This window comes from Rhinopithecus roxellana, chromosome 17, assembly GCF_007565055.1.
Source record: "Rhinopithecus roxellana isolate Shanxi Qingling chromosome 17, ASM756505v1, whole genome shotgun sequence".
In the NCBI taxonomy this organism is placed as follows: domain Eukaryota; kingdom Metazoa; phylum Chordata; class Mammalia; order Primates; family Cercopithecidae; genus Rhinopithecus; species Rhinopithecus roxellana.
Window position 1 is genome coordinate 53,910,472 of NC_044565.1, and position 144,179 is coordinate 54,054,650.

Consider the following 144,179-nt stretch of genomic DNA (forward strand, 5'->3'; position numbering starts at 1 on the left):
GGCTCAGCTCTGATGACACGGCTCCTCTCTCATTACACTTTGTTTCATAGCTCGTTTGCTTGTATCCTGCCCTATCTTCTGTACTCTGAGAGACAGAAACTATGTCTGTATTTAAATTCTGACTTCCAGCAGCTACTCCCAGTTCCAGACACTTGGGGAAGTGGGAAATAGGAAGCATTTATTGAATGAAGGAAGGAAGTAATTAGTTCAGGGCAGGGCGCTTGGGAAAGAGCACCAGAAAAAAAAAAAAAAATAGATGAGGGGGTGTTGAAGCTGGCCCTTGAAGGCAGTGAAACTGTGGACGAGTATGTGGCCTGCCCACGTCAGTTAACTGGCAGTGAATGGAGTGCCATCTGTCTTCATGAGATGGAAAGAAGACTGGTCGGTCAACCACAGACTGGACCTGGGCATAAAACAATGAGGACAAGAAGCTGCCCCCATGCAGGAAACCGTAGCAGCCTCAGCCTCCTTGAGAAAGCTCAGTGCCATATCCTAACCACTAGAGCGCCAGGGGTGCTAGGAAGCTCTTGTTTGAGATGTGCACTGGTGACTGGCGTGCATTGCAGAGAAAGTGCAGAGGATAGAATAAACATTTCCTCAATTAATAGCGTGAAAGTTGAGAGAATGAAAATTAACCTAAAGGGTAATATATGTTTATTTCCTAGTTGGTGGGAATCTTGCCCACCATCAATAATTGCATGTTGGAGTTTCGTGGTGTTGCATGAGGAGTGAATTTGGAAGCTAGAAACTGCTCCTAGGCCCTGCAATGAGCCCAGAAATCCTTCCCATCATTTTGTCTGCGATGCTTCTCTTTCATGACACTGTGCCTCTCATGCAGCTGGAATCAGTGCTTGGCATTTTATTTACTCCTGATGCCTGCCTTTTATTTTGCCTTAAAAATTCTCCAATTACTCTTCAAAACCCAACTCTTAGGGACCGTGCTCCCACTCCCATGCCTCCAGGCCTTGATTTCCCCTTGGCTTCTTGTCCTTACGCCAGTGCAGTGCTCAGCCACATTGCAGGCTCCTGCTGAGCTGTGGGGTTCGCCAGCGCCCACACCTGTGTCCGTGCCTGTGCAGGGCTGCTTTTTCAGATGGCCCCCTGCACCCCACCTGCACTTTTGTTGCCTGGTGTCTCCACAACCCCTCCCTGACCGCTGCCAGCTCCTGCCTCCCTTTTCCCGGGCCGGGGGCAGTCCTCCTCCCACTGGGTCCCCACAGCACTCAGAACGTCTGCTTTATAGCATGGCGGGCAGGTGGCTGTTTCTTCTCAGCTATGTCATCATGGCCAATGACCAAGCTCTATGTCGATATCCTAATTGAGGGAAAAATTCAATGATCAAATACACGCATTGGCTTTCTGTTTATCACTCTCTTTATAAATTTAACCATGTATTTTTAAGTCCTGTGCCTCATTTATAATTTCCATCATCTTAACTACTTTCTAGTACAAAAGAGTAGAACACACGGCATTCCAGTGCATTACAAAGGGTTTGTAGACTTTAATTTGCTGAGGGCAATAGCAAAGAAAAATCACTTGATTTTATAAATACATAATTAAAATATAATTTTATGTTTCTTAAGAATATCAACTTAAATTTGGCTATAATAAGATTACTAAGCCTGAATCTTTTTGTGGATATGTGAAATATAATGACAGGTAAAAATGTTAGTTAGGATATTGTATTTCAGAATTTGCTTATTTGCGAATGTTTCTTCTGTCTCGGTCAACACTAGAGAAAGATATTTGTTGGGTGACAGCAGACATGTAGAGGTGCAGGCGAATACAAAAAACAGGAGGATGTCATGGGGCTGAGGCCTGAGCCGTGTGGCTGGCAGTCCTGCTGCGAGTGGACTCCACCTGTCAGGGCTTTAGGGGAGCCACACAACTGGCTGCACCTTGGCTCCCTGTCTGCACAATGGAGGCAGGAATGACAGCAGCCACGGAGCTTTCTTCCCACGCTGTACAACGTGAGGCTTCTAGACACTAGGGCAGCATCAGGGAGTGGTCCTTACTGGTGAGAGGAGTATGGACACTAACTCCAATAGCATGAAGGGCTGTGGCCACCGCCTGGGGGACAAGCACTATGCAGACCTCCATGTGGGGCACCTCGCATCCGACATTATCTAACCACAGCACAGTGCCATGTTCTGGTCCGTAATAACAGAAATGCAATGTAGTTTTAGAAGTTTTCCTATTCTAGAGTCACCCAATCATGGGATGGTGACTTTTTTTTTTTTTCAAGACAGAGTCTTGCTCTGTCACCCAGGCTGGAGTGCAGTGGTGCAATCTTGGTTCACTGCAACCCCCACCTCCCTTTCATTTTCATTAAAATGAAATGCATTTTAATCATATTTACCTCATTTTAATCCTATTTACGACATTGAAATTTTTTGTAAGTGCAGCAGAACGGTGCATGCCCTATGATGCCGGCAAGACGAGGCCTGACCCTCTGACTCTAGGAATGCAGAACAGCTTGCCTTGTGGACCCAGAAAACTCATCACTGGGGCCAATTTGAAAGAAAAGAGCAGAAGAGTTGATGTCTGAACTGTCCAGAGGAACAGACAAAAATGGAGACCTCTGTGAAGAATTGGAATTTTTAACCTGAAGAAAAATAATTTTCCACTCCCAGGCTGCCTGCCTCATATTAGACGTGCTCCTCTGAAACGTGTCTGCTGGTCATTGTGTGACCCGTTTACACAAGCTGATCGTGAGAACAGATGTGAATTAAACTTCTTCCTAGACAGTCAATGCATCCGGCACTCTTGCACCGCACTGCGTCTCCCCAGGTGAAGGGTAAGGATGAATTTGCTCTGTGCAGTTTTCTTAATTGCACATTGAGGGCTCCTAGCACCAGCAGGGTGAGGAATATGCACCTTCCTCCTGGGGAGGCCAGTAGCCCCATAGAGGAGCAGCTGCAGCTGAGGGGCAAAAGGCCTCCAGGCCATCCCCAGGAAGGGCAGCTTTTGAACTCTCTGCCTTGGGAATCCCTTGAGTTTCATGACCTTCAAGCTGAGCACGAGGCTAGGGACATCTGGGGATTTGCGCTTTAACTGCAAATGCCACAGTTTAATTTTTCAGGATCACTCCTAAAAGGGCAGTTTGAGGATTTAATGAGGATGTTTGGTTGGAGACAGGCCCTGGAAACACCAGGCTTTTCCTTCGTGGTGTTTTGTTTGTTTTGTTTTGTTTTGTTTTGTTTTAGGCAGAGTCTCGCTGTATCGCCCAGGCTGGAGTGCAGTGGTGTGATCTCGGCTCACTGCAAGCTCCGCCTCCCGGGTTCACGCCATTCTCCTGCCTCAGCCTCCCGAGTAGCTGGGACGACAGGCACTTGCCACCACGTGCAGCTAATTTTTGTATTTTTAGTAGAGATGGGGTTTCACCATGTTGGCCAGGATGCTCTCAATCTCTTGACCTCGGGATCCGCCCACCTCGGTCTCCCAAAGTTCTGGGATTACTTGGTGTTTTATTTAAAAGTGCTACTTGGTACAGATAGGGGTACTGAGATCTTTGTCTTGGTACTGAACTGAGCGCGGTTCCTCTTAGGATATTCAGGGTAAGGATTTTTAGACGCAGCCCTGCTACACGGCCTGGGTGGTCTGGACGAAGGCCTACCATTCTGCTTCATAGAAACAGATGATTTGCTCTTGATAATGTTAAGTACAGAGGCCTTAATGCGTTTGGCTGTTGTCTGAGGTTTATACTAATTGCATCATCGGCACTGCCACTGCAGGTCCACATCTCGAATCAAATGCTGGAGGCAGCGTGGCTTAGCAAAGCGATCCTGGACTTTGACTTCACCCAGACGAGGTGGTGAGAGTCTCAGCTCAGTCACTTTATAGGTGTGCAGCCTTACATGACTTATTTAATGCTTGGAGACTTGTTTTTCTCATCTGTAAAACTGGAATAATATTTATCCTGTTAGATTATGAATGACTGACAAGCTGCTATGGTTTGGATATGATTTGTCCCTACCAAACTGTATGTTGAGGCTTGGTGCGAAATGGGGTGGCTTTGGGAGCTGATGCCTTCAGGAGGTGACTGGATGGTTGAGATGGATGCATCTCTTTCTCCCAAGTCTGCGTTAGCTCCTGCGGGAGGGGATTAGTTCCCACGAGATCAGGTAGTTATAAAGCAAGACTGGCTGTCCTGGTTAGTTCCTCTTTGCACACATCTTTTTCCCCTTCCTCTACTGTAAAATGGAAGCAGAGCTAAGCAGGTACTTCTTGGACTTCCTGGCCTCCAAAACTGTGAGCCAAAAAAACTTCTTTTCTTTATAAATTGCCCGGTCTCAGGTGTTCTGTTAGAGCAACACCAAGCGGACTGAGACGCATGGCTGCACATAGGAAGGTGTCAATGAATGGCAGCTGTTAGCACCGTCTGATTAGAACCTGCAACGTTTCCATCTGCTCATGACCATTTATTCAGCCCTTAGATGGTTGCAGGCACAGACTAGGTGCTGAGGGCAAAAAGCAGCTGAGACAGCATTTTTAAACTCCAAGTGCTTTCTCATGTCAACTTGAAACCTTTGTAGATACGAAGATGCAGGGCCATGAATGTTCAGCTTTTGCACCCTTTTAAACTCATACAAGATGGTGGTGTCTTTTATGCATAGTGAGTTCTTTTTCTTCCATTTAGTCCCTCAGGAGGCGGTGATAAAACCTCAGCAGACAGGTGTTTTTCATGATATTCCGATTCCTGCACAGGGATCGCGTGGCTTCTTGCCCTGGTCTGTGCTGCCCTAGAATCCTTGTCTGAACTGTGGTGCTCTGTGATTGTTTTTCTGCCTCCCCCAGAGTTGAGGCTCTGGCCAAGGTAACGCAGAGGTGAGACCAGTATGTTGGCTGCCAATCTGCCCAGGACATGTCCGCATGGATCCTCTGTCCACCCCAAGGCTGCCGTCCTGGTTCTGAGACTCAGCGTGTCACCCCGTAGATCCTGTAAGAGTCCTGATGGCAGCCTCCACCAAGCCATCCAGATTGCACTATGGGGATGAATCTTAACACAGGCTCAGTCATGGGTCACTCCTGCCCAAACTTTCAGCGGACGGTGGTGGTGCTGCCCCCACCGGACTGGCCTCATTCCTCTCTCGGGGGCGCCATGCTCTCTGCTCCCTCTGACCACACGCAGATGGGCCTCGTGTACACCTTGTCTGTGTCTCCTCAGCCTTGGCTCAGTGTGGCCTCACTTCTTCCAGCACCCTTGGAGCTCTGCCCCAAATGATGGCTTCAAAATCGGCCTTCCTTCAAGACCACGTCCTAGGGGCTGTCCTCCATAAGGAGCCGTTGAACCCATCCTCTGCACTCTGCACACCCCACACCATGGCCAGCCCCACAGAGGCACCTCCTTCCTAGGGCCTGAGCGTCTCAAGAGGGGAACCTCCTCACCATCCCACCTCCCCCTCCTCCTGCCCCTGTCTGGAAGTCTTTGGAGCGCTGTGCTTCTCCCAAACAGAAGTGTTCAAGGAAAGTGTGTTGAATTGTGTAGAAACAGACAGAGGGGTGCAAGTCACACTTCGTGTCTGCGGTCAGCTACAGTAGACTGTTTCCGCCAGTGCCTGCTCTGTCCCCACCCTGCTGTGATTGCCTGCACTGGGCTTTGGAAGGAGCTCCACCTGGAGCCCCATGAGCCCTTTCATGAAGTGCAGGAGGATGCCACAGGCTGTGGTTTCCTTATGATGTTCTGCTGCCCAGGGGCCGCCACACCTGTCATTCTCCGCTGTATCTGAGGGGCTGTAATTAGAGTCACAGCCAACAGCACTCGCCCTGCACAGCTCCTGGGAGAGGAGGACGGAGTTTCTGTTTGCAGAACTTTGACCCTTTTTGGGCATATGGCAAACAATCTTTGCAATGGGTTTATGTGCGTAAAAGAGAGGTCCTTTGGAAGTTTCTGGCGCATGCGTATGTTCATTTCGCTCGCCGCAACCTCAGCGATGCCGGGTGGGGGTGACTTAGATGGAAAGAAGGACACAGATGATCCCTTAGCCTCACAAGTGTTTACTTCACTTTTATTACTATTATTATTATTATTATTATTATTATTATTGTTTGAGATGGAGTCTCGCTCTGTTGCCCAGGCTGGAGTGCAATGGCACGATCTTGGCTCACTGCAACCTCTGCCTCCTGGATTCAAGCGATTCTCCTGACTCAGCGTCTCGAGTAGCTGGGATTACAGCCACTCACCACCATGCCTGGCTAATTTTTGTATTTTTAGCAGAGATGAGGTTTTACTATGTTGCCCAGGCTAGTCTCAAACTGCTGACCTCAGGTGATGCACTCATCTTGCTCTCCCAAAGTGCTGGGATTACAGGGCATAAGCCACTGTGCCCTGCCTGCTTCACTTTAAATTCTCAGTCTGTCCCAGCCTCAAATCTGTGGAGCGAATTATGCAGGAACCAAGCTTAAATTAAGCCTTGGTTATAATGGGCTTGACTCAAGTTTTGGGAAGAAATGAAAGAGAAAAGAAAAAGATGCCCTGGACACAGATGGGAAGAATAAGTTGCAGGAAGAATAAGGCAATGGGTGGAACCTTGAGGAACACGGGCCAGTGATGGCCGCCTGGAAGTCAGCTCCTATCTTCTGCCACATTGCAGGTGTTTTGCAGATAGCCCTTAAGGTTGGGGGTCTGGAATTCTCCACGCCTCCTTCATAGCAGTGGTCAACCAGGGTGATTTGAAACAGATGTTGAAACCTGTTCTCTCCAAGAGCGCCCCCGCCACTACCCCAAACCAACCTCCATATGAGGAAGGCAGAATGCTGGGTGGAGGGAGCCAGGGGCACAGACAGGCTGGTCCTGACAGCCTGGCGTGTGTGAGCACAGGGAGGCCTGGTTTCACAGGAGAAGGAGCTCTGCAGTTCCCACGTTGGGGCCTAGGATGTACTCCCAGTTCCTACAACCACCAAGGAAGAGCAGGTTAGCCACCTCGTTTCGCTGACCTTGGAGTGGACCCCTAGGGAGGTGGAGTAGCTTTCCAGAGGCCACAGCTGGTCATGGGTGATGGTGGGATTCTTCCCGCTCTGCGGAGCCCTCCTGTGATGAAAGTCAGTTGGATATAAATTTGGCTTTGGGGAAGGGGTTTCGCTTCTCTGGCCGTATTTCCTGATCTGTAATATGAGTGTGGCAGGAGCACATGAGACATGGGGTCCCTCCCAGCTTGCTCAGGGCATCTCAGGTGTGTAACTCAATGTTTGCTCCAATCTCAAAGCTGGCTTCTGTGCTATATCAGGAATCATCACCAAGACTGGCTGACGGGGCCTGGCAGGTGCATCTCTGAAAGGTTCTACAAATGCATAGAGGGCTCAGCAAAAAGACCTGAGATTCAGGCCAGATTTGATAAATAGCAGGGTGGTCTCCAAGTAGTTCTGCCTGTGATTTTGTGGTTTGATGCCCCCAGAAGCTAGTGGGTGGGTGGGGTCGTTCAGAGGGGCAAGAGGCTGGCTGCTTTGATAGCCTCCGGAAGGCTGTGTTTTCTTAGTTCTATGCGGAGAGTTCCCAGGGCATTGGCCTACATAGTTGGTCTGCATTTCACATGAGTATGCGTTTTGGTTTTTAACTACATAATTTCTTTATGGAAACCAGTAATTAAAAATTATTGTGCGACAAGTGACTCTGCATTGAACAAACCTACATACTCAGTAAAACTCACACAATAGGCACTTTAGGAGCTCACTCATGGGGAAAATCACTTCCAGCTAGGGCAGTGGTGGCTGAAAGAGGGGATGGAGGAAGGTGTAGGGGTGGGAGGCTGTGGGCTGGGAAGAGGGGATGGAGGAAGGTGTAGGGGTGGGAGACGGTGGGCTGGGAAGAGGGGATGGAGGAAGGCATAGGGGTGGGCGGCTGTGGGCTGGGAAGAGGGGATGGAGGAAGGCGTAGGGGTGGGCGGCTGTGGGCTGGGAAGAGGGGATGGAGGAAGGCGTAGGGGTGGGCGGCTGTGGGCTGGGAAGAGGGGATGGAGGAAGGTGTAGGGGTGCGTGACTGTGGGCTGGGAAGAGGGGATGGAGGAAGGCGTAGGGGTGGGAGGCTGTGGGCTGGGAAGAGGGGATGGAGGAAGGTGTAGGGGTGCGTGACTGTGGGCTGGGAAGAGGGGATGGAGGAAGGCGTAGGGGTGGGAGGCTGTGGGCTGGGAAGAGGGGATGGAGGAAGGTGTAGGGGTGCGTGACTGTGGGCTGGGAAGAGGGGATGGAGGAAGGTGTAGGGGTGGGAGACGGTGGGCTGGGAAGAGGGGATGGAGGAAGGCGTAGGGGTGGGAGACGGTGGGCTGGGAAGAGGGGATGGAGGAAGGTGTAGGGGTGCGTGACTGTGGGCTAGGAAGAGGGGATGGAGGAAGGTGTAGGGGTGGGAGGCTGTGGGCTGGGAAGAGGGGATGGAGGAAGGTGTAGGGGTGCGTGACTGTGGGCTGGGAAGAGGGGATGGAGGAAGGCGTAGGGGTGGGAGGCTGTGGGCTGGGAAGAGGGGATGGAGGAAGGTGTAGGGGTGCGTGACTGTGGGCTGGGAAGAGGGGATGGAGGAAGGTGTAGGGGTGGGAGGCTGTGGGCTGGGAAGAGGGGATGGAGGAAGGCGTAGGGGTGGGAGACGGTGGGCTGGGAAGAGGGGATGGAGGAAGGCGTAGGGGTGGGAGACGGTGGGCTGGGAAGAGGGGATGGAGGAAGGCGTAGGGGTGGGAGACGGTGGGCTGGGAAGAGGGGATGGAGGAAGGCGTAGGGGTGGGAGACGGTGGGCTGGGAAGAGGGGATGGAGGAAGGCGTAGGGGTGGGAGACGGTGGGCTGGGAAGAGGGGATGGAGGAAGGTGTAGGGGTGGGCGGCTGTGGGCTGGGAAGAGGGGATGGAGGAAGGCGTAGGGGTGGGAGACGGTGGGCTGGGAAGAGGGGATGGAGGAAGGTGTAGGGGTGGGAGACGGTGGGCTGGGAAGAGGGGATGGAGGAAGGCATGGGGTGGGAGACGGTGGGCTGGGAAGAGGGGATGGAGGAAGGTGTAGGGGTGGGCGGCTGTGGGCTGGGAAGAGGGGATGGAGGAAGGCGTAGGGGTGGGAGACGGTGGGCTGGGAAGAGGGGATGGAGGAAGGTGTAGTGGTGGGAGACGGTGGGCTGGGAAGAGGGGATGGAGGAAGGTGTAGGGGTGCGTGACTGTGGGCTGGGAAGAGGGGATGGAGGAAGGTGTAGGGGTGGGAGGCTGTGGGCTGGGAAGAGGGGATGGAGGAAGGCGTAGGGGTGGGCGGCTGTGGGCTGGGAAGAGGGGATGGAGGAAGGCGTAGGGGTGGGAGACGGTGGGCTGGGAAGAGGGGATGGAGGAAGGTGTAGGGGTGGGCGGCTGTGGGCTGGGAAGAGGGGATGGAGGAAGGCGTAGGGGTGGGCGGCTGTGGGCTGGGAAGAGGGGATGGAGGAAGGCGTAGGGGTGGGAGACGGTGGGCTGGGAAGAGGGGATGGAGGAAGGTGTAGGGGTGGGCGGCTGTGGGCTGGGAAGAGGGGATGGAGGAAGGCGTAGGGGTGGGAGACGGTGGGCTGGGAAGAGGGGATGGAGGAAGGTGTAGGGGTGGGCGGCTGTGGGCTGGGAAGAGGGGATGGAGGAAGGCGTAGGGGTGGGAGTCAGTGGGCTGGGAAGAGGGGATGGAGGAAGGCGTAGGGGTGGGCGGCTGTGGGCTGGGAAGAGGGGATGGAGGAAGGTGTAGGGGTGGGAGACGGTGGGCTGGGAAGAGGGGATGGAGGAAGGTGTAGGGGTGCGTGACTGTGGGCTGGGAAGAGGGGATGGAGGAAGGTGTAGGGGTGGGAGGCTGTGGGCTGGGAAGAGGGGATGGAGGAAGGCGTAGGGGTGGGCGGCTGTGGGCTGGGAAGAGGGGATGGAGGAAGGCGTAGGGGTGGGAGACGGTGGGCTGGGAAGAGGGGATGGAGGAAGGTGTAGGGGTGGGCGGCTGTGGGCTGGGAAGAGGGGATGGAGGAAGGCGTAGGGGTGGACGGCTGTGGGCTGGGAAGAGGGGATGGAGGAAGGCGTAGGGGTGGGAGACGGTGGGCTGGGAAGAGGGGATGGAGGAAGGTGTAGGGGTGCGTGACTGTGGGCTGGGAGGAAGGTGTAGGGGTGGGTGGCTGTGGGCTGGGAAGAGGGGATGGAGGAAGGCGTAGGGGTGGGAGACGGTGGGCTGGGAAGAGGGGATGGAGGAAGGTGTAGGGGTGGGAGACGGTGGGCTGGGAAGAGGGGATGGAGGAAGGTGTAGGGGTGGGAGGCTGTGGGCTGGGAAGAGGGGATGGAGGAAGGCGTAGGGGTGGGCGGCTGTGGGCTGGGAAGAGGGGATGGAGGAAGGCGTAGGGGTGGGAGACGGTGGGCTGGGAAGAGGGGATGGAGGAAGGCATAGGGGTGGGAGACGGTGGGCTGGGAAGAGGGGATGGAGGAAGGCATAGGGGTGGGCGGCTGTGGGCTGGGAAGAGGGGATGGAGGAAGGCGTAGGGGTGGGAGACGGTGGGCTGGGAAGAGGGGATGGAGGAAGGTGTAGGGGTGGGAGACGGTGGGCTGGGAAGAGGGGATGGAGGAAGGCGTAGGGGTGCGTGACTGTGGGCTGGGAGGAAGGTGTAGGGGTGGGAGACGTTGGGCTGGGAAGAGGGGATGGAGGAAGGCGTAGGGGTGGGCAGCTGTGGGCTGAGTCTCAGGGACAGGTCAGATGAGGACAAGTGGGTGTGGGAATGGGCACATATTCTGGCCAAAGGGGACAGCGGTACACTGTCAGGGGGAGCAGGAACGGGGTGTCCCAGCAGCAGTTGATGTAATACTCACCTCCCATTGGACTTTCAGAAGAGAATTCAGAGTCACACAAAATACATCTCATCCAGTTTTCCTGGAACAAACCTGTTGCAGAGAGTTAGTTCAGTTGTGTTATCCTGCATCTTGTTTTGTGCTTTTCTCACTCAGAACGAGGCTTTGCACTTGCCTGGGAAGGGGGGTGCCTGAAATCGGGGTGGTCTGCTTGTGTTTCACTATGCAATGATGATGTGGCAGATCTAAAATGATACGATTCATAATTCTGCGCTCAGATACTGCCTTCTACCACCTTTTAGCATGGAAACTGGTAGAGGGCTCTAAAATTTAAGACAATTCACAGGATAGAAAACAAAAATTAAGCACATTCCATTTATTATATGATGTAGTATCAACTAGATAAAAGGCAACATTATAAGATTTAAGATGAGGCCTCAATTCAGAAGTAAGGTTATATTAAGTCCACTTTATTAATCATCTGCTACCTTCCAGGAACTGTGCTAGGTATTTTCCTTTTTTTTTTTTTTTTTTGAGACAGAGTTTCGCTCTTGTTACCTCCTGAGTTCAAACCATTCTCCTGCCTCAGCCTATCGAGTAGCTGGGATTACAGGTGCCCACCACCACACCCGGATAATTTTGTATTTTTACTAGAGATGGGGTTGTTGGCCAGGCTGTTCTCAAACTCCTGACCTCAGGTGATCTGCCCACCTCAGCCTCCCAAAGTGCTGGGGTTACAGGCATGAGCCACCGCGCCTGGCTGGTATTTCACTTCTTTTACAATGAATCCTTTTTATAGTCCTGAGAAGTAATTTTATCCTTACTTTCTATATGAGGAATCCAAGGCTCAGCAAAGTTAAATCACTGGTCCTAAAGAAAGAAGTGATACCAAGGCTGGACCCGTGGGTCTTTCTGACTAACTATGGACCTGCAGCCCTGGGTCTTTCTGACTACGGACCTGCTGCCCTTTCCACTCTGCATTAGTCCATTCTAAGCTCAGAGCACACGTGTTCCACTGGGGACAGAGCTTGAGAACCATGGCTGATTTCCCATGGGATGGCTGCATGCCTTTCCGTCTGTAGGCAGAGGCAGCCAGCTCCCTGCACTCTGCCATGCTCTTCATGCAAGCTGATGAGGTCTGGGTGCTCGGATTGGTACCTTCTTGTCAAAGCTTAATGAACTTGCTTTTCCATTCTGGTTAATTATTCTGACAACAAATGGCACGTGGTTGCGTGAGGACTGCACCGGGGAGTGGAGCTCCAATAGAGAGAGCTGCAGCCCTGCAGAGCTCCAGCCGCATCGTGGCAAAAACACCAATAAACGGAAGCAAAGTCAGGCCTGGACTCTGCACCCCCTCTTGCCTACTCTGGAGGTCCCAGACTCTCTCTATGTGCATTTATTCTGGCCCAAGGATAATTTGGGGTATCTAGAGTTGAAATGGTTGGGTTTTTTAAGATGGTGAGGGGAAGTGGAACAGGCGTTTCTTTTGAAGACAGGGTACATAAATGTGAATAGCTGAGGTTAGCTCTCAGTTTGTCAGTCTAAATCTTGTGACTCTTCCCAAGTGATTTCATGTCTGATCTTTTGCCCCTGGACATACCCCTTCACTCCTACCCATAGGAGCATCCTCTGTCACGCTGGCAGAGATTCGTTTTTGGTCTCCGAATGGGATGTGGGTCCTTTTCTGCTGGGATCCTTCAGTAGCTTCTTGCTGCCCTGGGATCGAGTGTGAGCCCTCTGGTGCTGCATAAGCCTTGGCTTGCTTCTTCCCTGGTCTCTCTCCCAACACCCATGCAGCCTCTTAGCCACATTGACCAGCCGTCCCTTTGTTCCACCGGGCCTTGCCTATGCTGCACTCTCTGGACCAGCCACCTCTCCCTCAATGCTGAGAAAACTCAAATTCATCCTCTAAGAGATACCTCAAGGGCCACCTCCACTTGGAAGACCTCCCTGATCCCAGGACTTATTGAGATGTTTTGGAGTTGTTATATTCTAGGACTATTTTCTGCTTATTTGTCCATCTCCTGGATAGAGTGTGTAATCTTTGAAAGCAGGGAATATATCTGGCTTTTCATTTTACCTCCAGGGCTAGCAGAGCACTTGACAAATAGCAGGTACTCATGTATATGGGGCGAGGGAGCAAAGTAAGTGATTTCCTTGCGACCTTAGATAAGGCAAAAAAGCTTTTGTTAAAAGATGTATTCACTGTAAAGGAATTTGTTGCAAGCGCAAGTTCATTTCCCAGCAAATGTTTAATAAACGCATCTTATGTGTTTACCAAAAAGTAGCTGGGGCATTAAGCAGGAAATTTGTGTTATGTAAAAGCTTAGAGAAAAGGCATGTTTTCGGGGATTTTAAAAAACAATTCGATTTTCAGTTCCTAGAACAGTGCCTGGCATGTGGTAGGCACCTGCTAAGCATTTGTTGAATGATCGAATGATGTGCTCTAGAGCTTAAAATGACTTTTCATATATGTGGTCTTACATTGAAATTCAAACAAAACCCCCCACAAATGTGGATAGATTGTGATCCCAATTTTAGAAAATGGAGACACAGAAATGTGAAGTGGTTTGTCCCGTGTTATTGGACTTGGTCGCACAGCACAGAGCCAGCAGCAGCCGGGCAGAACCTGAAGCAAGGTTCGTTCTGACCGCTAGTTGGGAGAGTCTGAGAGCTCACATGCACACTCTGTTGTTCATACAACAGACAATCTTTGAGCATCTACAAGGTACAGGCGCTTATCTTACGGTTAAATCACTCAGCAGTCAGCTGGCAAGGGACAACTGTGGCCTGCCCCGAAATGAAACGGGTCTTGCTCATGGAGTGTCTGCAGCATGCTGACTGCACAGGGGAATGCCAAGGGCACGAGGCCTTCCTCAGAGAGTCTGACTATGTGCATGAGATGCCCCTGGGCAGGGACAACAGAAGCCAGATCCACAGTGATTAGCTTGGGACATAGCCCCACGATGGCTGCAGCGGGATGGAGACCACAGATGGTGAGCTGGCGCTGCATGCCAGGCCTGTGCCACACAAGCCTTGAGAACACAGAGAGAAACAGCACAGTCACTGTCCTCAAAGCAGTCCCAGCCAGCGGGGAAGACAGACATGTACGCAGAGGGAAGTGGTGCATGCTGGACATGGCCTGTGCGGGGTTCCACTCCATGTCAGGAAGAGGCAGCTAATCGGACCGGGCACTGAGCAGAGAGCAGGGCATGGCTCATGTGCACCTCGAGGTGGAGTAGGGAGGACAATTAGGGCCTGTATTTAAGGCAAAGCGAGCAGCATATTCAAAGCTGAAGTGTTTTTGCAGAACTGGTAAGTTGGAATAAACGAAGCATACGGCACAAAAGGACAGGTGGGAGGACAAGGTGAGTGGGAGACAGGAAACCGGGAAGGAACTCCTGTGAACCAGGGAGGCCATTAATAGAGCTGAAGCTAAGAGCTCTCATACAGAGAGGGGTCAGTGCAAGACCAGGCAATGTGCCTGTTAGGAGCTTGAAGAAAAAGAAGGACAGTTGCATCCAGCCGGGGTGGATGACTTCCAGCAGACCAGAAGTACCTTCTGCTGTGCTCCTTGGGTGAAGGCCATCATGTCTTCTCCTCTCACGCTTCTCTGCCTCCTCCGTGCATACCCTCTGTGCAGACATGCATTTGGATGTTTTCTGGGTGGGTCTGTGTCTTTTCTGGAGTGGGAGTGAGGCTTTGATTCCCCTGAAATCACCCTTGGCACTGCTTCTCCTAGGCTAGGGCTGCAGTTCTGTCCACCTTACTCTTGAAAGAGCAGTTGGGGAGGAGTAAACCATCAGGAGGTGCCTCTGGCCCAGCCTTCCTCTCATCACTTCCAGGCTTGCACCACAGCGGCGGGGAGAGCCTGGGATTCCAGCCTGGGCAGCAGAACCTCCCAGGTCCTCCTTCCCTCCCTTGGCAGTTAGCGCTGAGTTCTGGTACCTGCTTCTCACTTCCCCTTTGATTTTGGCGACCTGTTTGGATGACTCCCTGGCTTGCTGAACTCAGCTCTCAGCTTGACTCTTGATTCTGTATATTTGCTGAATAAATATTGAATGAATGGAGGCCTTTGATCTCCCCACCACTGACAGCTCTTGGTGAGATACTTCCGTGGTCTTGATCTTCTGAGAATCTCGCTGGCCACCTGAGGATGGCTTGTGATGTCTTACCTGAAGAACTGGTATGTCTGGGTTAAGTCACATTCTTTTCTGTGAGGCATGAGCAGACCCTGGCTGAGACATTAGAGTGAATGAGAACACCCACAAAAAGTTTTGTAAAGTCTTTGTCCTTCCTGTTAATATTTGGCAACTTGTGTCTCCTCCAACCTAGAGGGTGGTGACTGCCTCTTCCATGTCCAGGAGCGGACCTTGGTCACCATGGAGATGCATCCTGCTGAGAGCTGCCCACAAAGACTGTATCATGAAATTTGCTTTCTTTTTCGCTTTCAAGGCTTCTCTTTTCATAATGACTTTCAAAACCCAGCAAATGGAAAATGTGCAGGAAGCAGCAAAGGCAGTCCTGCTGTAGCTGGGGGTGCATCGCGGCTTCTGGGAGGTCTGAGACACTGCCTTCATGTGACAAGTATTTTAAACACTGCATCCCATCCTGGAAGGTAAATTGCCCTCCTCAACCAAGTCAGACTTCAAAGCAAAACTGAACCCATTGCTTTGGCAGCCTCCTCCTCTGAGTTGCGGCTCCACATTTTGACAACACTCAAAGCATTCGTGCTTATCAGAAACAATGAAAGATGCTGCCTCGAGGTTCTACTGTATCTCTGTGTTTAGAAGTCATATCAATGTTAAAGATAATTGAAGAACAGTCCTCCCATTATTTTATGTATCCCTGATGGGCGAGTGGACCATCAGTGGCATCAGAAAGGTTATCAGTTTGGTAAGACTAGTGTTTCCAAGTTCTTCTCTCCTACTTTGTAATTATGAAGAAGAAAACACCTGTCCTCTGTGGGCGGGCCTTCTCCAAGCATTGAGTTAAATCAGGAAATGGAGACTCTGCCTGAGTTCTGTTCTAACACTGAGTGAGCCTGGTCAAATCACTTGCCTTCTCTGAGATTCACTTATTCACAAAAGGAACCATTTCACCATGCGCATTCTATGCCTCTTGTGTTTTCTCTCACTGGCATTTCCTAAGGGGCTCATGTAAAGTGAGGCAGAAAAGAATGAACCATAAATCCTGACTCGATTCGTTACTACTTATCAAGTTTGCCTGGGTTGTCCTATTTGCGTTTAATAATATTTATCAGTAGGATTGCAAGTTACTAATATGCACTGTAGAAAATGAGACGAAAACTCGGGGGGCGGAGCAAGATGGCCAAATAGGAACAGCTCCAGTCTCCAACTCCTGGCGCGAGCGACACAGAAGACCGGTGATTTCTGCATTTTCAATTGAGGTACTGGGGTCATCTCACTGGGCAGTGCTGGACAATCGGTGCTGGTCAGCTGCTGCAGCCTGACCAGCGAGAGCTGAAGCAGGGCGAGGCATTGCCTCACCTGGGAAGTGCAAGGGGGAAGGGAATCCCTTTTCCTAGCCAGGCGAACTGAGACACACAACACCTGGAAAATTGGGTAATTCCCACCCCAATACTGCGCTTTAAGCAAACGGGCACACCAGGAGATTATACCCACACCTGCCCGGGAGGGTCCCACGGCCACGGAGCCTCCCTCATTGCTAGCACAGCAGTCTGCAATCTAACCGCAAGGCAGCAGCAAGAGTGGGGGAGGGGAGCCCGCCATTGCTGAGGCTTAAGTAGGTAAACAAAGCTGCTGGGAAGCTCGAACTGGGTGGAGCTCACAGCAGCTCAAGGAAACCTGCCTGTCTCTGTAGACTCCAACTCTGGGGACAGGGCGCAGCTAAAAAAACAACAGGGAAAGCAGCAGAGGCCTGTGCAGACCCGAACGACTCTGTCTGACAGCTTTGAAGAGAGCAGTGGATCTCCCAACACGGAGGTTGAGATCTGAGAACGGACAGACTGCCTGCTGAAGTGGGTCCCTGACCCCTGAGTAGCCTAACTAGGAGACATCCCCCACTAGGGGCAGTCTGACACCCCACACCTCACGGGGTGGAGTACACCCCTGAGAGGAAGCTCCCAAAGTAAGAATCAGACAGGTACACTCGCTGTTCAGCAATATTCTATCTTCTGCAACCTCTGCTGCTGATACCCAGGCAAACAGGGTCTGGAGTGGACCTCAAGCAATCTCCAACAGACCTACAGCTGAGGGTCCTGACTATTAGAAGGAAAACTATCAAACAGGAAGAACACCTATACCAAAACCCCATCAGTACGTCACCATCATCAAAGACCAGAGGCAGATAAAACCACAAAGATGGGGAAGAAGCAGGGCAGAAAAGCTGGAAATTCAAAAAATAAGAGCGCATCTCCCCCTGCAAAGGAGCGCAGCTCATCGCCAGCAACGGATCAAAGCTGGTCAGAGAATGACTTTGATGAGATGAGAGAAGAAGGCTTCAGTCCATCAAACTTCTCAGAGCTAAAGGAGGAATTACGTACCCAGTGAAAAGAAACTAAAAATCTTGAAAAAAGAGTGGAAGAATTGATAGCTAGAATAATTAATGCAGAGAAGGTCATAAATGAAATGACAGAGATGAAAACCATGACACGAGAAATACGTGACAAATCCACAAGCTTCAGTAACCGACTTGATCAACTGGAAGAAAGAGTATCAGCGATTGAGGATCAAATGAATGAAATGAAGCGAGAAGAGAAACCAAAAGAAAAAAGAAGAAAAAGAAATGAACAAAGCCTACAAGAAGTATGGGATTATGTAAAAAGACCAAATCTACGTCTGATTGGGGTGCCTGAAAGTGAGGGAGAAAATGGAACCAAGTTGGAAAACACTCTTCAGGATATCATCCAGGAGAACTTCCCCAATCTATTAGGGCAGGCCAACATTCAAATTCAGGAAATACAGAGAACACCACAAAGATACTCCTTGAGAAGAGCAACTCCAAGACACATAATTGCCAGATTCACCAAAGTTGAAATGAAGGAAAAAATCTTAAGGGCAGCCAGAGAGAAAGGTCGGGTTACCCACAAAGGAAGCCCATCAGACTAACAGCAGACCTCTCGGCAGAAACTCTACAAGCCAGAAGAGAGTGGAGGCCAATATTTAACATTCTTAAAGAAAAGAATTTTAAACCCAGAATTTCATATGCAGCCAAACTAAGTTTCATCAGTGAAGGAGAAATAAAATCCTTTACAGATAAACAAATGCTTAGAGATTTTGTCACCACCAGGCCTGCCTTACAAGAGACCCTGAAGGAAGCCCTAAACATGGAAAGGAACAACCGGTACCAGCCATTGCAAAAACATGCCAAAATGTAAAGACCATCGAGGCTAGGAAGAAACTGCATCAACTAATGAGCAAAATAACCAGTTAATATCATAATGGCAGGATCAAGTTCACACATAACAATATTAACCTTAAATGTAAATGGACTAAATGCTCCAATTAAAAGACACAGACTGGCAAACTGGATAAAGAGTCAAGACCCATCAGTCTGCTGTATTCAGGAGACCCATCTCACATGCAGAGACATACATAGGCTCAAAATAAAGGGATGGAGGAAGATCTACCAAGCAAATGGAGAGCAAAAAAAAAAAAAAAAAGCAGGGGTTGCAATCCTAGTCTCTGATAAAATAGACTTTAAACCATCAAAGATCAAAAGAGACAAAGAAGGCCATTACATAATGGTAAAGGGATCAATTCAACAGGAAGAGCTAACTATCCTAAATATATATGCACCCAATACAGGAGCACCCAAATTCATAAAGCAAGTCCTTAGAGACTTACAAAGAGACTTAGACTCCCATACAATAATAATGGGAGACTTCAACACTCCACTGTCAACATTAGACAGATCAATGAGACAGAAAGTTAACAAGGATATCCAGGAATTGAACTCATCTCTGCACCAAACGGACCTAATAGACATCTGTAGAACTCTCCACCCCAAATCAACAGAATATACATTCTTCTCAGCACCACATCGCACTTTTTCCAAAATTGACCACATAATTGGAAGTAAAGCACTCCTTAGCAAATGTAAAAGAACAGAAATTATAACAAACTGTCTCTTAGACCACAGTGCAATCAAACTAGAACTCAGGTCTAAGAAACTCAATCAAAACCGCTCAACTACATGGAAACTGAACAACCTGCTCCTGAATGACTACTGGCTACATAACAAAATGAAGGCAGAAATAAAGATGTTCTTTGAAACCAATGAGAACAAAGATACAACATACCAGAATCTCTGGGACACATTTAAAGCAGTGTGTAGAGGGAAATTTATAGCACTAAATGCCCACAAGAGAAAGCAGGAAAGATCTAAAATTGACACTCTAACATCACAATTAAAAGAACTGGAGAAGCAAGAGCAAACACATTCAAAAGCTAGCAGAAGGCAAGAAATAACTAAGATCAGAGCAGAACTGAAGGAGATAGAGACACAAAAAACCCTCCAAAAAATCAATGAATTCAGGAGTTGGTTTTTTGAAAAAATCAACAAAATTGACAGACTGCTAGCAAGACTAATAAAAAAGAAAAGAGAGAAGAATCAAATAGACGCAATAAAAAATGATAAAGGGGATATCACCACGGACCCCACAGAAATACAAACTACCATCAGAGAATACTATAAACACCTCTATGGAAATCAAGTAGAAAATCTAGAAGAAATGGATAATTTCCTGGACACTTACACTCTTCCAAGACTAAACCAGGAAGAAGTTGAATCCCTGAATAGACCAATAGTAGGCTCTGAAATTGAGGCAATAATTAATAGCCTACCAACCAAAAAAAGTCCAGGACCAGATGGATTCACAGCTGAATTCTACCAGAGGTACAAAGAGGAGCTGGTACCATTCCTTCTGAAACCATTCCAATCAATAGAAAAAGAGGGAATCCTCCCTAACTCATTTTATGAGGCCAACATCATCCTGATACCAAAGCCTGGCAGAGACACAACAAAAAAAGAAAATTTTAGACCAATATCCCTGATGAACATCGATGCAAAAATTCTCAATAAAATACTGGCAATCCAGATTCAGCAGCACATCAAAAAGCTTATCCACCATGATCAAGTGGGCTTCATCCCTGGGATGCAAGGCTGGTTCAACATTCGCAAATCAATGAACGTAATCCAGCATATAAACAGAACCAAAGACAAGAACCACATGATTATCTCAATAGATGCAGAAAAGGCTTTTGACAAAATTCAACAGCCCTTCATGCTAAAAACGCTCAATAAATTCAGTATTGATGGAATGTACCTCAAAATAATAAGAGCTATTTATGACAAACCCACAGCCAATATCATACTGAATGGGCAAAAACTGGAAAAATTCCCTTTGGAAACTGGCACAAGACAGGGATGCCCTCTCTCACCACTCCTATTCAACATAGTCTTGGAAGTTCTGGCTAGGGCAATCAGGCAAGAGAAAGAAATAAAGGGTTTCCAGTTAGGAAAAGAAGAAGTCAAATTGTCCCTGTTTACAGATGACATGATTGTATATTTAGAAAACCCCATTGTCTCAGCCCAAAATTTCCTTAAGCTGATAAGCAACTTCAGCAAAGTCTCAGGATACAAAATCAATGTGCAAAAATCACAAGCATTCTTATACACCAGTAACAAACAAACAGAGAGCCAAATCATGAATGAACTTCCATTCACAATTGCTTCAAAGAGAATAAAATACCTAGGAATCCAACTTACAAGGGATGTAAAGGACCTCTTCAAGGAGAACTACAAACCACTGCTCAGTGAAATAAAAGAGGACACTAACAAATGGAAGAACATACCATGCTCATGGATAGGAAGAATCAATATTGTGAAAATGGCCATACTGCCCAAGGTTATTTATAGATTCAATGCCATCCCCATCAAGCTACCAATGAGTTTCTTCACAGTACTGGAAAAAACGGCTTTAAAGTTCATATGGAACCAAAAAAGAGCCTGCATTGCCAAGACAATTCTAAGTCAAAAGAACAAAGCTGGAGGCATCACGCTACCTGACTTCAAACTATACTACAAGGCCACAGTAACCAAAACAGCATGGTACTGGTACCAAAACAGAGATATAGACCAATGGAACAGAACAGAGTACTCAGAAATAATACCACACATCTACAGCCATCTGATCTTTGACAAACCTGAGAGAAACAAGAAATAGGGAAAGGACTCCCTATTTAATAAATGGTGCTGGGAAAATTGGCTAGCCATAAGTAGAAAGCTGAAACTGGATCCTTTCCTTACTCCTTATATGAAAATTAATTCAAGATGGATTAGAGACTTAAATGTTAGACCTAATACCATAAAAACCCTAGAAGAATACCTAGGTAGTACCATTCAGGACATAGGCATGGGCAAGGACTTCATGTCTAAAACACCAAAAGCAACAGCAGCAAAAGCCAAAATTGACAAATGGGATATGATTAAACTAAAGAGCTTCTGCAGAGCAAAAGAAACTACCATCAGAGTGAACAGGCAACCTACAGAATGGGAGAAAATTTTTGCAATCTACTCATCTGACAAAGGGCTAATATCCAGAATCTACAAAGAACTCAAACAAATTTACAAGAAAAAAACAAACAACCCCATCAAAAAGTGGGGAAAGGATATGAACAGACATTTCTCAAAAGAAGACATTCATACAGCCAACAGACACATGAAAAAATGCTCATCATCACTGGCCATCAGAGAAATGCAAATCAAAACGACAATGAGATACCATCTCACACCAGTTAGAATGGCAATCATTAAAAAGTCAGAAAACAACAGGTGCTGGAGAGGATGTGGAGAAATAGGAACACTTTTACACTGTTGGTGGGATTGTAAACTAGTTCAACCATTATGGAAAACAGTATGGTGATTCCTCAAGGATCTAGAACTAGATGTACCATATGACCCAGCCATCCCACTACTGGGTATATACCCAAAGGATTATAAATTATTCTACTACAAAGACACATGCACATGTATGTTTATTGTGGCACTATTCACAATAGCAAAGACTTGGAATCAATCCAAATGTCCATCTGTGACAGACTGGATTAAGAAAATGTGGCACATATACACCATAGAATATTATGCAGCCATAAAAAAGGATGAGTTTGCGTCCTTTGTAGGGACATGGATGCAGCTGGAAACCATCATTCTTAGCAAACTATCACAAGAACAGAAAAGCAAACACCGCATGTTCTCACTCATAGGTGGGAACTGAACAATGAGATCACTTGGACTGAGGAAGGGGAACATCACACACCGGGGCCTATCATGGGGGAGGGGGGAGGGATTGCATTGGGAGTTATACCTGATATAAATGATGAATTGAGGGGTGCTGACGAGTTGATGGGTGCAGCACACCAACATGGCACAAGTATACATATGTAACAAACCTGCACGTTATGCACATGTACCCTAGAACTTAAAGTATAATAAAAAAAGAAAAAAAAAAAGAAAATGAGACGAAACAAGGAACCCCACAATAAAACTAAAACACTCTGTCTATAGAGATAGGTGTTTGAGGAAATAAATTCCTGGTGATTATTCTATGGGCATATTTGTTTTTATGCATTTGTTTATGACTGAAGTGGTTCATCCCATACCTACTGTTTGTAACCTGCCTTTCTTACTTGTCTACATATAAGCAGTTTTATACATTCAACATAAAGACTAGTCTCTATTTTTCTACTGTATTTTTTTCTGTGATGAAATAGTGTACCTTCACATTGAGGTACAGATTACCTTGTCTCTGAAGAACAACGAGGTTCATAAATTTGGAAAGGAGAGCTTCATTTCTCCTAAAGGGCTGCAGCCTGCAGACCAGCCATTCTGACTGGCTGGGAAGTGTAGCCTCCAGTCAGAAGCTGGAAACAGACACTAGGAGGCAGGGGCAAAGGGAAGAGGAATTTTTGCTGAGCGGGGTTGCTGAATATAAATATTCAATAAGCTATAGGAGGAGTCATGAATATTTATGAAATGAAAAATGGAGGCATGAGAAATTGAGCTTCATGCCTCCTCAGAGGGTCCATATTAAAAAAAATGGTGCTGTTAACACGATTCAAGGGTGGAGTTTTCTGCTTTCAAAAGGTGCAGCAGAGGACATGAAGACCCTTACTCTGCATCCTTCTAGGCTGGCCAGAACCACTCCCTGGCCCCCTGACCAGTGATCTCTTATCAGGAAGGAAAGCTGCTCAATTGTTATACTGAAATTGCAAAACCAAGAGGCAGCATCTGATCGTTGGTTGATGTCAGTGGTGGATTCTTTTGAAAGGGCTGGTTTCTGTTTATCCTTAGGGAGTAAGCCTAATCATGATTAGCAAGTGAGGGAGTAGAACCATGCCTGCCCACCCTTCCATCCCCTCGTGGCCAGAAACTCAATTTCCAAGGTTACTCTGGAGTCCTCTTGGAAAAGAAGGGATCTGTTCAGTGAGTTGGGGGCCTTGGGATTTTATTTTCGTATTTTTCAATACCTATCCTCCTACGGTTTTTATTTAGTCTATTTCTAATATTTGTCTACTGTAAACAATGTTGTGATTTAAAAAAAGTTGGAGATAAATCTTTTTATACTTTCATGATAAGTTTTTAGGGTAAATTCTTAAATGTGGAATTGCTGGTTCAAAAAGAAACTTACAACTTAAAGACTTTGGGTACTTATTGACATATTTCTCTTTTGGAAGGCCTTACTCAACAGGTTTTTTACTGTCTTCTGAAAAGTAATTGGGAACTTGTTGGTTCTAATCTTAGTAGTTCATCATTAAGATTTTTCTTTCACTTAATCTAAGAGTTGTATGCCACAAAGAGTATTTAAGCAAACATTAGAAACTTATTGGAAGAAGTTTCCTTCTGCCATACACACCTATAGACTCATGGAGAAATTCAGCTTTCAGTACAGCTCGTCTTTAACAGGTTTTGTGGTAGCTGTTTCCACTAGTCTGATAAACTGTTTTTCTTACACTCGTCCCAACTTAATTATTATCAAAATAATTTTGGCTCATGTTAGGATGAAAATATTACATTATTGTTGTTTTGAATTGCATTTAAAATTTTGAATTCTAAGTATTTGTGCTATACATTTCTTATGACTGCAGATTTTGTTGCATTCCATAAATTCTATGTGTAGTTTCCTCATTGTTAATTTCTAAGTAGTGTGTAGTGGTAGTTTTGCCAGTAAAGCCACTGAAAAAGATTTTGAGAAAATCGAAAGAGGCTTTATTCCAGTTCACAGTTTGCAAACTGGGGAGACACAGCCTTTGGCACAAAACACAGATGTGTCACAGAGAACAAGGAGGGTTTGTCTTTTATACAGAAAGTTTCTGCCCGGGTCCCCGCCTCCTTATGCAAATGAAGGGTGCAAACTTGCTGAGTTCTGATTGGTCAATAAAGTCACAGTACACTGGCTGGTTCAGTCCTCCTGAACAGGAAGAGACAGGTATGGAACCTCCTAAGTAGGGGCAGGTGCACAGAGGACCTGTGTGACCTCCTGTGTGACCTTGTAGCAGATGGCCCTGGACTGTCCTTTGAGTTTAGGCCCAGTGAGCCACTCAGGAGCCATCTTGAAGGACTGGCTCTTTGGGGCTTCATGATTTGCTTTATTTCTTTAACTTAAGAGTTATATAGATTTTTCTCTTTTTTTTTTTTTTTGCTTATTTTCTTTTTTTTCTTTTTGCTTATCCAAAAGTTCTTTTCAGTTTTGTAGCATTGAGGTAGGCACTGTAACTTATATGATAACATATATCTTCCTTGTGAATTGTACCTTCTATCATATTGTAAGAAACTTTATTCTATTTATTATTTTAGAGAGATTATCTTTCATTTTCTAAGTGTGCATCTACATTAAGAATGTCTTTCTGCCCATTCCTCAAGTAAAATGAGACATTTACCACACTTTTCTTTCTAGTAAATGCTCAGTCAGAAATGCAATTATTTCACGTGCTGAGTATTAATATTGTTATTGATCACTATATTATTAATTAATGATTGTATTAGTTTTATTAGCCTTTAAAAATTAGGCCAAATTTTTGTGATTTGTTTTATTGTTTACTCTCATTTATTTTATATCTTCTTCATCCCATTCTTGCAGTGTTAAATTCTATTCTGTGTTGATTGTTTGCAAATATTTTTTCAAGAAAGGTATCCAACTCCTTCAATTTTTTTTTTTTTCTTTTCTAGTAGGGTCTTTTTGTCAGCCTTGAGTTTGACTATAACCCTTTTTAGGTAACATTCTTTGAAAGTTAAAAAATTTTTTTCAAGTACTACACTGTCTTTAATACCAATCTGTTTTTTTTTCTTTTTCATTTGTAGGTAGTATGTTATTTTCTTGTTAATGGTGGTATAATTTTTTAAAATCCTGAATGACATATATTTGTGTGTATGTATCGTATATATGATTTGTAATAGTTTTTCACAAAATTTAACTACTTTTCTTGATCTTAAACTTTGGATTTCTCTTTAGTTCCAGGACATTTAACCTTTGATTTTTTTTTTTTTTTTTTTTTTTGAGTCAGAGTCTCATTGTGTCGCCCAGGCTGGAGTATAGTGGTGCAATCTTGGCTCACTGTAACCTCTGCCTCCCAGGTTCAAGTGATTCTCATGCTTCAGCCTCCTGAGTAGCTGGGACTATGGGTGTACACCATCACACTCAGCTAAGTTTTGTATTTTTTGTGGAGGCAGGGTTTCACTATGTTGGTCAGTCTGGTCTTGAACTCCTGGCCTCGGGTGATCTGACCACCTCGACCCCCCAAAATGCTGGGATTACAGGCGTGAGCTGCCATGCCTGGCCAAGCCTTTGAATTTTGTGTGTTCCTTTTCCTTCTGGAATTTCTAAATGGAAACTCTGAGATTTGCTTTCTGTTGGATTTCACCTTATAATTCAGATCTTAGTTTTTTTCTTCTTTGTTCTAATTCATTGATTTAGTTTTCTGAAGATTTCAGTCTTCCTCTTTCTGCAGTTTTTAATTAGAGACTATTGTTTTATATGTTTGATGCATTCTGTCTTGATTCTGGATCACGGTTCCAAGGTCTGTGGGTGCCACGTTTTTCGAGTTTACTGAGACCACAGATTGGAGACTTTGAAGTGTCCCCCAGGTCCATGCAACAGGCGCATTCACTGCAGGGACAGGGTGTGTTCAGAGCCCTCTGCTTGTTTTGTTTGTTTGTTTGTTTTTAATTTCTCTGCCTTGCCTAGTATCTTTCCGCCTTGTTCCATATCCTAGAGAGGGAAGTCTGCTTTTCCGAGAAGGGAAGCTGGGGTGGATTTCAATGGTGATTACATGGCCGCCTATATGAATGTTTCAGAGCCATATAAAAGGCCTGGAAATGCTTAGAGTTTCTGTTATTTTGCTTTTATTTATTTTCAGGGATGATTAGCCTCTGAGGGGGATGTGGACGCAGAGCAGAGGTGGTGACAGCAGGGAGAGTGACTTCCACGCGATGCTTTCATTCTTTAATTGTTTTCCCTGGAATCTTTTCACAGCTCCACCTGCTCTGTTAATTGATCTTCTGTACTATGTCAGTGTGGAGCACGTTCTGGACCTTGTCCGCAGGTCTGCATAGCCCTGAGAGATACTGGAGGGATTTTTCCTGTTGAAGTCTCAGGCCATCAATCTTTCTGTCCCTCCCCTCCAGGTCTATGTGAGAGTGTCATTTTAGTCAGAATGGCAGAGCCATGGAGAACACTCAGTCCCATTATGGAGCTGGACCTGGAACCCGGAAACTCAGAGAAATTGAATGATTTGTAAATAACATCCATGTGGAGCCGCTGGAACTGAACTCAAGTACAGGTTTAACTGTGGCCTTAGCTAAGTGACTGCCATGGTTTGGGTAAGATGTGCTTGTCCCACCAAATCTCATGCTGACATGGGACCCCAGCGTGTCGGTGTTGGGAGATGGCCCTGGTGGGAGGTGTTTGGGTCATGGGGCGGATCCCTAGTGAGGAGCTTCATGCCATTGTTCTATTAGCAGAGAGTGAGTTCTTGCTTTCTCAAGACTGGACTGGTTCTTGGGGGGATGGATTAGTTCCCAAGAGTGGGTTGTGATAAACCCCAGACACCCCTCAGATTAAGTCCTTCTTGACACCTTCCCACTGCCCATTTGACCTTCTCCACCGTGTTTTCACACAGCACGAAAGCCCTCACTGGAAGCCGAGCAGATGCCAGCGTCAGGCTTCTTGTATAGCCTGCAGATTCATGGACTAAATAAACCTCCTTTCTTTATAAATTACCCAGGCTCAGGTATTCCTTCATAGCAACACAGAGGGACTAAGCAGTGGCGTAGAGCAAGCCATAAAGATTCATTTAGCTTCAGCCTCTGCAGCTGTAATGTGGGGCTCGTAAGTGTGCATAAGTCAAGGGATTGTGCAAGATTCAGAGATAACACATATATGCCACCCAACCTACAGTGGCACGGGGTGGACTCTCAATAGATGGGAACCGGCACGGAAACACTGTATACTACTACTGTTCTCGTTGCCTAAGCTGTTTTAGTTACCTATACTCATTAGTTTTGCAATGAACAATATATCAATTTGTTCAGATCAGAATCATCCTTGGGTGAAAGACGGTTGGGCAACAGGATATTGATGTGATCTTAGTGTATTCCCCTCAGGTCACTTGTTATTTACAAGGAGAAAATAATACCTTTAACGTAGAGATATCTGGTGGTTGTCACCTTGACTAGGTGATGAAACTTGCACCACCAGTAATGGGACAGGCTTCTGTGTGCTTCCTAAAGGGGATGTGTGGAAAAAGACATGCTATTGCTTGTATAGTGTTCTTGCCAACAATAGTTAGCCTGAATTGAATTGTGAGAAAGCAATCAAAGTCAGAAACAGTGGGGGATCCTGCAAAACAACTGGCCCAGGCTTCCGAAGTGTTAGAATAAAGGAAGGCAAAGAAAGGTAGTGAAATTATCTTAGATTAAAGGAGGCTAAAGAGGTATGATAATAAATGCAGTACAGGGGCCATTGGAAAATTGGGACGTGGACTGAATATTAATGTCTCCATGTCAGTGTTACGTTTGCTGAGTATAATAAGGGCATTTGGTTATATAGGAGCATGTCCTTGTTCTGAGTAGATACATGCTGAAGAATTTAGGAGTAAGAGTCATGATACATAAAACTCCTTTTCAAATGGTTCAGCCAAAAAGAGTATGTGGGTGTATACAACATGTAGTGAGAGTTGTTTAAAGCAAATGGGGTAAGAAAGATAAGCTTATGTACGATTCTGAAAGGATACCAGTTATATTTGTAATATAACTAAAAAAAATTCCTGCTAAGGAGAAGAAAGAAGCAAAGAAAATCATGGTGAATAAAAGTAAAAGAAGGTAAAATGTAGACAATGTGTAGCCTTTGCACTGTAGGAACATAGGATTAAATACGACAGTGTGTTCAAATGTGGGCTGCTATGGTTTCAGTGCTCAAGTCTCCTTTAAAATTCTTTGTGATACTTAATCCCCGATGCAGCAGTAGTAAGAGATGTGGCTGGCCGGGCGCAGTGGCTCACGCCTGTGATCCCAGCACGTTCGGAGGCTGAGGTGGGCGGATCGCGAGGTCAGGAGTTCCAGACTAGCCTGGCCAATGTGATGAAACCCTGTCTCTACTAAAAACACAAAATTAGTCAAGTGTGGTGACACATGCCTGTAATCCCAGCTACTTGGGAGGCTGAGGCAGGAGAATCACTTAAAACTGGAAGGCAGGGGTTGCAGTGAGCTGAGATCATGCCACTGCACTCCAGCCTGGCGACAGAGTGAGACTCCAACTCAGAAAAAAAAAAAAAAAAAAAAGGTGTGGCCTTTTGGAGGGATCAGTGTTCTTATGAAAGGGCTGGAGAAAACCAGTTTGGCTTCTTTTTTTTTTTTTTTTTTTTGAGACAGAATTTCACGCTCTTCTTACCCAGGCTGGAGCACAATGGCACGATCTCGGCTCACTGCAACCTCCGCCTCCCAGGTTCAAGTGATTCTCCTGCCTCAGCCTCCCAAGTAGCTGGGATTACAGGCATGCGCTACCATACCCAGTTAATTTTGTATTTTCAGTAGAGACAGGGTTTTTCCACGTCGGTCAGGCTGGTCTCGAACTCCCGACCTCAGGCACACCTTGGCCTGGCTTCTTTTTGCTCTTCTGTCCCACCTGTCATGTGAGGACACGGTGTTTCTGCCCTCTGGAGTACGCAGCAACAAGGTGTGGTCTTGGAGGCAGAGACTCGGCCCTCACTGGACACAGAACCTACCGGTGTCTTCATCTTGGACTTCCAGCCTGCAGAACTGTGAGAAATACATTTCTGTTCTTCATAAGTTACCCAGTCTTAGATATTTTGTTATACTGGCAGGAATGGACTGAGATAAGTACTAAACACATGATAAAAGCTGAACAAAATTCATCGTAATTTTGCAAACAGATATTTGAATTTAATTAAGCTGTGTTTAAAGTGTGCTGAAAATTCATTTGATTAAAAGTAGCCCAGTTGGTTAGACAGGATCTTATCCACAGTAAGAGTATGTTCTTATAGGGACATGTGGCAAGGTAAGGGTCCCTGCCCACCAATGGTGTGGATGTGACCTGTCTCCTGTGCTGGCACCTAACATGCCAGGCGTAACTGGCATGGGGGCAGCTCTCATTTTTCTTGTGTACGTGAAGCTTAGCTTGACAGGTGGCACACAAGACAAGCTTTTTGAAGGCCAGAATGAATAGGTGACCGAATGAACGAGTTAATAAATTATTCTTTGAAATGTTTAAAATCATTACAACTGTAAGCACTTTTGCATTTTGGAAAAGAGGTTCAGGTGTCTGTAGATATTTTTCTACTGAAACCTGCATGTATAACCAAAAGATACATGTTAACTTAATCAATGATAATAATGCAGACTCCTTCATTGACAACCCACCTCCCCAGGTGTAGCTGAATTATGTTGAAGGTGCTAAGAGGTAAAGGCTGTGCTGAAGCCCATCACCCATGTTTCTTAGTTGTTTCAAGTTTAGGTTTTATGTCAACCTATTGTCTTACTGTCAAATTTCAGAATAAGTGTCCTAGCTTAGGGCTCAGGAAACAAGGACGTTTCACTGAATGGTGTCCCAGGGTTCGACTTCATTTCATCCATGGATCTTTAAGCAAATGTTACTTGAATGGCAGTCAAGTGTGTTCGCCTGGAGCCTGGGACGAGTGGTGCTTCCAAGATGAGTCAGACAAAGACACAGATAATTACCATGCATGGTACGTGTGACCGAGGCCTGCAAAGTGGCACCACAGTGCTGGTGAGGGAGCACCTAACTCCGCGGGGGCTAAGTCCTAAAAGGCTTCATGGGAGCCGTATCTTACGAGATGGGTCTTGAAGGAGGAGGAAGGGCTCAACCAAGAACAGGGGAAGCAAATGTCAAACGCAGCTGAATTATGTTGAAGGGCACAGAGGCACGAATGAGCTGATCAGCTGCATTTAGGAAGCGTCATACAGTTTGTTGAAGCCACGCTGTAGAGTTTGCAAGAGGAAATGAGGTCAAGGGAAGCAAAAGAAAAGCAGAAGCCAGACAGCAAGGGACTCGTATTCCACCTAAGGATTTGGACTTTATTTCGCTAGCAGTGAGAACTGACTGGAGTGCTAACGAGTCGGGAAGAGGCATGACCGCATTTGCATTTTGGAAAGTCACATTGGGCGGGATCATACGGTCTTGATTAAAGTGGGAAAGAGAGCGAACCTGGGCAGACTGCCCTTTAGAATAGTGCAGCGGTCCAGGTGAGAAGAGCAGACCTGATGGAGGCAGGGCCAGGGATCCGTAGTGCAGTGGGGAGTGGTGCATGGATGTTTAAGGTGAGCTCTGAATTGCCCTCCCATGGCTACCGAAGGACTCTACATTTTGCTTTTGTGGAAATTTCATCTCTATCTTGGCTGCTGGCCTTTAACCCTTATCATGTTTATACGTATTAGAAGTAGAATTTATGACAATTAGTAGAAATTGGTAATTTTTATTTCTTAATTATATTGGGAGGAGACTGTATGATTGACAAACTTTTTTTTTTCCCAGATGTGGTAGGGTTTGGATGTTTGTCGCCTCTGAATCTCATGTTGAAATGTGACCTCCAGGGTTGAAAGTGGGGCCTGGTGGGAGGCAGTTGGCTCATGGAAGCGGATTTCTTGTGAATGGTTTAGGGCCATCTCCTTGGTGATGAGTGAGTTCTCGCTCAGTTAGTTTACAAGAGATCTGGTTGTTTAAAAGCGTCAGGCAGCTCCCTCTTCTCTCTTGCTCCCACTCTTGCCAGGTGACACACCTGGTCCGCCTTTGTCTTCCACCATGACTGGAAGTTGTCTGAGGCCTCACCAGGAGTAAATGCTGGCACCATTATTTCCTGTACAGCCTGTAGAATTATGAGCCAATTAAACTTTTCTTATAAATTACCCAACCCTAGGCATTTCTTGTTTTTTTTTTTTTTTGAGATGGAGTCTCACTCTGTCACCCAGGCTGGAGTGCAGTGGCCCGATCTCAGCTCACTGCAAGCTCCACCTCCCGGGTTTACGCCATTCTCCTGCCTCAGCCTCCTGAGTAGCTGGGACTACAGGTGCCCACCACCTCGCCCAGCTAGTTTTTTGTATTTTTTTTTTTTTTTAGTAGAGACAGGGTTTCACCGTATTAGCCAGGATGGTCTCGATCTCTTGACCTCGTGATCCGCCTGTCTCAGCCTCCCAAAGTGCTGGGATTACGGGCTTGAGCCACCGTGCCCGGCCAGGCATTTCTTTATAGCAACAGAATAACAGACTAACACAACATGCAAATTTTGTTTTCATATTGCATGGTGAATTCCACTTGAAAAATTCACCACATGAATGTTAAATAACTGTGGGTTATTTTTCAGCCAAAAGGCACTTTTCTGTGTTTGTAATGGACCAGCAATGAAGACTTTTCAAAGGGTGTCACTGTTTTGTACATTGAATTGGCAGAGTGACTTCGTTTGGTAGAAGCGCTATAACCACACATGGACTTGCTGCGGGGGAGATGAAGGCTGTGTGGGGCCTGTAGAGTAAGGGGCACTCCATGGCCTTCCCTGTTCTCATCAATGGCAGCCCCATCCGAGTCTCTGCTGTTGCTTGGGTCAGTAATCCTAGAGCCCTTCTTGACTTACCTCCTCACACCACACGTCCAGCCCCAGATGTCCTACAGCACCTACCTCCAGACGTACTCACATTTGGATGGCTTCTACCACCCTGTGCAGCCACTGCCACCTCTCATCTGGACCACAGCCAGAGTCTCCCAAAATTCCTTCTGCAGCCCTTGCAGACTCCACGCCTTTTCCCCACCCAACACCAGACAGGTTCTACTGTAGGGTAGTCAGGGCTGCCCCTCCCTCTGCCCAAAGTCCCCTCGTGGTCTCCAGTGACCGTGGTTTCCAGTGCCCGTGGTCTGGCCCTGGGATACCCCTGCCCCTGAGCTTCCTTGCTGGCTGCACCTGCCCTCGTGTGGAACCCTCTCCGGGTTCTTCTCTCCTGCCCAGGTCCCCTCCAGGTGTCTCCACAGGTCCCTGCTCACCTGCCTGGCCTGTCTGGGGGTCGTTCACACCCCGTCTCTCTCTTCACACTCCCCAGTTCATTCATGCCACTTTTCTTCTGCCTCACACACCTTAGGTATTTGTTTATTTTTTATGCTTCTTTCTGTTTTCTCGAATGTAAGTTGTATAAAGGCAGAGATTTTGTTCCTCCTTTTAAAAATCTGCTGTTATCTACAGCACTTGTCATGATGCCCAGAACATATGGGGGCTTGGTGAATACTTTACAAAACACAGAGGGCACTCCAGTTTCTCAGGAAAGGGCTTTTAAGGCGAGGGACCTGCTCCCAGTGTTCACCTCATCTCGAAGCCACTCTGTGACCCCAGCAGTGGGGCTGGGCGCTGTGAGAGGCTGGCATATGGATTGCAGGTGGGTTTCTGGGCTGGTCTGAGGTTCTAAGCTGTGCAACTTCTCAAGTCACCTCTCCTCTCCGAGTCTCATTCTATGTATGTGGGAAGTGGGGAGACATTGAGTGTGTGTAAGAACCTGGCTAACACGTGATTTTAAGTAAATGAGGATGGATAGAGGACACATGTTTGTGAGCAATGGTGGAAGGTGGATGGGATGTGTTAGGCAAGCAGGGGCTTAAGAAGAGGGTGCCCTGTTAGAAACTACAGGTCGACATAACGAGTCTCCATACAGGAAGGGTCTAGTCCAGTGTCTTTAGAAACCGGCGATTTGATGAGCCTGTTCTGACAGGCTGGGTGTTTGCCATGTTGTTGTTAATTTCTTCCTAGACCCGTCTGCAGCTCTTTCTGCTGTGGGTGAGAGCCAGGACCGGCCCCTGGACTGGCAGTGTCGTTTCTGCTGGACTGTGCAGGAGGCCACGGGCCAGGGGTGCTGCGCCTGCTTAGGCTGCTCAGCTCTGAGCTGCTCAAATGCTCTGATTGAGTCACATTCTTCTTATCCGCAATCAGGAAACAGGACGTGATTTGACACAGCACACTGCATCCATTATGATCAGATCGGGGAACATTCTTTCTGATAAGCATTATCCACCAACCTTGATGGCAATCGGCGTCAGAGGGAGAACTGTTCCAGTGGCCGGCTCCGCAGGGTCCTGGCAGCTCCACGGGGGCTCCTGCCTGCTCCGAGCCACATTTTCTGGGGTTTTGTCCAAAGCACCTCCTTTCTGAGCTCCAGTCCCTCGCTTCTCTGCACAATGCATACATCATGGCTTCAGGGGAAAGCAGAAGAGGTTGAGTATTTGGCAGTGCAGGCAATACGTATTCAATTTTTAAAATGGAATTCTGTCGTTTGGATTGCATTCTGTTTTGCTTTGTCAAAGAATGGGTTGGCCGGGCGCGGTGGCTCAAGCCTGTAATCCCAGCACTTTGAGAGGCCGAGGCGGGTGGATCACGAGGTCAGGAGATCGAGACCATCCTGGCGAACACGGTGAAACCCCATCTCTACTAAAAATACAAAAACTAGCCGGGCGAGGTGGCGGCGCCTGTAGTCCCAGCTACTCGGGAGGCTGAGGCAGGAGAATGGTGTGAACCCAGGAGGTGGAGCTTGCAGTGAGCTGAGATCCGGCCACTGCACTCCAGCCCCGGCGACAGAGCGAGACTCCGTCTCAAAAAAAACAAAAACGAAAACAAAAAAAGAATGGGTTTGCTGTGAGTGAGGACAAAGCGTCTCTGAGATGGGCGCTGACGGGTGGTAAAATGAAGAAGACATCGGGCACTACATTGAGGAGGAAGGAAACACTGGAAGACTCGGGTTTGAATCCTGACTTCACCGTCGTCCTGTTCTCAAGGTGGTCGTGAGGACGGAATGAAACCGGGATGCCTCATCAGTTCTACGCACTGTAAATCACTGTCTAAAGATTCAGTAATATACTCAGAGAGTTGCTATGTTTTTAATCCCCTCTCTCCAGTATTCTTTGTAATGAAACCTAAAAATGGAAACACTTGGCTTTCTCGTTTCCTGTGGGGACCGTTTGGTAAGGCACCTTTGCCATGCAAACCTTCAGCTTTCTCTCAGATCTGTGCTGTGGAAAAAAGAAAAAAAGCCATGGTTGAGGTGCCCGTTGTCAATAATAGAGTAGGTTATTGAAATGCAATGAAAGAAAGGCACTTTTACACCTTGCACACTTGATTCCAAAGACTGAAAAATGCAATTACCAGTTTCCCTCTTTGGCACGATGATCACATTTTAAGTACATAAATCAAAACCTGTTCCACAATTACAGGAGACACATTACACCACCCACAGGCTTTGGACTCACTCATTTTGCTATGCTGAGAATGTACTTTATGTAATTTGTACTTTATTTGAATTTTAATTTGTGAAAATTATTTCTATAATTACTGTCCTAAATAACCTATAAAATTAGCATAAGTATTTCTAAAAGCACCTTTCAAAATTTTTTTTTTCACTTCTCTTACATGCCCCTTTCCATAAAGACCTGTTACATCCCTGTGCTCATCAGGAGAGTAGCACAAAAGAGGGTGCCTTTCTTGACTCTGGGGTTGAGGTGCATCGAGTAGGGTTAGAGTCTCTATCAAATTTTTAAACAAAAACAGAAGGTAAAATTAGTAGATATTCTCTGCCTGCTGTGATTCAAGCTATGTATCACCTCTAATGCCATTCATAAACTCACCCAATACTTTGAGTTTTTGTGTAAAGCGAGAAGGAAATTGACAGGCCTCAGTGTCACCTGGCCCCTGTGCAGTCCTAAAATATATTCCCTCCATCTCAAAGTTAATTGGTCTTTAGGGGCGGAGCTGATGACATTTGTCTCGTATTTCCTGTGCTCACTCACGTGCTGCTTTGAAATTCCAACACCTCTCTGATGCAGGCTTGGGATGCTGAGAGGCCGTGGTTGGAAGAAATAGTGGCAGAAAAGCTCTCTAAGGGCCTAGCAGGGACAGAAGAGGATTTCTGATGTAGAAAAAAAATGATGACAATAGCAAATTAGGTTAGGTTACTTCACTGCGACAAGATCCAAAAGGTCATAATGACTTGTGGCAAGAGAGCAGGTTTGTGGCTGGCATTGTGGTTTGACTAAGGCAGGTGTGAGGACTCCTGTCTACTCCCTGGGTCCAGACACAGGTGTGGGGCTTTAAGGCCCTGGGAGGGGCAGCCTTGAAGCAAAGGGCCGGGGGGGCACGGAGACAGTAGGGGCGCAGGAGCCTTGGTGTCCGTATTCTGACGCAGCCAGGTGGGAAGGATGCAGCCCACAGCAGCAGGCAGACCTGTGTCTGAAATGTAGTTCCTCAACTTCATGAGCCCTGTCACTTTCAGCAGGTCACCAGCCTATGTGGGCCTCAGGTTCTGCCAATAACAGAGAGATGTCAGCAGCCACATCACAGGATGATCATGAGGATGAAAACAAAATAATACGTGCAAAGCATCTCACACAATGGCTGGAGAAAAACAAGCATTAGGTAATGAGAAGGGATTTTATGCAGTTTTCTGTTAATAAAGTTTTAATGTAATCTCGTGTTTACACAAAAGTTGCCTGTTTTAGATATCCAAAGAATAGCTGGGAACCTGAGAACTATCCCCAGAAAGAGTGTCCTTTAGGAAACAACCTGAACGAATTGACGACAATTTGTACCAAGGGAAGGACTTGGAGATGGTATTCATGGATAGTGCTTCCTGAGTGCTGTGGGATGAGTCGTGTCTCCCAAAAAGTTACGTTGAAGTTCTAACCCCTGGTAACTCAAAATATGAGCTTGTTTGAGAACAGGGTTCTTGTAGATATAAGGAATTCTGTTGCGGTCACACTGGAGTAGGGTGGGTCTCTAATCCAAGTAACTGGTGTCCTCATACAAGGGAAAATTTGGCTAGAGATGCACAGAGAAGGATGAGGTAAAGACACATGGTGAGAACACCACGGGAAGATGGAGGCAGAGACGAGCGATTCAGCCACATGCTAAGGAACAGGGAGAATTATGGTCTCTCTCAAAGCCAGAAGGTCACCGTGAAGCAGTTTCTCCTGCACAGCCCTCAGAAGGAGCCAGCACTGCGGATGCCTTGATCTCAGACTCGCAGCCTCCAGGCTCGTGGGCAGTAAATTGCTGTCATTTGAAACCATCTAGTTTGTGGACTTGTGTTATGGCAGCCCTCAGGAAGGAACACACCAAGGATGTTTCTCCCCCTAGTGTTTCTTCCTTCATATCCCTTTTTCTTCCTTTGAATCATGTTTTTTTCTCAACATGTCTAATCTCCAGTAGGCATATAAAATCAGTCCTGGGAACTTTTAGCCGCAGTGTCATAATTCTTCAAAGTATTCTTTCTTGTTCAGAAGAAAATCTGTTTTCCTGGGTGATTCATTTTCTTAGTGATTCTGTTCAGAGAATCAAGTCGAGTGGGCCTTGGTCCGCTGATGATCCAAAATTCTGTTGAAATATTCCCTGTAATATTTCTTGCAGGAGGTTAGGACAGATACAAAGGATATTTATGAATTTGGAACCACTTAACATAGTGTAGGGCATGTGGTAGGCCCTCTGCTATGTTTTCTTTGAATTATTATTTACTGAGTTAATGGACAAGTGTACACAAAAGCATAATGAAGAAAATGGTCATGGAGAAAAAGAAAAATGGGAAGTAGAGGCATCGATGGTTATCATAATAGTGCCTTAGATGCTTGCAGCATGTTACAGATTACAAAGTAATTTCCCCATTCTCTCATTCCATCTTCGCAAAAATGCCTTGAAGTAAACAAGCAAAGGGTATTCAATTTTTTTAATGAAAAAAACTTGAAGTCCAAAGTGATTGAATAATTTCTCTGTGGACTCATATCTAGTGATAGCAAAGTTGACACTTGCTGGTAACTGACCACACGCCGGGCACTATTAAATGCTTGATATGTACAATTTTCTTTAATCATCGAATTAGCCCTGTGGGACGTATTCTACCATCAAGTGCCACATAATGACATTTCAGTCCATGATGGACTGCACATACAATGTTTGTTCCGTAAGATTAAAATATTATATGTGTACCGTACATTTTTCTATGCTTAGATATTGTTAAATACACAAATTCTTACCGTTGTGCTACAGTTGCCAGTAATATTCAGTAAAGCAACATGTTGTACAGGTTTGCATCCTGAGAGCCATAGACTAGACCACATGGCCTGGATGTGAGGTAGACTACAACCTGTAGGTTTGTGAAGTGCATTCTGTGATGTTTGTACAGCAACAAAAGCACCTAATGATGCATTTCTCAGGATGCAGTCTTACTGTCAAGTGATGCGAGATTTTACTAGTGTTCCCAGTTTACAGAGTGGAAACTGAAGCTCAGAAACAGAAACAGCTTTCCCAAGGAGACACAACTATAGGTAGGGTAGCTCAGATAGTCCAAGTATAAGCTCTGGGTTCTTAACTGTGATGTGATACTGTCTGCTGTATAGTTCTTCTTCTTCTTATTATTGTTATTGTTATTTGGAGACAAAGTCTTGCTTTGTTGCCCAGGCTGGAGTGCAGTGGCACAGTCTTGACTCACTGCAGCCTCTGCAGGTTCAAGTGATTCTCATGTCTCAACCCCTCAAGTAGCTGGGATTACAGGCACATACCACTGCAGCCAGCTAAGTTTTGTAGTTTTAGTAAAGATGGGGTTTTACTATGTTGGCCAGGCTGGTCTGGAAATCCTGGCTTCAAGTGATTCACCTGCCTTGGCCAAAAATATATGCTGCGGTTACAGACATGAGCCACCATGCCTGACATGCTGTGTAGTTATCAAATGGTAGAATGTAGTCATCACAATTTTCTCATTGTTTACTACAACAATAGCTACAAATGATAAAACAATTAGCTTAACATTAAATATGTAAGAGTTTTATGAAAATACTTTAAAAAATCTATTAAATGATATGAAATTATATGTTTAAAAAGCTTAGATATATACCAAATTCATGGATAAGGCAACTTGGCATTGTGAAGAAATTTATTTCCCCTCAATAAATCTACCAATGTAATGCCCTTCTAATAAAAATTCAAGTGCAATTATTTTTAAAATCAAACTACTACTTTTTAAAAAGAATTGTAGAATGGCTCAATTGAGCTAATTAACATATGCATTCCCTCACATAATTATCTGTTTTTGTGATGAGAACATTTAAAATCTACTCTCTTAGCAATTTTCAAAGTACAATGCCTTCTTACTAACTATAGTCACCATGTTGTACAAAGATCTCTTGAACTTATTCTTCCTATCTAATCGAAATTTTGTATCCTTGGACCAACATCTCACCAACTCCTACACAATCCCCCAGCCCCTGGTAACCAACATTCTACTCTCTACTTCTATGAGGTTGACTTTCTTAGATTCCACACGCAAGTGAGATTATGTGGTATTTGTCTGTCTGTGCCTAGCTTATTTCACTTAGTATAATGTTTCCCAGATTCATTCATTTGTCACGAATGACAGAACTTTTTAAAAAATATCCCATTTTATATATATATATATATATATATATATATTTATTTATATACACATATATATGGATATATATGCCACATTTTCTTTAGCCATTTATTAGTTGATGGACATTTAGATTGTTTCCATATTTTGCTTAGTAAATAATGCTGCAATAAACATGCAAGTGTAGATACATCTTTGATATACTGATTTTATCTCCTTTGAACATACATGGTATAGTGAAATTATAACCACAATGAAATATCACCTCACACCTGTTAGACTGGCTGCTAAAAAAGACAAACAACAGCAAGTGCTGGTAAGGATGTGCAGAAAATAGCTTTTGTATACTGTTGATGAGAATGTAATTAGAACAGTCACTATGAAAAACAGTAAGTTTCTCAATTAGAAATAAAACTACCATATTATCCAGCAATTTCACTACTGGTTAAAATCAAACCATTGACTGGGTGTGGTGGCTCACAACTATAATCACCATAGGAGGCCAAGGCAGGCAGATTGCATGAACTCAGAAGTTCCAGACCAGCCTGGGCAACATGGCAAAACCTCTTCTCTACAAAAAGTACAATAAATTAGCCAGGTGTGGTGACTCTCTCCTGTAGTCCCAACTACCCAGGAAGCTGAGGTGGGAGGATCACTTGAGCCCAGGAGTTTGAGGCTACAGTGAGCTGAGATCATGCCACTGTGCTCCAGCCTAAGTGTCAGAGTAAGACCTTGTGTCAAAACAACAACAAGAATTTCTAAATTTATGAAATGACAAGTGTCCAGAATAAGAAGAGACAATTTTGAAAATGAGAAAAGGGGAGGAATTAGTCTGTCAGATATTAAGATAGGCTAAAAAGGGATAGTAAGGAAGATTGTGTGTTTGGTCAAAGAACTGACCTGTAGACAGAAAGAGATAACAGATTTCAAGGATAGGTTTATATCTTTGGGAGTCCAGTACATGATAGTGGGGGGCACTGCACATCGGTGAGGAGAGATGAATGGGTTTGTAACCAGCATTGAGGTAACACGCTCAGTCTATGGAGAAAGTGTGGCTGTATTGCTGCCTCGCACCAAGCAAGGGCAACCTCTGGAAGGCATGAAGATCTCACTGTGAAAGACAAAGCCGTAAAGATAATTGAAGAGAATGGAGGATGTCTTCATAATTTGGGGGTGAGGAAGGAATTCTTAAGCAGTACCTCAGAAGTACAACCCATAGTGGAAAGAAATAGATTTGATGACTCAAAATGTTGTTTTTCTGTTCAGCAGAGGATACTGTGCAGTGAAGAGATGAATGATTGCCTAAGAGAAGACCTGAAACTGACAAGAGATTGTTACGCAGAATATACAGGATAATATATCTTCAAATTAAGAATGAAAAAAAAAAAAAAAAGAAACCCAAAAATGTGTAAATAAAATGAACAGGCAGTTCAGAAAAGGACACGTCTGGGTGCTTAAAATAATATGAAGAGATACTCAATGCATGTGTAATCAGAGAAATGCCAGATTAACTACATTGTTCTTTCATTTCATACCCCTGGGATTCTCTAGGTTCAAAAAGCCTAATAAATCCAAGTGTTGGCTAAGGATGAGTGGAAACAGAAATCAAACGCACAGAGGTGGGGTAGGCATAAACTGGGGCCTCTGCTTTGACGGCGGTCTGGCCGTACCTAGTGAAAATGACTGACTGATGTACCCTAGGACGTGGATTAATACAAAGACGCAGTGACGTAGAAGACAATGTTCAACACTGCATCGGGCAGAGTTTGTGTAGCTCAGAGACACAGGCCCAAGGGGTGTGTGGCTGAGAAGAATGGTGTCTGAACCAGGTGGAGGCTCACTGTAGGGCAAGGCATCATCAGCAAATGAGACCAGCCCCTGTCCTGTGGTAGAAACACAGGCACTGATGAGAAGCCAGTGAGGGCCTAGCCCAACACTTTTAGTCATTTAAAAACGTAAGTAGGCTGGGGCAGTGGCTCAGTCCTGTAATCGCAGCACTTTGGGAGGCTGAGGTGGGTGGATCCCCTGAGGTTGGGAGTTCGAGACCAGCCTGACTAACATGGATAAACCCTATCTCTACTAAAAACACAAAATTAGCCGGGCATGGTGGTGGGTGCCTGTAATCCCAGCTACTCGGGAGGCTGAGGCAGAAGAATCACTGGAACCCAGGAGGTGGAGGTTGCAGTGAGCCGAGATCACGCCATTACACTCCAGCCTGGGCAACGAGTGAAACTCCATCTCAAAGAAAAAAAAGTAAGTAGGCAAACCATTCTGTACATTCTTCATGCGTACAAGCATATTTAAAGACAGATGCCATGCACAGGAAGTGGCTCTCTGGAGTGGGGAAATGACTTAAAAGCAGACATAGATGATGAACTGAAAACATATAAAAATAAAGTAAAACAAAACAAGGTGTTTGGACATTTCTGTTTTAAAAATATGGACTTTGGGAGGCCGAGGCGAGCAGATCACAAGGTCAGGAGATCAAGACCATCCTGGCTAACACGGTGAAACCCCGTCTCTACCAAAAAATACAAAAAAATTAGCTGGGCGTGGTGGTGGGCACCTGTAGTCCCAGCTACTCGGGAGGCTGAGGCAGGAGAATGGCGTGAACCCAGAAGGTGGAGCTTGCAGTGAGCCGAGATCGTGCCACTGCACTCCAGCCTGGGCGACAGAACGAAACTTGGTCTCAAAAGAAAAAAAAAATACGGAAAGCTTCCTGAATTTGCATGTCATCTTTGCACTGGTCGCAGAGCTCCGTGATGGTTGCTGTGTGCACGGGATAAAATAATTCCTGTAAATCATTGGAACAGTGAGAAGCACAGCTGAATGCTGGGTATGGATCTGTGATGAGAGAGTCATGGCGCCTGTTTCCCTGTGGCTGACAAACCCACTGTGCTACATGCAAGAGGGACTGGATTTGAATTCAGGGTTGATGGGTTCCCAAATTCATTGTTTTTCCATGAAACCAGATGTTAGATTACACTGTAAAGAAAGCAGAAAAACAAAACCAAAACCTGAGTGATCAAGAGAAGTTCAAGTCGTGGGAGGGAACACAGAAGCAGAGGCCACTCATCTCTATGCTGTGTAGGATGTTAATGTGGGCTTTGGGTGGGTTACAATACGATTTTGAAAGGCATTTCCTATGGAGAGAAGGGTGTGGGCAAGGCTGTGCCAGCACAGGAAGAGACAGTGAGTTGGCAAACAGAAGCACAGAACTTCAGTGGCAGTGAGCCTGTAAAGACAGTTTGAGGAGACCTTGGATGGCAGGCAAAGGTGCCCTAACTGTGCTTTTCAGGCAGAGGGTGGGGCGGGAGGCATCTGGTGGCTGAGCAGTGCAATAGGATGATTTGCCTGCTTTTTAGGAAAATGGCCTTGGTGGGGTCATAAAGACTGGTCCAGAAGCAAGAGGGCAGGGCAGCAAGGGCACAGATGGAAGGGACGGGAAAACAAAGAGGATGGTGTGGGTAACTTACATGGGAAGGCAAGTCTAGATGGTGCAGAGGTGGCTGGAATGAAGCGTTTGGGGCTGTCTGCAAGAGACATTCTGCAGCCAGCCTTTGCATATTCAATGATTAAACATGGGGGTTGAGGGAAAGGAAAGAGCTGTCTTTTGTTTAAATCTCTTTCATCATTGGGAGTTCCTTGCTTGTAATCAAATACTGAATGGTGGGGGTGAGAATTTAATGGTGCTCTACCTGAAAGAAAGGTGGTGTGAATATATCCTATCTTGTCAGAGCTGAGAAGAACCTTATGTAGTGAGAGGTTCTTCTGAAATAATTTAAAATCAGTCTTTTCAAATGAAATCCTGCATGGAAATTGCACACCACCAGAGTTAGCGGGGAAGCCAGAGTTAGCAGGGGCAGCTGCCCTGGTAAGTAGGGTGAGGATGAGGGTAGGTCCCTGTGAGCCTGGGCACCTTGGACACAGGGTTCTGCCCAGGGATGAGGCCTGGCAAGTAGGAAGGTCATGAGGTCACATGGAGAGATTGTCACAGCATTCAGCCTGGGCTGGGCCAGCTCATCTGACCCCGTGCTCTTTCCCCCACGTCAGATGGTGATTTTTTCTCACCTCTGAACGGCACCTGCAGAGAAGGGAGTGGTAAACAGCCCATGTTTGGTAAAGACCTCATCAAAAGAATTCACTCAAGTGGAATTGGAACTCAGTTTATATGGAGGAAAAAAACTTCCATCCCAATAGTAAAAATTGGTTATTATCATTTTATTTGCAACCAGTGCTACTTCTCTATACAATGCCCTGGTATTTGCCACTCTTGCAAAAAGTGCTTTGATTCTATACTCCAGTCACGACTGTGGAGCAGCTAAGATTGGCTGGATGGTTGCATTCCCACGTGGTACATACAAGCACTTAATTGCACAAGAAACTATGGGTTCGCTTTCAAGAGGCTTGTGTTCTTGGTTGGGGTGGGGGCAGGAATTAAAGAGCCCTGCAGATTTGCAAAGCTGCACATCCCGCAGCAGGGGACTCCCCACAGCCTCACCTGACTCCTGTCGAGGACGAGAGAGCACAGGCAGGAAGTGTGCATCTCTGGGACAGTGACTCTGTGCAGACTGAGGGACAAGACACTCCCCACAGCCTCTGACCTCATCTCCCCCACACTCAGATCTTTTGTTTGAAAAAGAGAATAAATGATTTTAAACCGAACCATGTTGTCACTTTGTGTTCAAAAAGGTGACATGAAATGTTCGTTGACAGGTGAGCTGAGAATGAAAGGAAAAAGTTTTCATGTTCTTCTTTGAAACCAGCCTTGCCTGGGTGATAGAGCAGCAATGAGAAAATTTTGCCAAAGGAAATACTCGTGGCTGCAGTTGCTGAAAAATATCTGCCCATCAGGGCAGAAAGCCTAGTGAGGATGAATTCCAGCCGATCCCAGAAAGGCTGCACACCCACAGCCTGCACCTCTCATCACCTAGTTCATCGTGGCACCAGGGTCTGATGGTGCCTTGCATGCCACAGGAATCCATAAACCTTTGCTGGGCTGGGCGGGAGCTGGGCAGATGCTGGGATAAGACAGTGAGACTGCCCCTTCCAGAGAAGTTGGCATATCCACAAAGACCTGGGGAGACTGATGGTTCTAGAAAGGAACAGGAGACTGGTCTGAGATTGGTCCATGCAGGCCCCAGGCTGGGGAAGTCAGAGGCCTGTGAGCATCATTCTAACTCTGGGCAGACACAGGTTGTTGGCTTGCTGTCCTTTTATATCCGTTCTGGGGTGGGGGTCCCTGGTGCCTCTGAGCTTGGCAGGTGGAGGTGCCTGCTGTGCCCTGGGATTAGAGCTGGTTCCACGTGGAGGTGGAGGTGGGGGACTGGGTCTCCGAGAGGCCAGGTGTTCTGAGGAGGTGACACTCTTTGGGGCCAATTCTCAGTCATGCTCGCAGGGAGGGAATTATTCTCACTGGATGCTGAGTCCAAACCACGCAACTCCCACTCTGGAGATGATGAGCTTCTAGCCAAAAAGCTGCCTGGAGTGCACAATGGGGCAGGGGATGGGGTCCTAATGAGAGAGGCAAGAGGCAGAGAAATTCCAGGAAGACAGGAGTGGGTCCCTGGCAAAACCCCACCTTCAAGCTGAAAAGTCAGAAACCCGCTGCCCAAAGTGAGAACTTCTATCCCCGTTCACCTGCTATCTCCCGATTGGTTCTTTCTGAAAAATGACTTTTTACCAATTGAATATTGCCTTTTCCAAAACTGCCTATGGCCCACCCTACCCCCTCATCCTGTGCCTGTAAAGACCCCAGACTCAGTCGGTAGAGGTGAGAGAAGTGGCTTGACTGGAGAGAGGCAACTTGACTTCAGAGGGATGGCTGGACTTTGGAGGAGAGATGGCTTAACTTCAGAGAAGAGCCAGCCAGAGATGACTAGGCTTCAGGGAAGACGACCTCTGCGTCTCATCCCCTCTCCAGCTTCCCTCTCTGGTGAGAGCCATTTCCATTGCTTAATACAACTCTCTGCCTTCACCATCCTTCAAGTGTCTGCGTGACCTCATTCTTCTTGGATGCGAGAAGAGCTTGGAGCCTACCGAGTGCGGGTACCCCAAAAAGGCTGAAACGCTGGACTTTTGCCCTCCCTGGCAGAGGGCAGCTGACCCACATGACCAGGCAAGGGGCCTGTGGAGCTGGTAGCACACCACTGTCCACAGACAGCTGAGCTAAGAGCATTGTAACACATCCCCTGGGGCTGCAGGGGTCACAGGCCCCCCCATCTGGGTGCCACTGGGGAGCCTGCCTGGAGCATGATCCTGCCAGCACCCAAAGCAGCCAGCCAGATCCCACACTTGCTGGCTCATGTGCTTCCTCCTGCAAGGAGCTGAGCAAGGTGGGCCAAGCAAACAGGGCATCCCTGTTGCAAGTCCGAGGAAGTGGTTGAGAAAAATCCTGCATGACTAACATCCGGGGCTCTGGGATTTCGGGTGGGAGGGAGAAAGTCAACGTCTGTGCTGCCCTGTGACAGCTGAGCAACCTGGAGCAAGCCACACACGTCTTGGAAGAGTTTCTTTATCTATTAATTAAAGGTTTTCATCAAGAGCAGATGGGAAAACGTTGCATATGAAAGATGCACTTTGTAAAATGTTAAGTAGGAAGGTGTGTTTTAGGACCCTTTGGCCTGGGCCCTCCTGCCAAGACCTCGTCTCTGCATCACCGCCTCTCACAGCACATTTCAAATGCGGTCTGCTCGGTGGGAGCCTGGACCGAGCCAGAGCTGCCTGACCTTGAGAAGCCACCCGCCTCCAGGCTGGTGCAGCTGCACCTAAATCATTCCAGAGAGGGCTTCTCTGAGCTGGCTTTCAAGTCTTTGCTGCATAATGAGCTCCAGCATCCCTGCCAATCTTGCAGAGTGCACGTTAACCCTTGCGGGGAGAGGGGTTCCCGCAGCCTTGCTGTCAGCGCTGAGTGGGAGCCCCTGTCGGGCGGCGTGGCTCCTATGCTACTCTTCTCCCGGCTCCCCGCAGCTGAGGAGCTGGCGCCCTCTCCTTCTGCTTGCTTTAACTTTTCCTGACACCTTCATTTCTCCACAAAGGGACAATTCTGTTTTTCTAAACTGAGGGCTAGTGGAATGACTTTGTGTTTGAGAATTCGTGGGCTGATTTTCTGATGCCTGAGGACACCCTGGCACGGTGACTGGGTGTCCTTGTTGGGCTGTCTTGTGGCTGGACCAGGCGCTTGTGCCTTGGGCGGTTTCAGGCAAACTGTAGATGCGTCCCTCCACCCTCTCCTTGAAGGCAGCTGGATTGTTTCATTAATTCTGAAAACATGGGTGAGAGCCCTTTAATGTGCCACTTGTGCAAATATATTCAAATGATCATTCAAATGATTTAACAGGAGAAGGGTCAGACTTCCCAGCGTAAATCGTGTTTTTAATGTGCCCGTCTGAGTGATTTCATTAGGTTGCAATGTTAAAGAGAAGTGTATACCGATGCATAACTTATACAAATGCATGCAAATGATGTCCTGTTGCTCTCTGGAACGGCCTCAGAATGGAATTCCTTGGCGATCCCCCCTGAATTCCATCACTGCATGTGGATTGGCCGCTATTATCACAAAGAGGAGCTGCACACAGCAGGGCCATGGTTATTACAGAAGTGGGGTGGAGCTGGGGGAGGGGAGAGCAGCAGCAACACCCAGGAAGCTCTTCCGGCCAGGGAAGCAGGCTCTCATTCAGGGCTGGAGGGCACAGCTGAGGCTGGAGGCGCAGGCTGTCACTCGGGGCTGGAGGGCAATCGGGGCTGGAGGGCACAGCTGATGCTCCCATTGCCGTCCCCCAGTGAGCTGGGCTTGCAGCAATTCGCCTGGTGCTTGGAATACAAATCAACTCTTAACTTTTGAACTCCTTTTGGTAGAAAAAGGAGAAAAATCAGAGAAAGAAGCCAATTCCATAGCCAGTCAAGGGGTGACTTTAAGTCCTGTTCAGGGAGAGCGGCTGGGAGAAGGGCCAGGCAAGGATACCAGGGCTTCTGCTCAGACCCACGACGGGGCTGTCCGGGCAGGTCCGCCCATGGAGAAGTCACACCGCTCCTGTCTGGCTTCTGACAAAGGTGAGGCCAGCGGCCTCTGGCAGGCTCCCCTCTAGGGAAAGCTACATTTTATTGGAATTTTTAGGGTCTTTCATCGCCATGTTGCGAAGAGCTCAGGCCAGTATATTTATTCAGGACTCAAGTTGGGAGGGAAAAGGGCTTCTCCCCTTCCCCCACCTCTACTGTCCAGCCCCGCTTCCAGGCATGAGGAACCTTTTCTGTTCCTCCTGCCTCCCCAGAGGAAAAGGAAAGATACCCTGGGGTATGAGGTTTTGAAGGATTCTTAGACTTTTAGAGCAGCCCTGCCGGCAGCTGAGGAAACACACGCACGAGCAAAGGCCCTGGCTGCCTCCAGCCCTTCACTGGCTCATCTCAGCACAGCAAGGGGCACAGACAGCGTGGGGACACCCAGCCTGTATCCAGGACCCAGCTGCTTTGTGGGTCATGCCCACCAGCCCTTGCCACCCCGCTGGATTCTTGGTGGTTGGGGTGTGCACCCAGGTGTCCTTGGTACCGGGGCCCTTGCTAGGTGCAGGTGCTGCTCTCCCGCCCAGGCCACACCTGCACCTTTGGCTGCTCTATGACCAAGTTTACATCTCCAGAATGTGCCTGTTGTCTACCTAGACCAGGGATAATTGTCGATTACTCACAGGGTCCTCCAGAAGCCCCACATTTCTCCTACGGGTCAGGCCTGGTGCTTCACTCCTTCCTGCCTCTGCCAGGAGCTCCCCATCCCTTCTTCACCTAGCAGCCTTATTCCACGTTAAGACACAGAAATCTCCTGTAAATGCTGGGGTCCTACTGCACAGTAGGGTGATGGTGGTAACAGGAAGGTTTGCGTTTTACAAAATAGCTGCGAGCACACCAGGCTGACTCAGTGGGGGTGCCCAGTGAGCAGCCTGGCAGCTGCCTGCTGTGCGTGGGCAGTGGCAGCCAAGGGGCTCAAGCCAGCCAGACCCTGGGTCCAGGGAGGTGACCCGGGCCACCCTGAGGCCAAGCTGGAGACACCCGCAAGCCGTGTGCAGCAAGCCCAGCAGGGCCTCCCTGACCTGCCTTGGGAAAGTGTCCCTGGGCAGTGTTATCACCCCAGGTGACTCTGTGTGCTTCTGGCTCAGTGCCTGGGTGCCTGGCCTGTGTGGCCAAGGTGGCAGGGCTGCTGGGGGCCTGCAGAACTGCCTGGGGCCCTGCGAGAGCTGAGACCCTTAGGCTGTCGAGGCTGTGGGGCAGCACTGAGGAATGGCGGAGTTGCCTGCACCCAGGTGGCCTGTGGCTCAGTGGCTTTTCTGGAAGCTTTCAAAGGGGTGAAGTGTGGCCCGTTCACACTGGGGCCAGGGCATGGGGACATAGTGAGAGGGGGACCCCCAGGTTCAGGGCCCAGAGAGCTCATGCTTAGGGTACAGTGGGAGGGCAGGGATTGCCTGGCACAGGGGGAGATGCCAGGGCCAGGCTGTGGGTGACACTGTGGCCAGGCCTTTCTCCCTGGGCCTCACCCTGAGCTGGGCAGACACTGACTGGGGCTGGCTCTGGCTCTGGCTCTGGCTGTGGGCGGAGGTGCTGGGGGGCTCGCTGCCCAGGTGATCTCCGCACGTTCAGGGATCTGAGCTGCTTTTAGCAGCAGCTACCCAGACACACGAAGCTAGTTTCCGCTTCTCCTTCATCAACATTTCTCAGAAATATGGTTTTGCAGTCATTCACCAACCACAGTTGATGAAAGGTGGCTCTGTTTCTGGGGAGCTGGTGACATTTGGGTTTAAGTTCTGCAGATGACATGGTGAGGGCTGGTGGAAGAAATCTGACAGGAGTGGAGAGACCCTGGACCTAGACCTCACTGGGCCTTGCACCCACTGTGGGACTGTGGCCTGGCACAGGCATTTCTGAAGCTGCTGCAGCACGCGTCACTCCTGCACACCCAGATGCAGAGCTCAGTGAGAAGCTTGTTGTGGGCAGTGCCAGGCACAGCAGGTCCCACGTATCTGAGACGCTCAGGAGCCCCAGGCCCTGGGGGGAGACTTTAGGGCCCAGATGCCCCATGATTGGGAAGGTTTGGGCTTAACCAGGGAATATCATCATGCATTTTGCAGCTCCCTTCCAGCTGGCAGGGTCTGCAGAGCCAGACGTTCCAATATGAAGTTGGTTCCATGTACAAATCACAGCAGGTACTCAAAGCAGTGGTTACCCCTCTCCTTATTCCTGCTTTCTCTTCCCTGAGTTCAAAAGTCTACAAAGTCAGTTGAAAAAGAAAGAAAGAAAGAAAACAAAACAAAGGAAAAAGAAAACCCACTCTAGTCCTGTGGCAAGGTAAATACTGCAGATTTGGCGCTGGCACCCTGAAATGTGGCATCGTAACAGGGGAACAAGAGTATGGAAGCAATTTAACCCAGACAAGACTCGAAAATCACACAATTATGGACCCAAACACGACCCCACAGGACGATGACTGTGGATGTGGGTTTTCCCCTCTGATTGCTGACAGCCTCATCAATGCTTTGCCTGGAGATTCCAGAGCACATGAGGTGGGTGGAACACCTGAGACCCACCGTTCAGACATCCTGGAAGGCCTCAGGCCTCAGACGGTGTGGCTTAGCAATCCCCAGGCCCCAGGCCCGGAGCTGGAGCAGCTCTTGGAGTCCAGCCTGCCCTCCACCGGCTGTGAAACACTCTCCCAGTTACGCCTCTGGGAGGCGGCTTCTCAATCCTCGTACCCCTGTCTTGTAGGGTAAGATCATCCTTACGGGGAGCTGACAGAACGCGGGGACCCTGGAGCATGCCTAGCGCTGACCGATGTTGCTCGAGTTGTGTCTTGATCGCAGCCATCATCACGATTCCTCATTGGCTTTGGTGGAAATCTCATGTCAGCCTCACATCCTGTCCCCTGGAGTGTCACCACCTGGTGCCTCTTCTGCACCTAGAATGCCACGTGCTCTGCTGGGCCTTCACCGGGTCACAGGGTCAGCTCAAGCACGGCCTCTTTTGTAAGAGTTTCCTGTTTTCCTTCGTATTTTCCATCTCCTCTGTAACATTTGTTCATGTATCCTAGGTTATTTATCCAACAAATGACAATTGAACTTCTTTTATGCCCCAGAGACTGTTCCAGGCACTAAGAATATAGGAGTGAACAACACACACACACACATACACACTCACTCCTACTTACTCGCCCTCATGGAGACATTTTATTAGAGGAAGACATAAGATAAAAATCTATAAGTAAACTATATATTAGATGGTGGAAAGTATTAAGGGACATTTTAAACAAGGAAAGGGGATAAGGAGTGTGGCCAACAGTGGCTTTACTGGAAGCTGACATTTGCGTGAAGACCTCACAAAGGTGGGTGAGTTAGCCGGGCTCATCACTGAGGGCAGGATGTGCAGCAGGTGCAAAGGTCCTGAGGCAGAACGTGCTGGTGCATGTGGGGAAGCAGTGCTGCCAAGGCAGAAAGTGTTGGGAGTCTGGGTCATGCAGGGCTCTCAGGTATTTTAAGGACTTTGACTTTTACCCCAGGGAGATAGACAGAGGGTTGACTTGATTTGACTTTTGTTTTATTAGGCATCTTATTCAGAGTCATTGATACTGTCTCCGTGGCTTAGTAAAACAGTCTCTTTTTTGCTCACATGTCACAGTCTGATAAGAGGCCCTCTGGATGGGCCTCCTCCCAGTCAGTGCAGGAATCCAGGCTGCCTGAGGCCAGAATCAGAGGCCTCAGAATAACTGCAGCCAGAGAAGACAGGTGGGTCTGGGGGCACTCTCTGTGCCTCGGACTAGAAGTGGCGCGTTGCTTCCGTGTGAGGTGCGCTGGGGAGAACGTCACATGTCCAGGCTCACTGTGAGGGAGGCTGGGGGCACCACTGTCGCGTGTCTAGATGAGGAGACGATGTGTTGCACATGGCATTGTCTGCGGTATCAGGAACAGGCTGGCTGCTGTCTGGGGAAGGGGAGGGGATGAGGCATAAGCGGGAAAACAAGTTCTCCATGCGAAGCAGGTCTCCTCTGCCTCCCACCGCCCTACTGTCAGGAGCTGAGAGAACCTCCTGGCCCCTAAGATTTCTCTTGAGACCTAACACCAGGGCCACAGCAAGTTCCCCTGCATCGTGCCCCAACAGTGCCAACCACAACCCACGGTGAAAGGGGCCAGGTGGGTGTCTCTGACGATCCCATTTTGCAAACGAAGGAACTGGAGCTCCAGGGTATCACTGGCTAATGACAGGCAAAAGCAGGACCCAAACTGATGTCCGACAGACTCTTCCCATCATGATAGAGTGTTGCAGACACTAGTGGCATGGCAGGGCCACCGTCGATGGCTCTTCAGTGTGCAGTAGAAGACATGGCCGAGGTGTGTATTTCTCAGAAAAGCAAAGGCAGGCATTTCAGGGATATTTACAGATTATACCTTCCTAGTTTTTTTTCAGTATAACATGTGTTTTTTCATGAAATGATTATGATGGTGGATACAATTTTTTAATGCTCTTATTTAGTGATAAAATTCATTGGCAACACCATGTAGCTCCTCAGTTACAAACAACAACTCATGTAACAAATACTCACTGAAAGCCCGTGACATGCCAGGTGCAATTCTAGACTCTGGTTTCACAATGACCCCAGCACTGCTGCCTGTGGCTTGGGGCCTCCTCCTTGTCTGAGCTCTTGTAAACAGGAAATGCTGATAATAGTCAGATTATGTTGGTTTTTTTTTTTTTTTTTTTTTTTTTTTTGAGGCAGAGTCTCACTCTGTCGCTGGGGCTGGAGTGCAGTGGCCGGATCTCAGCTCACTGCAAGCTCCGCCTCCCGGGTTTACGCCATTCTCCTGCCTCAGCCTCCCGAGTAGCTGGGACTACAGGCGCCCGCCACTTCGCCCGGCTAGTTTTTTTGTATTTTTTAGTAGAGACGGGGTTTCACCGTGTTAGCCAGGATGGTCTCGATCTCCTGACCTCGTGATCCGCCCGTCTCGGCCTCCCAAAGTGCTGGGATTACAGGCTTGAGCCACCGCGCCCGGCCTATGTTGGTTTGACTGACTTTCTGAGTACAAAATTCTGTGGTCAGATAGAAATACATGAATACTGTTTTGGATGATAAAAGGAGGCTTCCAAGAGTGAGTCGGGTTCCAGCTACCTGACTGATTTTAGATTTGGGGAACTTCAGGGAAACCCAGGTTGCGTTTGTTCTTCTTGCCTCAGCTCCTTTTTGTGGCTGCAGGGCTGGGGAGAGTCTGTTCCTGCCGTGTGGGGACATTCATGCAGTGCCATTGATCCCATCATCAATGGTCATTGTATTCTATCCATGGGTCCCGCCAGTCACTGGGTGTAATGGAAACACAATTCCGTCTGAATGGAGGGTTCCTCCCTTACTTTAGGGTTCTAGAATGGGGGAAAAAATTGGAGACCTCGCCCTTCACCAAGCAGGTCGCAGGGCAGAGAGAGTGTGGGCTTGGAAGAAGGGCAGACCTCTGAATGACTTGGGGTGCCCTGTACTCCTGTAGAACTCACATCTTTGAACTTTAGTTTTGTTGTGTGTGAAATGGAAACAATAATGTTAGATTTGTTAATGCAAAATTAGCTGCTACAAAAGCCCTTGAATTTCATAAACCCATTTTTTGCTCACCAGGAGTCCACACACGTGTTGGTGAGTGGTCTTCTCTCACGCGGGGACCTGAGGACAGAGGCTTCCATCCAGTGGCTCTGCCGCCCCCAGGGGCCTGGAGGCCTCCAGAGACACAGTGTGGAGGAGCCCTGCCTGCTTCTTAAAGCCCCCACCTTGAACTTACACACATCACTTCTCATTTTCCACTGGCAAAACTTGGGCCCGCAGCCATTCTGGGAACAAAGTGGGTGGGAGATGCTGTTCCTGATGGGCAGCAACATTAGGACCAGCTCTGCTGCCTGGAAGAATGAGCCCACGGCTTTGGTGAACAGGCAGCCACCTCTGCCACATACCATAGCTTGTTGGGTGGTTGTGAAGGTTGAATATTATAACACATGTGAAGCATTAACCATGGGGTGCCCTGCAGTGCAGGATAAATGTTGTTATTTAGTTAAGTTACATTCTGTCTATGTCATTTATGAATGCATCGTTTAGAATTAAGTTTTATAATCTCCTCCAAATTCAGTTTCCCTCTGTGTAAAAATAAGGAGGGTATGATCTATCTTAAAGGATCACTTTCAGGATGAAATGACGTAATATAAGGAAAGCACCTGCTGTGAAATCGGTGCTCCCGAGCAGCCCTGCTGTCACGGTGAAAGTAGCAGCAATGGGACTCGGGGATGCCTGAGCCAGAGGCTGGCAGGGTCCCCGCTGCAGCCTGGGGCTGAGAGGAGGGCGCCTGTCAGCAATTCCAGCCTCTCTTTGTTAGCTGTGCCCTCTAACTAGATGTGTGTGGTCGTTTCCTTGTGTCTGTCTTTCTTTTCAAATGTCTGATGTGGAAAAATGAACAGAAACTTGTATTTGGGGGAGGAGTTGCATTTGCCTTTCTAAGAGTGCGGCAGAGCACAAGAATTATAATATTTCATCTCCAGGAGTTCTCTGGAATGCAGGTTCTGCCTTGAAACTGGGCGGGAAGCAGAGTGTAGATGGCTAATGCTGTGGAGACACGCGGTTGGAAGATAGAGTTAATTCTGAATTCAGCAGAGAACAACTGAAACAGACAGACTTTGCCTCCTTAAACAGGAGCAGGTCCCTAATGGGGATACATTTCTCCTTCTACCATTTTCTCATGCCACCGAACCCCCGCTAATCCATACGGAGGAGGCGATGAGAATGTGAATGAGGATCCTGTGGGAAGTCTGCACATCCATCAATCTCTGTCCTCTTCAGAAAGGCCAGCTGATGTCCATGTGTGTCTGTTATTGACCCACACGCGTGCTCTGACCCACTGCAGCGTTTGAGTTTGAAGTGGGAAAAGGTCTTACCGTTTGCAGTTTTGCTGACCAGGAGTCTATAAAGCTAACAGATAACTGATGAACAAATACGAAGGCTTTGGGAGGCCCACGGAGCAGCGGAGAATGCTCACACCAGAGCCCGGGGTGAGGTTCCGGGCTGGCTCGCGGAGCCCTTCCCCGGCTGCTCTTGGTGATGCCGGGTCCTGGGCCTGGGACCTCAACCTTCTGTAGACCAACAGTGTCTTAGGGCGAAATGGGCTCTTTTTGACCTCAGGTGTATTGAGGTATGATTTACAGAGAGTAAAATTCACCTCTAAGGTAGACAGCTGTGTTCTGATCAACACACACAGTTGTGCAGCCACTACCACGATCACGATGTAGAGTCTTTCTGTTGCCCAAAGTCTCGCCTGAGCCCCTCCCTATCAGCCCCCACTCCACACCAGCCCCTGGCACTGCTGATCTCCATTCCCTCCCTGAGGGCTGGCTTTTCCAGAAGGTCACGTGGGTGGGAGCCCAGTGTGCGTTCATGTGTCTGACCTCACTGAGCAGCCATCTGTTGTGCTGCGTGTATTGGAAGCATGTTCCTTTTACTGTTGAGTGTGTTCCACTGTACAGACACATGACGTTTTCCCATTCACCAGCTCATGTGCATTTGCATCGTTCCCAGTGTCTGGATAGACAGAAACTTACCGGTCACCTTGACCAGATGCTTGCGCTCCTTTTGTCCTATCCTGGCCAACTGGCCCCTATCTCCCGGGGTTGCTGTTATGAGTTAATGTATATTATAAAGCACATGAACTCGTTTCTGACACATGGGGGTGCAGCATCTGGATTAGCTACTAGTGAGAGGCAATGGGGAAGGGCTCAGACACTGCCACCAGCCTCGTCTGCACCTGTCCCTTACTGTGTGACCTTAGACAAGTTACTTAACCTCTCTGTGTTTCTGCTTCCTCATCTGCAAATTAGTGATAATAATGGTGCCGACTTGCAGGTTTCATGGTGGAACTTAAACAGGGCTGATGAGTGGATGCACTGAGAACTGCCTCAAGCTGTCTGTAGACGTTTTGTTACTGTCGAAACTTTCTAGGACTGAACTTACTGCTCTGTAAAGTGGGGATTCTCAGTCAAAATTTTAAAAGGTGATGTTTGCATGGAACTTTGCACTCCGCACAGCTCCACTCTTGGCATCAAGTCTTCTCTCAGGGAGAGCTGTTGGCATGTGGCATGTGGCATCCGTTTCCCTGGATTGGGACTGATGTGGCTGATGCCAGGAGTGGGGAGCAGGAGGCTGACAGACCCAAGCCTGTGGTCTGTTGAGGAGGACTGGGGTTGATTCTGGAGAGATCCAGCAGGGCCACTGCTGCCCCAGTGGTTGCCTGGCAACAGCCTGTCCCTCGCTCCTTCCAGCCCAGCCCTAAGGTTGCTTGACTGCTGCCCCTGGGGTGCCTGTGATGAGAGTGTCCTGCATCCCCTTTCCCCATTGACCAGATGCAAACCAGGGTTCCAGGGCCATCAGCCCCGTGGATGAGGACTGCTCAGTGCACACGGCGAGGTGCTCAGTGCACACAGCGAGGACTGCTCAGGGCACACGGCGAGGTGCTCAGTGCACACGGCGAGGACTGCTCAGGGCACATGGTGAGGACTGCTCAGGGCACACGGCGAGGACTGCTCAGGGCATGCGGTGAGACGCTCAGTGCACATGGCGAGATGCTCAGTGCACACGGCGAGGTGCTCAGGGCACACGGTGAGGCACTAAGTGCACATGGCGAGGCACAGGAGGCGGGGGCAGCCAGTGGGGAACACTCACCAGGCTCCAAATGGCTTCATGTTGAGTGGCAAAGCATTTTCATTCTGGGTGGATCAAAATAAACATGAACTTCACCCAGGTCCAACAATAGATTCTCTCCAAAACCAACAAAGAAACAGGAACTCAGTTTGCTCAACTTTGGATGAGCTGAGGAACTCACACTTCTTTGTTTCTGGCATACAATTATTTCCCCCACCTCCAACTTGTGCCCCAGCAAGGAAACCCTCTTCACTTTATTATTCTGCCGAACTAGAGCAGGCAGAGCTCTTTTCTGTGAGTTCCAGGACACCTAATGTACATTTGGCAGGGTCTGTATAAAACCTTGGACACGTCTCGGGGCAAAATGAATGTCTGGCTGGGAGTGTTTCATCCTCGGAAAGAGTGATGGCGACTTGGGTGTCCAGAGCTGCTTCCAGGTGAACAGCTGTGGATCCTTGTGGGTGGGCAGGGCACATGGGGAGGGGGCGCCATCTGTGCCCCAGAGGCAACCACACCGCCTAACTGCAGGTCCTGCTTTGGGGCGTCCTCCCGTGGCATCCCAGACTTCCTAGCAGTTCAAAGTGCTGCGTTCACGTTAGCGGAAAAAGGCGGCCTTGCAGGTTGGAGGCTGTGGTCAAACTAAGCTGAGGCCATGAGACTGAGCGATCCGACCACTCGCTCCAAGGGCAGGGGTCAGCACAGGCTCTGAGGAGCTGCAGCAGCAGACGATGAGGCCAGACGAGGGCCGGGCATCCCTGCAGTCTCCACCTCGGCTCTGCCTCTCAGCCTCACTCGGCCTGAGCGCAGGAGGCCAGGTGCCTGAGGATGCGGCCACGGCTGCAGCTGCCTTGGGTTTCCAGAAAAGTTCTGAAGGTGGTACCTGGTGTGACATAAACCATGTTACCTGTGAGGCATCTATTAGAGCTGGTGAGATCACTCCAGTCAGCAGCTCCTTATAAGTGCTGCTCTTCTCTTTCCTCCGTCTCCCCAGCCCCGGAAGCATCTGCTGTCAGCCCTGCCGAGCCTGGAGTCTGCCGGGATGCTTGAGGGGCTGGGGCTGGCCAGGTTGCAGACACTGGGCATTTCATCGAGGCAGTTTTGGTAGCGTGGATGCTGGTTTTGGCACATTTTGTTCTATTGGGTTAAAGCCCTTTAGCATTTTCTCTTCCACCAAACTTTCAGGTGAATTCATGCAATGCTCGATGGACTGGCTGGTCATTGACAGATTGGTTGTGGAGTAACTAATTAATCCACTGGTGCAGCAAACACTAACACTTTCCAGCCTTGTTAGGGGCTCCACTAGATACTGAAATGCAGAGTGAGTGCAGTAGAGCCACAGCCCCTTCTCCAGGCAACACCAGTGGCGTGCAAGCCTTGGGGACGTAACTGCTCCCTCCCAAGAGGACATGTGGGATGAGAGTGCGTTGGGGCCGCCACCCGGCACACTCTCTACAAGGCTTCTGGGAAAGCTGACTCTTTGATCATGTTTTTCACAGCTTTGTGGGGACATGCTCAAAAGCACAGCAAAGCACCCAGGGACACACGTGGCTTAAGGCCAGCTGACCGTGGTGCATGCCCCGCGTTGCACCCCCAGCACCGATTCCTCCCATTCTTTTCCTAATAAAGCCCTGATTTTGTTCTCTGTGCACGCAGGAGTTTTAGGCACCATTTCCCAACCCAGGAAGAGAATCAGGGTGTCATCTTCTCGTCTTGAAGCTTCCGCTTTCTACTTCTGGACTGGAATTAAAACAGGAGGCTGGAGGTGAGGCAGCCATCTTGCAGCCATGAGGTGACCATGGAGATGGAATCTATTGGGAGAGGAGAAGGGGAAAACCCTGGGACATTGAGGCATCAGGGGGACCCCACACCACCCCAGACAGACAGGGGACCCCACACCACCCCAGATGGGAGACCCCACACCACCCCAGACAGGTGGTCCCATACTACGCCAGACAGACAGGGGATCCCACACCACCCCAGGCAGACAGGGGACCCCACACCACCCCAGACAGGAGACCCCACACCATCACAGACAGACAAGGGACCCCACACCACCCCCAACAGGGGACCCCACACCACCCCAGACAGGGAGTCCCACACCACCCCAGACAGCGGCCCTCACACTGCGTCAGACAGGGGACCCCACACCACCCCTGATAGGGGACCCCACACTGCGTCAGACAGGGGACCCCACACCACCCCAGACAGACAGGGGCCCTCACACCGCCTCAGAGAGGAGCCCTCACACTGCCTCAGACAGGGGCCCTCACACCACCCCAGACAGACAGGGGACCCCACACCACCCCAGACAGACAGGGGACCCCACACCACCCCACACAGGGACTCTCACACTGCCTCAGATAGGGGCCCTCTCAGCGCCTCAGACAGGGGACCCCACACCACCCCAGACAGACAGGGGCCCTCACACTGCCTCAGATAGGGGCCCTCACACCACCCTAGACAGACAGGGGACCCCACACCACCCCAGACAGGGGCCCTCACACCACCCCACACAGGGGCCCTCACACTGCCTCAGACAGGGGCCCTCACACCACCTCAGACAGACAGGGGGTCCCACACCACCCCAGACAGATGACCCCGGGTTTCCTCGAGCCGTGGGAAATAAGCCCTCGTCTGCTGTGCTACTCCCAGGCATGCTCCCAGGCAGCCAACACAGTCCCTTTAGAACCCAAAATATCTGAGACAGGTCTCAGTCCATTTAGAAAGCTTATTTTGCCAAGGTTAAGGGTGCACCTGTGGCACAGCCTCAGGAGGTCCCGACGACATGTGCCTAGGGCGGTCGGGGTGCAGCTTGCTTGGATACATTAATCAATACGTATAAGATGTCCACTGGTTCCGCTGGCTAAGGTGGGACAACTCCAAGTGGGGCTTCCAGTCGTAAGTAGAGAAGAGACAGAGGTTGCGTTCTTCCGAGTCCTTGATCAGCTTTACACTGAATACACAATGTAGTGTGGCCCAGTGAATCTGCATTTTTACATAAACAATAGGGCAGAGGAAGCCATCAGATACACATTTGCCTCAGGAGAGCCTCAGAGGGGTGACTTTGTTGAGTTCTGTCTGTCCTTTGTCCGTGAGGAGTTTCCTTGGGGGCACATTGTGAGGGAGGTCTACAGCTTCTTATCTTGCAGCTACCTTATTGAGGAGGAGAATGGGAAGCAGGTTTGCCTGACGCAGTTCCCAGCCTGTCTTTTCCCCTGGCTGAGTGATTCTGGGGTCCCGAGATTTCTTTTCCTTTCACAGACACAGTGCTATTCTGAGCTAAGGAGAGGTGGTGAGCGTGCCTCTCTTGTGTGGCCGCCTATGGCGGGCTGGAGTGGGGCGTGACCCCACCGTGGCTGTGCTTAGGCTCAGAACCTAGGCTGGCAAATAATCCGTAATTGGGCCAGGTGCGGTGGGGTCACGCCTGTAATCCCAGCACTTTGGGAGGCGGGCGGATCACGAGGTCAAGAGATCAAGACTGTACCGGCCAACATGGTGAAACCCCATCTCTACTAAAAACACAAAAATTAGCTAGGCCTAGTGGCACACACCTATAATCCCAGCTACTTGGGAGGCTGAGGCAGGAGAATCACTTGAACCTGGGAGACCGAGGTTGCAATGAGCTGAGATAGCTCCATTGCACTCCAGCCTGGTGACAGAGTGTGACTCCATCTCAAAAACAAAATCAAAATCAAAACAAAACACCGTAATTGCAGGCCCTGGTGCTTGTCCTATCTATCCAGACACCAGTGTTCAATTTCACAGACAGCATCATCTTCGGGAGTGCAGACTTGGAGGTAGGTCTGAACTGAGCTCAGCCATTTTCATCTGTGTGGCCCCGGGCAAGTGGCCCAACTGTTGCAAGCTCCTTTCCTCCTTCTGTACAATGATGTGAGTGATGGCGCCTCCCTTTGTGGGGTTGCTGGGCATTCAATGAGATAATTAGGAAGTAATTAGTGTGCGTTGATTATTATAGATATGAATGTTCTTAAGAAACATAAACATCCTCTGCTTCCCGTTCATGTGCTCCGTGACTCACCAACAAATTCCATCCTCTCTCAGTGTCCACTCCTGGTGAGCTGAATTCAGGGCTGTGTTGGAGTCACACCTCAGTTCATTCGTGTCATCACAGGCAAATCAGTCTCCCTGGATCTCAGTTTCCTTATCTATAAGATGAGAGGGTTGTACTAGATTGATTTCCAGGTTCTTTTTGTTGGAAAGTCCTGTGATTTTTATCATTCTCTGTACAGAATTCTATTCTAAGGGAAAAGTGGTTTAAAGCAGGAAAGTTTCCCTTGCTACCTAAAGATGTCACTACATCAACTTTGCATCTTTTATTAGCATACTTTTTCTTATGTCTCCATTGGTTGAGCAAACAGAGATGAAATTTGCATTGATTTTCTCAAGAAAAATACGTCCACTTGCTTGGTTTGAGGATGTTTTTACCAAGAGTGGATCCTGCAGTTTCTCTTCCCCGCTGGCCTGTGCAGACATGGCCATGCTTCCTGGCGTGACTTTCATCAGATGGTAACGGCTTCACCCTGTCTTGGGAGGATGGCGCCATTCTTCACTGCCTCTTGGGCTGTTGACTCTTTGATTTTATTTTGCGGTCTGACTTTATAAATTGTATTATGATATTTTTCAACACTGTGGATCAGTTTACCAGCCCGTGGGCACCTGCACCAGAGGATTTTACAGAAAGTGCAGGATTGGTGGGGTGCTGTTGTTCCTTTCTGAGCAGGTGTGATCTTTGCCTCTCAAGCTGCCCAAACAGGTTTAAGAGGTGGTGACTTGGCGGGTGACCAGCACCGATGGTGTCTCTTTCAAAAATGACGACCCTCTGACCATCCTCAGCTGTGATGGTCTCATCTTATTTGGACATTTAAGCTCCTCCTCTGGGTTGGGTAATGCAGCTGGAGCTGCGGAGATACAGCTCTGAGAGGCAGTGTCCGCTGTGCCTGCGAGCCGTGTTGTCCCCTGAGGGTCCAAACCACTAGGTCTCAGCTTGGTCTTTCATCAAAGGACCAGAGAGTTAGATGTCCACCTGTGTCCGTCGTGGGGCTCCAGGCAGTCTGTGTGGCCCCAGTGCTCACTGAGGAGTTGTGTGTGTTTGTATAATGTGGATTCTGCGGAGATGCAAGAGTTGGAATGTCTATCAGATTGTTTGGTGTGTAGCCCTCCCTGCACAGTGGGGCGCCACCCACTATGGCACATACGATTATCTACTGGGATATGGTCCCTGGATCCGATGGGCCCTGGGTGCAGGCCCCTGGACTCAGAGCACGTGGATCCCATGGGCCCTGGGTGCAGGCCTCTGGACTCAGAGGTCAGCTTCCTGAAGTCTAGGGGGAAGTGCTGTCCTGCTGGCATGGCTCAGAGACAGGTGGGACATCTGATTTCTTGGTGCCGTTTTTCTTTCTACTTTGGAGCACGGAGCATCTGGAATGCCAGAGGTTGGTCCTACACAGGGTTTTTACATCTATTTTAAACTGAAGTAGCTCTTACAGTTAAACGCTTTTTACAGTGTGAAAGCTTTTGGCTGAAGGTGACAGAAACTGTCACAGTGGGAAGAAGGTGGGTTGCTGCGTGTTCCCCTCATAGAAGCATCCTGAGGTCGTGCTGCCCTCGGCGAGCTCCCTCGGGGCAGCTCCTGTCCTTCTGTGGTGGCTCCTGCTGTCCCTCATCACGCAGTGGGCACTCCCGGGCTCACATCCCAGTGGGGCCCCAGCCTGGCTCTCCCCTGGTGAGCCATGCTCCCTCTGCCATTCTGGGTCACTGCTTCGCACCCTTCTGTGACAGCCCTGCCCCTCTGGAGCCCGGCCGTCAGTGGCCTTGGCCTTGCCCTCTTCTGCTGGTCACTATGGAGTTTGAGGTCACCGCTGACTTCCTCTGGGGCTAGGGCGTCTGCTCATGGCCCCAGCCCCTGCCCGCTGCCTGCATCATCGGTGCCTCTGCATCCACAAGCTGGGAAGTGTGAGACGGGAAGCCTGGGTGTGGGGAGCAGATGAGGGAACAGCCCAGGAGGCAAAGGGCTGCAGGGAGACAGAGACGGCTGGAGGCCCCGCCACGCACACAGTGGGAAGAAGCAGAAGGCCTGTAGCTGTACTGTCCCCATCTCCTGTGAAAATCTGTGAGGCGTTGTGCACCTGTCTGCATAACCACAGTGGTTTCCTGTTGTCCTTGTGTCACTTGCAGCACACTAGGAGGAAATGTGTGGTTGGAGAAAGATTTTTTAAAGGCCTGGAAGGGTGGTCCCATCGGGGCCCATGGTCTGCCCAGAAGAGGCTCTCCCCAGTGTCCTGGGAAAGGGGTAGGGCCAGGGAGTGTGAGCCAGGCAGCCTCTCCCCGGATGTCCATGGTTGACCTCTCCTGGGGTTTCTGATCCACTGACGCCCCTAAATGACCCAAGACCAAGAGGTTGCAGAGAAACCACAAGCAGAGCCAGAATGGACTCCCAGGAAGTATGTGCAGGGAGAAAATCAAGACGTGAAGTGGGAGAAAGGCTGGTGTCACTTTCTTCTCTTTTATATCTGAGTCTTATCCAGAACAGGCATTTGGAGTAAGATGAATGCCATCCTTCTCCTCCCCTGGTGAGCCCATTCACGCACTATCTCGAACCCTGTCCTGAGCCCCATCCTGAGCACTGTTTGGGGCCAGAGCCTGTGGCCAGGCTGCACCTTCCCCTGCGAGGGGCCCAGCTATCCCAAAGGCCCACTCCACGGAGCAGGTGACACGATCATGGACATGTGGGGAGAGGCTGCCAGGGCCCCTGCAGCCCCTGCCTTCTTGAGGCTGCCTGGCTCACACTCCCTGGCCCTATCCCTTTCCCAGGACACTGGGGAGAGCCTCTTCTGGGCAGACCATGGGCCCTGATGAGACCACCCTTCCAGGTCTCCCTCCTCCTCCACCTTGCTCCCCTCAGTCACTATCATGCATTCCCTGTCAGTATTCACGCTATCATGTGTACACTCAGCCACACGTTACATACAACACACTCTCACGCATTGACGATCTCACATTCAGTCAACCTCCCGTTCACCTTCACACGTTCACTCTCGTTCATGTTTACTGTCACACACTCGCTCTATCACGTGTTCACTCTATCACACATTCACTCTGATGTTCAGTCCACCTCACAATCACTCTCACACATTCACTCTGTCACACCTTCACTCTATCTCATGCTCACACTCACGCATTGACTATCACACATTCACTCCATCTCATGTTCACTCTCATGCATTCACTATCCTGTGTTCACTCTATAATGTGTACACTCATCACACATTCATGTTATCATGTGTTCATCGTTACACATTCACTCTCATGTGTTCACTATCCCTTGTTCACTCTATAATATGTACACTCTATCACACATTCATGTTATCATGTGTTCATCGTCTCATGTTCACTCTCAGGCATTCAGTATCCTGTGTTCACTCTATAATGTGTACACTCTAGCACACATTCATGTTATCATGTGTTCATCATTACATGTTTACTCTACCACATGATCACATGTTCACTCTATCACATGTTCACTATCACACCTTCTCTATCATGCATTAACTCTATCACATGTTCACTCTGTCACATGTTTGCTCTATCACATGTTTACCATGAGTTCACTATCACATGTTCGCTATCATGCATGGACTATCACATATTCACTGTACCACATGTTCGCTACTATGCACCCTCTCTCACGTGTTTGCTTTATCACATGTTCACTCGATTACACATACATTCTATCACACAGTTGTGCTATCATGTGTTCACTATCATATGTTCGCTCTCATGCATTCACTCTCACATGTTCACTGCATCACATGTTCACTCTCATGCATTTACTCTATCACGTGTTCCCTCTATCATGTGTCCACTTTATCACATGTTCACTCTGTCATGCATCCACTGTCATGCATTTGCTCTACCATGTGTTCACTATCACTTGTTCAGTGTATCATGCTTTCACTCTATCACATGTTTACTCTATCACATGTTAACTCTCATGCATTCACTCTCACGTGTTCACTCTATCATGCGTTCAATGTATCATGTCTTTATCACATATTCACTCTATCACACGTTCACTCTCATGTGTTCACTCTATCACATGTTCAGTGTATCATGCCTTCACTCTGTCACACACTCTATCACATGTTTGCTCTATCACGTGTCCACTATCACACTTTTCCTCTATCATGTGTTCAGCATATCATGTGTTTGCTGGCACACATCCACTCTATCATGCATGTGTTCACTATCGTGCCCTAACTCTATCACACTTTCTCTACCATGCGTTCTCTCTGTCATTTGTTTGGTGTATCACTTGTTCACTCCATCACTTGTTTGCCCTCTCGTGTGTCTGTGCCGTCACTGAGCCAGCCTGCCTGTGTGCTCTGGAGCAGGCTGCCTAACTATCCTGTGCCTCAGCATTGATCTCTAAGACTGAGAGGTGATTCCTATGGGAAGGGCTCAGATCCCCATCAAAGCTGGGTGTTACTAGTGTAGGGCCCAGAGCTAGAGTAGGGGGAGCCCCAGGTTTGGAGGTTGGGTCCAGAGGATTTGCCAGCAGAGCAGATATAGGATGCAAAAGACAGAAAATCAGGAATGAATTCTTAATTCTTGTGGCCTGGGTAAAAATGGGGATATGATCTCTTTTATCAATGGGGATATCAGACAGGAAGTGTTCTGAGCTGGGAGAAGACTGAAAGGGAGATGGATTTGGGGGAAATCAAGATTTAAATTTTAAAATTGAATTTTGAGATGTGTGTAAAATTCTGATTGTAGAGGTTGGAAGGCGTTGCGTGAAGAGTCTAGGGCTTATGACAGGAGTGATGACTGGAAATATAAATTGGGGATTTGTCAGCTGTAGTGAAATTTAAAACCATAGGATTGAATCGCATCACAAAGAGAGCATGTGGGGATGAGAGAGGAGGGCTGAGGGCTGAGGAGCTCTGGGATGGGGATGTCCAAGGAGGAGGCTCTTTGGAGATCTTTGGTCCCCTTGCCCACTTCACACAGGCGGGAGCTCTCTTAACCTTCCACTGGATGAAACTCTCTCTTGGCAGCAAGGGACTTTCTGAGGGATGGTCAGAGGCCAAGAATCACTCCCCTATCTTTGACCTGCTTCCCATTGCAGTGTTTAGATGTTCCCTGACTGAATTAAGGGTTAAATCTTGCCTCCTTGGAGGGAACGACTTAACCTGTAAACGTATGAACAAATCAGAGAAAGGTGAAGAAGAGAAAGGCTGCAGGGTATTCAGGCCTGAAAAAGCAATGCTTATGTTTCCTCTCTAGTTTTTAAACTTAATTCTATTTGATGATTGCCCAAATAGTATACCTTCATTGGAAAACATTTGAATATTGCAGAAAATTCTAAAAAGGTAAAAAATCATCCTTTAACCATCCACGCAGAGATAAATACTGTTCTCTTCTCCTATACTTTATTCAAGTCTTTCTTGTATGGAAATTTTCTTTCCCTCAAATGGTAGATATAATTTTGTATACTATCTTATGCATCACACATTATCAGGAGTGTTTTTCTAGGTAATTGAAAACTTTTTAAAGAAGTAACATTTTTAAAGGTAATATAATACTGCATCAAATTAAATTATATCACGTAGTATCTTGCTTAGAACATTTCCTGCTGTTAGACTTCGATGTTTTCCCCAGAGAAAGGATCAGCATTTGTAATTTGATGGCAAAAACAACCAGTTATAACAGAACCAGTCAAATAAGAGCTTTCTCCGTCCTGCCACCAGTGACCCATCCTTCTATTCCACACTTTTGTCGCTGAAGGTGTCCTGGGCAGGGGAAGCTTATACTCTGGGAACAGACCAATTTTAAACTGGGTAAGAGCCTGTAATTTTGATAATATATTTGATTGGATTTCCTATTATCTGCAATTGACAAGATAACTTCTTATGACCCAAGAGGGTCTGGAAGAGTTCTGGGTCCTGCCCCCGTCGTCGTTGAGAGTTAGGAGAAAGTAGTTCAGGGAGCAGTTTTGTAAGACAGTAGGACAATGGAGTAAAGGAGTAAAGCAGCTTTCTGTTTGCAGCATGCTGTCCATGGCTTCCAATACATTGATCACACCACACAACTTTGGGTCAAAACTTCTGTTAGTATTTTATATTCTTTCTTTTTATCAAATAATATGAATGTTGTAAAAATTCTTAATAAGCACAAGGAAATTGCTCTCTAGAAAGGTTAAAAAGGCATGATCTTCTGGAATTATCTAACAGAGCATTTGGTAAAGTTTGTTTCTATAACGACTTTCCAACTTTGGCAATGACGTATTAAAACAGATCTTGTTAATTTTTTTAATCAGTGAAGGTGGCCATTTTGTATACATTGATTAAACATTAGTATTTCCTCTGTTATGAAGGGTACGTTTCAATAGCTAGTAATGAGCAGAAACATACCACATTATTGACAGCTGTAGGTGGCTGGGTTAGGTTGTAGGTGAGTGAGGGCATTACTAATAACAGCTAAGTAACATGACCGAGCACTTAATGTGCCAGACCCCATGAGGGAGAGCCCTCTGGACCATGCACTAGGCACGTTTCATGAAATGTCCTCACCCAAAGCCTTCCTGGGCAGCACTGTAGAAGCACACCACCCCTTCGGGATGCTAGGCAACTGGTGGGGGCCCCAAAGCAGCTTCCAACATGGAGTTCAGTTAAGTCCTGGCAATGACCCTATCACAGCTCAGGCCTGTTCCCACGATGATCAATTCCATTTTGTTCTTGTGCCTAAATATGGGCAGAAATAGCAGAGGACAAGGAGGAACTGGCTGCCTGCTTACCTTCCTGGAGAGCTCTGAGGAGGTGGATGGATGTGGGCAGTTTCAGTTCAGGTTAAGAAATACTACTAGATATCTCCTCTGGTAGAGACACTGCTGTGTCACTCATAAGCACAAGTGGTAGGAATATTCTAATACTGGATACCAGAAAAACAGAAGCCACTCTAAGTATCTCAAGCAGTAAGGAAATAATACAGGAGAAAAAAAAAAAATATATATATATATATATATATACGTATACACCTATAATAAGTCCTTGGGGAGTGATGGCCAGGAAGGCCACTACTTGCTCTCAGGATATCCAGACAGGTGTGAGTTAATGGGAAGCCTACAAGCAGATGAGGAGGCTGTAGGCATTGCAGGGACGGCGCCACAATACCTGCTCCAAAGCCTGGAGTGGGTGATTTTAATGAAGATGCCTGGAAGCTGGTGGAAAAATCCTACCTCTGCCATCCGACCGCTGACAAATATACACCAGCCTGCAATTGCCGATGAGAAATATTTTGTTTTTCCTTTCCTGCACCCTAAATTTTATGTGAATGACTTTCGTTGGACCTCTGCCTGTCAGGGAGTCTGTGAAGCATGGGAATATGGGGTATCACTGTCAAACGACATCATTCAGCACAGTTCTGTGACTTGGAGGTGATTCGGTAGAAACGAATGTGCTGAGAGAAATATGCAGAGAGGGCACGGAACCTAACAGACCCTTGCTTAACCCGAGAACTTCCTGGAAGTGTAAAGTTTGACTTGAGGTTTTTTATTTTTATTTTTTTTTTTTATGTCTGGGCCTTTGATATGGGGCTGTACTTACATATCCAGAAAGCAGATTGAACTGCATGAACAGACACATGAAGACAAGATTTAGATTTTCCTGCAAATATCTCTAGCTTCAGGGAAAGCTGGGATTAAGTGGGACAGGACTGGAGCCATGGAAACTAGAAATCCTGATGAAAGCTGATAGGGGCCTGGTCTCAGGCAGTGGAAATGGAGAGACAGGATACGTTTAACATATATTTTGGAGGTAGAATTACCAGGACATAGTGATCAAATGGATGGGATTGGCAGGGAAGATGTGAGAAGGGGAGCTTATTGTGGACCCCTTCGTGGTTGGCTTGGATGAGTCAACAGTGATGCCATTGACTTGGAGCAGGAATAAAACATAAAGGGCCAGGTTTTGTGGAAAAGAGAGTGACTTATGTTTGGGACTTGTAGAACTTGAAGTGTTTGTGGAACATTCAAGTGACTTGACAAGTCAACAGTCAGGTCTGGGAACAAGTCTCCAGTTTAGGCAGCAACAGGACTTCAGGTGCAGAACTGCTCGTCTACCGCGTGGATACGGAAATGAAAACCATGAGTGCCGACGAGATCAGTCAGGGAGGGGGTGTAGAAGGTTAGGTCTGATTCAGAATTCACTGTGGTGGGAGGGTCCATTATGGGACTCACTGAATTACTGAGATTAAAAATGAGATGACTGTCTTCACCAAAGTTTTGTAATAATCACTGATATCTTTCTAAAGTTGGACAATGTGCAAAGCATTATTGCATGCACTGCCCACTGCTAGCTTATGAAGATTTTTATCGTGTCGCAGATGAGGAAACTAAAGTGCAGAGGATTTTAGGTCAGACAACCAGTAAATGGCTGAAGCGGTTCTGCCCAGCCCCTCCACCTCTTCTTTGTGTCTTCCTGAGTCATGTCACGACCTTCTTGTCCCACACTTATGTTTTCACACGGGTCAAATGCGTTACACCTCCCAGAATTTTGCACAGTCACTTTACAAAACAGTGACAGTAACATGGGAATTGCTATCTGCGTATTACAGATAAATGCATCCAGAACCTCACTGATGGTGATAGGGCGAAAGTTGAATGTGCCTATTGTAATCATATCAGTGTTAGCAATAGCATGAATTGTTTGCTTAAAATGATTGGAAATTGTTTATTTTTCACGTGAAAGTGGAGGAGGCTGAGAATTATCATAGCAGAGTCTTCATGCAGAGACAAGCATGTGGCTTTCTTGAGGGCTCATAGTTTTCAGGGTCACTGTCACAGCTGTAGCTCAGAAAACAGGAAAATTAAAGATTAAATATTAAGTCTGAGGGTCTCAAAATCCACCTGTATACCTCCCTATTGTTGATCTTAACCCTTTATCCTGTCTTCAGTTGTAGCTGCTACAGAGTTGAGATTCTCAAAAACCTCTTTGGATTGTTTGACAAAATATCATAGAGTCTGCCCCGTGGATGGAGTTTTGGATGAAGTTATAGAAGTATAAACTGCATATAAAAAAAGAATCAGATCGTCGGCTGTAAGATTCATCCAGTTCACCTTTCCATGTCTGGGGCTGGTCTCGTGAGCAGGACATGGAAGGTGCGACTGGGGTCATCCCTTTGTTCCTTCTGTACATCAGTCAGCCATGGGGCATAGAAAGTGTGCTACTGAGTCAGGCTTTTGAGCCATCAGGAATGTGCAGGTGGGCAGGGGAGGAAGGAAACTATCAATATCGAGATCTACTCACCGACAGGCATGGGCTGAGGGCTTTCAACTGTTATTTCATTTCTTTTTGTAACAACTCTAGAGGGGTGTGAATATGCCAGTGTTGTCGGTAAGGAACCCAAGACCAGGAGGCATGAAGAGTGAAAGCTGCATAAGTGTCCAGCTATGAACGCTAATCAGCCTTTGAGGCGTGGGCTCTGTGACGTCCTCCTGTTCCCCAGTGGCCCTCTCCAGGCTTTCATGTATGCCGTGTCCATGCTGACAGCTGATAGGTGCCGCACTCAGGCTGCAGAATCCGGTCCGCTCCGTGTCTCCCCACATCCTCATGGACGAGGTGCTCCTACTAGAGCTCATTTATCTCCTTCTCTTCCTGCAAAATGTTCCCCTTTCCGAAGATCTATTTCTAGATCTATTTTAAATGATCTGTTTCTAAAATTCCTTAACTTACTAAGGTTTATTTTACTTGTCGATAATATGGTCTCATTTTGGATTTAATTCATTTATTTGTCCATTTATCCATTCTCTATTTTATTTATCCAGTTTTCATTGACTATTTTTGGTGGGACTCTCAGATGTTATGAACTGAGAATACAACACGAGAAAACACAGCCTATGGCTGTTGGAGTCATTTTGTAGCTGGGGAGATGCACATTACACACGGAATTATAATGGAATATAAGTGTTGTAATAATTCAGGAGACTGGCAGCAGTAATTCTAGAGTTAAGCAGAAAGGTCAAAGATGGAGAGTGGTAAAAGCTTTGGAAACAGAGCTTTGAAATAAGGTAGAAAGGATGAGAAGGAGCTACCCTGGCCCCATTCCAGGTGGCCTAGGAGAGCTCTGCATAGAGAAGGATAGAGCCCAAAAGGTCGTGAAGCACATGGAACAATCTCTTTTCTGTGTAACTGAAGCCTAAGTGTGCATGTGTTTGTCAGTGTGTGGTGTGTTTGTGTTTGTGTGTGAATATATGTGTGTGTGTATGCATGTGTGTAGTTTGCATTTGTGAATGTGGTGTGTATATATGTGTGTGTGTGTATGTGCTCATGTATGGTGTCTGTGTGTGCATACATGCATGTAGTGTGTCTGTACATGTGTGCACGTGTTTATGTGTTTTTCTGTGTATGCAATGTGTGTATATTATGTATATGTGTATACATATGTGTATATGTGTATGCAGATGTGTGGTGTGTGTTTGTGTGTATGTCCATGTGTATGTCATGTGTGTCTGTATGGGTGTGCACATGTTTGTGTATTTGTTCATATGTGTATGTTTGTGTGTATGTATGTGATTGTATATGTATTTGTGTGTTTTGTGTATCTGTTCATATGTGGCATGTATATGGTGCATGTTTGTGTGTATGTGTGTAGTGTATGTGTATGTGTGTGTGGTGTGTGCTTGTATATGCGTATGTGTGTTTCTCTGTGTTTATGTGTATATGTATGTGTATGTGGTATGCATTTATGCATGTATTTCTGTGTGTGTGTGTCCATGTGTATATGTGTGGTGTTTCTGCATGCATGCATGCATGTGTTTGTATATATGTGCATGTGTGTATGTGATGTATGTTTGTGCATGTGTTTCTGTGTGTATGTGTGGTGGATGCATCTGTGTGTGTGTGTGGTGTTTGTGCATGTATGCATGTGCTGGTGTGTATATATGGATATGTGTGCATGTGGTGTGTGTGTGTGTGTTCATGTGCTTCAGTGTGTTTGTGTGTGCATCTATGTGGTACGTGCTCATGTATGGTATGTGTTTGTGTTGATGCGGTATGTGGGGAAGAAGTGAGAACTGAGGCCATCATAATGTGAACAGCTCTAACGTGGTCACATGCAGCCAGGAAAAGCCATGGAAAGTGACTGTAAAATGGGTGGCTGCAGCTTTTTACCTCGCCTTGCTCGTGGGAACAGAATGCGTGTCCCAGTTCTTGCCTTGGCCCGGAGGCGAATGGTTGGAAGTGGCCATGCTCGGAGCATGCTTCAGCCTGCAGGCTTCTGCATCTCTGTTCTTCAGAGCCTTTGCCTTGCCCTGTGGAACAAAGCACTGTTAACTGAGTAACTTAAAACAGCAGGAGTGTGCTCCCTCCCAGTCCTGGACACAAGAAGTTTGAATCAAGGCATCCGCAGGGCCTGGTCACTCACTGAGGGGGGCACCGTTCTCTGGGTTCCGGCCTTCTGGCGTCAGTCCCATCTCCACCTGCATCCTTATAGGGTGCTCTCCTCCCCGAGCGTCAGTCTCTCTCTTCTTCTGAGGACATCAATCTTTTTGGACCAGGGTCTGCCCTAGTGACCTCCTAACTTGATGACACCTGCAAACATCGTATTTCCAAATAAAGGCAGGTTCACAGGTACTTGGGGGTAGGCCTTTGACATACCCTTTTGGGGAACATTCTTTGACCCATAATGGCTGGCCCCTGGTTCAAGCAGGTGGGGCAGGGGGCACTGAGGGAGCTGCCTGCAGCCTGAAGCAGAGCTGCCCTATGAACCCGCCCAGGGCCTGTGTACACTCCTGAGTCTTGGGGCAATTCCTTATGCAGCATCCCTGTGACCACTGAGGGGAGGGAAGGACAGCTGGGAGGGAGAGGAAAGGAGGCTGAAACCCAGGAGGGAAGCTGTCTCCAGAGGCTGTGCATGCGAGGGGCAGAGGCTGAGCTAGGGGAGTCACCGAGGGGCCTGGAGCAGAGAATGATGTAATGGGGTCTGTATTTAAAAATAATTCTGCTGGCCCCTGTTGGCAGGAGACATGGCTGGACCTGAGGCAGGCTCTCCATTCTACCTTCAGTCTGATGGGGGCCTGGGGCCCAGGGTGCCTTTCGTCCCCTGACCCTCACAGATGGCCCCAGACACGTGCCCCCATGCAGGAGAGCCAGCGGGAGTGTGTGGTGGGTGTGGTCTGGTTACAGTGATAAACTGCCTTTAGAAAGGGGCCTGAGCCTTCACAGTGGTTGGCATCCTCCCTAGTAGGGACTCTAGGGGAGGCTGCCGCCTTCACAACCCCCCGTGCTACGTAAGCATGGTAATTTGCCCTTGAGGCTGTGAAGCCCTCACGCAAATGAAGCCTTACTACCAGGAAAGGCTTGGCTCTGAAGCACGCATGTCCCCGCAGTGGCTGTTAGCAGTGATTTAGGCCGGGTGACAGGAGCAGGCCGGCTGAGCGAGGAGGGGCAGAGGTCCTCGAAAGCCACCCACTGGCTTCATAATTTCGTTCTTAGAGGGCCCTGCGTATCTCCAATCTCCCCCAAAACAACAGAGGGGTCTGGTTCTGTGTGTCCCGCGGATGCTGAAATAACTCATTCCGCGGGATTCACTGGGCACCTGCTTGTGCCAGGAGTGAGTGGCGGGTGGGGGTGGAGGGTGGACAAGCAGCACCGGTGGGTCCCCACTGACAGCTGACACAGGTGGCCTCGTGTTCCTGAAAGTCTTCGCAGAGGAGTGGAGGCCTGGCCTTCCTGGTGAGGGGCGGACCGGGAAGGGTGGCCAGGAATCAGGAGCAGCAGAGGAGCTGTTCCCAGACACGCAGTATCTTGATCCATCCAGGACGTGTCTGGGGCTCATCTCCATGGCAGGATGGCTCTCTGCGGGGGGCAGTGGGCAGTGCCTCTGCAGAAACCCTGAGAAAAGCTTCCCCGGTGACTGGGAGCAGGAAGGGTGTCTGTGTGTTCTCGGGGGCCGGCCTCTGCTGTTGACACTTGTTCCGAAGTGGGGTTCCCACAGTGTCAGCCCAGCTGGACCTGCCTTCCAGAGCAAGGGTGCAGGCTGCCAGAGCTCAGGAGCTGCGCAGCATGGGTGCCCCAGGAGTTCCAGGAAGGGCAGCCACGCTAGGGTGGGAAAGGCCGGGCTGGGCCAGGAGGACCCTGCCTCGAGACGCCCCTCCTGCGCTGCGCAGCCCTGGTGGCCGCAGATTCCTGCTCACCTGTGATGTGGGGTGATTTTCTCACCTGTGAAGGAGGGGCTGCCGAGCGTCCCGGACTCTCCAGCCCTGTCAGCAAGGCCCCTGCCTCACACTTCCACATAGGAGGCTCTGGCCCAGAAATGTTATAGAGGGAAACGCCACTGAAGATCCAATACACGATGATTGACAAGTGGACCCCACTACCTGCCCCAGCGCCTGGAGGGAGGAAAGCTGCAGGAGGGAGCTAGGGCTGTCCAGGCTCCAGGCCAGGGCAGCTGCTCCACAGCAGGACCAGGGCCTTCTCACGGCAGCTGGACCATGGCTGGGCTGCCCTAGGCGAGTAGGTGGACTGGGGATCAGCATGAGGACTGGATCCTCATGACACAGACAGACTTTTCCATTCATTCCAGAGCTGTTGACCCCTGTGTCTCTGAGGGTCCAGTCATGACCACAGGCTCCCTAGATGAGCACGACCCAGGATCTGGCAGAGCTCCATGGCATTGGGGTGCAGTCACATGCACTGTGGGGAAGGAGATCCAGGGAGGGAGGTGGGGGAGGCAGGACTAGGGGAGGGCCTGTAGGGGAAGGGAAGTCAGGAAGGGAGGGAAGGGAGAGAGAACTGCAGGAAGCCTCCAAGACTCCGTCCTTCCAAGCAGGGGCTTCCTGACCTGGTCAAGGCAGGCTCCGCCCTTTCACTCCCCAAAGCTGTCCCACCCAGGGTGGAGGAGGTCAGTAAAGGAACATCCGTGCCGGGTTCCCTGTGGCCTGCTTGCCTAGGGAAGCTCTGAATCATGTCTGTTGTTTCAGAACAATCACTAATCACAGCCAGCCTGCCCTTCCGTCCACTCCCGGAAGCATCCCAGGCAACCGAAATGAGGGGACAGGAGGCTGACAGCGGCCACCTGGCCTGACCCTGCAGGAGGGCCCCACAGCCAGAGGGCCTGGGCAGAGTTTCCAGCAAAGAAGCAAAAAGAAAAAAAGAAGGAGGGGGAGGGGGAGGGCAGGAAGGAAGGAGGAGCCTTCAGGAAAGACCCTCGGTGTGGAGGAGGACTCTGAGTGGCCAATGGGCTTGCAGTTTCCCTTAGGTGGTAGAGGGGGTCTGGGGGAGGCCAGGCCTGCACCTGTCCCCAGGTTCAGTAACTCCCATGCTGTGGAGGGGGCAGGCAGATGGTAGTTGCACAGGTGCAGAGACACCAGACCACCAGCCTTTACTGACCTCTTCCACCCTGGGTGGGACAGCTTTGGGGAGTGAAAGGGCGGAGCCTGCCTTGACCAGGTCAGGAAGCCCCTGCTTGAAGGGTGGAGTCTTAGAGGCTTCCTGCAGTTCTCTCTCCCTTCCCTCCCTTCCTGACTTCCCTTCCCCTACAAGCCCTCCCCTAGTCCTGCCTCCCCCACCTCCCTCCCTGGATCCCTTTCCCCCCAGTGCATCCCTACAGTCCTCCCTCTCCTGCTTTCCCTCCCTGGCTTCCCTTCCCTGCCATGCCCTCCCCAATCCTCCCTCCCTCCCCTCCTTCCCTGGCTTCCTTCCCCCGCCAGGCCCTCCCCACGTCCTCCCTCTGCCCCTCCCTGCCTGGCTTCCTTCCCCCACCCAGGCCCTCCCAACAGTCTTCCCTCCCTTCCTGGCTCCCCATCCCCCCGAGGCCCTCTCCTGTCCCTCCTGCCTCCCTCCTTGGCCTTGCCCAGCTCCTGGTGAGGCTGGGCACCTGGCTGCTAGTCTCCTGTGAGCACCTAGTGTCCATCCAGCTGCCCCTGCAGTCCATCTCTTTTCCATTTTCCCTGCCTCCTAGGATTCCTGTCAGCCTGAGCCCAGGACCACAGTGGGGAGAGAGAGGGGGGATGGGAGAGGGAGGTGGGGGGCCAGGGGAGATTAAGTGTGCCGCAGGGGAGGGGACACATAGAATTGCGCTGGGCTCACAGCTTCCTAAGCAAAGAACAACAAAGACCACACCCAGCCTCCTCCAACCCCAGAGCGGCTGTGCTGGTGGGAAAGGTGGTGTGCGTCTATGTGTGTGCAGTGTGTGTGCATGCGGGGTGCATGCTTGTGGCGTGCACTCGTGTGGTATGTGTGATATGGTGTGTGTAGTGTGTGGTGTCTGTGGTGTGTGTATGGTTTGTGTGTGGTGTGGTGTGTATGGTGTGTGTGTGTACTGTGCTGTGGTGTGTATGGTTTGTGTGTATTTGCTGTGGTGTGTATGGTTTGTGTGTGTTTGCTGTGGTGTGTATGGTGTGTGTGTGGTGTGCTGTGCTGTGGTGTGTATGGTTTGTGTGTGTTTGTGTGTTTGCTGTGGTGTGTATGGTGTGTGTGTGTGGTGTGCTGTGCTGTGGTGTGTATGGCTTGCGTTTGTGTGTGTGTGTGCTGTGCTGTGGTGTGTATGGTTTGTGTGCATGTTCTGTGGTGTGTGTGTATGTTCGTGTGTGTGTGCTGTGCTGTGGTGTGTATGGTGTGTGTATATGTTTGTGTGTGTGTGCTGTGCTGTGGTGTGTATGGTGTGTGTGTGTATGTGTGTGTGTGCTGTGCTGTGGTGTGTATGGTGTGTGTGTGTATGTTTGTGTGTGTGTGCTGTGCTGTGGTGTGTATGGTGTGTGTGTGTATGTTTGTGTGTGTGTGCTGTGCTGTGGTGTGTATGGTGTGTGTGTGTATATGTGTGTGTGTGCTGTGGTGTGTATGGTGTGTGTGTATGTTTGTGTGTGTGTGCTGTGCTGTGGTGTGTATGGTGTGTGTGTATGTGTGTGTGTGTGCTGTGCTGTGGTGTGTATGGTGTGTGTGTGTATGTTTGTATGTGTGTGCTGTGCTGTGGTGTGTATGGTGTGTGTGTGTATGTGTGTGTGTGCTGTGCTGTGGTGTGGATGGTGTGTGTGTGTATGTTTGTGTGTGTGTGCGCTGTGCCGTGGTGTGTATGGTGTGTGTGTGTATGTTTGTGTGTGTGTGCTGTGCTGTGGTGTGTATGGTGTGTGTGTGTGTGCTGTGCTGTGGTGTGTATGGTGTGTGTGTGTGTGTGTGAGCTGTGCTGTGGTGTGTATGGTGTGTGTATGTTTGTCTGTGTGTGCTGTGCTGTGGTATGGTGTGTGTGTGTATGTTTGTGTGTGTGTGCTGTGCTGTGGTGTGTATGGTATGTGTGTGTATGTTTGTGTGTGTGTGCTGTGCTGTGGTGTGTATGGTGTGTGTGTGTATGTTTGTGTGTGTGCTGTGCTGTGGTGTGTATGGTGTGTGTGTGTATGTTTGTGTGTGTGCTGTGCTGTGGTGTGTATGGTGTGTGTGTATGTTTGTGTGTGTGTGTGTGCTGTGCCGTGGTGTGTATGGCGTGTGTGTGTATGTTTGTGTGTGTGTGCTGTGCTGTGGTATGGTGTGTGTGTGTATGTTTGTGTGTGTGTGCTGTGCTGTGGTGTGTATGGTGTGTGTGTGTATGTTTGTGTGTGTGTTGTGCTGTGGTGTGTATGGTGTGTGTGTGTATGTTTGTGTGTGTGCTGTGCTGTGGTGTGTATGGTGTGTGTGTGTATGTTTGTGTGTGTGTGCGCTGTGCCGTGGTGTGTATGGTGTGTGTGTGTATGTTTGTGTGTGTGTGCTGTGCTGTGGTGTGGATGGTGTGTGTATGTATGTGTGTGTGTGCTGTGCTGTGGTGTGTATGGTGTGTGTGTGTATGTGTGTGTGCTGTGCTGTGGTGTGGATGGTGTGTGTATGTGTGTGTGTGTGTGTGAGCTGTGCTGTGGTATCGTTTGTGTGTATGGTTTGCTCCTCTGTGGTGTATATGGTTTGTGTTTGTGTGTGTGGTGTGCTCTACTGTAGTGTATATGGTTTTTGTGTGTGTTTGCTGTGGTGTGTATGGTGTGTGTGTGCTGTGCTGTGGTGTGTATGATTTGTGTTTGTGTGTGTGTGCTGTGGTGGGTATAGTGTGTGTGTGTGTGGTATGCTGTGCTGTGTATAGTTTGTGTTTGTGTGTGTTTGCTGTGGTGTGTATGGTGTGTGTGTGGTGTGCTGTGTTGTGGTGTGTATAGTTTGTGTTTGTGTGTGTGAACTGTGCTGTGGTGTGTATAGTTTGTGTTTGTGTATGTGTGCTGTGGTGTGTATAGTTTGTGTGTGTGTGTTTGCTGTGGTGTGTATGGTTTGTGTGTGTTTGTGTGTTTGCTGTGGTGTCTATGATGTGTGTGTGCTGTGCTGTGGTGTGTATGGTTTGTGTGTGTGTGTGCTGTGCTGTGGTGTGTATGGTTTGTGTGTGTTTGCTGTGGTGTCTATGGTTTGTGTTTCTGTGTGTGTACTGTGTGTGGTTTGTATGGTTTGTGTGTGTTTGTGTGTGTTTGCTGTGGTGTGTATGGTTTGTGTTTGTGTGTTTGCTGTGGTGTATATGGTGTGTGTGTGTGGTGTGCTGTGCTGTGGTGTGTATGGTTTGTGTTTGTGTGTCTGTGTGCTGTGCTATGATGTGTATGGTTTGTGTGTGTTTGCTGTGGTGTGTGGGGTTTGTGTTTGTGTGTGTGTGTGTGCTGTGGTGTGTAGAGTTTGTGTTTGTATGTGTGTGTGTGTGTGCGCTGTGCTATGGTGTGTATGGTTTGTGTGTGTGTGTGCTGTGGTGTGTTTTTGTGTGTGTGCTGTGGTGTGTATTTGTGTTTGTGTGTGTGTGTGCTGTGCTACGGTGTGTATGGTTTGTGTGTGCTGTGCTGTGGTATGTATGGTTTGTGTGTGTTTGCTGTGGTGTGTACAGTTTGTGTTTGTGTGTGTGTGTGCTGTGCTACAGTGTGTATGGTTTGTGTGTGCTGTACTGTGGTATGTATGGTTTGTGTGTGTTTGCTGTGGTGTGTATGGCTTGTGTTTGTGTGTGTGCTGTGCTGTGGTGTGTATGGTTTGTGTTTGTGTGTATGTTTGCTGTGGTGTATATAGTTTGTGTTTGTGTGTGTGCTGTGCTATGGCGTGTATGGTTTTTGTGTGTGTGTGGTGTATGTATATGTGGCATGCTGTGGTGTGTGTGTGTATGTATATGTGGCATGCTGTGGTATGTGTGTGTGGTGTGTATGTATATGTGGCATGCTGTGGTGTATGTGTGTATGTGTATGTATATGTGGCATGCTGTGGTGTGGTGTGTGTGTGTGTGGTGTGTATGTATATGTGGCATGCTGTGGTGTGTGTGTGTGGTGTGTATGTATATGTGGCATGCTGTGGTATGTGTGTGTGGTGTGTATGTATATGTGGCATGCTGTGGTGTGTGTGTGTGTGTGGTGTATGTATATGTGGCATGCTGTGGTGTGTGTGTGTGGTGTATGTATATGTGGCATGCTGTGGTGTGTGTGTGTATGTGTATGTATATGTGGCATGCTGTGGTGTGGTGTGTGTGTGTGTGGTGTGTACGTATATGTGGCATGCTGTGGTGTGTGTGTGTCCCCAGCTGCACAGGGTTGCCACACACAGAGCCTGAGTGCCCTGGTCCCTGCGTTCTTTGTAATCACAGCCATGGTGTCTGAGTGTGGCTGGGAGGGAGGCCACCTGCCTGCTTTCCGAGGCTCTCGGCTCTGGGGTGGCGTCACGGGTGACAGATGCCCCAGGCGGCTTCTCTCCAGGAGTCAGGGTGGGGTCCCCAAGAGAACGGCACTCACTGTGGTGAGTGGTTCTGCTTTCTTCCCAGGCCGCCTGCTGTGGGCAGTGAGTGGAATTTCCCAAGGCTGGCAGGCTTTAGTGTGGCTGTGCAGGAGGGCACAGCACCACCCGGGCCCACGGAGCTGCGGGAGCTGGGCCGCACTCCCCCCAGCCGCTTGCCCTGCCAGGAAGGAAACGCCCGGCTGAGGAGGAAATACCCATGGGCTCTGCATGCTTTAAAAGAAAACTGTCTCAGAGTCAACATGGTTAAAAGGAAAGGTCTTTTTCTTTTTCGGTTTTCCCCTTCCGTTTTGATTTTTTTTATTTTTGTATAAAAATGCAATTGACTTTGTCAGCAGCATTGGTGTCTCCACGGCTGGGCTGGTGCTTCCTCATGGGTGAATAATTCATGTGTAGCAGCAGCTCCGAGGTTCTAAGTGCCCCGCATACCCCTGCTTGTTGTTGGGCTTATTTTGGAACGAGGGCGCCCGGCATTTGGGCTGCCCCTGAGAGTTCCTCTTGATTCGAAGTTTGTAGTTGGGGCTCAGAGGGAAACACAAGTCATGGAACCTTTTCCCAGGGAAGTGCAAATCCTCCAATTAGGAGCTCTGGCCTCAGGGCTGGGAAGCGGGCCGGCTGGATCACACTGGCTCACGGATGTGGGAGCTGGGGCAAGTTCCTGGACCTCTCTGTCCCTCCATGCTTTCACCTATAAAATGGGCATCATGTTATGGTCCGGGTGAGGGAGGAGGGCCACAGTGATGCCAAGCGTCCAGCGGGTGGTGAGCGTGGAGTAAGGGTCCGCACGGGGTTGCAACAGCACTTTGGGAATCCCTAAGCCTGTGGAGGGTCCCCTCCTTGAGGCGTCCAACCACAAAGACCGCACTGCAGGTTACGAAATTCCTTTGGAATCCTAGGGGGTGATCACAGATGGGGACGCACAGCAGCGCCTGTGCACCTCACACCATGATTGCATTATCTTCCTCCTCTTGCCCGTGATGGTAAAAAGAAGCAAAGCTGTCGTAGCAATGTCCCGTCCACCAAGCCCTGGCCTGTGCCATCCTCACAGTCATGATGCCAGCACTGCTGTGACACACATTTCCATAGAGCAAGTGTGCCAGGGTAGCTGAAGACCAATGACTTGTTGCTGAAACAGAAGGGGAGGAGAGGAGAGAAACCTTGGGAGGAGGCCTGGGAGTTGTCACCCACACCAGGCTGGCCAAGCCTAGGGACAGGCAGGAGAGGCTCAGCAGCGAGGCTCAGCAGCGAGGCTCACCCACCTGGCTTTATGGGATGGCCTGTTCTGAACTTGCAGCACCCAGCTCTGCAGATGCTTTTCTGGAAGACGAGCTTGAATGTTTGGAATTATGAAATTTGCAGCCTCTGTTTATGAGATAAAGGATGCTTGACTTGGAGATGACTTCCGCTTTTAAGATCTTAATGGAGTTCGCTGGTTTTTTGTTTGTTTCTTTGTTGCTTTTTAATGGCTCAGAGACATCTTGAGGTATCACTTTTGATGGTTTTCCTGTGTCTTTCCTGGACTATTTCTCCACCTCAATTCCGCTGGTCTGCGTGGGGGCCTGAGCCTTGCAGAAGCTGCTGGAGTTAGCTGTGTGGGTGGGAGTGGTCAGGGTGGCTATGGACAGAGACAAAAATAAGACAAAGTTCTTACCTTAGACCCTGGGATTTTATCTGCCTTGGTTTATCACTTCATGTGAGGTTTCGAATGCCTTCTGCTCCTCTGAAATCTCCACGGTGAAGTGAGGAGAGGCTATTTCACAGACGCATTTGACTGATAGATTCCGTGTGGTGTTTCTGTGCTTTACCATAGGGGGAAAGGAGAGAAATCCAGAGTACGTGTATCACGTTTTGGAGACAGCATATCCTAGAGGAGGCCGCAATGGGGCTGTGTCCAAGGAGCCATGGGAACTGTACCTGAAGGGCATGTAGAGTAACTCGCTTCCCCGGGAGCCTGGTCCAGGCAGAGGAGGGTGTGGTGGGAGCTCAGCTCTGGCCTTCCTGTGTGCGACAAAGACAGATGTTCACAGGGATGCTCCCGGGAGTCTTTGCTCCCTCTCTAGCCCATCACTTCCTGCTAGGTTGGCTTGGGAATTGCCCGCGAGGCGGAAGAGGCCTTGGAGGGAATCTGATCCCTTCCTGTGATACACAAGGAAACCGAAGACCTGAGGGGGTGCCTGGCAGCCGCCCTGTCACACAGACCCAGATGCCCAAGAGGGCAGACCACCGCACACTAGTCAGTCCAGGGCAGAGGTGAGAGTCAGCACGATTCTCTTCCTCATTTTAAATTTCATGTGCTGCACGATATCAGGCAGATGCTCCCTGGGCCTCTGTCTCATCATCTTTAACGTGGTGGAGGGAACATTTCCTATTCGTACCTTTGGGGACTTTGACTGAGTATCATGTGAGCTGAAAACGACAGACATGCAGCTTGGGCAGGCTGTGAAGGTCCCACAGCTGGGAGGCGTTTGCTGCTGTGTGGATTCCCGTCCTCTCCTTGGCTGGGCCCATGAGACACTCCCTCACTCTCGGCCCAGATTTCCTGTGCCTGGACAAGCCTGGCTCAGCACTCTGCCTCCTCCGATTCACATGCACACATGCATGCACAAATGCAGTTGTGTGCACACATGTACTCAACACACATATGTACCCATGCACAAGCACACAGAGACACATACTCACATATACACACACGCCCATATATGCAGGCACATGAACAAACCCTAACCCTAACCCTAACAGGCACAGATGTGTGCACACATACGTCCACATATAATCACAAACATATGTGCACAGATACCACATACAAACACATGTGCATGCACAAATACACACAAGCACACACATGTGCACACACACCCACACATCATACACATATGCACACAGATACCATGTACTCACATGTACACAATCCCACACATGTCCACACGTAATCATAAGTATATGTGCACAGATGCAGCATATGCATATGCAAGCACAAACACACACACACACACACACACGGCACTATCTCAGCAATGTGGAGAGCTGAGAGTGGGCACAGATTTCCTCTGCACGAAAAAGAGCCCAGACCATGCTGAGGATGGGGGCTGCCCTGCCACTGTCTGGCTTTGGGACATTGAGTAAACCCTTTTACCATTTTTAGGATCTCATGTTCAATGTGTAAAATAAAGAAATCGAGTGACATGGTGCTTGTGTCCATCAGAATTCCAGTGTTGAGCAGGAGGCAGCTCATGCAGGGATTGAGCCTGGGATCCAGCCTGTTGATGGAGTCAGGTGAGACTCGAGTACAAAGTGTGGGCTGCTTTGGAGTCCAGGCCTCCCCAACCCAAGGCCTAAAAGGTACATTGTGGATGAATATCTAGCCCTGGGGGCTGGCACCGGCATCTGTGTCCTTTGGCCTAAGGTTGGCCGGGGTGGCCCTGCAGGGAGGGAGCTGGAAGAAAGACAGGCTCTCACTCTCCCTTCTCTATTTCCTTCTGATGTGTCTCATTGTCCTCCCACACCCTCAGGCCCAGCAGTCAAAGGCGGGGTGTCCAGGGACAGACCCTGTCTGCAAAGCAACAACAATGATTCCCGGTGTGTCTGCTCAGGGCTGTGATATGTGAATGTACTTTTTGCATATATTTCCCTTGGCAAATGCGCCCTGAGGGCCACTGGGGGCTGGAGATACAGAGATGGTCAAGACAAGTTCTCTGCCACCAGAGGGTGAGAGTTAATACGGGGAGGGGCAGACAGCCAGACAGTGGCAACACCCATGAAAAATGAGGCCAGAGGGCACAGGGTCAGCTGACACACCCCCACTGGCAGAGGAGATGGCAGCAGACAGGAGATGCTGCCCCAACCGTGGGTGTGGAAAGAGGGAGAAGGCTGGGCCGGAAGAGAACAACACCCACGCCTGGACGGATCCGCGGCACCTTCATGTGGCTCACGGGGACAGGGATAGTCAGGCCTGCTGTCCACATGACTGGGAGCCACCCACACAGCCCTCATCTGACTCTGCTTCCAGGTGACATTGGCTATTCCTGGGACAGGCTACCCTGCTTCCCTGGGCTGCTGCACCTGCCTCATGGACATAAAGGGCTCCACCTGCCCGACTCACTTCCAATGTGGTGTGACCTTAAATAACAGGAGATGGAGGAGGAGAGGTTTGAAAACTGAGCCTGGTGCTTGTGTCTGTTCCCACCACCAGGCAGCTGGTGTTGTTGGTTCAAAACCAGGGCCCAGCCCAGAGCCCTGCGTGACCCTGTGCCCACCCCGAGCTGGAGTTCTGGCTGGTCTCTGCCCACACTGGTCACCTGTGGGAAGCCAGCAAACATCCCCTCTGGCAGCAGCAGGTTCCTGCAGCTTTATCTTGGCTCAGCAGCCCAGCCCAGGCTGCCCCCCGCGCCTTTCTCTCAGCAGCTCTGCGGTGAAGCTGCCAACTTGGATGATGTCCAGGGGCTAGGCGTCCCTTGAAGAGGCCTCCCCAGCCAGCTTCAGCCTGCAGGTATCTGTGAGGGAAAAGGGCTCAGGTAACAGAAGCCCCCTGTGTCCTTCAGAAATGGCAGCGAGCAGGGGCGTATGGCAAGGATTACGCGGTGAGGAAGGGGGAACAGATGGGGCTCTCTCCAAGAGGGGCAAAGACAGCTGTTGAAAAATTTAGAGGCTCCTGTTCAGGGCTGGGAGGAAGAAAACCTAACCATATCCCACCACAGTGCTTCCGATTCCTCCTCCTCCTGATTCGATGCTATTTTACCTTCCCTAGTGGGCAAGAGGTGATTATAAGGGAGCCAACGTAGTGGCTGGCATTTCAGCGAGAATCCCAAGGGAACAGCATCAGAATCACAAGTTAGGACGGATCCCAGATCCCAGCAGCACCGAGCCCATGCAGATGGAGTGGGCTTGCTAGGAACGAGTCATTCCCAGCTAACACGCTTCCCGTTTTGGAGACAGTTCTGGGTGTAGAAGTTGAGAGAAAACCTCTAAGGGATGGATCCTCTTGAGAAAAAAGCTGACGTCCTCCAAGACTTAGATGGTGGGGAGCAAAGGCCCCAGGCAGGGACTGTCGGAGGGGAGGGCTGTGGACACCCCAGGCCGGGTCTTGCCATCTTGTCCTTTCCCTGGGGATTCTCTTGCTTTGAATTTTGCTGCCACCATCTAGAGAGGAAAAAGAGAGAAAAAAGAAAGGCAATGAGAAATGAATTTTAAAAAGGGATGGCCTCTGGAGGTTTTTATTTGAATTGTACTCAAAGTGAGGATGATGGATCAAAGCTTTCAAAAGCTGGGTGAGTTCCCCTCCTGAGCTGTGCTGAAGAACGCCTCTTTTCTGGTGCTGGTCATGGTAGGATCCACGGTGGTCACATGGAGTGCATTCTAATGGGCGGGGCCAGCGATATCGTGTGTGTACGCACATGTGTGTGTGGAGGGGCAGACAGACACAGAGGCAGAGACAGGTAGAGACAATGTCCCAGTCATGCAGCATCCATCTCAGTGCACGGCAGGAGAGTACACGCCTGCAGCGAGGCAGCACAGACATGGACAGGCATGGGCGTGCTCGGGCCCAGCTGGCTTCATCTGTGTCATGCATCTGATAGGTGTGACTTGCATGAAGCCAAGTGTGGGTCCAACATAGAGACATCCATACCACAGCCTCTACACAGAAGGCAGCTACTCCATTTGATGTCTGCTCAACGATTCCAGGAAACATTGGCTGCACTCTTGATTGCAGTGGTCTGAGGTTGATATGGTTTGGCTCTGTGTCCCCACCCAAATCTCGCCTTGAATTGTAATAACCCCCTAGTGTCAAAGGGTGGGACCAGGTGGAGGGAATTCAATCATGGTGGTGGTTCCCCCCATGGTGTTTTCATGATAGTGAGTGAGTTCTCACGAGATCTGATGGTTTTATAAGCGTCTGGCATTTTCCCTGCTGGCTCTAATCCTCTCTCCTGCTGTCCTGTGAAGAGGTGCCTTCCTCCATCATTGTAAGTTTCCTGAGGTCTCTCAGCCATATGGAACTGTGAGTCAATTAACCCTCTTTTCTTTTCTTTTTACATTTTTAAACTATACTTTAACGTCTAGGGTACACGTGCACAACGTGCAGGTTTGTTACATATGTATACATATGCCATGTTGGTGTGCTGCACCCATTAACTCGTCATTTACATTAGGTATATCTCCTAATGCTATCCCTCCCCACTGCCCCCACACCACAACAGGCCCAGGTGTGATATTCCCCGCCCTGTGTCCGAGTGATCTCATTGTTCAGTTCCCACCTATGAGTGAGAACATGTGGTGTTTGGTTTTTTGTCCTTGTGACAGTTTGCTGAGAATGATGGTTTCCAGCTTCATCCATGTCCCTACAAAGGAAATGAACTCATCCTTTTTTATGATTGCATAGTATTCCATGGTGTATATGTGCCACATTTTCTTAATCCAGTCTATCATTGATGGACATTTGGGTTGGTTCCAAGTCTTTGCTACTGTGAATAGTGCCACAATAAACATATGTATGCATGTGTCTTTATAGTAGCATGATTTATAATCCTTTGGGTATATACCCAGTAATGGGTTGGCTGGGTCAAATGGTATTTCTAGTTCTAGATCCTTGAGGAATCGCCACACTGTCTTCCACAATGGTTAAACTAGTTTACAGTCCCACCAACAGAGTAAAAGTGTTCCTATTTCTCCACATCTTCTCCAACACCTGTTGTTTCCTGACTTTTTAATGATCGCCATTCTAACTGGTGTGAGATGGTATCTCATTGTGGTTTTGATTTGCATTTCCCTGATGGCCAGTGATGATGAGCATTTTTTCGTGTGTCTGTTGGCTGCATAAATGTCTTCTTTTGAGAAGTGTCTGTTCATATCCTTTGCCCAGTTTTTGATGGGGTTGTTTGTTTTTTTCTTGTAAATTTGCTTGAGTTCTTTGTAGATTCTGGATATTAGCCCTTTGTCAGATGAGTAGATTGCAAAATTTTCTCCCATTCTGTAGGTTGCCTGTTCACTCTGATGGTAGTTTCTTTTGCTGTGCAGAAGCTCTTTAGTTTAACTAGATCCCATTTGTCAATTTTGGCTTTTGTTGCCATTGCTTTTGGTGTTTCAGACATGAAGTCCTTGATGAGAGCAGAACTGAAGGACACAGAGACACAAAAAAACCCTTCAAAAAATCAATGAATCCTGGAGCTGGTTTTTTGAAAAGATCAACAAAATTGGTAGACCACTAGCAAGACTAATAAAGAAGAAAAGAAAGAAGAATCAAATAGATGCAATAAAATATGATAAAGGGGATATCACCACCGATCCCACAGAAATACAAACTACCATCAGAGAATACTATAAACACCTCTACACAAATAAACTAGAAAATCTAGAAGAAATAGATAAATTCCTGGACACATACACCCTCCTAAGACTAAACCAGGAAGAAGCTGAATCCCTGAATAGACCAACAACAGGCTCTGAAGTTGAGGCAATAATTAATAGCCTACCAACCAAAAAAAGTCCAGGACCAGGTGGATTCACAGCCGAATTCTACCAGAGGTACAAGGAGGAACTGGTACCATTCCTTCTGAGACTATTCCAATCAATAGAAAAAGAGGGAATCCTAGGCCAGCATCATCCTGATACCAAAGCCTGGCAGAGATACAACAAAAAAAGAGAATTTTAGACCAATAACCCTGATGAACATCAATGCAAAAATCCTCAATAAAATACTGCCAAACCAAATCCAGCAGCACATCAAAAAGCTAATCTATCATGATCAAGTGGGCTTCATCCCTGGGATGCAAGGCTGGTTCAATAGATGCAAATCAATAAATGTAATCCAGCATATAAACAGAACCAAAGACAAAAACCACATGATTATTTCAATAGATGCAGAAAAGGCCTTTGACAAAATTCAACAGCCCTTCATACTAAAACCTCTCAATAAATTAGGTATTGATGGGACATATCTCAAAATAATAAGAGCTATTTATGACAAACCCACAGCCAATATCATACTGAATGGTCAAAAACTGGAAGCATTCCCTTTGAAAACTGGCACAAGACAGGGATGTCCTCTCTCACCACTCCTATTCAACATAGTGTTGGAAGTTCTGGCCAGGGCAAGCAGGCACGAGAAATAAAGGGTATTCAATTAGGAAAAGAGGAAGTCAAATTGTCTCTGTTTGCAGATGACATGATTGTATATTTAGAAAATCCCATCGTCTCAGCCCCAAATCTCCTTAAGCTGATAAGCAAGTTCAGCAAAGTCTCAGGATACCAAATCAATGTGCAAAAATCACAAGCATTCCTATACAACAATAACAGATAAACAGAGAGCCAAATCATGAGTGGACTCCCATTCACAATTGCTTCGAAGAGAATAAAATACCTAGGAATCCAACTTGCAAGGGATGTAAAGGACCTCTTCAAGGAGAACTACAAACCATTGCTCAATGAAATAAAAGATGACACAAACAAATGGAAGAACATTCCATACTCATGGATAGGAAGAATCAATATCGTGAAAATGGCCATATTGCCCAAGGTCATTTATAGATTCAATGTCATGCCCATCAAGCTACTAATGACTTTCTTCACAGAATTGGAAACACTACTTTAAAGTTCATATGGAACCAAAAAAGAGCCCACATAGCCAAGACAATCCTAAGCCAAAAGAACAAAGCTGGAGGCATCACGCTACCTGACTTCAAACTATACTACAAGTCTATAGTAACCAAACAGCATGGCACTGCTCCCAAAACAGAGATGTAGACCAATTGAACAGAACAGAGCCCTCAGAAATAATACCACACATGTACAACCATCTGATCTTTGACAAACCTGACAAAAATAAGAAATGGGGAAAGGATTCTCTATTTAATAAATTGTGCTGGTAAAACTGGCTAGCCATAAGTAGAAAGTTGAAACTGGATCCCTTCCTTACACCTTATACAAAAATTAATTCAAGATAGATTAAATACTTAAATGTTAGACCTAAAACCATAAAAACCTCTTTTCTTTACAAATTACCATTCTTGGGTATTTCTTCATAGCAGTGTAGAAACACACTAACACAGAGTCATTTTAATCTGGAAGCAGAACCAGGCTGGGTTTGACTGGCTGCTGAGCTTCGCCTCTGTCTCAGTTGGGGCTCTGCTGTGTCCCCCAGGCCCTGCATGTACTGGACTCCCAGAGCCTGCTGTAGGTGGAAGGAATGCAGGAATTAACTGCCCTGCTACTCTTCCCTGGCATCCTAGAGCTCAATCTGGAAAGGTTAGGGACAGAGAGGCAGAGGATAGTCTCGACATATTTGGGGGTTTAAAATGCAATATTTTATTTGTAGCCAAGACAAGACCTTGACAGCTATTGAGGTCCAAGAGGCTTGATTTGGGCTTCAGTCCTCATACTCTGCCTTGTCCAGCCTCTTCCCTCACACCTCTTTTTGCTTCCCGTGGGACTCTTCTGCCTTTACTTCCCCATCTCTTTGCTCCAGTCGAGGAGAGCATCTGCCTTGCCACCATTACATCTCCATGGAAGGTAAAGGCATGATGGGTCTCCTTGTAGCAGGATTGGGCCTGGGTTCTCACTGTGGAATGGAAAATTTTGCCCCCTGGTGGAAGGTTTCAACCAGGTGAACCACTATATTTGACATTGAGGATGGGGTACTTCGTGAAACCTCCATGCATAGTCTGTGGGTGAAGACCCAGTGGTCTACTTGGAAGGGCCTCTGGAAGTTTCCTGAAGGTGCAGTGGCTCTTTGCACTTTTCTCTGTGTGTCTGTGAGCATGCAGAGAGGCTCTATGCAAACAAGTGCTTGCTTTGCTTTCCCCTGTGTATACATGCACACACTGAGCTCACACACTGCACCTGTGGCAACTTGGAGCACTCCATTTCCCATAGAGACTCCTGCCCTGGGTGTGGAAGTGTTGGTGGCCTTATTGGGTCTCTGAAGTTTCCTAAACTAACTAGAATATTCCACTGCATTTTAAGCAGACTAAGTAAGACTAAGTAAAGACTAAGTAAAGGGGGGCAGACTAAGTAAAGACTAAGGTGGCTCCCTCCCTGCTCTAGTATTTGAGGCCACATCTGCATAGACCCAAGGCCACATCTTCTTTGATCTGAGGACGCATCTATATAGAGTGATTTTTTTCCCCTTGGAACACAGCCCTTAAGGAGGGAGTGACTCTTGATTTTAGTCAGAGTCTTAACTAGACTAACCAGGATAACAATGACCAGACTTCAGGCTTCTTGAAAGGCTCAGATGCATGTCTGTCTCTTCCCACTCTTGGTGTAAAATAACCTACTTCCCAAATCCTACCACAAGCCTTAGGGAGCTCGACAGAACATTGTTTTTTTATAAATACATAAAATAACTCTCTTATTCTGATCATGCTGCTATAACAAAATATCTTAGACCAGGTAATTTGTAAATAGGAAATTCATTTCTCACAATTCTGGAGGCTGGAAAGTTCAAGATCAAGGTGCTTGAAGCGTTGGTGTCCAGTGAGACTCCTCTTTGCTTCCAAGATGACACCTTGTTGCAGTGTCTTCCCGTGGCTTAAGGCACGATGGCGCAATGGAAGAATGGCTGCACATTATGCACTCACAGGGCAGAAGAGGCAAAAGGACTAGGAAGTTCTCTGAAGCATCTTTCATAGGGCATTAGTCTCATTCTTGTTGGTGGAGCCCTCAGGGCCTAATCACCTCCCTAAGGACATACCTCTTAATACCATCAAATTGGGGTTTAATTTGCAACATATAAAGTTTGAAGATATACGTACACTCAAACTATAGCATTCTGCCCTGACCCCTCCTAATTCATGTCCTCACATACAAAATACATTCGTTCCATCTCAATAACCTTAAAAGTTTTCATTAATTTCAGCGGCAATGCAAAAGTCTAAAGTCTCATCTGAATCAGATATTAGTGACACTCAAAGGTGGGATTCATCTTGAGGCAAATTCATCATCTATGAGCTGGTGAAATGAAATGTTGTATGTGCTTTCAAAATACAGTTGTGGGGCACGTGTAGAAAAGACATTTGTATTCCATGGGGGAAAACAAGGAAGAAGAAAGGCCTTAAAGATCAAGAATCAACATTGGCTGAATGCTCTGCCCTCCAGGCCCAATGGGGCTGGGATCCCACCTTCCAGGCACCCTGGGGTGGAGGGCACAATCCACAGTTTTGTCACATAGGAGTTGGGTGCCCAAGGCTCCAGGCAGCCCTACTCCCATGGCTTTGAGCAGCCTGACGCCCATGGCCTCACTGGGCATTGCTCTAGTGGGGGCTCCCTGCAGTTGCCCTGTCCTGGGTACCCCTCTGCCTGGGTCACGTTACTCCCTAGAACCCTCTAGAACAATCTAGGTGGAGGTAGTCATGCTCTCATAGCCTTTCTGCACAAAATGCATTCCCCTCCAGTGCACCAGAGCCACACCTGGGGCCACTGAGCAGTTTGGTGTCTAAGTGTAGGGAGTAGAACTAAGATGTATGACACGGCTAGGTGGCTGTGGCCTCTCCTTTGATACCATGCCACACTTCAGGCTCTGAAACTCCTTTGGGATCATTCTTCCATGGTCATGGACACTAGGTTCTGGCTAATCTCCCCATTGTCTTCATGAGTGGCCCCTGTCTTCTGCTGAGATGGCAGATTCATGCTAATTTCCATATCAAAGGTCTCTTGGCCACACCCTTGTTCTTTCCCAAACAGGCTGTTTTGTGTTTCCCGATATGGATAGGCTGAGAATTTTCCTAATTGTTAAGCTTTGCTTCCTTTTGGATTACCATCTCTGTCTTCAAATTTCTTCACTCTTCTCCCATCTCACTATGAGGAGTCAAGAGGAACCGGCTGCTCCTGTAGCCCTCTGCTCAGCCAAATATCCACCTCCATTGTTTGTGAGCTTCACCTTCCGTAAAACACCTGACACAAACACAATCCAGCCAAGTTCACCATTTTATAACAAGGATGGCCTTTCCTCTGTCATCCTCATTTGTATTTCATCCTCAAATGTTCCTCATTTCCATTTGAGAGCTCACCAGAAAGGCCTTTACCATCCATATGTCTACCAACATTCGGTTCGTGACCACTCAGATATTTCGCAAGGCAGAGGCTGTCTCTGCAGCTCTCCTCTGTCCTGAGCCTTCATTGGAATCACCTTTAAAACCCACTTCATGGAGATTTGGTTCCCCAGCCAAGGGGAAGGGAGGTTTCTTGGACCTCTTTTTTTGACGTCACTAACCTTACTCATGAGGGCTCTGCTTTCATGACCTAATCAGCTTCCCAAGTCTTCCAAATACTGTCACCTAGGGGTTAGGATTTTAACATGGAAATTTAGGAGACAGGCACAAGCTTGTAGACTGGAGAAACCACTTTTGTAGGCAAGTTGGTCTTGGGTTGGCGTCCTTCTCCTCCACAACATACCCATGCCTCCAAGTACATTCCAGTCAAGGCATTTCTTAAAAATTCACTTTATTCATTTTCTCAGGAATGAATTTGATTTACAATTGTCAGTGCCCTGTAAGCACTTAATTTCTCGGTGCAGTCAAGCTGCTGGAGAGGTGTGGGCTGTCAGCTGTAGTAGTGTGGCCTTGGTATGTCATAATACCAATTTTCAAATGATTTTGCTGAAGCAGACTTGTCATACCTGATGTTAAATACTGGCCTCCATACATCAGAGTGGTATGTCCGGATCAAAGGGAATCCAGTTGGCATGATTTTATTTGGTTAGGTTGTATTCACTAAATTGCTATTTGCAAGAATTGTCTGACATCCAGAAAGCCACTGAAGGGCTTCAGGCTTTTACATTTCACAGCGTGTCATGCTAAGAACAGACACAGTTGGGATTTCAGAATAGGCAATACTGGTTTTAAGCCTGAGACAGATAGCATTCCATATATTGTTACGTATATGATACAGACTTTTCCTGACTTCTGCGGGGGACTTCCCTCTTCCATATGCCTTCTCTGTGGGCATCTGGTGAGTCTGACTCAGATTTCAGGTAGGCGCAGCTGCACCTGCCGACTCAACACAGACCGTGTAGGCAGGCCCCAGATGACACTGTCTGTGGGAGACCCCCAGGTCTATTTCTAAGGGGTGTGCTCCATCCCAGCTTCCCACAGCCTGTGGCTCCATGGCAGCTCTGGTGCAGCCACTGTCTCGCGGGGAGACGGGAATCCAGGATGCCTGCTGTGCAGGCTGAGTGCCGTCCGCCTGGTTCACCGACTCCATACTCAGGACCTGCAGCCAGCCGAGGTCAGGTAATGCTCTCCACATTCCCATACCTGGAAGCAGCAATTCCTGCGAGCACTGTGCCTTTTATGGTAAGACTTTAGGGAAGTAACAACAGAATGAGCAGGAATGATGGCTGCCCCTTCCACATGCTTTTTACTGAATGTGGACTGGAACGTGGGGGGTCTCGATGGCCTCCATTTTGCAGGCCTCTGGTTGGAGCCTCTGAGAAGAATTGGTCAACAACAACAGGAAAGTATGTTTTGAAGTTGGATTCTCTTGTGCTGTGCAGCCTCCTCCTCTGGACTTAAAAACGGTCATACTGGTATCAGCCATTGGTCTGCGAAGGGCTGAAGGTCAGGGGCACCTGCTGAGTGTGGTTGCACACCAAGTCCTCTCTCAACGCACTCTTAGGACAAATACTGGTGCTTCTCAGGCTGGATCTGCCTGGCTTCTGGCTCTCACAGAACCGGAATGAGCCGGAATGGCCTCTAGAGATGCTCTGAGGTCGGCAGGCCAGACCATTCCTCCTGGAGCCGCTGCTTCATCGAATTCTGATGGATCCCAGCCCACCCTGCTTGGCCTGTGCCCCTCCTGGCACCGTCTGCCTGAGCCTGGGCTGGCGCTCTGTCAGCCTTTGCAACACAGCTATGAGCCTTGGGAAGCTGGAGTTTGGTTTAGCAGAGAAATGCATTTGAAATCTTCCCTCTAGGCCCCCCTCTTTCTGTTTCCCCTCCTCACCTCCCTCCAGGACCAATTTATCTGCCAGTCCAGCCTCCAAGTGGAGCTGGAGCCAAGTTGGAGACCTGCCTATGCCTGTCGGCCTCTGTGGCCAGATCACAAGAGAGCAGCACACAGCTGGGAGAGGGCTGGGAAGTCCCCGTGTGCAGAGCGTGCTTAATAGGGGGTCGGGGAGGCAAGAAGCTTTCCCCAGGCTGCAAAGGAGGTGTGGAGGAGAGGTATGCCCTGTCCCTGAGGGAGACACTAAGCTCTGGAATGTGTTTGTGTGAGCATGCATGTGTGGGTGCGTGAATATGCATTTGTGCATGTGTGTGCACATGTGCCTGCGTGTACACATTCTGGTGTGGCAGAGAAAGAGCTCCAGGTGGCATCAGGTACTCTCTGGCTATCTGGAGTCTACACAGGTGTCTCTGTCTCAGCCTTGGCATGTATGGTTGGTTTGAGGCTCTGCTGCTCACCACGGCCCAGGGGAGCTGTGCCTGTCACATTGGAGTCTGTGCAGCTAGAGCTGTAGCCCAGCCAGTGCCTGGAGGCAGAGGTGATCCTCGCTCCGGAGTCCTCAGCTGCTGGCAAGATGCAGTGCACATATCCATCCATCCATCCATCAATCCTCATGATTCTCTAGCGTGACCTTCTGTGGGTCAGATCTCCAGACTGTGGGGATGCAGGAGAAGGTGAATAGGAGAGATGTGTTGTTCGCACTCAGAGGATGAAGAGTGCCCAGGTAGGAAGGAGCGGCAAAAGTGACCCAGTCCCCACACCACTGGGTGTTGCATCCTAGGACAGCTTTCTCTAGTATTAGGTATCACTGTCCACATGCCCTGTGGGGCAATTGGTCCTTGTGGTCTCCCCATGATCACTTTCATCCAGTTCGGCCCTGTCTTCCCTGACCTCGTTTCTCTCTCTCTTTCTCTCTCTCTCTCTGCTCCCTGGAGTTCCTCTTTGCACCTGCACACAGTCCCTGGTGGTGCTGCACCCTCACAAGGGCTCCACACCTATTTTTAGCCCCTGCCTTCTCTGCAGAGTTCCAGGCCTGTGTTTGGCTCTATCTACTTGGAAGACTCACAGGTTCTTCAAAACCAACCAACGTGAAGCCAGTTTGTCCTGACTTTCACTGCAAACCTGATGATTGCTTCATCCCCTGTCTTGAGAAGGCTTCACTACCCAACCATTGTCTAAACCAGGTACCTGGAAGTCCTTCTTGATGACTGCCCATCACCTGCTCGGGGTCCCATCCAGCAGTGCATCCTAGTGCCCCTCCCACTGCACCCCAGCTGTAGTTCAGGATTTGCTCAGCTCTGGTCTTGCTGTGCTGAAGCCTCCACTGACCACTCAGCCCTGCCATGAGGCCCATCATGCAGCTCCCCTTCCCTCTAACCTGCTTCAAGTCCATTCCCCAAACTGCCACAAGGCCCCTTCTCCTTGAGCCAATAGAACTCATTCTCTCCCCTGCTGAACACGCACCAGGGCTCTGCATGCCTTCTTACAACAAATTGCACGGTGGGCGCACCAGCCTTTACCATCTGACTCCATGTGCTGCCTGGTGGTTGTGCTGGAGGTTTTGAAGAGTCAGACTTTGGCCTCAGGTCTCCTGCCTGAGAGCTGTGTAAACCCAGAGCCTCGTCTCACAGAGCACCTGTTCCCACAGCAGTTAAAGTGAAGATGACAGAGTCCCTCCTGGAGAGCCAGTCTAGCCATTCAGTGAGTCAGCAGCACAGCTCCTACAGCACACAGAGAACAGTGGTCTGGGGTTATACTGAAGAAGGGTGTGAATCTGGGGTTAACTGAGGGAGGGGGTGAGCCTGGGGTTCACTGAGGAAGGGTGTGAACCTGGGGTCTTACTGAGTGAGGGTGTGATCTTGGGGGTTCACTGGGGGAAGGCGTGAAGCTGAGCTTATACTGAGGAAGGGTGTGAGTCTGGGCTTCACTGAGGGAGGGTGTGAGTCTGGGTTATACTGAGGGAGGGTGTGAACCTGGGGTCTTACCGAGGGAGGGTGTGAGCCCGGGGATCACTGAGGGAGGGTGTGAGTCTGGGTTATACTGAGGGAGGGTGTGAACCTGGGGTCTTACCGAGGGAGGGTGTGAGCCCGGGGATCACTGAGGGAGAGTGTGAGTCTGGGTTATACTGAGGGAGGGTGTGAACCTGGGGTCTTACCGAGGGAGGGTGTGAGCCCGGGGATCACTGAGGGAGGGTGTGAGTCTGGGTTATACTGAGGGAGGGTGTGAACCTGGGGTCTTACCGAGGGAGGGTGTGAGTCTGGGCTTCACTGAGGGAGGGTGTGAGTCTGGGTTATACTGAGGGAGGGTGTGAACCTGGGGTCTTACCGAGGGAGGGTGTGAGCCCGGGGATCACTGAGGGAGGGTGTGAGTCTGGGTTATACTGAGGGAGGGTGTGAACCTGGGGTCTTACCGAGGGAGGGTGTGAGCCCGGGGATCACTGAGGGAGGGTGTGAGTCTGGGTTATACTGAGGGAGGGTGTGAACCTGGGGTCTTACCGAGGGAGGGTGTGAGCCCGGGGATCACTGAGGGAGGGTGTGAGTCTGGGTTATACTGAGGGAGGGTGTGAACCTGGGGTCTTACCGAGGGAGGGTGTGAGCCCGGGGATCACTGAGGGAGGGTGTGAGTCTGGGTTATACTGAGGGAGGGTGTGAACCTGGGGTCTTACTGAGGGAGGGTGTGAGCCCGGGGATCACTGAGGGAGAGTGTGAGTCTGGGTTTTGAACCTGGAGGTCCTCTGAGGGAGGAGATGAACCCTGCTTTCCTTTTCTTTCTGCCCTCAGAGTGGGCTTTTCAGTCCCTGAAGCTGCTGCTCTGCCCACTCAGGAAGGTGAGGAAGACTGACGGCAGTGTACTTCCAGCCTCTGCTCTGTGAGTGTGTGTATGTGTGTCTTGTGTGTCTGTGTGTTTGTGTGTGTGCATTGGGGCAGTGAAGGTTAGCACTGAGCAGCTGCTGTCATCTGGGGCTCACCTGGGGCAGCCCTGCTTCTTTGTTTGTGTGGCCCATTGGATCCATGGGGCAATCTTCCCAGCTGCCTTCCATTTTATCCTTGGTTTTATGAGGGCCATCTTCCCAGCTGCCTCCCGTTCCACCTTCACTTTATGAGGTCATCTTCCCAGCTGTCTCCAGTTCCATCCTTTGGTCTGTGGCGCCATTTTTCCAGCTGCCTCCCGTTCCATCCTTTGCTCTATGGGGCCATCTTCCCAGCTGTCCCCTGTTTTGTCCTTGAGGCTATGGGACCATCTTCCCAGCTGCCTCCTGTTCCATCCTTGGCTCTATAGGGTCATCCTCCCAGACACCTCCAGTTTCACCCTTGGCTCTATGGGGCCACCTTTCCAGCTTCCCCCCTGTTCCACCCTTGCCATTGTGTCCTCATTGGGTCATTTGTCAACAGCATCTGCTTAGCACCAAGCAGTAGTCCTGGATCCTCTCAGCTGCGGCCCCTGTGGTGATGGACATGATCAGTGCATGTTGGGGGTGGCCAGTGATCACATGGTCACACGGAGGTGCTACCCACACTGTTCTAGGAAGGATACATATGGGTTCTGTGGGCCATGGAGGTCATGCCAGGCTCTGAGCCAGGGTCATGGAACTGAGAGCCACAGGACAGATTTGAGCCAGTTGGTTTATCAGAAGCAGTAAGAGCGACCCACAGAGGGGCCGCCTCCAAGGGCCTTGTACAAACAGCACCCCATTTCCAGGACCCACAGTGGCCTGTGTGGCTGCAAGGGTGGAGTGGGGTGGGCTGGGGTGGGATGGACCCTGCGTGTGCACTACAGCCATATCATGCAGGGGTGGGTAGGGCACACGCAGGGTTTTTTTTTTTTTTGTATTTAAGAAGAGAAAGAGGAAGACAAAGGGAGAGAGAGGAAAACAGAGGCAGAGAGGAGGAAAGAGCAGTGGAGGCTGTGACCAGATTTTCCTGAGGGACGTTAACCACCTGACTGGCTTCTCTAATGTGGGCGCCTGCTGCTGGTGCTGGCTTGTGTGTTTGGACTTCTAAGTTCAGTGTCATCTTCTCTGGCTGGCTGGTATCTTCTGAATGCTGACTTCTGTGGACTGAGAGGTCTTGCACCCCACTTTCCGTTCCCAAGGCAGTGACAAGGGAGAACTGGGCTTTGCCTCTGTCTCTGAGAACTCCAAACACCCAGGTCACCCTTAGCCAACCCTGTTTGAGCCACTGCTGCCAGGAAGAACCCCAAGCCGATTCTTGCTGCCATTTTATCTCTCTTCCCAGGAGTGCTGGCCACAATGTCTCTACCTGTCCAGGAGCCCAGTCTCCCTTATTAGTGTCCATCAATACTAGCTGGTTTGAGGGCTTCTTCTGGATGTGCTGCGGGGGGGCAGCAGGCAGAAGGGATGGCAGGTGGTCCAGAGCCCCTCTAGGCAGGCCAGCCTACTGTGCTGTGGGCCCTGTGCCAGCACGGGCCCCCTCCATAGCCTGTGCGCTTCTGGGCAGCCTCATTGCTCAGTGGCCACCCACCTCTCCAAAGCCAAGAAAGTGACTGCCCTTCCACAGCCGGCACCCCCATCCAGTCTTCTTTTCAGTAAGTCTAAAAAATTAAGTCATCTCATCATTGACATGCAATGTACATTGGTGGGGGCATCGATTAATACCAAAATAAGAGTAATATGATAAGGAAAGGCAGACATAAATCTAGCCCCTGCTCCCATTAGCAACTCCTGTGAATGCAGCACAGCTGCAGGAGCTGGCCTGGCTGCTGCATCCTCTCCCTGCTGCAGCTGAGGGCATTCTGAGTGAGAAATTAATTCCTCATCGGGATTGTGTGTGAATTTAGCAGATAATAATTTTAGAGCTTTAAACTGACATTTTAAGAATGACCACTGTAATTCTGGCAAGCAACAATGGATTCCATAAATGATGGAGATTCTAAGAACAGGATTGATTTCCACAGCCCAGGCTCGTTGATGCCCTTTGGAATGGAGAGCTGTGAAGGGGAGTGCCTGGGTCTCACAGAGGAGGCTCATGACCCGGAAAGATGTGGGACTGGGAGCCATGTCTGTAGCTCCCCTGCCATGGAGCAGAATCTGCCTCTCCATAAGCGTAAGCTCTGGGGACTGTGACATCTGCGCTGGGCCTGGCCCCTGCCTCCTGCCCAGCCCCTACCAGCCGCACATGGTGGAGACCGGCTGCCCATAGTTCTTGTTCTCAGATGTGGGCAGAACGGGAATCCGCCATGTGCCTGTGGATTTAAAAAAAAGAAACCCAGGCTGCTTTTATGTCTGTTAGAAGGAGCCTGCACTTCAAAGTAGTGGGGATGTATATTTAAAAAATTCCATGCTCATGGGCCAAAGATTTCCCCGGGGCTGCGTGCTGATTTGCAGCTCATTGTGTGTGGCTTTGGGACACTGGAGGTGTGGAGCAGTTTAAGTGACAAACAGGTTGGAAAAGCAAAGGACACCAGGTGAGGATGACGGAGTTAACATCCTGTTGCTTCCTGATAGTTCCTGCCAATATGGGATCCCACTACTATCTTTCTGCACTAAAAATATGTATATATGGAGATAGAAACTGTTGTAATGGCTCCATGCATTCAGTAGAGGAAATGAGAGAAGAAAGAAGGAACAGATTTAGTCCTGCCCAGAATCTGCACTTCCACGGAGGATGCCAGGATATCACGGGAGAGACTGTAGCTCTGATCCAATGGGGAGAGCTCTTGGCAGGAGCCAGCATGTTTCTGTGTTCCATTTGGGAGGACAGTTTACTTTTAGGAGGTGCTTTGAAATCAGGTGGACGTCTCTAACTCCTGGACCTTTCCCGGCCTTTCCAGCCACTGTTATCTCTGTGGAGTCAGGGGGCAGGGCCTTTGGGATCAGCTTCTGCCCTCGTGAAAACAGCTGAGCAGCCTGAGAGAACCACGAAGGACCTCACCTGAGTATCAAGTCACCTCATCAGGCTGAATTGTGTGGATCTAAGGACTTTAAAGAGGTGATTTAGGTAAAACAAGGTTATTAGAGTGGCCTCTGATCCAGTGTGACTGGCGTCCTTATAAGGGATTAGGACACAGCCACACAGAGGGACGAGCCCCTGAGGATCCCCGGGAAGATAGCACCTGGAAGGCGAGGAGAGAGGCCTCAAAAGGAATCAGCTCTGCTGTCACTTGATGCCAACTTCCAGCCTCTGAGCCTGTGAGGAAGTAAGTTGCGATTCTTTAAGTCCTCTAGTCTGTGGTCACTGGGTATGGCAAATGGAGATGATGAATACGGCCATTTCTGTAGTTTGAATGTGTCCCCAAAAGTCCATGTGTTGGAAATTTGGCCCCCAACGTGAGCAGTGCTGAGAGGTGGGATCTTTGGGAGGTGATTAGGTCATGAGGATTCTGCTCTCATGAATGGATTAACCCATCCATGGATTACCGGATTATTGGACTGATGGGTTAGGGAGGGGTGGGGTTAGTTATCACTAGAATGGGTTGGTAGTAAAACCCAAGTTGCTTCTCTCTCATGAGCCCTCTGACCATATGAAGCCCTGTACCCCCTCGGGACTCTGCAGAAAGTCCCCACCAGCAAGAATGGCCTCACCAGATGTGGCCCCTGGACCTTGGATTTCCAGCTTCCAGCACTGTAGGAAATAACTTCCTTTTCTTTACAAACCACCCAGTGTCAGATATTCCATTATACAACAGAAAACAGACAAGACAGGCATCCGGAACCTCTGAGTTCCTGACAATGGCAGTTTAAAACTGTTGGCTGTGGGTTCTTCCAGGGGTGGGGGTCTGTGGCCTCTTGACTTGCATCCAGGTGGGCCCATGGCCACTTCAACCAACAGAGATGGGTAGGCGATACCAGGTGACTTTCTGAGCTGGGTTGTAAGGGGCAGTGTTCTGTGCCCAGGCTCTGGGCATGGTCACATTCCACTTGCGGAACCTTCTTTCCTTGGACCCAGTTGCTGTGTTGGGAGAAGGCTGGGAACAGAGAAAGGCAACATAGACACACATGGTCAACAGGCTCATGGAACCTCACTCTTGAGTCATCTTGGCTCAGCCACTAGACATGAGTCAAGAAACACCAGAAAATTCCAGCTTCTGGCCATCTGAGTTCTCATGAGAGTTTTGGACACTGAGGAACAGAGGCTGACAACCACTGTTGTGCCCAGTCCAAATCCTTGACCTATGGGATCCACAAGCTTAATACATTGGTGGTTGTTTCTCTCTGGTTTCTTCAGGGTGGTTTGTTATTCAGCTATGGATAACTAGAGCCCTGACTCACCTTGATGGATCTCATCGTTATTCATCCAGAATGCTTTTATTGAGAAAAATAATATTTGCCATGTTGTGCAAGGAGTTGGGGTTGCAAAGCTGTGTGCTGTGACTTATAACACAAGGCAGCAGGGTTGTCTGATCTCCGAGAGCCACGTGCCTGGGATCTTCGGGCCACAGTATCTCACAGAATTACTAATGCACAGTCTGTGTGGGAGATGATGCTGGAGTACCCCCCTCCCTCTAGGCTCCTCTACGTGCTCTGCTCACATCACTGAGGGGTTGGCGACAGCCTGCTGAGTCCCTTTCGACCCTCAGCCCACTCTACAGCAATCAGACTGGCCGAAACCTGTGTGGCTGGCTCCACCCTCAGATCTCCCCACTCCTCTCATTAGCCGCCTGCCTTCTCAGCCGGCGCTCTTATTCTTGTGACTCTTGCCTGACCCTGCCTCAGCTCTGTGTCCTCCCAGACTGCTGACTGAGGCTTTGCCCAGCGGATTTTCCATTGCCAAATTAGAGCTTTTCTCTCCTCGCCTGACTGCTCCCTGTCACTGTCCTCTGTATCTTCCTGTTCCTGATTTTGGCTGGCTATCAAGAGAAGATCTACAATCATCCCATCTCTCGTGACACCTTACCATGTGCAACTACCTCATATCTAATACCTCACTTCACCTTTTCTGTTCTTCTATTTATGAGCTACGTGATGTCAGACAGGGCACTTAACTACTCTGGGCTTTGGCTCCCTTATTTAACAATAGTTATCATAATAATACCTGCCATGTCCAATTTACAGTTTGTCTGACAGCTCTTCATTGAACAAACATGCACTGGGTTCCTACTGAGTGCTGGGTGCTGTATCCAGCATTGCTAAGACAAACGGCCATGAGACCAGCAAGCATGCTTGGGTTTTGCATTCTAGTGGGATGTCTCAGTCTATTTTCTGCTAAAACAGAATACCACAGACTAGGCAGTTGATAAAGCACATAAATTTACCTCTTGCAGCTGAAGAGGCTGGGAAGTCCAAGAGCATGGCACTGGCATCTGGGTCATCCCATGGTGGAAGGGCAGAGACTAAGAAGAGCACCAGGTACCAGATTCACTTTGCAACAACCCACTTTCACAATAACTAACCTGACCTCATGACCCAATCACCTCCCAACAAAGTTGCATTGTGATTGAGTTTACAACACAAGAACTTTTGGGGGACAAATTCAAGCCAGGCATGGGGATTAGTGTAAATAAATGAAGAGTGCACACTAACTGATTGAGTTGTTAACAACAATGAAAAGACAAGGGTGGGTTTGGGGAGTGGTGGGAGGGTGAACAGGCCTCTGGAAGTGGCACATACAGGGAAAACCCCTGTGTAGGCAGAGACCTGGGCTGATGAGAAGGGGCCAGACTTGGAGATATGGGAAAAAGCATCTCAGTTGAGGGAGAAATGGAGCAAGCCTGGAGCCCTGAAGAGCTTGAGGACTTTGAGACCAGGGAGCAGGTACTGGGCTCAGGCAGGACCAGGCAGGATCTCTCCCTGGTAAAGAATGTGGGTATTATTTTGAGTGAAAGGAGTGGCATACTCAGATCTGTTTTGGGGTGATCCTTCCTGCTGCCATGTGAACAATGCAGCCAGAAATGGTGCTGGGGGTGTTATTAGGGTACTGCCATGACCCATTCAGAGATGACAGTGGCTGGACCACAGTGGGGAGAAGAGGGGGATCATCACAACCTGTTCCTGGAAGCCCTACTGGGTATGAGGGGAGTGGAGGAATTAAGAATGGCCCCCACCACTTGATAAATGGAGAAACCCAAGGCAGTCATGTGGTTTTTGAGGTGTGGGGAAAGTGAAGGGCTCCTCTTTGTATAGTGCGTGAGCTTCCTGAGATGTCTTCATGGGAATGGAAAGGTGGCCTTGGGATGTTTGCTTCTGGAGCTCAGAAGAACAATACTAACCTGGAGAAACATGGGTGCCGTTTGCTTAGGGTGTTGTTAGAATGCGCAGAGGATGACCATCATTTGGGGAGAGGTGACAAGGACCCATGGATGCCCCACACTGCTTGTCAGAGCCCTCATCCTGGGCTCCGTGTCCTATGGATGCCATAACAGATGTCCACAGACTTGATGGTTTAAAATAGTCAAAATTTGTTCTTTACAGTAGTGGAGGCTGAAAGTCCAAAATCAGTTTCAGGGGGCAAAATCCGGAGGACCTGCTGAGCTGTGCTCTCCCTGAAGGCTCTAGGAAAGAGAACTTCCTGCCTCTTCCAGCTTCTGGGGGCTCCTGGTGTCCTTGGCGCCACATGGCTCTAATCTCTCCTCTGTGGCCACATGGCCCTTCCTGTGTGTTGAATCTCTCTCTGCCCTCTTTTCTAAGGATACTCGTGATTAGATTTAGGGCCCACTCAGATAATCCACAATAATCTTTCCTTGTCTCTTCTGCAGAGACCTTTTTCACAGTTTCCAGGGATTAGGGTCTGCTAATTGGGGACCATTGTCCAGCCCACTTCATACTAAAGGTTTGAAGAGGCAGTACTTCAATATCGAAAGCTTGAACTTGGGGTAAGAGTGCAATCTTGGAATTGCATTTCTAAGCAAATGGAGTTGGGCTAGGCATATTCCTAGTTGTCTGATCACAGTCCTGTTTCTTGGTTTCCGGACCTCAATTTGTTTATCCCCAAAGTGGGGATAATGCCACACTCATTCTCAGGACTGTTGCTTGGGTCTGATGAGATCCTATGTGCAAAGTATTTGGGACAGTGCCTGACATATACAAAGCCCAGATAGAGATCAGTTCCCTTTCTTCTCCTTGGCTGGTACCTAAGGGATTGGAGAGGTCCCCTTGTGTCAGTCCCCAGAGCTGACCCAGCTTGTCTAGCACTGTCTCACATCAACCGTAGGCTGGAATCTTTTGTGGGGAGGCTTACGTAGAAAAATGGGACATGCGATGATTGCAAGCCCACCCAGGGTATCCAGGAGACCTCCGAGTGAGGAGGGAGGGCCAGGCATGTGCTGAGAAGTTGTAGGAAGCCCTGCCTGCTGCTTCCTCTGCTAATGAGCCGCAGAGCCTGCAGCACTGACAGGTTCATCCCAGGGACTCTGGAGTTCTTCTCTGCAGGGACTGAGCCGTGAATCTGCCTGCGTGCTGAGCTTGTCTTTCCGCTCTCATCTTTCCATGGCAACCGGGGAAAGGGGGCCAGGATGTGGCAATCTCCACAGGAGAAGCGTGGGCGCGGCTGTCTATAGGCAGCAAGGATGGAAGGAGAGGAGGAGCAGCAGCCCTGATTCCAGGCCAGCACTTGATACAAGCCCATCGTGGTCACACGGGAGCTCTTGAAATACCCTGCGTCCTGTCCCCCTCTGGTCTGCCTGGTGTTGCAGAAGAGGAAACAGAAACAGAGGGGCAAAGTAACTTGGTGAATGGTGCACAGCTGGTTAATAGGAGATGGGAGGTGGCATCGAAACCTGGGGCTTCTGACTGGTGGGCGACTCGCCGTTAGGGAGCCCTTTTATGTGCTTTAAGGGGGTCCTCCTGCACCACTGGTTTGAATTCAGGTCAGATTTACTGAGGGGCCTTGCTGAAATGACAGGGCAGGCCCCATCATCGATCTCACCCTGAGAAGAGAGTAAGGGCTCCATACAATGTTAGGAAACCCAGGACTAAGGACTTCTGCTCACCCGACTTCATTGAGGGGCCCATCAGTAAGTGTTCCACTGAGAACTTATTAAAATGTGCAGATGGTCTGTGCAAAGAGCATTACAGGTGCTCCTCATGGAGCAGCCTTTGTTACAGGAAGGGGTTGGAATGAAAGGGGAAAGAATAATCGAAACAGATTGGAGGGCCCCCGAGTGGTGACTGAGGTCCGGGCTCCATCCTGCTGGCCTGTCCCCCCTCGCTATGGTTACTCAAGGTTCATAAACCACCGCTGGGAGCTCAGCGTCCCTCATGGCGAGCGTCCTGTGACTGAACGGCCTTCATGTGTTCAACGGCCACTTTCGTTGATTCCCACATTGGCTTGTCGCACTTTCCACTTCCGTTCCTAGTTCTACTCATTTGGGCTCCACGGGAAAATGCTTTTCCTTCTCTGGCCTGACAGCACCGTGGATACTTGGAGACACCTCACGCTTCACCCTGTGACCAGTCTCGCCCACCTCATTCTCAGGATGGGGCAGATCTGGCTCCACTCTCCCCTTGGGGCTGGGTGCCGGGGACCTGCGGGAAGGTCTGGGTGCTTGGGCCCGTTCTGCTCACCTCTCAGGCATGAGAGCCCAGAAAAGTGTCACTGGTGACTGGACCAAGAGCTCAGATGAATGTTCCCCATGCTGGAGGTGGCCTCCAGGGATAAAATGTAGGCCTTATTGAGGAAAAAGGCAACCCCAGAGTGTGGGATGTTTTGACAAGAGGAGATTCCTGATCTGCAGACACAGAGTATGGAGTCTCCTCATGGGGACCAACCTTGGGACATCTTGGCCTCCCTCTCAGCCAACTCGGGATTCATCCTGCGATGTTTCTGAGAAGGAACTAGTTAATTGTGAGGCAGCATCTTCATGGGTGGCCATCTTTATTTTTAGAAGGTTATATTTAATATGCAGCTGAAATCTGCTTGAAATCTGAGCATTCGAGGGGAGCCTTCCCGGGCCCGGGGGCTGCCCCAGCAAAGCCTCGCTTCAGTGGTTTCTGCTCATGTTAGGAGCTGCCCCAGGACGAGAGGCATCAGACCAGACCCATCTGCATGTCTGCAGGGTCCCATCGAGGCTCAGTGTCTGGGAGCTGCAGGGAGCAGGGACAGAGGACAACGCAGCGTGTGCGCTGGGTGCCTCCTCATGTGTGCCCTGGGAAGCTCTCTGTGCTTCTTATTTTACAGAAGATGTCATCTGCATTATCAAGCTGCCTCTGTGCCATGCAATAATCTGAGTCTGTAATAATCTGAAGCCTGGAGCCTGGGGACGGTTTTTTTTTTTGTTGTTGTTGTTTTTTTTCAACAACTCCATTTGCTTTTTAACCAGTGGAGATTCCTCCAAGTTTTTCGCATTAATTGCTCATCAATCTCAGTTTTCTGTGCTGTGGATGTCTGTCTCTGTGAATGTGAGAGTAGGGAGAGGGTGTGGGAGCTGTGCATGGCCCCTGACAGCCACCGTGGGCCGGGTACCATTTTACATCTTCCCAGTGATCACCGGGTCCCCATGACATAGATTCGTCCCCTGATTTTGCCTGTTAGGGACAGAAACTCACTGATTTCAAAGTCTGAGTCTTCCCCACTGCCTGGTATGCTAAGTCTCAGAACCATTCAGAAACAAGTTGAACAACCACGAGTGGCATGAGATTGGTCTCCCTGGAGGTAGGGTCTGGGTCAGGGCCATGGCGTGCCTGATGGTACTTGGACCCAGTGGCGCCTCAGCCCCACCCCTCGGGTGCCACTGCCTGAGTTTCTTGCAGGTGAATCCCGGGCTCCTCCACTTGTGTCTCCCCAGCTGCTCAGAGGCCAGAGGTGGAGCAACAGGGCGAGGCGGACTGAACTTCTTCTTACTTTCAGTCATTTTCAAGCCAATATTTATTTTAAGCAAAGAAACACAGACACATAGTTTAGAAAGTCAAGCTGTATGTGCTGGGAGAAACAGTCCTTCTCCACTCCCGGCACTGCCTGCGGGGGTCTCTGGGGCCTTTCCCAGGCTTGGGTCATGCTAGTCTGCTCCTCTCCGGAGGGATGATAGATTATCTTAATGATGAGTTGAGATGAGGCTGGGGCCGATGTGCCTCCGCCCTGCCCTCCTTTTCCCCACTGGGAGCCAGTCTCCTACAGGAAGTTTGCATTCTGGTTGGTGTCACCATGCCATGAATCCTGCAGGGTCTGGTGAGGTGAGGCCTGGGGGCTGGCTCGTGTCTGGGTCTGGGGCTCAGCCTCCGAGGCCCATCGCTGCTGCTGCCGGCTCCTCTCCCCCAGCCTGCTGCGTGTCTGCCTGGCTCCCCGTTGGTTCTGGAGCTCCTGCGGAAGGAGAGGCGCCGATTTTCAGGATTCCTAAAGCGGCCTCTGCGGTGCCAGGGGATTCCCATGCCCTGTGCCACATGTCTCAGCCTCTGGTGCCATGCCTCACAACCAACCACTTGCAACTCTTTTAGGCTTTTTTCTTCATATTTATCTTTATGTTCCTAACAATATGCTGTTGTAATTAGCCCTTATCAATGAGATACGATCTCTGGACTCACCACATGGCAGATCAGGCTTCGCTCTTCACAGTCCTCCTTGCTCTCTCCGCCCTATCCATGCAGTGATAGGCAGTTAAGTGAAAACATTGTCAGGTGTCCGTGCTGCCCCTGCCCCCTGGTGACTGCTGTTCCCTTGTGAGCAGCAGAGCTCTCGGAGCACGTTCTCTTCCTGCATGGGGCCCTACAGGGCTGTGCTGTGGACGGGTTGACGTTACTGGAGGTGGGTCTGCTGGTGAGCTGGTGGTCTTGGGGGAAACTTGAAAACATCTGATTTGTCCAGAATGGACCCCTCCTGATGATGTAGTGGAGCCTCCACCTCGGGTTGGCTTTGGGAGGAGCCCTCAGGGGTTGCAGGGCAGAAGGCTATTCAGTGTGCAGTTTGACCTTTCCTGCCTGAGCCACACACACACTAGCCGTCCACTCTGTGTTTTGGAGGCCAGAGCTCCTCCAGCCCAGTTTCTTCAGAGTCTGCTGAAGCCTGCCTCTAAGCATGCGGTATCGGCCAAGAGAGTTGTTAGGGGAGAAGCAGTTTTCTGGTTGAACTGGAAGGACTTGAGGAGTCAGGGTTCCTGTTCTGTCCACACTATTTCTACTTCCTCATCCCATGTTCTTCTCTCAATCCACTTCCTTAGGGCTTCTGGCCCCTGATCTCCACCGAGGCTGATACTGTCTCGGCCCTATGTGCCTCCATGCTGTTAGCCTCAGTGCCCATCTCTTCACTCTGACCTGAGAGTTCTACACCATCCCCTATTCATAAAACACAGTCACATACATGGGCCCATGCATATGCACACCCTTGCACACACATATAGACACATACACATGCATACATGTGCACATACACGCACACAGATGCAGACACAGACATACATGCACACAAATGCAGACAGACACACGTGCACTCACGTGCACACACATGCATGCACACAAGGCACACACACAGACACACAGGCACACACACACTTTTAGTTGAACACTGTTATGGGCTGAATTGTATTTCCCCCAACTTCATATATTGAAGTCATAACCCCAATGTGACTGTATTTGAAGGAAGGTCTCTTAAGGAGGTGACTAAGGTTAAGTGAGGCCATAAGGGTGGGCCCTGATCCCGTAGGACTGTTGTCCTCACAAGAGGAGGAGGAGGTGCCAGGAGTGTGTGTGCAGGGAGGAAAGGCCATGTGAGGACACAGAAAAACCATCTGCAAGTCAGGAAAAGAGGCCCCGTCGCCAACCAGCTGACACCTTGATCTCAGACTTCCAGCCTGCAGAACAGTGAGAAAATTAATTTCTGCTGTGTAAGTTATCCAGTCTATGGTGTTTTGTTACAAGCAGCCTGGAAGACAAGTACAGATTTTGGTACTGCAAGTGGGGTGCTACTGTAGCAAACACCTAAAAATGTACAAGTGGCCTTGGAACTGCATATATGCTGGAAGAGTTTCACTTGCAGCTAGAAGAAACTGAGATTGCCTTAAGGGACTATTGGTAGAGGTATGGATGTTAAAGGTAATTCTAGGGAAGTCTTTGAAAGGAGTCGGTAGAGCTGTAGAGAAATGTTCTGTTGTCTTAGAGGATATAGAAATAATTATAAACAGGATGTTGATAGAAACACGAATGTGAAAGGAGCTTCTGGTAAGGTCTCAGAAGGAAATACGGAACAGGTTATTGGACAAAGGCTAGCCTTATTAAAAAGTGCCAAAGAACTTGGCTGGATTGTGCTCTAGTGTCTTGTGGAAGGAAGAAATTGGGAGTTACAATTTTGGATATTTAGCAGAGGAGATTTCTAATCAAAACATTGAAGGTGTGACCTGATTTTTCACTACTTGTTAAATGTGAGAGGAGAGAGATACATTGAAGGAATTGTTGAGCAAAAAAGAAACCGTAGGCTGGATAAAGAAAATGTGGTCCATATACTATGCAGCCATGAAAAAGAATGAGGTCATGTCTTTTGCAGGGACCTGGATGGAGCTGGAGGCCATTATCCTTAGCAAAACTAACACAGTGACAGAAAACCAAATATTATATGCTCTCACTTAAACGTGGGAGCTAAATAACAAGAACACATGGACCCAAAGAGGGGGACAACAGACATTGGGGGGCTACTTGAAGGTGGACGGTGGGAGGAGCTGGAGGATGAGAAAAAATATCTATTGGGTACTATGTTTCGTGCCTGCATGATGAAATAATCTGTACATTAAACCCCTGTGACTTGAGTTTACCTGTGTAACAAACCTGTACATGTACCCCTGAACCTAAAACAAAAGTTAAAAGAAAAAAAACCCTAAAACTTAAAGATTTGGGAAATTCTCAGCCTATCCATATTACAAAAAATGAGAAAACATGTTCTGGAGAGAACAATGAGTACAGCTGGACAGTCACTCCATATCAAGATTACCCATGGGTTTAATCAGCCATCTCAGCAGAATCCAGGAACAGAGATGGGGTTGTGCTGGCAGAAACACTGTTCATTTGCACTAAAGAGAACAGAGAAGGTGGGATAGGATGAAAGAAGGCTGTCTGACTTCCGGGATGAGACAGTAGAACTTGCTAGCTTCAATCAAACCTTATCCTTCAAGAAAAGAGAAGAATGACCACAAAGACAATTCAGAGCTCACTGGGGTGCCCCTCCCATCATGGGTGTGGGGGCAAGACTGTTTCCTCCTCAGCTTCCATGACCAGGATATCATTTCCTTAGGGGGGAAGGCTCTTGCAGAACCATGGGGTGGGGCCCTCACAGATACAAGGGGGTGAGTCCACCATCTAGGGTGATGGGGTTGGTGCCTCCAAGGGGCCCAGAGAGCAGAGCCAAAGAGGATTGTTCTGAGCCTTGAGAGCTGATGAAGTTTGCCTTGCAGGTTTTGGGCTTGCTTAAGACCCAGCACCAGTTTTTCCTTTCCTATTTTTCCCTCTTGGAATGGGCCTCTCTATCTTATCCCTTCCCATCATTGTATTTTGGAAGCACATCACACTTACCTAGTTTCCCAGGTTCACAGCTGCAGAGCATTTTTGCCTCAGAATGAATTATGCCTTGAGTCTCACTCATACATAATTTAGATGATCTTTGTATACTTTTTTAAATTTTTCATTTTTTGTGATAAGAACACTTAACATGAAATATACCCACTTGACAATGTTTTAAGTGTACGGTAGATTATTGTTCACTACAGGTACACTGTTTTACAGCAGACCTCAAGGGGAGACTCAGTTTGCTTGACTAAATCCTTGTGCCTGTTGATTTTTTATTCTCTATTTTCCCCTTCATTTTCTCCAGTCCCTGACAACCACCATTTCTCTCTTTGCATCTATGAACTTGACTGTTTTAGATAGCCCATTTTCAGCGGAACCATACAGTGTTTGTCTTCCTGTGACTGTCTTATTTCACTTAACATAATCTCCTCAAGGTTTAACCATGTTGTCACATACTGCAGAATTTCCTTCTTTTAAGACTGAATAGTATTCGGTTGCATATATTTACCATATTTCTTTATCCATTCATCTGTCAATTGACATTTCAGTTGCTTCTACATCTTGGCTTTTGTGAATAGTATTATAATGAATATAGAAGTGCTAATACCTTTTTGAGATCCTGATTTCAATTCTTTTGGATGAATACTGAGAAATAGGATTGCTGAGTCATATAATAGTCCTATTTTTAGTTTTTTGAGGAATGTCCATACTGGTTTGCATAGTGGCTGCACCATTTTGCATTCTTACCAATAGTGTGCAAGGGTTCTCTTTTCTCCATGTGCTTACTGACACTTGTTGCTTTTTAAAAATAATAACCATCCAGATAGGTATAGGGTGATATCTGGTTGTGGTTTTGATTTGCATTTCCCTGATCATTAGTGATGTTGAGAACTTTTTCATATACTTGTTGGTTATTTGCATATCTTATTGGAGATATGTCTATTCACACCCTTAGCCAATTTTTATATCAGGTTATTAGATTACAAAAATATTGAATTGTAGGAGTTCCATAAATATTTTGGAGAATAACTTATTTCCAAATGTATGGTTTGCAAAGATGTTCTCCCTTTTCATAAGTTAACTTTTCACTCTATTGGTGATTTACATTGTTGCGCAAAAACTTTTTAATTTGAAGCTCTCCCATTCATCTTTTTTTTGTGTGTGTTATATCCATTTGATAATGTCTAAGACCATTGTTATGAAGCCTTTCCCCTATGTTTTCTCCTTGAAAACATATGTAAGACTTAAATGCAGTGTTACAGTTTTAGGTTTCACATTTAAACCATTTTGAGTTTACTTCTGTGTATGGTGTAAGATAAAGGTCTAATTTTATTTCTTTGCACAGAGATATTCATTTTTTTCCAAGACCATTTGTTGAAGAGACTGTCCTTTCCCCATTGTATGCTCTTGGTACTCTTGTAAAAGGTCTGTTGACCATATATGTGCACATTTATTTCTAAGCTCTCTATTTTGTTCGATTTCTGCATATGTCTGTTTTTATGTCAATACCATACTGTTTTGATTAGTGTAGCTTTGTAGTAGGTTCTAAAACCAGGAAGTATGATGTCTTCAACTTTGTTCTTCTTTATCAAGATCGATTTTACTGTTTGTGTTTTTTTTTCTATTTTTGAAAAAAATGCATTGGTATTTTGATAGGGATTGCATTAACTCTGTAAATCACTTTCAGTAGTATGGAAATTTTGACAATATTAAGTTTTCTAATTCATGAACACAGAAATTTTCCATTTATTTGTGTCCTGTTGAGTTTCCTTCATCAATGTTTTATAGTTTTCAGTAGACAACTGAAAGTTATGTTTTTATATAGGTATTTCATTTTTATGTTTTACCTCCTGAAGTTATGTTTTTATATAGGTATTTCATTTTTATGATGCTTTTGTAAATAAAATATTTTCCTAATTTTCTATTCAGATATTTTGTTGTTAGTGTATACTGAATTTTGTGCATTGATTTTGTATCCTGCAACTTTATTGACTTGGTTTCTTAGTTCTAACAGAGTGTTTAGGTGTTTGTGTCTGTGGGATCATGTTTTCTGCAACCAGAAACAATTTTACTTCATTCTGATTTGGATACCTTTTATTTATTTATTTATTTATTATTTATTTATTTATTTATTGCTTAATTATCTGGGCAAAACTTTCATATTTTGTTGAATTGAAGCAATGAGAGTGAATACTGTTGCCTTGTTTCTGATCTTTGAAGAAAAACTTTCATTTTTCATTACTGAGGATGATGTTAGCTGTGGGATTTTTATATATAGCATTTATTATGTTGAGATAATTTTCTTCCATTTCTAGTTTGTTGAGAGTTTTTATCATGAAAGAGTATTGAATTTTTAAAACACTTTTCTGCATCTGCTGAGATCGTTATGTAATTTTTATCCTTTAATTAATGTGATGTATCTCAATAATTGATTTTCATATGGTTAACAATCTTTGCATCTCAAAGATCAATCCCATCTGCTCACCGTCTATAGTCCTTTTAGTGTGCACTTGGATTCAGTTTGCTAGCATTTTCTGAGAATTTTTTTCATCTATCTTCATTAGGGATATTGGCTTGTAGTTGTTTCTTCTTCTCCCTCCTCCTCTTCTTCTCCTCCCCCCTCCCTCCCCCCTCCTTCCCTTCCTCCCTCCCTCCCTCCCTCCCTTCTTTCCTTCCTTCCTTCCTTCCTTCCTTCCTTCCTTCCTTCCTTCCTTCCTTCCTTCCTTCCTTCCTTCCTTCCTTCCTTCCTTCCTTCCTCTTCCTTTTTTTTAAATTGAGACAGAATCTCATTCCATCATCCAGTCTGGAATGCAATGGGGTGAGCATAGCTCATTGCAACCTCAAACTCTTGGGCTCAAGGAATCCACCTCTGGGTGCTATGTTGCCCAGACTGGTCTTGAACTTCTGACCTCAAATGATCCTCCTGCCTTGGCCTCCCAAAGTGTTGGGATTATAAGTGTTAGCCAGTGTACTGGGCCTGCAGTTTTCTTATCTGTGGTATCTTTGGCCTCATAAAATGGGTTTGGAAGTATTTCCTTTCTTGACTTTTTTTTGTAGGAGTTTGGGAAAGATTGGAATTAATTTTGTAAATGTTTGGTGGAATTCACCAGAGAATCCATCTGGTCCTGGGTTTTTCTTGTTAGAAGGTTTTTGATTATTAATTCAATCTCCATTCTAGTTATAGATCTGACTTTCTATTTCTTCATTATTTAGTCTTCATAGGTTGCATGTTTCTAGGAATTTATCAATTTCTTCCAGATTATCCAGTTTGTTGTTGTATAATTATTCATAGTAGTCTTGTATGATACTTTTTAATTCTGTGGTATCAGTTGTAATGTCTCTTTCTGCTTTTAGTTATCTGAGTCCTCCCTCTTTTTTCTGGAATCTAGCTAAACGTTTGTCAATTTTATTTTTTCTTAAAACCTTCCTTAGTTTTATCTATTTTTCTCTATTGTTGTTTTATTTTACTATTTCAATTATTTCTGTACTAATCTTTGTTACTTTTTCCTTCTGTGAACTTTGGGGTCAGTTTGTTCTTTTTCTGACGTTTTGAGGTGTAAAGTTTATTTGAGATCTTTGTTCTTTCTCAGTGCAGTTATTTATTACTGTTCACTTCTCTCAGTACTGCTTTTGCTGCATTCCATACATTTTGATATGTTGTGTTCTCATTTTTATTTTTTCAATACATTTTGATTTCCCTTTGATTTTTTTTAACTCAATGGTCATTCAAAAATGTGTTGTTTAATTTCTATATATTTGTAAGTTTTCAAAGTTTTCTTCTGCTACTGATTTCTAGTCCTACTCCATTGCAGAAAAGAAAGAATATTTGGCATGATTACAACCTTCTTAAATTTGTTAAGACTTGTTTTGTGACCTAACATGTAATCTATCCTGGAGAAATGTCCATGTACAGTTGAGAAGAAGGTGCACTCTGCTGCTGTTGGGTGGAAGTTTCTGTCAAAGTTTTATAGTTCCTTTTGGTCTATAGTGTTATTCAAGTCCTCTATCGCTTTATTGGTCTTCTGTCCGAATGTTCAGTCCATTGTTGGAAGTAGGGCATAAAAGTCTCAGTGTTATTGTATTTTTGTCTTTCCTTGTATTTTGTATTTCTCCCTTCAGTTTTGTTAAGTTTTGCTTTGTATATTGAGGTGTTCTGATGTTGGGCGCATACACATTTGTGTTAAGTTTTGCTTTGTATATTGAGGTGTTCTGATGTTGGGCGCATACACATTTGTGTTAAGTTTTGCTTTGTATATTGAGGTGTTCTGATGTTGGGCGCATACACATTTGTGATTGTTCTGTGTTTCTGGTGGGTTTACCCATTTATTATTATTCACTGTCATTCTTCGTCTCTTCCGACAATTTTTGATGTAAAGCTGATTTCGTCTGATACACATATAGCCATCTGTGCTCTCTTTTGGTTAGCATTTGAATGAAACATATTTTTCCATTCCTTCACTTTCAGTTTCTTTGTGTCCTTAAATCTAAAGTGAGTTTCTTGTAAATAGCATATAATTGGTTCTTCTTTTTAAAAAAATTGTTCAGCCACTCTGTTTTTTATTCATTGTCTTTTAAAAATCCATTCAGCAATTGTATGTTTAATCCATTGTAATTTAAAGTAATTATTGATAGGAAAGGATTTACAATTGCCCCTCTGATATTTGTTTTCTGTTAGTCTTATAGTTATTTTGTCTGTCTTTTCTTCCTGTGGAGTCTTCCTATATGTTTTGTTGATTTTTGTATTGTGTGCTTTGATTTCTTTCTCTTTCTCTTTTGGGTATTTTTTTTTTGGTATGGTCAACTTGGAGCTTACATAAAATATCCTATAATTATAGAAGTTCATTTAAGCTGATAATAACTTAAGTTCAGTTGCACACAAAATCTCTCCATTTTAAGTTCTTCCCACCTCCACATTTTCTGTTATTATCATAATTTACATCTATTGTTTCTTTTAAGATACTTTAAAGTTATAATTATTTTTAATATACTTGTCTTTTAACTTTTATATTAGAATTAACAGTGATTTACTCACCACCATTACAGTAGTATACTGCTCTGTGTGTGTGTGTGTGTGTGTGTGTGTGTGCATGCATGTATACCTTTATTAATGAGTTTCATACTTTTTTATGTTATCGTGTTACTGTGTAGCATCCTTTTGTTCCAGCTTGAATAATTCCCTTTAAGTCAGGTCTAATGGTGATGAACTCCCTCAGCTTTTGTTTATCTGAGAAAGTCATTATCTGTCCTGCATTTTAAAAGAAGAGTTTTGCTGTATTTAGTATTCTAGGTTGCCAATTTTTTTCTTTCAGCATTTTCACGATGTCATCCCACCCCTTCTGGCCTACACAATTTCTACTGAAAAATCCTCTGATGCTCTTGTGGAAGTTCCTTTGTATGTGACAAGGTGCTTTTCTTTTGCTGCTTTCAAAATTATCTCTTTGTCTTTTGACATTTTGATAATAGTATGTCTCGATGTGTATTTCGTTGGATTCATCTAATTTTTTTTTTTGGAGGGGGCTGGTGGGATCTTCTTGGATCTGGATATCCATTTCTTTCCCCAGATTTGAAAAGTCATCAGTTGTTATCTCTTTGAATAAGCTTTTTGGCTCCCTCCTCCTTGTGGAGCTTCCAAAATGCACATACGGATCCCCTTCATGATATTCCGTACGTTCCTTAAGTTTTCTTCACTCTATTTTTTTCCTTGTTTACACTTCTGACTGACATGACCTCCTCATAGGACCCTGCCTCACACCCCAGAGACTGAGAATGACAGTGACTCATGGCATCCCCCTATGAAGGTAGAACAAGGGTCCCCTCAGTCAGAGGCATTGCTCAGAGCAGGACCAAGGGTGAGGGAGAGGGACCCCTCCTGCTGTGGGTGGTGGGAGCAGCAAAGTGGAGTTTTAGAGGCACAGCCAGTCTGGTGTTCAGCTGCATGTGGCAGGAATTCTACTCAATCAGACCTGGGCATGATTGGCAGTATCATTCTGGGTTTTGTTGCTTCTGAGTCTTTATTTTTCTTTTTCAACACTTATTTTAGGTTCAGAGGGCATATATGCTTGAGGCCTGCAGGTAATAATTAGCTACCATTATCCTTTAAGTGAATACTTTCTCAGATTGCAGTAGCTGGAGTTGTCTGAGGTTGTTTGCCACGGGAACCCTGAGTGATCCTGGGGCTTCTGTTTGCACTCTTATCCCTAACACTCCATTCGTAGATGACAGTCAAAGGGGTCTGTCCACAACATACTGAGAATTCATCATCACCACTTTCCTCTCCCATTTAGAGTAAACTTTAGCCTACTTACTTTGGCTTACAGCCCTGCATGGCCTGGTCTCACCCACAGCACTGAAGCCACACTTGCCTCCTTGAACATTCTTGAAAGTTATTTCTTCACTTTAACAAAAATATGTTGAGATCCTAGTGGGTGCTGGGCCCTGCATCAGGCCCCTCGAATGTACTGAGCACATCCTAACTTTTGGATCTTTGCTTTATGTACCAGCTCCCTGCATTGTTATTCTGCCTGACTTCCACACAACTGGCTTCTTTCTTTCAGAAGACACTGGCCTAAACATCACCTCTTCCAAGAAAGCTTTCATTACCACTGACCTAACCTAAGCACTTCAAGCACCAAGGTGCTCTCATTAAGACCTGAGGCCCAGTCCTGCTCTGCCTCTAAACCTCTGGTTTCCACTCAAAGCCCTCTCTTTAAATTCTTTACTCAGCACTTTAGCACAATCTATGGTTTTCGTAGTCTTATTTCTGTATTTATTTCCTTGTTTATTGTCTAATTTTCCACCTTGGGTTTAAGCTTGGTGATCACAGGGAAGTTTCTGTGTTCGCCATGGCATTGTTAGTTGAGAGAACATCTCCTGGAGGACAGCAGATGTGGCTTCTGCAGCAATCCCTCTACTTTCCGCCTGTGCCTCATGCCTGCTGTGCTTGTACCTTGTGCCTCCAAGAGCTCAACCCCCATGGCCTTCCTGGAGGCAGATAGGCATGTGACTCACTTGTATGTCTACCTGTCTAGAGGTGCTCAGTGTTCTGTCTCCTAATCCTCCTCCACTTGTCCGTGTCTTCCAGAAATTCCTTCAAATCTCTCATCCACTGATGTGTCTCTCTTCCTCCCTTACCTTTGTGTTATAGTTTTCTACTTTTTAAACATTTTCTTTATGGGTTCAGTGGGGGTTTGAGAAAGACAGGAGACAAAAAGGCATGGCCCTGTTTCTTGTCGAACCAGAATCCTAACCATTTTGTTTAATGCAGCAGAAAACAGAGGTTTAGAGGCATAAAGTGAAGACCCCAAAGTCACATGGCCAGAGGAGGACAGGTCTCGGGTCCCTAGTCCTGGACTTATCCCTGAGCACTGTCCTATGCTCTGACCATAGGGACAGATCCTGTTCTAGAGACTCCTGTGTCACACACACTGCTGGAGGCTGTGGACGTCATGGGATTCATTGCCCAGTACAGCCAGTAATGCCTGCCTCCAAGGAAAGCTGTTACCCTCGGTGGCCGTGTAGTGATGTGGTGGACCCTAGGAGGGTGGGAGCAGCCCATGAGGCATCCAGCAGCAGCCCTTCCCATGCCCCTTCTCACACTCTGAAGTCCTGGCTCTCCCACTCACTTGTTTTGTGAAAATGAGCACTGTGGTCAGATGTGCTTAGAAGATATTGAAGCATGATTGTTACGATTCAACTATGAACTGTGCTTGCAGGCTTTAGGGAAATATTGGAAGAGTGAGTTTTCACTCCCAAAGACTCTGTTTTGGAAATCTAGTATCAGTCTATGTATTACCCCGATTGTTCAGAAACGTAGTGGGGTGCACCGGCACTGGGGACATGGGCCAGCCGGCCAACTGATTGCTAGGTGACTCTTCCAATGCTCCCCAGCTACCTTGCTTTAGAATCTGGAGTGTTGGGAGGCACTGCCTGGGACCCCTGAGGATAGAATCTGGAGCGTTGGGAGGCTTTGCCTGGGACTCCTGAGGAGATCTCTCCCATTCTCTACTCGCTGATGCAGCTGGCTCTCAATTCTGTCTTAGAGAGAGCCCACACCTTTGTTCTTCATGTTCTTTCCAAGCAGGCTGCTCACAGGAGGGAGGCAGCACAGCCTGCACATTGCTTCCCAAGGCCCCCAGGAAGATCGCACGTGCAGCAGGAGCGAGGCCAGCATGGTGAGAGTGCGGCATCCCTACTGCCCTCTACAGAGCTCTGTGCATGCTCATTCCCCACCTTGACATAGGGTTGTGGTTGGACTAGGAATCTACATCAAATGGAACTTTGCTGACAGCTAACATGAAAAGGATCGGGAAGCCACTTTGCCACCATGCTGAGCTCTGTGTGGCGAGTGATCTTGCTCCTACAGCGTGGGGAGGTGTCAATCCATTTAGGTCTCCTGAGTACCCTTCACTTGGCTTAGAACTTAGATCTGAAGTTGGCGCAATTCTTACTTGGATGGAAAAGAGAAGGGCATTTGTTTTCAAAGTTAATCGTATGATCTTAGATGAAACATCAAGTCTCCTTAGGTATAAAATTCAATACACAATTGAAATTGAATATAACAAAAGGACATCTGAAGACCTGGGACGGGTAAATTTCACTATTCTGTGAAAGCAGCAGTATCCAAATCTTCCGTTAGACCAAGATGGTTCAGTTAGTTGAGCTGAAGAATGACTAAAACCGACTCAGTTCTTCACTGGGGTGTGCACCTCCATGTCTGATGTTTACATTAGTCAAAGCATTGGAAAGAAAGATGTTTCATGTGAAGATTAGGCACACCCTGAGGTCCTGGACGTAGTCTTTCTCGAAGACCACCTGAAGAAGCGAGCATGGCTTATTGGCATCTTCCAGGGGACGGCTGAGGCAAGGCAGGGGGGTGTTTGGGGGGCGCTGGTGGCCCAGTGGGAGGGGCGCTTTAGCTGCCAGGGTTGCCGATAAGAATGGACAGTCCCAGGGGTATGTGGCTGGGAGTTGAAGGCTGCCCTTCAAGCCACCGCAGGAGCAGCAAATTTCAGCAGGGACGTTTGGCCAGAAATTTTCCAGCATCCCTTGTAACCTTGAAATGTGCACAAACAGAACCCCTTGAAATTCTGCTCTAAATCAAATGCATGGTATTCCTAGTTCACTTTGTCGTCTCTGAGGGCAGGATCAAGAGAATGCAGGTCTCTCCATTCACATGTTTTCAAAGGTTAAGTAGTTAATAACACTGTTTAGGTCTCTCATCCTCAAATGTATCAAAACCTTTGAAAACAGAAGCTTATCTTGTTGTTGTTGTTTTTTTTTTTTTTTTTTTTTTTTTTTTTTTTTTTTTTTGTGTGTGTGTGTGTGTGTGTGTGTGTGTGTGTGTGTGTGTGTGTGTGTTTTAATTTTTGGGCCATATAATCTCTTGTGAGTATTGTGTGCTGAAATGGGAATATAAGGTGAGCTGGGATTTATTGATCATTTCTGGGTCTTAGAGGCCACAGAACATCTTTGTCATTCTGATCATTTTGAGATCTTGGAGGACAGAGATAGTGTATGTCTGTTTTTATATCCCCAACTCCTAAGAGAGGATCTGTCATTAGGGATTATGAGTAAATATTTCTTCAATATTGACTGAAGTAATTATTGCTATAACAGGTTCTGGATTTTACAGATGCCTTTAAAAACTCAGAGAATTTGAACCAACCCCTTTCACAGGGCCGCAGTGCCTGTGTATGAAAGGACTTGGATCTGAACTCAGAAATGTGTAATCGTAGGTTATGATATTTTCAACACATTGTGCTGTTCTAGGTATAATTGGAACCTGGTTTTGTTTGTCCTGAAACGATCTCATTTGGGTTTCCAAGATACTGACGTTCCTGTGTCTCTATGGTCCTGGTAGTTCAGTCAACTTGAACACATTCCCTCTCACTCTATCTGCAGAGGAATCTTGAGACCCTCGCATGAGGAATGGATTCCGTCGATGTAATTCTGTTCACTTTAGCAGTTGAGCACTGTATGGACAGGGACCCAGCACAGCCCAGCTGTGTTCTCTGGATCAGGGTCCCATGGGCTGCAGTCGGGGTACAGCCATCTCAGGGACTCTCTAGAGGGAGGGTCCTCCCTCAGGCTCAACGTGGACGCTTGGCTGGCCCCAGGTCCCAGCTGGCTGCTAGTGGGAGTCCTGAGCCCCTCAACCATGTGACCCTCTTTGCAAGGCTGCTCACAGGACCACAGTGGCTTCCCCAGAGTGCAGGCCCTGAGAGACATCAATGCACAGGAAAGGCCAAAGTCCTTGCCTTTTTGTGGCGTAATCTCAGAAGCACCATGCAGTCACTTTTGTTGGGTTCCATGTATTAGAAAACAGTCCTGAGGCCCAGCCTGCAGTGCAGTCGAGGGGATTCTGCAGGATATGAATGCTAGGAATGTGCAGCAGACCCAAGCCCCTGCTCTGTGCCAGGCCCTGTACTGGCAGCCATGCCTGCAAAGATGAGCAGGGCTTGTGTCCAGCCTCAAGGAATTTAATGACATTTATTATGAGGAGCAGAGAGAGCAACACATAACTTTGGGTACAGTATTTATTATAATGTCAATACTAAAGACATTTTAAAATTTCATATTAGCTACAAGAAAGAATGACTCAACTCTGTTGTCAAAGAGTGGGGAAGAGAAGCCGGGGAAGCTTCCTGGAGGAGATGGAATATGAACTGACATTTGAAAAATAAGTAACCTAGCCCCAGTCCTGGAAGGAGGCTACTGGCATCGAACTATGCACAGAGTCAACTCAACTGACAGCTCCAGAGTTTATGGGTCTCCTTTCTTTCCAGGAAATGTCTGCATTTCTCATCAAAATGCCCCAGAGAAATGGCTAGGGATCGGCTGGGGATGGGTTGCCTGGGGATACATGCTGAGTGCCGCAGCTCTGCTCCAGTAGTGATATTCATGTGAAAAACAAACAAGAGCATCGTGTCGGCACCACACCCCAGTCAGCCTGCGTTATCCTCCTGCCAAAATAGCCTGGAAATATCAAATTTTGAAAAAGTGAAGGAAATTATGTTAATCATATTCCTAAGAGCACTCAAGCAAAAGGGCTGTTTATTGAAAATATTGACATGATGAAAAAAAAGCTGCTAGCGTGATCATTCCTCCGGGATTTTCTGGGGTGTCACTGAGGGAGTTTGAAGAGTCTCCCATTTGACATTGGGGTGTGTTGATAGATCGAGGACTCCAGCAGCATCTGGCTGGGACAGGAGGTGAAGGGCATGTAGTGAGGCCTCGATTTGCAGCATTTGGGAGGAAAACATCTTCACGAGGTCGGTTGGCATCCCCATGGGCTGGTGGGTGTTTCCTTGGACCCAGGGTGTGGGTGAGCAGTGACACAAATTGTGAAGGAAGGGGCGGCTCAGTTACCTGTTGGTGGGCTTCCAGGAGGGTGGGCTTCAAGGGTTCACAGGATAAGTTGGAGGGCACTTCAACCTCCACCCTTTGTCCCCTGGACTTCCCACCTGCAGCCCCCACTCCCAGCGCCTTACATTGCAAGTGTGTACGGGCACGGCCGCCTCCCAGGCTTGCTCTCCGGGCAGTTTCCCTGATTTTATCTCTAATTATCTGAGTCTAGAAAGGTGCCTGGCACAGAGTTGTTGTCACTGAAAGCTTTCGGTTGGGCAGAGAATCTGCAACCTATCCAACTCTAGAAAAGGGAGAAGGATGGGAATAATTCAGAATGAAGGCGTCTTCCCATGCTCTCCCTCTGCGGGAGATCACTGCCCTATCAGCAGTGGGGTGCACAGCTTTGAGGGCTGGCTCTGGGATAACATGGTTGGAGTTTGAATCTCAAACCAGCCACTTTCCAGATTTTTGATCCTGGGCAAGTGCCTTCATTGAGCGTGGACTTGGGTTTCTCATGTGTGGAGAAATGGAGAAAACAGAACACATATAACATTGCTGTCGGGATTCCTGGTGCTGCACGCAGAGCTTGGATGAATGGTGAGCACATAGAAGTTCTCAGTGATAGTCAGCTGCATCACAGAGCTGGACATACTGCCCAGTGTGTAGATTAACCTTCTCTTGGCTGGGAAGAGTCTTAAGAAAAGCCAACTCTAGTTGATGTCAGTGTGAACGAGATTCCCCAGGGGCAGCAAATACTGAGCTGGACCTGGGATGGCTCCAGGAGGCCTGGGCCTGGCCTCCCAGCTGCACTACCCTCAGGTCCTGCCTCTTTTGGTACCTGCATGGTGCCTCCTGGGAACCTGGCTCTCTCTGGGGCTCTGTGTGCATGGCAAGAGGCTGCCCCTGGCCCTGAAGGCTCTAGGCCCCTATAAAAGTCATGTTAGAGATAGAGAGCCTGATGTGGTCCTTCCTGGGTCAGCTGCATCCTGCTCAGGTCCAGAGAGCAGGGCTGGGGCCACGAGTCCCTAGAACAGAAATCCACGGAGAGGCATCCCTCCACAAGGGGAAGAGCAGCTCTTGCGAACAGGTCACCTTGTGAGCCAGGCCCACACCCCACACAAAGTGTGCTAACGACATTCACTGTGACTCCACCCGCAATGCTCATCACCTACACTATTCCCATGTTGAGTGAGGGAAACTGGAACTCAGAAAAGCATATTACTATTTTGAGATGTTGATGTCATAGGTAATTTGTGTTTTCTTCTTTATACTTTTTTCTGTATTTCCCGACTTTTCTGCCATGAGAGACATGGCTTTTATAAAAATAGGACTTTATCAAGGCACTTCTTTGGATCTAGCTTCCTTCTGTGACACCTCCTTGAGAAGTTTCAGGAGCTGATGCTTCAGAGACACCAGCACCGGACCTGTAACCTTCACGGGTCCTGTGGGAGGTACTGGGGGCGGCCCGGCCGTGTGCGGAAGGGTGGGGGCCTGTTGCCACCATCAGGCTCCATCTTGGCTGCAGCACGCAGCCAAGGCATCTGTATGGGGAAAACATTAGGACTTGTTTAAAAATACTCTATTCCAACCCATGAAATGACCGGTATTCACATTTGGTTAAAAATAGCTTCTTTATTAAAAAAGAACTTCAAAAGATCTCTGAAAGTTTTAAGAAATATGTGAAAGGAAGACACTTGCCAAAGTGGTGAATTATATCCTTCCGCAAAGCTGCCGGGACATGTTTATTATTTTCTTTTTGGAATTAGACGTTAAATTATTGATTGAGAACAATGGCGCCTAACAAAACCATCAGGAAAGAAGTCAGCACAAATGGAGAGAGAAGAACTTTTTTAAAAAGAGAGGATTGTGCAGAAGGGAGAGGTGACAATACCCCTGGGGTCCTGGGACTGGGTCTGGGCCAGTGTTGTTGGCGGGTTCCTGGGAGAGGATGTAACTTGATTGTGGGATATCGCTGTTGTCTGTGGCCTCAGTGTCTCTGGCTCCAGCCTCATCTCTTGGATAGGAACTCTGTTCCATACAAAATTTCTCCTTGCATTTTATTTTATTTTTATTTTTGGAGTTCCCAGGAGTGTCTCAGCTGAGATAACAGGTCTTCCAGGAAACACATGTTGGCAGCTGTCTCCTTCCTGACCTCCTCTGACCCTGTGGTGTCAGCCCTGCACTCAGGAGCACCCTCCAGTTATCCTGGTTACTCCCAGACATCTGCACGTTTCCCAGCCACACCTGCTCCTTCTCCTTGATTCCACTGGACCTGCCAGGCACCTGCCCGCTGAGTGCTGCTGCAGGGCTGACTGGTGCCTGCTGATGCTAGGGGCTCTGTGCTGTGAGAACAGGGGTGCTTGGGGATGACCTTGGGGCAGGGGCATTCATCTAGATCTTACAGAGATGTTAGCAGCATCACTTTTTGTAACTGTTGCTGATATTTTCTCTTGCCACCATAGGACTCATATTTTGATATTTTGGTTGATGAGCCTCTGTCCCTGGAGATCAGTTTAAGCAACAGCATCATATAAGGTGTCTGTCTCAGCTCCTTCTTCCCTTAGCATGAATTCTCATTCTCCCCTGGGAGGCCACTCAGCCCTTCATGTAGACAGAGTTAGGCAGGCCCACCCCACCTGGTCACTAAACATGCCCAGGTATGTCTAAATCCCAGGGGCCAAAGTGACTTCCACACACCCTGGCCCTGCATCGTGTGAGTGTGGTCTCTGACCCTGGGGTCGACGTGAGTCCGAGTGTGGCCTGCCCTCCTGTGAGTCACGTGTCACATTCAAACCCAAGGTCGACTAGAGCTTCATGGAGCATCGGCTCTGTGGTTTCCTTGTGTTTATATCTTCTATCTCACCCTTATTCTCACAAGAATGTCTATAGTTTTATCTTGGGGGAAACAGGATTCTGAGGGATTAATAAGTCATCACATTTATAGACTGAGGAGCAAATCCCGTGACATGGACAGATCATAAGTCTCGGAGGCCGACCCGCCGGGTGCACCATAAACAGAGCATCTGTTTCAGCCAGCGACCCTGCCGGCTTCCCAGCTTCCGCAACTGGAGACGCGGCATCCCCTCGGTTCCACGCCTACCCCATCAAGGCCGCAGTAGTGTCCACTGTGGCTCTACCTCCAGTTTCCTTGAGTCCACCCAACTCCTTTCTGCTTTCGGTCTCAGCCTGATCAGCTACAGATCAGTCCTTGCCCCAGCTGCTGCTGTAGTCTTAGAAGGTCTTTCTGCTTCTATGTGTCAGAGTGATCCTTTAATACCATAAAGGAGATCGTGTCCCTCCTCTCCCTAAAATTAAAAAATGGTGAGATTGAAGGAAGGATACAGGGCTAGCAGAGTCTGGATCCTACCCACCGGTGCCCTGCGGAGGCTCTCCAGGACGCACCCACCGGTGCCCTGCGGAGGCTCTCCAGGACACACAGTCATCTGTATCTTTCCCTTTGTGTGTGCGTGGGACTCTCCGCTGCCCTGGACCACGGATGAGCTCTTACACCTGCGTCGTCTGGCTCCCCTGACTCAAGTCTGTTTCACCCCCACCAGCCTGTTTGCTTCGCCTCCTCAGGATGCCAAGCTGTTCGCCAGATGTCCCCAGCTCTCTCCCGGCTTTCACCTTTGCCTCTGTTGCTCCTTCTAGGGATTTTCTTTTACCAGTTAGTTGCAGGACTGTTTCATTCTTTATTATTTTTATGCCCCAGAGCCCATGTAAGTCCCCAGAGATGTCACCTCCCCAAGGCCACGTCATCCCTGGGGCCTTCCCTGCCCCCAGCTGCCTGCCCTTCCCCTCTCCCCCTTCCCCTCTTTCTTGCAGATTACAAGCTCACAGTTTGACATAGCTTGAGGAAAACGGGGATTCACTGGCTGCAGTGATTGGGGAGTCAGAGTGGACTGTACGAAAGATGGCTGAGTACTGAAACTCGGGTGTGGCCCTAGGAAGCTCCCTTCCCATGTCCCAGCAGGCCCCTGGCACTGGCATTTCCTTGCCTCTCCTTGGGCTTCCCCATTCCCTGAGACCCAGCAGTACTGCCCTCAGGCCAATTCTAACCCTACGATGACCTCTAGGTGTTCACGTGGAAGGAAGAGTTTCACACTTTTCACTCTGAATCAGAAACTAGAAATGATCGAGCTAAGTGAGGAAGGCATGTCCAAAGCTGAGATAGGCTGAAAGCCAGGCCTCTTATACCAAAGAGTTAATCAGCTTGTGAATGCAAAGGAAAAGTTCTTGAAGGAATTAAAAGTGCTACTCCAGTGAATGTGTCCATACTCACTGTATGGACAGCGAGTCCATACACAAATGGTAAAAAAGTGAAACAGCCTTATTGCTGTTATTGAGAAAGTTTGAGTGGTCTGGATAGGAGGTCAAAACAGCCACGACATTCCTTTAAGCTAAAACCTAATCCAGAGCAAGGCCTCTAATTCTTTTCAGTTCTCTGAAGGCTGAGAGAGGTGAGGAAGCTGCACAAGAAAAGTATGAAACTAGCAGAGGTTTGTTCATGAGGTGTGAGGAAAGAAACTCTCCCTGTAACGTAGAAGTTCAAGGTGAAGCAGCACGCGGTGATGAGAAGCTGTAGCAACTTATCCAGAAGGTCCGGGTAAGATCATTGATGAAGGTGGCTACACTAAACAACAGATTTTCCATGCAGATGAAACAGCCTTCTATTGGAAGAAGATGCCGTCTAGGACTTTCAGAGCTAGAGAGGAAAGTCAATGCCCGGTTCACAGCATCAAAGGACCAGCTGACCCTCTTGTTAAAGGCTAAGGCAGCTGGTGATTTTGAGTCCAAGTCAGTGCTCATCGACCATTATGAAAATCCTAGGGCCTCAAGAACGGCGCTAGCTCTACTCTCCCTGCGCACTGTAAAGAGAACAGCAATTCCCGGATGTCAGCATGTCTGTTGACAGCACGGTTTCCTGAATATTTTAAGCCCACTGTTGAGACCTACTGCTCAGAAAACAAAAGATTCTCTTCAAAATATTAGTGCTCATTGACAATACATCTAGTCACCCAAGAACTCTGATGGGGAAATACAAGGAGATGAATATTGCTTTCATTTCTGCTAACACAACATCCATTCTACTGCCCATGGATCAAGGAGTGTTGTCGACTTTGAAGTCTTATTTAAGAAATATATTTCAGAAGACATTTGTTGCCACAGATAGTGATGCCACTAATGGATCTGGGCAAAGTCAATTGCAAACCTTCTGGAAAAACATGTATCATTTTAGGCAGTATTAAGCACATTTGTGATTCATGGAAGGAAGGAGGTCAAAATATCAACATGAGCAGGAATTTGGAAGAAGCTGATTTCAACCCTCCTGGCAGACTGAAGAATTGAAAACTTCAGTGGAGGAAATCACTGCAGATGTGGTAGGAGTAGAAAGGGAGCTAGATTAGAAGCGAAGCCCGAAGATGGGACTGAGTTGTTGCAGTTTTGTGCTAAAACCTGAATGGATAAGAAGTTGCTTTTTATGAATGAGCAAAGCAAGTGGCTTCTTGAGATGGAATCTACTGCTGTTAAAGATGCTGTGAACATTGTTAAATTGAAACAAAGGATTTAGAATATTCCATAAACTTAGTTGATAAAACTGGGGCAGGGTTTGAGAGTATTGACTCCAATTTTGAAAGAAATTCTACTGTGGATAAAATGCTGTCAAACAGCATCACTGTTACAGATAAATCTTTAAGACTCAATCAATATAACAAACTTCATTGTCGTATTTTCGGACATTGCCACAGCCACCCCAGCCTTCAGCAACCACCACCCTGCTCCATAGCAGTCAGAAGCGTCAAGACAAAACCCTCTACCAGCAAAACGGTGACTTGTTGAAGGCTCAGGTGATTGTTAGTATTTTTTTTTTTTTTAGCAATGACATAGTTTCTACCTGAGTTATGTAGATTTTTTAGACATAATGCTATTACACACTTAATAGACTCCAATGTAGTGTAAACATAACTTTTATATGCACTGGGAAATCAGAATCTGTGTGTGACTCACTTTATGTTGATATTCGGGATTCACTGAATCTGCAGTGCCTCTGAGGTCTGCCTGTGCCGGCATTCATGTGCACATGGGCTTGCTGTTGGGCTGCCAGCCAATATCACCCAAGCTCTTCTCCACTTCCAGTTGGTTCTCTCTGTCCTTACTATGTAGAATGGTGCCAAACACAGAAGATGCTAGTCCTTATTTAAATGAGTAATGAAATGAATTTAATCTGGAGCTTTTCATCTCATTGCTTTCTGTAGCAGTGCCACCATGTGTTGCAGAGCTCCCACATTTATTTTTTGGGAGTCTCCATTGTACCACTGGCAAAATACTAGTATCAATTTGTCTTTCTCATAAGGCTGTTTGAATGTTCATTAATTTTTTCTCCACATCATGAAAATATTTCCTTGGCCACTCGTATTAGTCTGTTCTCACACTGTGAATAAAGACATACCTGAGACGGGGCAATTTAAAAAGAAAAAGAGGGTTGATGGACTCACAGTTCCACATGGCTGGGGAGGCCTCACAATCGTGGTGGAAGGCAAAGGAGGAGAAAGGCACATCTTACATGGTGGCATGCTAGACAGGGTTTGTGCAGGGAAACTCCCCATTATAAAACCATCAGATCCCGTGACACTTACTCACCATCACGAGAACAGCATGGAAAAGACCCACCCTCGTGATTCAGTCACATCTCACTGGGTCCCTCTCATGACACGTGGGAACTATGAGAGCTGTAATGTGAGATTTGGGTGGGGACACAGCCAAACCCTATCACCACCTGTGATCAAAGGAGGACTTCTGTCTCTCCTGTTGGGCTGAGCAACAGGCAGCGATTTCTGGCCATTCACTCCAATTCACGATTTCTTCTGGGAAACACAATAGTGCACCAGCCTCCTATGCAATGAGGTGGGACTGCGTGGCTTCATGCTGGCTCATGGAAAATGCACACGACACCATGGGCCACGTCTGGGAATGTCCCATCCTGTTCCCCATCTCCCGCTGGCCTGTGACAGGCCCCTGGCCCACATCCGAAGCCCGTCCTGTTGAAAGTGGCAGATTCTCCTCGGCCTGAGTTCCGGAGGGCCTGCGTCCTACTGACCTGTTGAGCCTCCAGGTTCTGTTACATGGGTGAGGAAAATCCTTCCACTGGGCTTAAGCCATTATCCTTCTGGAGATTTGTTTGTTAAAACAGCAAGCATGCCTTCCCTACATCGTACAATAAATATGCCGAGTATTTGTTCTTATTCCTGTATTACGCTGTAATCATTTTTACTTGATTTTTATATAATGTCTGTAAGAACCTGACTGGCTGCATTTACTGTTTCCTTATATCTTTCCTTTGTACATGTAGCTCTTCCTCTTGGTGCGGAATAGATAAAACCGGCTTTTCCCTGACCACAGTGCCCTTTCTCGCCACATCACAGTGAGGGGAGCCACATGAGGACTCAGCTGGACCTCAGTAGAGTCACTTTCTGTCAGCATAGAAAACCATGTCGTTCATCACTCTCTTCCTTCTCCCTTCCCTCCCTCCCTCCCTCCCTCTCTCCCTCTTTTCCTTCCTTCCTTCCTTCCTTCCTTCCTTCCTTCCTTCCTTCCTTCCTTCCTTCCTTCCTTCCTTCCTTCCCTCCTTCCTTCCCTCCTTCCTTCCTCTCTCACTCCCTCCCTCCCTTGCTCCCCCTTTCCCTTCCCTTCCTCCTTTCCTTCCTCTTTTCTTCCCCCTTCCCTCCTTCTGCTCTTCTTACCTTTCTCTCTTTCCTTTCTTCTCTCCCTCATTCTCTCCTCCTTCCTTCCCTCCCTCTCTCCTTTCCTTCCAACTTCACTGAGTGCCTGATGGATGTGAGATAGGGCATCAGACCTCGAGGAAGCAGAGGTAAAGCACTGGATTGGAGCATAGGAAAATACCACATTCATAGGTTTAAAGAATGGTCACATATTGACAGTTTAATATCATTCATCTTCAAATGAGTTTGTGTATTGATGTTACCTCTGGCTTTTAATTTTCTTACCTTTTTTTTCTTCACTTAAATTTATTTAGAGAATTCTCAGCTGTGTGGAGACTTGCAAGTCACCTTAAATAATTGTGGGATGGGGAGGACATATATAATTAATGCAATGCATAGCTGTTGTCCTCAAGTAACTCATAGTGTTCTGGGGGGAGAAACAGCAAGTGAGACTAACAACCTTCACAGCAGGTGGTAAGGCAGGTGCAGAGGGCACCGTGAACACAGAGGAAGGACTCCTAGCCCAGGATTTGAGGTTTGCAGGTGGGTTTTTGAGATTTGGATCTGGGGTTTCTCCGCCATCAGGAAACCTACTTGGGCTTTGCTCATCTCCTGTTGGGGCAGTCACTCACTAGGCCCGCTTTGTCCCTGTCGCGGAGGCAATGACCAGTAGCCACCTGCCCGACATGTCACATGTGTGACTGGGGTAATAACTGAGGTGCCTGTCTGGGGCTCAGCCTCAGCCTCAGTTTAACTGCACTTCTCCCTTGTACAGAACCCTCTGTCCTGCAGCCTGGCCTGGCCAGTGCTGGGCGCTGGAGATGGGCACGAACAATCCTCCTGTCCACCACCACTGTGTTCACAGTGATGGCCATGACTGCCAGCCATTTGCAATAAAAGAGGACTTGGTGCAAACACAAATGTCACAACCATGATGTGAAAGTGGCCACCTTGTCCAGTTAAGTAGTTCCTCTCTTCATGCCGTGATGCCAAGAGGTTGCTGAAGGAGACCCCAGGGAAACCCCAACCTTATGATTTCTGGTAAAAATAAACGACAAAAGGTCACACTCTAATGTACATTTGTCAATAGTGCTAAGAGGCCAACTGAATGAACAGAAATGCGGAAACGTGCATCAGTGGCTATTTCTAGATGCTAACTGGGAATACGACGATACCATGTAGGTGGTCTCTCCATTTGCTTGGGCATATAGATCTATACTGCTGGCATGCATAGATGTAAAACGTTACGCGATATTCCAGCCCATTTCCAGATGCTGAAGTTTCTGTGATGATTCCATTATCAAACAGCATCACACTTCAAAAACCAGCACCTTATTCTTTGAAGCTCAGGCTCTGTGTTTCCCAACACAGTTAATTGGAATGACAGCATCAAGATGATGACATTTTTTAAGTGGTAAGTGTTAATGTGATAATTAAACTCAGTCATTAAGAATGTTCAGGGACTGGAGTTTCAGTTCCTAGTCCCTGGGAAAGATGGAAAAGGGGATGTGAGGGGCCTGGTGTCCTTGTTATTCAGCCACATGGGGATGGTCAGCAGCCTGCCCCCCTGGCACATGGTGCAAAGATCTGTGTGGGTTCCTGCCCTGAGGTTGGGATGGCCAGATGTCTCGTTAGGCTGCCTGTGTACTAGCAGACCTAAAAGAGACAAGCTCATGGCCACATCCAGACATCCTGAATTATTCCTGTGAATGGAAATGAATAGCGTGGTAAACTTAGAACAGGGTCAGCTTTTCCAGTAAGGGGCTAGACTGTAAATATTCTAGGCTTGTGCAGTGCGTGGTCCATTTTAGTTGCTCAAGCCTTCATGAAAACTGCAACTGACAACAAGTAAATGAATGAGAAAACTGTCTTCCAATAAAACTTTATTTACGTGAATAGACGGGGTTGTAGTTTACTGACTCCTGATCTAAAGGAATGGCTGATATTAATTGAGAACTTAGACTGTGTTCTAAATACTTCCCATGCATACATTTACTTAACACTTTCACAATCCTTTGAGAAAATTCAGGCACAGGCATAGTTAAGTAAACTGCCCAAGGTTTTCAGCTAGTTAGTGGTAGAACCAGTGCTGGAACCTGGGCATGATGCTTCCGTCTGCTGCACTCATCGAGATATGCCGATGCCTCTGAGCTGCTCGTTCTTATGCAGGTGGTTCGGGGGAAGCTCTGTCCAGTGTAGGACCTGGGCGGTCCCTTCAGTTTTGCTGGTGTCCTGGTTGTGGACTGCTGGAAGGCTCAGGTTGCTGTCAGTATGCAGAGGACCTTTCTCTTCTTTGGGGCTCTAAAGCAATGGATATAGTCACTTTATTTCTGTAAGGATTGCTCTGCATGTGGCGTGGGGAAGAGTATTGATCATTACTGTGTGAGCCAGAATGTGCCAGTCACAGCTGCCCTAACTTTACTGAATCCTTAGTGCTCAACCACCTCTCCAGATGTCCCTAACCCCATTTTTTCAGGAAGGAAGCAGGCTCAGAGTGGTCAAGTGATACTTCTGAGGTCGTGTTCTTCGTGAAAGATGCAGGTAGACGGCCAGCCTGAAGCTCGGCTTCTCCGGGGTGAGAATTTTCTCTGGGCTGCCTCTCTGCAGATTACGCCCACTTGTTAAAACTGATCAGAGCCGAGTGGAGTTTTAATTGTACATCACTGAAGACTATTTGGTGTTTATGTTGACAATAACTATTCATGTCTTAAATCAACGACCTTGCTCATCTTTATGATTTTTATTTTGGCCAATATCATTCAGAAGTTGGTTATTTCTAGTGGAGTTATCCACTGTGACATCAGAAAGCATTGCCACGAATGCCACAGCTTGAAGATGAGTCACACCCCCATTTTGGATCTCATTCATTGACAGAGGAAAAATTTTTAAAAAATGGATAGGATGCTCTTAAGATTTTTTTTCAAAACCCACTTAGCCTTAGAGAGAATGCATTGAGCAAATGCAAAAAGGAAAAAAAAATCTCTGACATTTGATCTCCTCAAAAGTGTCAAAGAACAGGATGCTAAAAAATAACTCAACATAATTGTTCTTTGGATCACATGTGATTTGAGCCAATTCTGTGAATGACACATGCTGGTCACCATGTGAGAATGTGATTGCACCTGCCACAGTGGATGTAGATTGTGGCAGAAAAGAAAGCCCTGTGCATGGTTCAGGTGGGGTGGACCACAGAGCACTGCAAGGCTCCTGGGGACATGCTCTGCCGGCAGGCAGCAGGTTCCACGTTTCCTGGCACCGTTAATGAGTGGAGATCTGCCCAGAGCTTTGTGGTGCATAGTAGGAGTTCATTTTGCCTCACAGCCAACCCCACATCCATGTATCTGACAGAGAGGGAAACTGAGGTACAGAGAAAAAAATTGAGTCACATGCATTCAAGTAGTCCTGAAGTTCTCAGCCCAGTATTTGAGCCTAAGTGTTGGAACAGCAAATTTCTCACTTTTAACTCTGTCAGACCTGGCTACCGTCCATGTAAAATTGTCATCAATGTCAACAGAAGGTTGAAGCCAGCGGACTGCAGTGAGCAGGAAGGTGAATCATGAGCTATGCATGGGATTCCAGCTGTGATTGTATTGTTTGTTTGTGTTCTCTGTGCAAGGGGTTCTCTGCCAGGGGTGGGTGAGGCTGGTGCCCTGCCAGGTTCCCCTCAGCCACTGGCAGCAGGTGCCATGGGAGCCCTGCCGGCACCCCCTCCCTCCGCCAGGGTCCTGGCTCATCTGATGGCCATCCCCGCTCTGAGGTGCGCACCGGTGCAGACGCTGTGCAGGAAGCCGGGCTGATGCGGACGGCTCTCAAGTCGGGAAACCACTCAGGTCCCTTCTGGGGCCCTTGAAATTGGAAAGGCCTCCAGGAACTTAGCAGTCTCCTCTCCAGCGAGTGTCTGAAGCCCCATCCATCCCTGCACCTCCCCACTGCGGGGACGCTCACCACCACTCCAGACACCACCACTCCAGACACACAGCTGCATGGGGACAGCTGCAACTGTGGAAGAGCTTTGCCGTTTTTAATGAGCTATTGAACACAAATATGCTTCCTTGACGTTCTCACTTAACTGCTATCTCACTTTCCTTGAAGCTTTCACAACTCGCTGATTCTAGATATTTTCTCCAGAGTGATACAAAATGCCACCAGCTCTCTCTCTGCTGGGGCTCCATGGCAAGACGGATAAGCAGAGGAGGGAGAGTGCAGGCGCCGCCTGAGGCCAGGACGCTCCCAGACCCTCTGGTGGGAGGCTGCCCACGTGCACTCCCTGCTAACCCCTCGCCAGGGTCCTCCTTAATGCACTGAGTCTTTGCCTACTTTCGCATGCACACTGGTCAGTTTCAAATGTCTTCTGGTGCAGAGCCCACAGAAGCAGAGCTTCCCTGAGCCCCTCTCCTTCAGACCCTGCCAACTGGAAGAGCCAAGTGCTCCCGGGAGGCCACCGCACCGCCCGTCTCCCCCTGCTCCCCCCAGCAGGCCTCTGCTTTTGCCGTAGCCATTAAGTCCTCGAGGGGAAGAGACCGAGTGCAGGAGCTGCCCACACCATCCCGGGGTGTTGGATGTTTCTGTAGAAGGATCATTGGGTGTCCTCCACACACACCTGCACCACGGGCTGTGCCTCCATTGACCATGGAAGAGGCTGTGATTCCAAAGCTGGAGCCCTTGCCTGCCCAAGTGGGAGCTCTCATCAATGGCTCTGGTGTCAAATGGCATCTGGCATCTCCTGTGTGCCAGGAACGCAGCTGGCCCTGTGCCAAAGGTGAGGGGGCAGCTCCACAAACACTGCATGTCATTTCTGCACCAGGTGTGAGAAGAGGGGTGAGACCAGGTACTAGGGGGCATGAGGGAGAGGTCTAGGGAGGCAGAGATATGCCTTCATGAGGTGGAAGGTGCAGACGGTCTCAGAAAAACCTCAGGACATGAGTCGTAGTGGCAGGTGGGGAAGGCAGCCCTTCTGGTCGCTGAGGGATCACAAGGCAGGCACTCCTGTCACTCAAGGGAGCGCAAGGTGGCCCTTCCAGTCAGTATAGGGAATCCAAGGCAGCCCTTCTGGTCACTCTGCAAAGCAGCCGCTCCTGTCACTCAAAGGAGCCCAAAGCAGCCCTTCCGGTCAGTCTAGGGAATCCAAGGCAGCCCTTCTGGTCACTCGAGGAGGTTCTGTTCTGTAAAGTCGCCACAAACACCGAATTAGTGACTCCTGAACCTTTGCTCTCAGGGGAAATACAGGAAGTTTATCAGCCAGGGTTCTCCAGAGAAGCAGAAACAAAAGTGTGTGTGTGTGTGTGTATAGACAGTGAGAGATTTTAAGAAATTGGCTCATGTGATTATGGGGCCTGGCAAGTCCAAAGTGCCCAGGGTGGGCCGGTGGAAGAGCTAGTCCTTCTGTTCGGGGTGGAGAGCATCTGCAGGAGAACCCCCAGCTCTGAGGCCTCCGTCCTTGTTCTTTTCGGCCTTCAGCAGCCTGGATAAGGCCCACGCACGGCAGGGAGGGGTCTGCTTTACTCAGAGTGTGCTGGCTTAAATCTTAATTGCATCCAAGAACACCCTCACAGAAACACTCAGAGTAATGTTTGACCAAATACCTGGGCACTGTGGCTCAGCCAACTTGACACAGAAAATTAACCATCACAGTTAGATTCCTGCAAGATTCTGGTCACAACCCTTTTGTCAATGACCAGCACATGACACAGTGTGATGTGTGTTCCTGTTTAAAGATGCCTGTGTAATACGTGTTCTTCACTCATCAGCGGGGCAGCCCTGGCCGCTAGCACTGTGCCTCATGCGTGCACATGGTAACTCTAACCAAATTTTCTGTATGAGGCACGTCATGGCCTCTTGCCCTCAGGATCCCTAGACAGCACTAGAGACCGCATCTGCGGGCCATTTTAAACTGTGAAATCACCCATAGAAATGCAAAAAACACGTCACTAACTATACCTCGGAAAGAACCCTTGTTACAGTCTGAGAGCTGAAGTAAGAAGGATGAGACAGGAAGCTGTGCCTCAGGCAACTCAAGTACTAATCCTGCTCTGTTCATGTCCACAAACGGTTGCAAGTGCACCTCAAACGGAGGCTATGAGTGGATTTTACAAGTTGGTAGATTTGTAGGAACCAAATCTGGCAATGGCGGGGATGGCCGTGTGTGAGGTGTGCTTTGGTGAGCGGCCAGGAGCTGGTCCTGGTGACAAGAACTGAGGCCTTCAAGCCAGGGAGAGGCACAAAGCCAGGTGGCTTCCATGATAAGCCTGGCTGGGAGTCTGCCTTTTTCTTGAAAGGAATTGGGAAGCTACTGAAGAGTTTTTAAAGTGAGCAGTGATCAGATGGGCACTCTGGATGAGTGGCGGTGACACCACGGGACTGAGGGAGGAGACGCTGGAGCTGGGAGCTGTCCAAGGGCTGTCATGGGGTTGCAGGCAGGAGGTGGTGTTGTTCTAAGCACGGCAGCCATGGGAGGATGGATAGAGGTCGCGGGTGCTATGAGTGCCAGGAGGGCAGCAGGAACACGGCTGAGCGAGGACAGGGAGGAGGAAAGGTTTTGGTTTGCCTTTCAGGTTTTCGATTGCATTCCCTGAAACAAGCTCTGTCTTCCACCTTCCAACCATTGTTCCCCATGCCTGAGGCACCAGCCATGTTTCCCTCCTCTTCCCAGACTTCTCCAGGCACCCCCTGATCCCTGGCACTCTCCCCCGTGGACGGTGGCCTGTGTCCTCCCGCCTGAGTGGCTGCTGATCCCTGAGGCTCTCTCCCATGGAGGGTGGCCTGCATCCTCCTGCTAAGTGGCTGCAGGTTTCCCTCCTCTGCCCCTGTCAGTTCCGCTGTCCATGTCCATCCAGGCCCTTGCAGCCACTGTGCTCTTCCTCTGAGGCCAACCACTCCTGCATTAGTAAATTAGATTCCTCTGCACGGGAGATGAGAATGCTCAGCCCTGTTTCTGCCCCAGCTCCTCAGACAGGGGCAGAGAGGACGGAGGTCCCCGGAGAAGCCCCCCTTCCAGGGACTCAGCATGAGGAGAGGTCTTCAGGGGCATCCTGGCAACTGCGTCCTGACCCGCTGCTCCCCTCTGGGTCCTGGACCCTGTGGTGTCTCAGAATGAATCGTACCCATCAGGGTGACTGGCACAGGAGGCTGTGCACACCCCTGCTCCCTTTTTGTCATTGTCAGGCAGCACCCAAGGTGATACCACCTTCACCACGTTAGGTTTGGTTTGGAGTCTGCAGGCTTTTAGGTTCCTGAGCCCAGTGGAGCCCCAGCTGTGCTAGGTACTGTAAGTAATGAATTATCAATGATTAATTACAATTGACCAGGTCTCTTTCTTCCCCAGGCACTCGATGTAAATATTTACAAGGAATTCTGATCAGATGCTCACTGTCCAAATTAATATTATTTCATCTAAAGATACAAGAGGGTTTCCATTCCGAATCAGCTGTTGTTTGGAGTCCAATCAGCACATCATGTGACAAAGTGTAACAGAGAAAGATGCTGTGTGGTGACGTCTAACATGACTGGCCAGTGGCAGCGAGGCTGGAGTCACACCCTGGCCTCACGGGGTGTATCTGAGAGTCTGAGGCTGCTGGTCTCTGGCGCCACCTCCCATGCCACCTGTCCACTCCTGGGGATGGCCTCAGAAGCCCCCCTGAGTGTGAGCCTGATGCTGAGCGGCGTGCCCGCCCCTGCTGTGTTCCCCACCTGGAGCCGGAGCGCTCTGCAAAGTGTAGCACGATGACTAGGTCCTGCTGCTCACAGCCCTTGCAGGAGAAGGGAGAAGGGAAGAGAAGAGAGACTCGACCACCTACACGGGGCCTGAAGATGGACTCTCTGATTGCTCCGTCTTCTGGAAGCCTGAAGGGGCCAGCTGGTCTAATGGTCAGACAGAGAGACAGGGCTCTCAGATGAATAGATACTGGTCTTTGAGATGAGTGACTTATCTTGGATCTTGTTTGGTAAAATGCGTGAACTTAATCGTCAGCATTTGCTCTGGCCGTTGCAAAGATGGTGGCTTGCACCTAGGTCTGCAGTGTCCATACGGCTGCGCTTCTGGGAGGTTCCGCAGCCAGGGGCATTACTGCGAGTCAGTGAGTCACAGCGCGCCTGCCTCCAGATGTGGCGCCTTATGTCTGCTCTGCGGGCCTCCTCCGGGCGGGTTCACTGCCCGATCCCACACCTTAGCTCTCCCTGTGCTCTGCTCCCTCGTGGCGAAGCTCACACTCGGGAGCTGCCCAACACGGATCTAGCACCATTTGGGGTTTCTGCAGGTTCTGGCGCCCCTGCTCTGGACTCTGGACCCATCCCTGTGTGTGTTTTCCATGGGGGAGCACTGGACAACAGGCTCAGCCACACCACTGCTGGGATGCAGCCTGGAGTGCATTCGCTTCAGTCCCATCTGCGCAAGTGCAGCCACGGCCGAGCTCCGGGTCCCGGGGCGGGGAAGTGCACCCCTCTCATGGGCAGGGCAAGGCGCTGGGGAACTGGCCACGTGGGAACACGGTCCACCCCTCCATCTCCTCTTAATTTTATCTTTTCGGTAGAAAATGTCCGAGACTTTAAGTGGTGTCCATGGTCATATAGAAAAACTCCGGGACTCTGAGTTTGGGGAAAATCTTCGTGACTGTTGAAAGATGAGTGTTCTCCTGGTCACCGTGACTCCAGCAAACCACACGCTTCCAACTCGATCTCATTCGGGTTCATGAAACACCAGGTTTGTGGGATGGGCTCGGCTCACGGTTGTGTGTTTCTTACAGAAGCCCTGTGGGAGGCGTGGCTCTTCCCTCACAGGCCTGAGCCGCAGGTACTTCCCACTCGTGGATCCTGCCATGAACCTCAGAGGGTGCATTTCCATCCCTTTCACACTCCACGAACACACAGGGCTTCTAACTAAGGTGTGTGGACCGTGATTTGCTGCTGCTTCTCGAATGCAAAGGTTCTTCCATCCGCATGGGCTCATTGACATTTACTGAGAATCTACTGTGTATCAGGCACACAGGGCAGCCCCCAGAGAGCAAGACAAGCTCCCTGTGCTCCAGGAGATGGATAAATGTGGGTCACATTATGTTGTGACTCATGGTGTGAGATGCAACACAGGAGAGCTGAGCTGCAGAATCCAGGAAGGAGGAAGGATGGGGCGCTGTGTTGCAGGGTAGGGGCTGGGAGTCTAATCAGGAGATGATGTTCCAGCTGCTCTGGAAGCCTGAATCAGACAGGAAGCATAGGACATCTCTCAATGTCATGAGGCAGAGGTGGCTGCACCTGGCAGGTACAGCCAGAAAGGCAGGGCTTGAGGGCTCCAGGTTCTGGGCAGAGCAAATCCTGAGGGCTGCTTTTGCCAGCAAAGTCTTCAGGAGCAGGCGAGTCTGGCTAGAAATTCATGGTCAGGTCATGTTTGGTCACAGTGACAAGAGAGAGGAAAGACAGAACTCATCGAGCGAGCCCCGGGGTGGTGGCTGGGCACCCGCAGTGTGAAGAGGAGCCTGCCCCGAGCATGTGGGGGAGAGGAGTTGGGGCTGAGAAGATGGTTCCTCTAAGCAAGGAGGAGCCTCTTTGCACCCAGACCCGGGAAAGGGAAAGGCTCCTGCCAGCTGTGCTCTGGGTGGAAATGATCCATGTCCTTCCCGGGGAACACAAATGCCACAAAACAAACGCTTCCTCCTCTGGAAGCATGAGGAGCCAGTGAGCCTCCTGAAAACCTGTCCTCATAGTCAGCTCTTCCACACTGTACTTCTCTGGGTCATTTTAATTCCTCCCAAGTCGCTTTTAGGAGATCTGTCCCAGTGCAGAGCCCTTTCCTGCCTGTGAGCACCAGCTGGAACTTGGCGTCGTCTCAGTAACCCAGTTGCAAGATCGTTACATTCAGACCAGAAGATCACTGTTTATTCTTTGCTTCCATGGGGGTGTGCTAGTCCAACAGCGTGACAATGTGGTGGCAGCCCAAAAACAAGTTGTTCGGTGAAAAGAGCCTTTTGTTTCCTATGGGGACCGTTAACAAGAGGCCCTGTGAGTTTTCATGAGATTTGGGTTTCGGATGCAAGTTGTTTCCCAAGCACATTTTCTTTAGACGTCTGCAAATGTAAGGGCGTGTTCTTCATTAACTGGCCGGAGATTGTCGTGCTCTTCTGGACGTGAGACTTCCAGGGAAATTCAGTTGAGTTCACGTAATTCCAGAGGACAGTTGTCACAGGGCCGTGAGTGTCTGCTGCGGCCCTGTCCTGATTCTTTGCTCAGGAATGAGATTTCTCATCCTCTTCGCAAGTCAGGGTTGCGCTGGGCCTCTCTCCAGACCCTGGGAGCGCCCTGTACCGTGTATCGTGTTGGTTCTGCCCTGAGTTTCCTGCTCCTGTAGGTCATGGGCTCCTGCACACTCGGACAGCACTCAGAAGCTGCTGTGCCTCCAATGGAGTAGACGCTCAGTCACCACTTACAGGAATATCTTAGAAGATCTTCCACTTTTCCATTTATTTCTGATCTAAAAAAAAAAATGAGTAGAAAACTGGTTCATGGTGTAGTTGACAGAAAATATGCTATCTGTCATGTTCAGATAGGCCATCCTCCAGTTATTTAAGTTATAAGATTCTATCACCTAAATAAGGTCACTCCTGTTGGGAGATTATGTGGGCAGTTCAGGTCAGCAGCAGGAGGCAGCTCCGAAATCCTGAAACTGTCACAGGAGGATGGGAGGCTGATAAGTTACCCCTGTAAGAGAGAGAGTCGCTCACTGGAACTCCCACAAATGGAATTTGGAAAACAGGTGAAGGCCCAGGTCATCGTTTGGGGCCTCAGTGGGGACCTGCGAGCCACCTCCCTCTGGCTTCATGCTTCACACAGAGACTTTCTGAAATCTGCCTGAGGGTCACAGCGTGGATGCTGATGCCGGCCTGCAAGTCCGAGTATTCTGGAGGCTCAGAGACTGGGGCAATTGCCTTTCCTCTCAGGCTACACACTTTCCTTCTAATTTAAAGGGTTAGGGTGGTGGCAGGAGGGCCTGGGCAGGCCTGTTCCCGCTGCCGCCTGCCCTGTGTCCCCAGGGCTCCCAGCCGGGGAATTAAGTGCTCGTGGAGTTTTTCTTTTCGCCCCTTGACAACTGCTCGTAAGAGTCGTGAGAGGAGAGATCTCACATTCACCTGAGTGGATTCTGATTCATTTTGTGTTCAGCTTGGTCCTAGACTCAGGCACATACCTTGGAGGTCTGTGTTCCTGTGTTCTGCACCTGAGGAAGCTGAGGAAGGTATATGGTTTCAAGGGCCCTTTGCATGCACTGTTCAATTTTGTAAAGACTCTTAGGTTTTCAGAAACATCCTCTTTGAAAGGAAGTCTTCCCTGAACCTTGCTACTCTGTTTCAATTCTTAGTGCTGAGCCTTCCCTGACTGTCATTTGTCACTTATCAAATGTCCGGATGGCGCTGGCCGAGCTGCCTGTCTCTTGCTGGAGTCCGGGCTCTGTGAGGGAGCTGCCATGTAGTCTGGCACTGTGCCTGCTAGCGTGTGAGTTCCACAGACAGATGAAAGCTGAATGTATCAAACTGAAGAGAACTCCTTGCAGAGCCTGGCCGACCTCACCGACTCAAGCCTCAGCTCTGCCACATCCTGAATTCCAACTCTGCATAAGTCACCTAATTTAATCTTGGCTTCCTCATCTGCAAAACAGAGATCACGGGCTGTGATGGGGATCAGCTTTGTGTCCTCTCTATATCCTGGTGCATGGGCCGCTCATGGGCCATCGTCAGAGCTGGCTCTTATCACTCCTGTGACCAAGCTGTGCATCCTGGGACATCCTCCGTGTTCATGCCAAGCCGGGATTGGAACCCAGAACTCGTGTCTGCTGTGTACACCCACCATGCAGGCCCCCAAAGCACCCTCATCATGAGGGGGCCTGCTTCTGGGGGATCCTGAAGTGAAATTGGGGTGCACAGAAGTTTGGTTGACTGCAATTCAATGAACATTCTGAGAAGCAGAATGTTTTGAAGGTCTAAGCATTGCCAGTAAAAGAAAAAAATGCATTTTTTGCTATTATTGAAAATTTTTATAAAATACACGTGAATACAGTAAACTAGCTCACATAATGTGGTACTTGTCATCTGCTAGGCTGGATGCTATGCACGCACTGTCAAACTTAGTCTTCGTGGAATTTCTTCTTTTTATTTTTGTGGCAAAACCAAGACCTGAAGACGTTAAGTAACTTGTCTAACATCATGTATGTTCGGTCCTAGAATTGACCTTAAATTTGTCTGATCCCTGAACTCCACCCTCTTACCTCACTCTTTACCTTACAGGCTGTTTAGGAAACACATGGAAACTACCTGAATTTTTATTTATTTATGTATTTATTTATTTTGAGATGGCATCTGGCTCTGTTGCCCAGGCTGGATGGAGTGCAGTGGCGTGATCTCGGCTCACTGCAGCCTCCTCCTCAGGTGTTCAAGCAAATCTCCTGCCTCAGCCTCCCACGTAGCTGGAACTACAGGTGCATGCCACCACACCTGGCTAATTTTTATATTTTTAGTAGAGATGGGTTTTTGCCATGTTGGCCGGGCCGGTCTCGAACTGCTGACCTCAAGTGATCTGCCCTCCTCAGCCTCCCAAAGTGCTGGGATTACAGGTGTGAACCACTGCGCCTGGCCATGTTTCGTTTCTATATTTTTCTATTTAATTTATTGGAATTTAATTTTTGGTATGAACTACAACTGTAATTTGGCTTTTTCCCATTTAGATGATTCTCTCCATGCCATTTGCTGAGTCAGTCCCTCTCCTCGTGGTTTCATGCTCTTTCCTCCCGGTCTCCTTAGCTGTTGAGTTCCACTGCAGTCCGCGCATTTTCCCTTCCTGATGCCTGAGTCAGTCCATCTCCTCGTGGTTTCATGGCTCTTTCCTCCCGGTCTCCTTAGCTGTTGAGTTCCACTGCAATCCGCACATTTTCCCTTCCTGATGCCTGAGTCAGTCCATCTCCTCGTGGTTTCATGCTCTTTCCTCCCGGTCTCCTTAGCTGTTGAGTTCCACTGCAGTCCGCGCATTTTCCCTTCCTGATGCCTGAGTCAGTCCATCTCCTCGTGGTTTCATGCTCTTTCCCGGTCTCCTTAGCTGTTGAGTTCCACTGCAATCCGCGCATTTTCCCCTTCCTGATGCCTGAGTCAGTCCATCTCCTCGTGGTTTCATGCTCTTTCCTCCCGGTCTCCTTAGCTGTTGAGTTCCACTGCAGTCCGCGCATTTTCCCTTCCTGATGCCTGAGTCAGTCCATCTCCTCGTGGTTTCATGCTCTTTCCCGGTCTCCTTAGCTGTTGAGTTCCACTGCAATCCGCGCATTTTCCCTTCCTGATGCCTGAGTCAGTCCATCTCCTCGTGGTTTCATGCTCTTTCCTCCCGGTCTCCTTAGCTGTTGAGTTCCACTGCGATCCGTGCATTTTCCCCTTCCTGATGCCTGAGTCAGTCCATCTCCTCGTGGTTTCATGCTCTTTCCTCCCGGTCTCCTTAGCTGTTGAGTTCCACTGCAATCCGCGCATTTTCCCTTCCTGATGCCATTTGCTTCTCACAGGAAGTTTCTCCTTAGTGGCACCACATAGCCCTTCTCATCCCAATCAAAGGTCTCCAGTGCGAGTCTTTGTGTAAAACGTGATGAATGCAACCCACTTATGAAGCTTGAGCTCTGCCTCAGTGTTTCCACTCTATACTGCACTCGACTATTAAACTGTGATGTTTCAGGTACTGATGGTGATCTCATGGAAGAGGAGTGTCATCTCTGCGTGGGGTGCACCACCCCAGACAGGGCCACTGAGCTTCTGTGTGGGATGCACCACCCAGACAGGGCCACTGAGCACACACATTGGATGGAAGAGGAGTGTCATCTCTGCGTGGGGTGCACCACCCCAGACAGGGCCACTGAGCTTCTGTGTGGGATGCACCTCCCCAGACAGGGCCACTGAGCTTCTGTGTGGGATGCACCTCTCCAGACAGGGCCACTGAACATCTGCGTGGGGTGCACCACCCCAGACAAGGCCACTGAGCATCTGTGTGGGATGCACCACCCAGACAGGGCCACTGAGCACACACATTGGATGGAAGAGGAGTGTCATCTCTGCGTGGGGTGCACCACCCCAGACAGGGCCACTGAGCACACACATTGGATGGAAGAGGAGTGTCATCTCTGCGTGGGGTGCACCACCCCAGACAGGGCCACTGAGCATCTGTGTGGGATGCACCACCCAGACAGGGCCACTGAGCACACACATTGGATGGAAGAGGAGTGTCATCTCTGCGTGGGGTGCACCACCCCAGACAGGGCCACTGAGCACACACATTGGATGGAAGAGGAGTGTCATCTCTGCGTGGGGTGCACCATCCCAGACAGGGCCACTGAGCATCTGTGTGGGATGCACCACCCAGACAGGGCCACTGAGCACACACATTGGATGGAAGAGGAGTGTCATCTCTGTGTGGGATGCACCACCCCAGACAGGGCCACTGAGCTTCTGTGTGGGATGCACCACCCCAGACAGGGCCACTGAGCTTCTGCGTGGGGTGCACCACCCCAGACAGGGCCACTGAGCATCTGCGTGGGATGCACCACCCCAGACAGGGCCACTGAGCATCTGTGTGGGATGCACCACCCCAGACAGGGCCACTGAGCTTCTGCGTGGGATGCACCACCCCAGACAGGGCCACTGAGCATCTGCGTGGGATGCACCACCCCAGACAGGGCCACTGAGCATCTGCGTGGGATGCACCACCCAGACAGGGCCACTGAGCACACACATTGGATGGAAGAGGAGTGTCATCTCTCCGTGGGGTGCACCACCCCAGACAGGGCCACTGAGCATCTGTGTGGGATGCACCACCCCAGACAGGGCCACTGAGCACACACATTGGATGGAAGAGGAGTGTCATCTCTGTGTGGGATGCACCACCCCAGACAGGGCCACTGAACACCTGCGTGGGATGCACCACCCCAGACAGGGCCACTGAACATCTGCGTGGGATGCACCACCCCAGACAGGGCCACTGAGCTTCTGTGTGGGATGCACCTCCCCAGACAGGGCCACTGAGCTTCTGTGTGGGATGCACCAGCCCAGACAGGGCCACTGAGCTTCTGTGTGGGATGCACCTCCCCAGACAGGGCCACTGAGCACACACATTGGGCAGTTGCTCAGGGTCTTCCACCGAGGGGCAGAGTGGAGCCTGGAGCTGCTGTTTGCTCCCAGTCACACACACCAGGCCATGCTGCCTCTTATGCTGTCCTGAAAATGGATGGGTGGCTGTCAGGCTTCAGTGGATCTTTTCTCCCGCTCCCTGACATAAACAAAATTTCCTCTCCTCCACATGCTTCCTCAGCTCTAACAGGTCCCTGCGTCCTCTCAGCTGTGTGAACTGAAAACTTGTCACCCTCAGGTTAAAATGCATCCGCCATTCCTGTCACACCTGCCCCCAGTATTCTAGGTCATCCTCTCATCTTCTATCTCCACAGCCACTTTTGCCTAAACCACCATTGCCACTGTCTGACCGAGCCCCTGGGACCGCCCTCCACCGTCTGACCAACGCCCCTCTGCCCCGGGACTGTCCTCCACCGTCTGACCGAGCCCTCCCCCAGAGACTTTCCCCTTTCTTCCTTCACGCTGTGTCTCCCCACAGCCCTTGTCCCATAGTGCCTGGAAGCCGCTCAAAAGCACAAAGCAGGCCATGTTGCTTTTCTGCTTAAAGCACTTGAAGGTTTTAATTTTACCTTAAATTAGACCTAAAGTTCTCTTCCTAACTTACAAAGCCCCAAGTCATTTTCTTGTTTCTTAAACAAAGCAGATACTCCCCCCATGCCCTCCCACCACTGTCACCTCTGTAGCGGCTTTTCTCCCGGACCTGGCCCTGGATCCCTGTGATTCAGGTCTCAGCTCAAGCGTAAGGCTTCTCTGCACGCCTGCCAGCTGTTCATCCCATTCTCAAAGCATCCACCAACAGAGATTTTGAGTCTGCAGATTTGTTTGTTGCCTTTACTCCTGGCCTGGTCCGCTTTCTCCTGTCCTTACTGTCCCATTCATCTCTGTGCTCCTGGGACCTGGTGCCTGATGTCGGCCTCACACGTTGCGTGGAAACGTGAATGCACATTGAGTTTTGTGCCTGATCTTGCCCCACTGTGAGTTCTTTTAATGCCACTGATGGGGTGTCTCCAGAAAGGTCCAGGCAGCCTCAGCACACATGCGGGGCTTCCTGTTTTCGTCCCCTTCGTTGGCTTGTGTTCTTGCATGTCTTCCCCTAAAGCCAGGCTGCACCCAGGGGCGGGGAGGGCCGAGGCACCCAGAGTCCCGCAGGTCGGAGCCGCTGAGGAGGTTCAGCTTCGTCCCCTCCCTGTCACTCAGGTCTACAGAGAACTCACTGGGGCAGTGCTTGCAGAGAACTCACTAGGGCTGTGATTGTGGCTGGAAAATTTCCCCCGGCTTCTTTTGGGAAGTGCTCTTGTGGGCAGGGATTTGGTTTCTTGGTTGTCTCCTGTCTGGAACAAAATCATGGATGGTTGTGTCTGTAAAACAAAAATAACAATGTGGATTCAAGAATGCCACCTCCCCCTCACAGCCCGCATTGTCCTGACATAGTCTGGTCATGTTCTGCAGGTTTCTGAGAAAGGCTAATGAAATTAAATGAGTTCATATTGGCTCCCAAGCAACTCTGAGGTCCCCAGCTGAGCAACTGAATCTGTTCTTCTGATGA